Below are 137,592 nucleotides of genomic sequence, written 5' to 3'. Positions count from 1 at the left end.
GACGAATGGGGAATGGGATGGGCAACGGGTTTCCAGGACTGTTTGGAGGTCCTCGTTAGGGGCAGGTTTCGCACTTGTGGTTTGGACATTATTGTTCAAAATTGTTAAGCACATTTAAGCTTGATTTAGTTGCATATTTATTGTGGCCATTTCAGCCAGCCATTTTAATGCGTTATGTAAACGGAAGTTTATTTATGTTGCTTGCTTTTTTTTCAAGTGTGCGTGGTGCTTTAAAATGTTAAGGATGTGACTTGTACTTGAAGCTCTGAAAGATTATATATTTAATTTCATTTCCTACATCCCAAAGGTGATAAATTTTAGGTGAATATTTTATATAACTTCAAGATAATATAATCATTATAAGAATTGACCATATTAAATAAAGGTTTCTTGGATTTATAGTTTCTTATTATTTTCTTGAATTGTAATATTTGGGATGTATTCTCAGTGGATATATTTAAATGCGTTCCTTTTACACTTTCTGAGATTTCAGACCTCATCTTTTAGTCAATTTCTACGAGATTTATGGTCCTCCTTCCCGGTTGACCATGGCCCGATACCTAAGCAATTTATTTGCCATAAAAACGTCCGCAGAACTACCTCCATAAACCGAAACTGCGAGTCAACAAAGGACATGGGATGAAGGGGCCATGGGGTTCTTATCATAATCATTTCCAGGCAGCTGCGTTGACTTCCGCTTGCCGCACAGATCGACCATCAACGATTTTCCCGGCTGTCCCACTCCAGAAACAATTCAATCCCAGCGACCCTTTCGGTCGATGATGATGATGGAGTAGGAGTAGGAATTGGAGCTGGAGATGGAGAGGGAACTGGAGCTGAAGGTTGGCTTTTGGAGCAGTCTGTTCCATTTGCCTTCCGCATTGCTTTATGACCATAAATATTTCATTATGAATTTTTCGTAAGGACGACGCATTTCGACATGCTATCTATAAGTCGTTTGGCCTAGCTGTTTCCAAAACTTTGGACGAAATAAATAATAAAAAATGCAATCCGTTGCCGCTTCAATAAACCTTTTTCCAAAGAAAATAACTGAATTTTTTTTTGTTTTACGCTTGAAAATGCGTTGAGGCACGGAAGGGTTAAGCATGAGGTAAAATAGATGGAGTCGGGAATGGTATTGGATCCCTTGCAGGGGCTGGGAGGTTTTGTGTTCGTGACATCTGCAAGTCGCATTAATAATTAAATCAAGCAATAAAAATTCAGCACGAGTGGCGGCCATGACCAGAGCCCAGACCCAGACCTGAAATCAGTCCCTGACTGATAGCTATCCCCCTCTCCATCCTTGGAAAACATAAAGTGGGGAAAGCCAGCAAGTGGATGCTGGAAAAACATAAATTATTGAATTGGTAGCCTAAGTACCCTAACCTGAGTTAGGTTTAATGAAGGAAAGTCTAAATTAGACTAGGACTTCATTTTGTTTTAGGGGACAATTGATCAAATTAATGCGTCTAAGTTTTGTAAAGGTTTTTCTTGCTCTTACTGAAAGCTGTTTTTTCCTATTGCCGTGTATTTCAAATAAAATAATACTGGGATCGGTGGGATTTCGGTTAATTTGTCAGCAGTTATGTCAGTATTATTGTTGTTCTAAATACAACACGATAGAAGAAACGAAAATAAGTTTTCCCAACGATTAAGTTCTCGGTTTTTTTTATTCGAACATTTTTATTAGATTCCTAATGTTAAGTCATCGTCTGCTGTGTACCAGCACTTGGTCCTTCGAGCCGGACTTATTGACAAATTAATTACCCTAAAGCCCAAACGAAAAGAAACCTTTTAGCAGTCTTTTTCTTACAATTCGACTATATCCTTAAATACCCTACAAATATTGGTTAACTTAATATAGAAAATAAGCATAAATCATTAATTTTCATTCAACCCCAGCTTGGTAAAAACAAAAGTCTGCCATGCAAAAGTTCAATTGACATTTTCTTTGTTTCCCTTTATTGTTGAATGCTGTTGTGCTGTGCTGTGTTGCATGGAGTAAATTTTTGCACACGAATTGCTAAATTCATAATAAATGAACACTGGCTGAGGGGAAAATTGAAAATGCCGCCTGCAACATTCTTACGCACGAACAATTCCGTAATGAAAAGCATCGCAACTGAGTTTTCCTCCGCTGGTCTTCGCCAACATTGTTGTTAATATTTCCCTTCTCGACTCGCGCAAATGCGATTAAAATTGTTAGAGCAAATTATGGCCAACGGAAGGAAAACCAAGGAAGCAAGGGCAGGCGGCAGGCGGCAGGACACCGAATGCCGAACGCCAGAACTCTCTTCGACGCATTTTTGCTTTCCCTTTGGTTTGTGTGTTTTTAATCTAATAAAAATAGTTTACGCTGTTGCTCATAAATTCGCAGATAGAAATTCCAGCAGCGTCGGGGAAATTACAACAAAATTAAGAAAGTTCCAAAGGAGACCCTGGGAGCGAGCAACGCGACGGGCGGCCGAAACTTCAAGTTTAATCAATAAGAGCCGCGGGGAAACTACCCAAGAAGCCAGCGGGTGTGGGTGGAGATCCCTTTAAGGGGAATAGCATCTTTAACCATCTTTTTTCTCTTTATCTGTGTGCAGTCCATATATGTCTGAGTTATTGTTGTGTAAAATTGGGCTGCATCCCGCTGAGCCAGGCTCAATCTGCTCTTTGTATCCTTTCGCCTTCTCTATTTGAAGGCACTGAAAGAAACTACATATACACAAAAACAATGTATTTATTAAAATTCAGAAGTATATTCTAATAAACCAAACTATTTTCTAAACTAATATTAAAGTAATCAATGCAAGCTTACCAAGTATAATGTATTAGTTTCAGCATATCCAATAATCTGTGATTTAAGGCTTTCTAATTAAAGTTTTAAAATGTTATGCCATTTCTAAAATGTTACTAATAATTTTATCTTTACATAAATTTCTCCAAGTTTTCTTTTGTGACCTCTGACACCTCTCCTTACTCCAGTTTCCTTAGTGAGAATTTTAATTGAAGATGTATTTTGTCTGTCATGTCAGGGGTTCGTTCGGGTTAAGGCTAAGCCTTTCTTTTCTTTTCTTTCCAAGCAGATGATGACATGCAAGGAATCATTTTATGCATACCAACACACTCTTTTGTGTGGATTATCTTACCCTGTGATGGTTGTGTTAACTTTTAGGCAGGATCTTGACTTGGTTCCCCGAAAAGTTAAGGCCGCAAGCAAAAAGTGACTTTTGCATCGAATCTCCGGGACACGGACATGGACACGGACACGGAAACGGAAACTTTTTCAAAGCAATTAGATAAAGGCTTTGGCCGAGTTTAAAGTTTCAGCCCGAAAAATCTGTCTCTCGCACTTTTGGAGTGTATGTGTTATCGGCTTGAAGGGGACTTTGGCCAACATTTAATCAGCAGAAAGTTTGCCAAGTTGACCAGAACACGGCACTTCACCTGGATGGACTGGATGGTCTGGATGGGAATGTGATTAGAGGGAAGCACCAACCACTCAGATGGACAGTCAAAAGTTATATTTAGCTTAAATAATATTTAGGCAAGCGTAAAACGGAGCTGGCCACTAACTGGAGGGTTTTTTGGCCAGCCAAAGAACAAAGAAAAATATTTAAGCACTTAAGTGGCAAAGGCAAAAGTCCGAGATCCGAGTCCTTCTCCTGGTCCTGGTCTCCGAGTGCGTGAGTCCAGTCAGAAATTAGTTGTAAGATGAATGGCCAAAGTCTGAAAGTTTCTGCAGCTTTTCTTGGGATTTACTGCTGCTTTTCCGACCTCCCCAACCAGCTCCTCCAGCTCCATTGGCTTTTATAGTTTAGGTCTCAGCTTAATTTTATTTTTATTTTTTTGTATTTAAAGCAAAAACTTTTTTAATGAATGCTCTTAGTTGTGCACATATTTTTAATGCAACGAGTTCATTAAAAGCCAACTTTCGTTCGCTTTGGCCATAATCTTAAAACATTTATCGCTTTTAACTACGGATTTATTAGCAATGCCGGATGCAAAGTGGCTTAAGTGTGGAGCTTATGTTATTAGCTAAGAGCTGGCCCATAATGGACTCGAAAATTGGATTTCCCACAAAGTAGTTTTTATTTCGCTTTTGGCCTTTCAAAGGGAGGGAAAATCAAAAGCGTTTTTATGCCAGGAAAATATGTATTTTCAATTTTATCATACAAAGTATTTTTGCGTAACAGATTTACAGGAAGAGCTGGAATTTAAAATAAATAAATAAATAAAATAAATAATAAAGAAAAAGCTTGGTTTTGTTATAAAATAATAAACAAAGGATATTTATATTTGCCAACTCAGCTCCTATCTTACTTGAATTTCATTTCGTGGCATCTGTCTTAAACCAGTTCATTGCGATTGTTGAAATTTGAAATGTTCACGCCTCCTGACATCCCCCCCAAAAGCCAAGTTCTAAAAGTGAAACAAAAGCTGCAAAAAAATTCGGGGGTTGGCATCTTTTTTGTATTACAATTTTTGTTGAAAGTCATCTCACGTAGCGGGTGAGCAGCCAACGTAAAGCTGATACACCGTGTATAATGGGATTTGTTTATTGGTATCATTTGGGCCAAAAACTTTCGAGGGGGGGTGGCTACCCCCCCGAGTGCACTGGCTACGAAAAAGTTTCGTGTTGCGTTTTTCGAGAGTGCAGAAGGTGGGCATAAGTAGCCAAAGTGGTTGCCCCCCATCCTCGAAATGGAGGAGGAAGGAGGAACGTACGCATAGCTAATCCTAGACCGGCAGCAGCCATCATCATGGTCGTCATCATCGTCATCACAGCTGGGATTGCCAATAAGGGTACAGGTGGAAAATGCACTGGAAAAAACAATATACAGGGACCTTTTCACGGTGTGATAAAAAATAATGTCAAAGCGGAAAGTTTGTTTTTGAAATAATTAATTTATTCAAGGAAACAGGATCTAAAATTTTTGTATTTCTTGAGATTAATATACATGCTTCCATTTTTATTATATTTCAATGTTAAAAATGTTAAATTTTATAATTCTAAGCTTAATTCTAGTTTAAGTTAAGAAAAACAGGAAACCGAATTTCATATTATAAATATTTTAATTGCATAGAAATTTCGAAAATATCGAAATTTGTAAATTATACACTTTAAGAAAATCGATTAATAAAATTCGCTTTCAGAATTCAGAATTTTATTTTAAACTCGTGTTAAAATATGAGCGCAATGTTTTCTAAATATTTCAAATACTAATCTCTAGGTATTTTAATTTAAATATCTCGATTATCATATATGCAACATAATTTTTGTTCTTAAAATGTAATTAATTATTTTTTCAAGTGCCCGCGAGATGCCGGGTTTGCCACGTGATGCTATAACGCAATATTGACACTTTCAACGACTTTCAGTGCCGCCAAAAAGTCATAAAGGGAGTCAAGTCAAAGTTTCCACTTTGTCCTGTACTTTCCCCGTTCTTTTTTTTTTTTTTGTATTTTGGAAAGCTTACACCGTGCGGCATTCACCTCTCGGATTGCACTCACGGGCGAGTTGCGAGTTGTGAGTGCGAGTGTGAGAGTGCATAAAAGTAAATCCTGGGATTTGGCCGTTGTTGCCACTTAAACTTTTTCACACCCAGACACCAAAAATGGCATCGACCCGCCGAGTCTTTAAGTGCCTTGAATGGCTTCTATGGCTCCACAGCTCCGATGGACGTCGTCGTCGGTGGCTCAGCTCTCATTTGGGATCCGGATTGGATGTGAACGCAGACGGAGATGGAGATGGAGACGGAGATCCGGATGGAGCAGGAGATGCGTGTGCCGGGCATTATTTTCATTGTCGCATTTTTCATCATCACCTCCCGGGCTTCTCCTGAGCAACTCCCACCAAAGTTTTTATGGCTCGCCGTGCTTGGCTGGCTTCTCGGGATTCTCGGGCTTCTGGCATCGCATTTTGGTCTCCGTGTGCCGAGGGCTCTATGCTCCTTTTTTTCCCGTAGTCCTTTTCGTACAGCTTTTGGCCGTTAGCCTGCACCTGTGCGTCGCTTAGGACCGGAAGCTGCACATCAGCGCTTCATGTGCGTGGGCGGTGGAAGGAGGCGTGGTGAGAGCCTCTCTAGTTCCATTTTTCTGGAACAGTGGAGCAGGGTTAGTTTAGGGACAATGTCCTTGAATAGTAGAGAAAACTTTTGGTTTTGATTTGGTAATTTATTTTTGTATAGATCTGGTTTAAGATTAGTTATAACAATTGAACAATCTTTAAACATTTTTTTTGCAAACTAATAAGTATCAGAAGACCGGAAAAACAATTTGATTAGGCATAAGAATATTTAAATTATATATTATATATTAAAATATTAGAGATAAATAGTAATCAAAGAAGTTTTAATGTATACTTCATAGGTTTGGTTTATACTTTTTGTTATAGCAATGAAATAATAGCTAAATATTTTTGCAAACCAACAAGAAGAGTATCAGAAAAACGGACGAAGAAAGAGTATTTGATTTCCTAAATTCTAATAACATAATGAAATAGTTTTTAGACCCACTGTGCAGAGCTTTGTCCTGGTCGTGGCAATTGCCACTTTTATCCCTCAGCGTTGCATCGTCGTCTTCATTGTCTCTCAGTTTTCCTTTCCTCGGGTATTCCCCTTATTCTGTGTTTTTTTTTTTTTTTGTACTATTTTTTTGTGGATGAGCTGGTGGTGGGGGCAAATCTCTTTTGAATTATTACTGTAATTACCGTTGAGTTTCGCCAGGCAATTGCTTCTGCCGCTGCGCTGCTCCTTGCGCATCCTTGGGCATCCTTGGGCATCCTTCGGTGTCTCCGGTCGTGTTTTTGTTGTCATCGTCTCGTGGTAGCCTGTTGTGACACCGCTGATGACTGTGTTGATCCGACGATTATGATTTTATTACGTTTTCGTGTAGTTGTGCCCTGTGTGCTTAATTTCGGTCACAGTTCCCACTCCGCATCCTGCATTCCTGCCTCCTGTTGAGTGAAATATGGCGCTCCTTACGGCGCCCAACAGCAAAAAAAGAGGAACACGAAGCCCGAGATGAAAAGATTTTCAGGATGAAATTTTGTAGTGCTTCCATCGGTTGTTCTTTTCCCTGCTCTTCTCTGGTCGAAACAATCAAAATTAATCGCTTGTAATGAAGCAACCATAATGGTGGGCCAGAGCCTAGAGAATCGGAGAACCGGAGAGCCCAGTGTCTCTGGCGAAGTGATAAACGATGTCGCAATGAGCGGAGCATTTAATTGTGGATTGCCCTTTGGGGGCCGCCTGGCAAATTGGGTCTACTCCTGTTGGCCATCCCAGAGATTTCTCAGCCGGACTTGGGATTAATCAGAATTGATGAATGGAAATTAATTCAAGGTAGAATTTGCATTGCTAAGACTGGGTTTTAAATAAGTATCGAATGAAGTTTTAGTTCTTACTGATATGATATATGGTTTAATAAAATGTTTAAATACAGTTCCCTAAGAACATTTCAATGAGAAAGGTCTTCGGTTTGTCTTAAGTATTACCTTCTTATATTTTGATTAACCCTCCTGCGCTCATAAATTAAATAATTCTCACAATTTTCAAACATTACCCTACAATGGCACACATGCCATATATTATCCGTCCCTAGAATGTTCATATTCAAAACGTATATCATTTCAGCACACAGTCGAAAAATGCCTTTCACCTTTGCTAAGGTTACCTTTGCCATTCTGGCCCCCAAGATGCGTATATTGTTCATTATATCAGTCATAACTCATAGTCAGCCACTCAGCGCCGGCTCTAAAGTCAACTCACTCCAAGCAGAGTCCTCCGAAACATCTGCCTTTTCTAAAATATTAAATAAAGCAATCAAATAAATCTTCCAACATGCCTCATTTATTGCAGATTACCATGCCGTGAAGCTCCACCGAAAAATGCAGACTGTCTGAAGGATGAAGGCAGAGAAAGAGGGAGTGGAACATACCCCCGGAGTTACACGCACGTACAGGCTGCAGGCCCATCACTATCATTACGGCCAGTTTCCACCACCAACCTCAACCTTAACCTAGAGCTAAAGCGCCACATCCCCTCCAGAACACTCTAGTGTACTCCATTCCGGAGAAGCTCCCCGCGTTGTAATCAAGAATGGGGGCTTGTCTGTGAGTGAACCTTCAATTACGTAAAATAACGACGAGAAGCGCAGATTATCTCATTAAAGGCGAATCGCCCCCCACGCCCACGCTTATGCTTTTATTTTTTTCCTTCTTTAAATTCAGCTCACACTTACATGGGAGGAGTTGAAGGGGGGTTAGATCAGTTCATCTGACAAACTAAAAATATGTTGACTGTCCAAAATGAGGAAAAAAAACAGTAAAGAAAGTCCTAAGATCGAACATTTAAATACCCTAAAATAGTAAGCATCCTTTTTGAACAATATATATTCTATAATCTATTAAAACTTACTATAATTTAATGCTATAATACAAAATAATTCAATTATACATATCAAATCTTTCTACTTTAAATTTCAAAGACTAAGAACACATGAAAAGATGAAAAGGTATCATTTAAAGAACAAATTATTATATTATATTAAAGTCTTATATAATAATATAATAATGTAATAATGAGTTAATAAATTAATAAAATAATATAATAATAATACAAAATAAAGTAATTCAATAAAATCTATTAATTTTAAATTGCAAGGTATAAGAACTAAATGATGTATAATAAAGCAAAAACAAAATGATTGAATACGGCGATTTTTTCGATTCGAATGTTCCTGCTCTCTAGAGTTTTGATTTCATGTGCGTGTCACGGCGTTATGCATCTTCTTCATTTATATTGATTTTGATCTAAGCTTATTTCTTACACAATATTCACAATATGTCTTAGGCTTCAAATCGAACATAAAATGGTTTTTGTTTATTTCAACCGGCATTTTTTGTATCGGCATTTAGAAAGCTACCACGAACACTAGAAGACAAAAAAATTTCTCATTAATGGATAACGAAACATATAAATAAAATATATCTATAACTTTTAAATCGAAACTCTAAAAATATTGTTCATTGTGATAAGGATCTAAATAAAATGGACTTATAAACAAATCTTTACAAAAACATGTAAAAAGTATTATACTCCAAGTAAGAGTATAAAGATTGCTTCTCTTGGTTTCGGGGCTAGCCATTAATGTCTGGCGATGTCCCGTCTGCTCCATGTCCTTGAATGAAAGTTGGGGCGAAAGTGAAAGTAAAATTCGCGACTCGGTGCGCGACACATTTCGCACTACCCCGACCTCCCTTACACCCTACCACCCTCCCCCCCACACACACACACTCATTCTTTCCGCTTTCCCTTCTTTCACTCGCTCTCACACTTTCACCGACGTCTTTCGCTTCTGGTCTATAAATTTCTATGGCCAAAGAATGCGTGTTTAATGGCCGGCATTGTGTGTGCGAGTGTGTGTGTGTGTGCGAGAGTGTGTGTCTTTAAGCACGTGTGGATGGGGGATTTACCAAGCTCTCCGAGTCGAGTTTTCCCCCTTCGGCTTTCCCACGCCCCCTCGCCCAAAGCTGAACTCCATTTATTATGCTTCAAAAATATTCGCATTTTTTTTCGGTTGCTCTCTCGGAATTTGCTGCCTGCTGCAAATGCCATTTTAGAAGATGTTTTATGTGTGTGTTGACATTTTTATTGCGGCAACATGTGTCGAAATTCGTCCCCCCAAAAAACCCCCCGGTTACAACCTCTAACTACTGCCGCCCCCTTAGCCCACTTAGATGTTGTTTCGTGTGTGTGTGTGTGTGTGGAATGTGTGGAAATGGTTTACATTGTACTTAGCGCAAGGCAAGAGTTAAATGTATTTCCAGGGACTTTCAGCTGTTGGATTAACGGAGTTACTATTACATTGGGCTTTTGGTTCCATCGTTTTGCGGTTTAACTGTGCAACTTTGTCAGTTAAAGTTGATTTTAATTACGAGTTCCCTGAATATAGAAATTTAATTAAAATTTTAATGTTCTGATAATCCAGTTATAATGATTGTGGGAAAGGTGAAGTGAAAGTTTTAGAAACAAGCATAAAACTCTTACTAATATTAATTAAATTATTTTATTTGGTTGTAATCTTTGATCTTATTAAATATGTTAGGACTATACCAATATCATCACCAAGGAATATAAATTTATATAAATGAGGTTTAAATGCTAGATTTGGGTAAAGAAAATGAGAGTTGCTGAGTTTGTATTTATATTACAGATGCAGATAGTAATCGAAATAATGTTTATTTATTATTCTATTTTCTTTAATTAAAGCCATACGAATAAGATTAGTATCTTTTTTTCTTTTTATAATGTTGTTTTCATTCCATTTCCGGTGTGTATTTTCCTACTGCCTAAACTTGGGTCCACGTCACGTATGAGCAATGTGCCGCCCTCATATATCACAATCCTTTCAATCAGCTCTAAAAGAACATACTCAAACTGAAACCAATTTCCCCCTGCTGCCTCGCTTTGTGCTCCAGTAGACCCATTTCCCACAACAATTACCCTTTAACGTACACAAATTTCACATCACGTATACGCCTCCGTGTACCGCCCATCCGTTTGAAAATTGGTCGCTGGGGTTTTTCGGCTTTTCACCAGGGTGGGGAGGGGTAGGGGATTGGGGGTGCGTGAACTTCCATGCAAAGCTAAACGTGCAGCAACTAACAACTAAATTTCATTAAACCGCAGCGCACAAATTGAACTACAACAAACCCACCGCCATCACATACACCATCCTCATCAACATCAGCATCAACAACTATGGCAAAAAACAAATGCCGCCGGAGGGAAATTTAAGTGCCTTCGGCGACCAAACGAACCAATTTTGTAGCGGCCATTTCAGGGAGCAGCCAGAACTTCAAAAAAAAAAGGAAAAACCCCGAAAAACGCCCAACAAAATGAAGCGGCATGAAGTTAATGCCGCAGACTATGGCCATGTGCTCCATGGGGCAGCAGCAGCGGATGCCAAAAAGCGCTGGCAACAACAGCAACAGCAACAAGAACTACAACAGGGACAGTCGACAGGACAACAACTCGTGCATGAAGCTATGGCAGGAGATGGGGAGCAAGGACACCAGGACAAGGGGGTGGACAAAAATCACGCAACGGAGCATGACAAGCAAACGCAACGTAGCGCATCCTGGCTGCCTTTTTGCCACGTTTCAGCCACAGGAGCAGCATCCTTCTGGACTCCTGGACAGCTTCAAAAACGCTGCAGCTGTTCGATGGGGCAAGTGCTCCCAACATCCTGCCCCTTTATGGCATCCCGCACCATTTCGCAGCAAACGTTTTGCCACCCGCTCTCTCTTAGTTCGGCGCGATAATAAAATGGAAACTTTGAACGGCCAACTGAAGGAATGAAGCAAAGATCCACTACACTGAGGTAAATTCAATAAAGCAAACTAGAGTAAAATATATATATATTTTAAATTTGAAATATGCTTATGCCTTAATATAATTATATTAAATTTCCAGAGAATGTAATGGAAGAAGGGAGAATAATGAATTTTAAAATTTATGTTGTAATATTACAAAGGAAAGTCACAATTGTTTCTATTCTATAACATTCTTTATTTTTATTTTAATATAAGATCCAACTTTTTATAATTAAAATTATTTATACTTATTTCAAATATTAAAAAATTGAAAATTTTATAGTTAAGTCTCTTAAATGAAGAACCAATCTACCTTGAAGATAATATATTTTCTATTAACGTTGTAAGAAAAATATAATTTATAGAAATAACTTTAATACTCTTATTAAGAGAGAAATAATTAAAAGAGAAATATTTTGTTTAAGGCCACTAACAATCTGCTTATATTCTTATAATAATAATATATATTAATTATAATAATGTGACTTGGATTTAAAGATTATTGCATTTGTAATATGGAGAGCGCGACTCTTATCTTATGTTATGTTGCTAAAAAGCTGAAAAAAATTCCATATTTCATTATTAAGAACTCTGGATTTTTCTTCTTAATTAAATTATCCTTAATTTTATTAACCACAACCCGCGATTCCTTACAGTGCACTTGGCCAGGCTAACTCTGCCTGTTCCTGGCGACCAACGGCGCACCGCATGTCTGGCATATTTAATTTATTTATTTTATGCAAATTTTGGATAATGTATCTGCGGCCGCAGGATACAAAATACACAAACACAAACAACAACAACAAGAGCCCCAAAAACCCAACCGCAGCAGGAGTAGATGTAACATCATCAAGGGGTTTCCCAAGGTGGATCCAAACCACTTTGCCACCCATTTTCCACCCCCCATCTCTCTCTCCCTCTATTTGAACAAAAAATGTTCCCATAATGAAAGCAATTGTTGCCAAACCGCGCAGCGCACAAAATTATTCAGCAAAGTTGTTGGAAGAGACACCAGGATTGGAGGGACTAGGAGGCGGGAGCAGGACGACAGCTGGATGCGGTTGCCAGGACGATATTTAGCATTATACGCTTCATTGTCTAAAGTGGCGTCCGGGGAGCATGGAGCTGCTGCCGGGAGCCCCTGCCCCTGCCTCTTATTGTATTTATTCAAAAGTTAGAACACCGCCTGCTTGCACTAACTACTAATGTGCGGTTCTCCCTCCACACTCGAAATGAGGGGCGTGGCATCGTCCTGGTGGCAAGTTCTATCCAGCGCCATTTGCTTTTTATTGTTCAAAGCTGTTCAAAAGTTTTGCCATAATTTTACCAATTTTTTTTCCGTTCACCTTACTCTTTTTTATCTTTAGTATTTTCGTTGGGGTTTTGTAATAATGAAAATTCAAGGAATATAAGTGTAGAGGAGGTGAGTTTTTAAGTTAATCTTATCAATTGGAAAACTTTGAATATATACGTTCAATAAAAACATTATTTCAAACCTCTTTATTAGGTAATCTAAGCGTCTTATAAAATCCTTTCTATTACACTCATTTAAATAATAATATTTGTTACAAATATCCTTTCTATATCGCGTATTTTTCCACGCGATTCCACTTGATTATTAAATATTCGGTGTAAATAAATTTACGTATTTCCCAAAAGATATAATTATTTTACTCCTTTTCTTTGCATTGGTTGAATTTTCGTTTTTAATTTGTGCTTGCTTTCCCTCCCACCCTATTTTCGTCAAAATCAGACCTGAATAAATATTACGTATACGAAACGTTGGCGGGAGAGAGAGAGAGAGATTTTTACTAATTAAAATGGTTTTTCCGCTGACGTTTGGCGCATACCCCGGCCAAAAGTTCATAATTCCCCCGAAACGATTTGCAAATGCACCAAAAGGAAATATAAATTTATGTACACGCATTTAAATGAAACCATATTTCAGGCAGCTCATGAATAAGTTGCGCTCCTCATGCGAACTCAGTCCGTCCATAAATTAGCATTAACGTAGCTCGGGGCGTGGATTTTGATGGTTTTTCGTAGCTGATTTTTTCGGTTCGGTTCGGTTTGGCTTCGAGTGTAAAGAAGAAGGCCAACACTATCACGTGCAGCTAATAAATCTGCCCGAGAGGGGCATTTAAAAGGATTACGAATCATCGAAGGCCCGTCGGATAAAAGTGATTAAGTCTGACCACGACGTGGCAGCCTTTCTGGGCTCGTTCGCTCTTTTTTTATATTTTCGGTTATCCTTTTTTTCCTTAATTTTCTTTTTTTTCCTCTGGCTGCCTTTCATTGGAGTGCTTTTTCGGTTGCGATGTTTGTGCAATTGTATGTGAAACATTTCTGGACTCTTAACCCTTTTTTATGGGTCTGACTGGGGTCGGAGGTCTTGGACTGTCGCTTGCAGTCCATTTACCTGCACAATTGAATGATTTCCTAAGCCCCAAAGTGTGGTGCAGAGTTGGCATTGATGGGTTAAGGGTGGTTTTCGAAATGTATTTGTTCTTGCAGCGCAAAACGGAATTTTAAGTAATGTTTAAGAATGAGTTTCCTGTTTACATATCTTTCAGAACCCTTTCACAGGTTTGCTTGTTGTTTCATTATTCCTTCTTGGGAAAGGAATAATATTATACCCACTAAAAGTTATCTCAGTAAAATCTCTCAGAGCAAACATAGTTCCCGCGCAGTTGCCTCATTCATATCTTTTATAATTTAGTTGTGCCATAAACCTCTCTAAGAACTCTCCAAAAATAAAGCAGGAAGAAAATGAAACAAAGAAAGGAGACTGCTCTTGCATTCTTCCGCTTCTCCTACGGCCGGCAATCATAAATATTCACTAACTGGAGCAGGAAGCGCCAGTCGAGGACATTAGTTAGCTGGCGAGGACAGGACCAAAATTACAATTTTTTGCCCAGCTCCCACAGCAGAGTCTGGCTCTTCATAAAGGACCACTCCCACGTAGGATCCTTCCTCGGGTAGCATTTTATGTGTGGTCAGGCAATTTGCTGCTTTACAATAAGTGGCAGGGACATAAAAATAATAATTATGCTTGTACCTTTTATGATTATGGTGTGAAAACAACAATTGTTTGTTACTCCCTCCCAAGGCAAGGACAACGCACACACATTCACGGGAATATTTACGAGCCATGTGTAGGTGGAGCAACCTTAAGGAACAAATTATTAAAACAACAAGCAGCCAAAAAAAAAGCAAGGAAAGAAAAACCCCACAACGAGAACAACTCAATGTTAATGGCCAAGCTTAAGGGACCGGGCAATTTACTTAGGGGGGAAGTCCAGGTTTCTCCTGCAGGACTCTCCATTTCCTTGGCCTTAACTTCTAGCTGGCTTAGCGGTCTCCCGTCTGCGCTTTCAGCACAATAAACAAAAAGTAATTTTCACAAATTTGCCAAACTTGTAAGCCCCGAAAGCAAGCGAACCATTGGAATTTATGTGGCGTGGCAGCTTTGAGAGTGGACCCAGGTGCTATTCCCGCCACGCCTCCAAGTACTAGACACGAACCTTTCTTAGCCCCGGATACGGATACGGAAAGTTCCTCCATTTTGTTCTCCTTTTTTTCCTGTAGCTTGGGAAGGAAACTGTCGCGACGCCATTTATTATCCGCTGTCTGAAGGGTCGCCCATTGTCGCCTGTCGCCGGCTCACTCCCACTTTAATAGATATGGTTAATGTGTGTGGAGCTGGGTTATCTCTATGCATGTGCATCCGTAACCCTGGGATCCTTCCCCACTCTCCCAAAGTCAGAAACTCTGCAGTTCCGCTTGATTGTCCTGCTCGGGGGAGTGTTTCAGGTAATGGAACGCAGAAGGGATTTTTATTTAAAAAGGAATACAATTTCTAATATAGGTGCCATGAAAGATCTTATATTCTAAACTCATGCGAATTAAAGCGACTTGATAATGAATTTTAATTTTTAAGATAAAGATTCACATCTTATTAAATGACTCACAAAATGTTGAATAAAGAATCATTTCTTTCTTTCTTTCAGTCTTTAAAACTACAGAAATAGTTGCCAATTTTAGCCAGGACCCATCTGCTTTTCTTACCCTTGGATATGCCCTATCTCTGAGTTACCATCCTTGCCTAATTCAATCGGCTGTGGCAAATTAAAGATCCATTTCTCTTTGGCAAAGGCGTCAAACCCTTGCCAAATCAAAGGGAATAGCGACTCAAAGAAAAGAAAAAAATCGTCTTATCGGAGCCACCCTTGGCCCAGGGTCAAAGTTCACCCCAGCCAAGTTTAGCATATGCGCATAAATCACAGACCCAAGCCGAAAGGGGAGCATTGAGCAAAGGCAGAAGACCAACGAGAAGACCAGACAAAAACCCAACCCACCCACAGTCCCCTGATAGTGGAGGGCAAGGACAATAAAATTGCTAAACGCTACAATGACAATTCAAGCATGTAAATGAAAGCAGAACTAGAAATGGCACAAAAAAAGCAGGAAGGGAGGTCCTGGTACAGGACAAAGCCCTGAAAGGGGGAAGAATCCAAGAAGGCGACTTGAATCGACTTCGGGAGATGCCGCGCGCAAATGAAATTAAAGGCGAGCAAACAAGTTACGGTCAGACAATCAGGAACGCAAAAAAGGACGCCGGACGCAAGGACACTGGCCTGCATTGTGCGTCCCCTTTTTCGCTTTAATCAATTCCTGTTTGGGGCACGCCCTCAGTCCTTTTTTTTGGTTGTGCGTCCTGCTGGCCGAAGGAGAATCCGCCTTTTGGGGATTCCTTGCCTGCGTCGCTGAGATTGATTTGTGCTGGTTGAACCCCCTTTTGACGACCATCCTTGTTTGGCCTTTGATTAAATTAAATTTCACGGGACATATGTACACATCCCGAAATGCGAGTATTCTGGACAAGTTCCCGGGCATAGTCCTAAGGGTTTTTTTCGGGGATCCTTTGTTTGTCCGGATTTGAAAGAAAAGTGTAGAAAAATTGCACGTAATTTGCTGTAAATCCTTCGTGTAATTTGTTTGTCAACAAATTGGGAATGCGTAAATGCTGCACATTTAACATTTCACCCGAATTTGGGTTTTTCTTAAGCTATTTAGGGATTTTTTCTTTACATTCGGTTGACATTGTCTAATGAGTTAATTAGGCTGGTGATGCGGGTAGGTGAGCACATTCAGATCTCATCATCTGAATCATTTGTCTCGGTTGGGTCAGTGTCCTTAATGATAATGTCCTTTTGGAGATAGATAAGGGGCTCTCTTGACTGATTGTGATGTGAAGCGATTTAGTAAATGATGTGGCTCAAAACACATCTGAAAATAAATATAGTCGATAAAGAGAAGAGAAATACACAAGTTAAGCTCAAAATGTCCTTAAGCGAGTGAATAAATAATATGAAGTCTTCATCCTTATATTTGGTTAACTTTCCACTTTAAATCTGAGAGCCTGGAACCCGTTTTGATTTAGTGAAGTTTTAAGCCGCTTAATGGCGGGCACCGCAAGTCCTAATGCGATAATTCTCCTACGTCTGCTTGTTATTCCCCAACTAATATTTTTCTTCGGGGCAACATCAATGTTTAATGTCCTTTGGCGAGCACTTTTCCCGAACATCCTCTCCATGTTCGATGGCAACCGCAATAATTTCTGTGGCCATGCGTTCGAGCAACATTTATTTTTAGTTTTTGCTCCCGACCTAGCCACAAAGGGATATGTAAACGGGAGTGCCAAGGGAGAGGAGATGTGTGTGGTCCGAGGAGGCCTGTCAATGGCCAGAAGGACATGCAGCAAGGAGTCGCTGCCCAGCTGGTCAAAGATGGACAAAACAAAGGCAAATTGAAATGAATGCGTGCGGCAAAAGTTTTGCGGCCAGTTCAATGGAACCAGAGAGGTCCTGGACTCTAGTGCAGCAGCTCACAGGACACCAGCAATCCTTTGTGTCCCTGCCACCCGAAAACTTTTGCGGTTCAATTTGAAAAGGAAACTGCAAAAGGAAACTCTAAGGACACACACAGACGCTCTGACTAATTCACGCATAAGGACGAATAAAATTTTAATTAAACTAATGAAAATGTACATGGGCCCAAGGACATCGGGAAGTGCTTCCTGCCGCGTGGCCAAGTTTTTTCGGTTTCATTCGGAAAACATTAAAAATTAACTGGCGGAATAATCGAAACTGTTAAAACGTTAATTTAACACTTAAACAAGCCAAACCGCAGGACAACTCGTAACAGTTAACTGTGACTGCTAACGGCAACTGTCACTGTCTATCGAATGGGTGTAGTGTGTGTGGGGGTGTGTGTGTGTGAAAAGGGTGTGCGGCATTCCAATTGGCAGCTTCCCTCTGTGTGTCACATTTAATGCAAGAACGGAATTCCATTAAGCGACAACCGCAGCGCTGCTGACGCCGCTGCCACAGACCACACCAAACCAAACCAACCCGAAAACCCAACCAAACCAAGCCAAACGGAGTCGAGCCGAACTGAAAAACCACCACCACCCTCCACCCTCCACCCTCCACCCACCACCACCACCTCTTAACCCACTGCGATCCGCAGAAGAGGAAACGCATTTGTGGTGCCAAATAAACACGCGTCTACGTATGGACCAAGTTCGGCAGAGATGGCATCGTGATTGAACATTACCAATAATGGCATTTCTGTTTATAAATAAAAAATAAATAAAAATACTTTAGTATCTATGATCAGTTCTTATGAGGGTATTTAGGTTTTAGTTCTTACTTTGGTTTTAATTTTTACTTGTCTTTCTTTACTGTTTATGTTTGGTAAATAAACTTTCACTTTTATTAACTTAGGTCTCTTAGGTAAGGTAACAATAACATATATTTATTCAATTTTTGGAAATAACTTTTATAGAACAAAAGTGTTATATATAATTTAACTGACTAATAAATTAATTAGTATTTAAAACATATTGCACAAGAGCCTGACTCTCCACTCAGCCAATTTCTTTGTCCGGCCTCACAGAACGTATTTTCATATTGTATTCCTTAAATGAATTTAATAATTTAATTAGTAAATTAATATTGTTTTAGTCAGAGCTATTTCTTATACAATATTACAAGAAGTTTAATATTTTTTGTTAACATCTAGTGCCTTTGTTATTTTTCTTGCTCAGACATAGAAAAATTCTGAAGTTACAATATATTTAAAGTCAGAAACGCCACTATTTATTAAAGTTTCCATAAGTATTAAACTTTTTAAATTGTACCTCATAATTTTTTATTCTAAGGAAAGTTCAGAAGAAGAATAATAATAAAAACATGTAAACATTTCTGTAAACCAACTGTTAGCTTTGGGAAATGTCTTTCACTTAATTTTTATAAGATTTACATTATTTTCGTCTTATATTTTGTATGAGTAAATTTCCTTAATAAGTGATTATAATATTGTATTAATTATTTATATGTATTTGCCATATTTTTTTTAGTATAATATTGTTCCATTCACAACTTCCAGTCACGATCTCATCCCTGTCCCGCACATATACAAATGTAAGTGAATGCCACACACAAACACCCCACACACACACACTCTCTCACACAATCCTCAATCTCTTGGCCTGACTGCAATGTGTGATCCCAAAACATTTTCGCCCCATTCCGGAGTTTTCAGCTACCCGGAACACGCAGCATATTGCAGATGTTTAAACACAAAGCTCCCATCAAGGACGACCAGGGGGGGAGGGAGTGAAAAGAATCACAGAGATGCTCCCCTCATACACACACACACACCCACACACAATCGGCTTATGGGAGTGTGTGCGAGTGTGTGGTATGGGGAGCACATAAATTGCAATCGGAATATCAAATTGGCAGTCGGAGGAGTGGAGTGGAGTGGAGAGGAATAACAGGACAGGAGAACAAGGACGAGGCGGAGCAGCCCTCGGCTCTGGTTCGCTTCTCCTGTTCGTTGTGATTTTATCAATTCAATAAAAACCAAATAAAATCAGTACAAATGCAAATACCATTAATGTATTGGGTTTAACTTTGTTTTGTTTTCCGATTCTACTTTTTGTCCTGTGGTCCCCCCCATGAGTCGAATATTGCTCTCCTTACCAACCGGAGTGGGTTGGTCGTCCATTTGATGCAATATTTTCATATTTATTTATTATTATTTACGTATATATGTATTTTTTTGGTATTATTTACGCTCTTGTGCCTTTTTATAGTTGACTGGGGACGTGGATTTTTGTAAAAAAAATAATTTAAAGATTTTACGCAGCCCGAGAGGATGCGTTGCCAGAACAAGTAGTGAAAGTTGTAAGGGATTTAATGTGGACTTTAATGCGTATAACACATGTAAATCTGTCTGAAATGAGTTATTTTAATTACATATTCTACACGGTTCTGCAGCAGCTGTTTTAATAATTATAAAAGCAATTATGTATGTATTTCCTTCCTTAACGAGATACCCAGCTTAGCCACCTGATAAAATCCACTTATGAAACTCTGATTTATTCTATTAATAAGCAATCATGGAAAACTAATTTCTTTCCCTCCAACAAAACACCAACAGATGCCAAAGAAAAATTGCCTTAGCATAATGAACTTTTTGCGTGTGCGGGGGGATTTCCCACAGAAAAAGAGAGAGAGAGAGAGAGAAAGCGGGAAAATCGCTCACCTTTCGACGCTCACTCAGCTGCCAAGAGCACGAGCACAATTCAATTATTGTTTTATAATTAATATTTTGCACATCAAAATCGCATCAGCAGCAGCTGGGAAGCTGGCGCTAAGTTTCACGAACGCCTCCGCCACGCACTTATGGGCATGGCACACGCAATCCCCAGAATATGGAGGGAAAAGCCGGGAAAACTGGGAAAATCCTAGGGCGTTGCGTGTGGCACACAACATGCTACATGAAAAAGAAAAAATAAAGATAAATTGGGCTGGGAAAATGTGTTACTTGGACAAATATACAGCAAGATAATTAATCCAAGTTTCGAAAGCCGAAGAGTAATGATCAGATGAAATGTTTCTCTATAATAAATATGAAAACTAAAGGTATTAAATGGGAGAATAAAGCACTTTAATCTATGAAATCTATAAAAGTAATTAAATTTATTTGGGCAAAAGACTAAATATGTCTTAGCTGTCTTGCAAACAACTCTAGTCCATTAACACTCAAGTTTATTTTGTAATCACCTTCAAAAGTTAGATAAAGTTTTTAAATTACAAAATATACGTAAACTTATAGTCTGAGGTTTCGTCTCTCCCAAAATCAAATTAAAATTCAATCTTGCATGTCATAATTTCATATATAGTCACGTTATGATCCACCATCAGTATGACCTCCCCTTTTCTGCTTCGAAAAACCCAAAATAATTTTTTTTAACCTTTTCTCTTCTAGCCAGTTGTCAACTTTTATGCAAATCACTTAGATGGTTGCATTTAAACTCAATTAAAAGGAAAATATTTACTCGATAGCCCCGAAGATTAATAACTTTTTAAGGACTTCACTCTGGACAGGATGGCTTGCAGTGAAATCGGTCGAGATGGTCAGGCAAAAAAGATTAATCTCGTTAAACGCTGAGGCGTGCCAGTCGGAAAATGGATCTGACATTGGACTCTGGTCTGGCTCAGAGAGCCTTTGCATCTGGGCAAACTTTGCGTGCTGCAAAAGTGTTGCACGCCTCTGGAAGCAATCAGGCGAGGAGCCGAAGGCCAGGAGCTCTCACTCCTCATACATATATAATTATTCCTTGGCCAGGGCAAGGACTCCTGCTTTAGCTCCTCGTCTGCTTGGGCTGGCGTCAACTCCCAGTAGTATACTTAATTATATTGTCGTAACTTTAAATGTCATTTGGCCATTGTCTGTGACACATGCGAGAGCAGAGAGCGGTCGAACGTGCACTTTAAGAAATTCTTGGGGTTTTCTTAAAAAGGTTTTAATAAATTGAAATATAAACTATCATTTATATCATTATACTATTAATTTTTATTGTAGTCTATGAGATGAATAATCCGAGTAATAAAATTATATTAAATTACATACATACCTGTATATATTTTAAATGAAAATTTTGATTTTTAGGCAATGCATTGACGTGATAGAATTTTATTTCAGTGATTAATATGTATTTTGTAATATTGATCAAATAATATTTATGAATAAAAACTATTTTTGAACTATATAAAGAACTTGATCTGTCCACAAAATTACAAATTACAAATGGAGGTGCATTAATTATATTCTGGGAACACAGTTTTTGTGCCTAAAGAGTCCTGGCAGAGCCATTAACTAGCTCAGAAGTCAGTGCTTTGGGCACCTCTTTTTTAAATACCTATTTACTTAAAGCTTAAAAATGGTTTTGTGATATTTATACAATACATATATATATAATTGCTTCTTATCAACTAATATGTTCAGTGTAATAATGAGTTCAAAAGCGAGAGACCGAGATAGATGTCCCCCAAGGACAAGGAGGAAAGAGAGATGACTCGAGCCGAGACTGGGACAAATCAGCCGCCGTACGTGGTCGACTCCCTTGGACAACACAACATTGAGATTCATGTGGCAGAGTGTTGCAAGTTAGAGTTAGAGGAGCGCGTGCCGCTCTTTCGTTCTCCGGCCTAATCCCCCCGGCCGGAGACGAGTCCTGGGGGTTGGGAACTGTCTCTATTTTACACTAAGGAGGCCGGGGGGTATGGGTCAAGAAACTAGAAATCTCAACATGCGTTTGCCTCATAATATTCGCCAGCTTCCGTTTCCGGCTTGCCTCCTTTTCCATTCTGTTAGCTGTAAATATGCCGAAGAATATAATTCATGTGGGCAAAAGTTAATGCGGAACAGCTGTAAAATATGGCATTTGTGGACCCATATGCTTCCCCGGTTCCCATTTACAGACAATGACCGCTGTCGGCCTTAAAGTCTCATCATTATTGTGCTCATGCAATTGAATTTCAGCGAACAGCAACTACAGTGCGATGGGAAAAACCAAACTGACCAGTTTGCCAATGAGAAGCCTCACCACAGTGACTTTCGGGGAAGATGAGAGCTTACGTTGGGAATAAAGTAATAACAAAATGCAAGCAAATTGTCGCCGATTTAATTGTCAGTCTTCAAATCAAAAACTATTGAGAAGAGACATCAATCTTCAAATGTTACAAGTTAAGGAGAAATTAAATATTGATTACAAACAGGTTCGGATAACTTCAAGTTACTTGTTTTCTTGCTTAAAGATAAATTTAAATTTGTATATAAGCATTTACGATAAAATTACATTGGCCTAGGGAATTTGAATTATTTACTATCCTAATATGTAATAGGAATAATAATATTTCTGAGATTATGTAACGCTGGCGCTTTAATGTAGTGTTTGCTGAAAAGTTGTTCAAATATCCCCAAGCTAATTCCAGATTCTCAGTGACTCAGTGAACTATAACTGGCGTAAAGTACGTGATTGGAATGCCGGAGAAGCGCTGCCCCAAACATGGTCTTATCCAACTGGAGGCACGCAAACGCAAACAAGGCGGCCGCAAAAGTTTAGGTTTCGCTACTTGTTTTGTTTTTTATCATTTCAGTTTTTTATTTTTTCCCGCTGCTGTTTATCGCCGGCTGAGCAAGTTGTCAGCCTTGCTCAGCTTTTGAGCTGGGCTTGGGACTGGGACTATAGTGTGAGCTCAGTTCCCAGTTGACAATCGAGCGAGTCGAAATGCAAAACCAGCTGAGGCGGAACTTTTCGCTGCTGTTACTACTGATACTACAAGTGACCTTGGCGAGGTGCAGGTCTGGAGAAGATTCGCATATTCGGGTGAAACGGATTGTTGGTGGCAAGCAATCGAAGGCACCGCCGGTCGATGATCCCGTGGTTTTCGCCAGGCTCTTTAATCGCGATGCCCGTGTCGAGGGCTTCCGGAATCCCAATACGGGTATCTACAGTTTCCTGGGCATGCATTATGCAGAGCCACCCGTGGGCCCCCTGAGATACTCCCGACCGGTGTATAAGCGTCTCGGCGGAGACTTTAATGCCACCCGGCATGGTCCACCCTGCATTCAGCCACATCCGCAGAATCCCCAGAGAATTATCGGAGATGAGAACTGCCTGCTGCTCAACGTGTATACCCCGCAGATGCCGGATGAGAGTACGGGTTTGCCGGTGTTCGTGTGGATCCATCCGGGTGGCTATCGATATGGCTCCGCTGCCCAGTACGATGCCACGCCCATGGCTCAAAGGGGTGCCATTGTGGTGGCTCCCCAATATCGCCTGGGATCTCTTGGAATCATGGGTGATGGCACCAAGCAGTTCGATGGTAACCTAGCCATGTTCGATCTGGCTGCTGCCCTCCGTTGGGTCACCGATTATATCTCCTATTTCGGAGGTGATCCCAAGAAGATTCAGGCCATTGGTCACGGCTCAGGAGCAGCTAGTGCCATGTACCTTTCGATGTCGCCGACGGCAAAGAGTGCTAGCGATGTTCATGGAGTGGTGGCCATGTCGGGAACTGCCCTATCACAATACGCCATGGATAAGGATCCCGTTCAGAGTGTCCAGGAGGTGGCCACTATTAATGGTTGTCCCACCGGCAATGAACTGGAGATTGTGAACTGTATGAGAGGAGTAAGTCCGCAAAGGGGTTTGCTTAATATACATTTTTATGAAATGTAAGTGTTCTCTTTTAGAAAAGCGCCGAAGAGATCATCCGGAATGATGACAAGGTTCAAACTGAACGTTTAGCAGGACGTGCCCTGGTGAAAGGACTCACGGGAAATGTTGGCTTCCAGCCGCACATCGAAAGCGAGGACGATGGCCGAGCTTTGCCGAGCCTCATAGTTGGTGAACCGGAAGAGCAGCTGAAGAAGAACAATTTCTCGGGGATTCCCCTGCTCACAGGTGTGACAAAACACGAGACAAGCAACTCCGTGACGGTGGAGAATATTGAGAAAGTATTTGGCTCTGCGGAACAGTTCCTGGGCTCTCTCAGTGATTCCTTGAACAAGTTGACTAGTTTCTTAAGGATCGACAAGTTAACCGGGGAGATTGCCAAGCCGAAACTTCCGGGACTAACGAGTGTTCTAACGCCCACACTTAAGGACGTCTGGAAGGTGCCTCAGACCCTGAATGTGGATCAGGTTCTGTCTAAGGTGGTGGAGTCCACCACGGATGTTCTGTTTAATTTGCCAGCGGTTCTAACCACTCAGGTTTGGTCTAAGCTCGCTCCAGCTTTTATGTATAGCTTCGACTACAATGGCACCAAGTCAAAGGGAATTCATTTCCTGAGAGGCTTACCCATTGTCTCGGAAACAGCCAACGATAAACCGGAGACAGTGGGTCATGGCGATGAACTCGGTTATATGTTCGATGCTAATGATATTTTTGGCAATCCCATGGAGGAGACCCGCCTGACGAGCTCCGAGGATCTCAAGGTCCGGGATAACCTCATTGATATTCTGGTTCAGTTTGCCAATAGAGGCAGTAACAAGGATGACAAGGGTTCGTCACTATTTCAGAGTGTGACTGGAAAGGCCACGCCATTCATAAAGATCCACTCCAAAGTGGAGACCTCCAACGATTTCCGCTTCTGTGAACTGTCCGTTCTGGGTGCCTCACTTTCCCCCTTGACCTCCACAAGTTGTGCGGGATTGGGTAATCTCTTGGGACAGCTGGGCGGAGGATTGGGTCAAACATTGGGCGGAGTGGGCAACACCCTGGGATTGGGTGGTCTTGCTGGAGCTGGCGGTGGCGGCGGCAACAGAGGCAAGAAGCCAGGCGGTCTCGGACTGGGAATTTTGTAGGGGAAATGTTTATGCGGAGAAAAGTATAAAATATCTGTTAATGAGATATTGAAAAAAAGCAATAAAGTGTTAAAAATACAGAGATAAAGTGTTTAGTTGATTTTTGGATTTAATATAGGAAAGATAATTGCAACATTAAAAAGAATATTTTGGAAAATGAAGTGTAAGTATATTGCTTAAACATCTTAGTGTGGTTTAATTAATAAATAATATTTAAAGCATTGCTAAATTCTTTAAGAACTATTTCAGGGTTATTTAAAATTTTTGTTTATATGTTAATAGTTTTACTTATTGAAATAAGAACCCATTTCGTATTTTTTGCACAAGTAATGAGAGTACGCAGAACCTTTTTTAATATTTCTCTCCGGGTGATAATAGTTGGTATAATATTTCTCAGACATCTACTTTATATTCAACCTTAAATGTCACACATTTTTATAATAGTCTTTAATCGCTCTATTCTTTATTTATGTGCCGCATAAGCCCTTGAAAAGTTTCTCTTTCATTTTGCCGGAATATGGAATGAAGCCTGGGCGCTGGTTCTATTGATTTAAGCTGTTGCCATGACCCGTCGCTCAATTAGCACAGCTCTGTGCCGGCTCAATGCCCGCCGCACTAATCTCCCTATTGACTTTGGTCCCCCTCTAAAAACATGGGCCCCAGCCCCCCTTTTTTACGCCTCCACTGGCATTCACAGCCACAACTGAAAAGCGGCGATAAGCAAATTTCCGGCGCGCAAAATTTAAACAAAGAGAGAGAAATTTGTTAGATGAATTGAGGGCAAGGGGATGGGGAATGGAGAATGGGGGATGTGTGTGGGGCCACCAGGCTTCCTGTTTTATAACTTGTGGCCAGATCTTAGCCCGGGAGCCTTCTGCATAATGTTGATGCCGATGGTTGGCACTGGCAACACAGTGCAAACAATGGGCATAAGCCTCCGGGAGGGGAGCATTTTGTAAGTCGGCCGTTCTCAAGGATGGGCAGTGATGACGACGAGCCTCTTCTCCGGGTTGCCTTGACGCCTTTGTGCAAATTCCTTGCACGCGTTGAACTATGACCAAAAATGCTAAAGCCAAGCCAAGCCAAAGCCAAAGTCGAAAGCCAAAACCAAAGCCGGCTTATGGCGGCGGAGTTCCAGCTTTGTTCTCAGCCTTCTCCCTCCATTTGGAGATGCTGCCAAGTGATGATATTATTAATATTATTAAAACTAATTTTATAAATTGAAATCGTTACCAACTTCAGTGGGAGAAGAAGAAGGTGGAGTCCGTTTGAAGGCTCTTTAATGTTAAAAACTGAGCTCAATGAAATTGAAAGTAAAATAAGAAGAATTTCAATTCTCGAAAAAGGTTAAATAAATTACTAATCTAAAAATGTAAAATTTTTTTAGTAATTTCTAAAACTCTCTTTACACTCCCCATCTTGTTATATGTTAAATAACATTATTTAATAAAATGAATATTAATATTATCTTAATTGTTCCTTGACCAATCCTACTCCATGCCGACTTTCTTTAGCATTTCCTACTGCAAAACTTTGATGTATTAATCATTCGCCCCGTTGTCCCGGCAATTACGACATCTGTGACAATATTAATGGGCGCAAAAGATTTCAAAAAGTAAGTAGAGAAAAACTTTACAATTAATTAGGCAACAGATGATAAACGATGATTATAGTTGGAAAAACAGCCGGCTCCAAGGCTATAAATGGAAGATGTCTCCATCTGTCCGATCAAGGATTTAATGACGGCCATAAAAGCATTACGAAAGTCTGGGGGAGGAGGCTGGACTTCAGGTCTGCTAATAATAAATGATTAGATGACGATGATGATCAAAGCGGCCTGCTAATCCCACATTCCACCCATCCATTTAACTACTGGCCGCAGTGGAAGATGCGATAATCACCCTGTGGCATCGGATTCATTTCAGAGTTTCAGTTCATTATGAGGCAGTTTACCTGGGACGAGCTTCAATTGGCATAAATCAGAGGCCTTTTATGGCTAAAGTGTCGTCCAATTTCCGAAAGTTTTCCCCGTTAGTTGCTGCCTGTTTTCAACTGGGGATCTGGAAATGAGTGGAGGAGTTAGTTTTCCAACCCCTCTCGTTCCACGTACTGCAATTTTTCTTCATTAATGCGTAGTTACGCAATTTCCGTATACAAGAAGTTTTCTACTCGTTGCGTTAATTTTGGCCAATTCAGACGTAGCACCAGCTGAAATTGCACACCCCAATGAGGTCTCACACAAGAAGAAAATATGTTGTATGTCAGTAATATATAAATTCAAGTGCTATAAAGAATTTGAGCCATTGTGATTCTCAACTTCTCTCTGACGTTGAGCTTAAGATAAACGACATTTTTCTGCTTTCGTGTAGTTAAATTAAGTACATCGATCTGAAGTTATGCTCTGCACACTATCAAAGTTAGTACAAGTCACCAAATATATATTGTACTATCACCGAATCTAGAATACTTTTATTCTTCCATGTGGTAAATATATCAGGGAATTCCCTCCATTCTAGGTGGATTTTTGTGTTAATATTGGTCCTTCGAGCCGGACTTAAAAATTTTAAATATTTTGTCCAAGTAGTTACTTGTATTTTCTAGGAGTTTCCATAGTTGCAGATCGGGAAATTACTGTAGAAACGTATTGAAAGTCAGTTCAAGATTTGATATATTATATTTGTTTTATACTAAATTCTTCTTGTGCATTCCTCCTCTTTTACTTTGTCGTATGCCATCGCCCTCCCCTTCAAGTATCATCATTTTGGTTTTTGTGGTCGTGCCCGGCCTATTTCGAGTCTTTTGCCAAAATTAGTTCCGCCCCTCGATTTATATTGTCATTTCGTGCGTTTCGATTGTGTAAAGCAATTTCCCCCGCCCTTCTGGATGGATGACGAATGGAATGGGGGTCCTGGTCCTGCCACTGCGGGCAGTAGTTTCGGTTGAGTTCGAGTCCTGTCTGTGCGGCTGGCTTTCGGCTTAGCTATTCCATCAAGTTACGGCATTGCGGCGTTGTTCCCCCTTTTCTCCTCTGCAATGGAAATGGCAATGGAAATGTTGACTGCGATACAATTGTAATTCCCCTCACTACTACCGCATGTGTGTGTGTCTATGTGGGTGGGTGTGGGTGTGGGTGTGGACCAAGGTGCATAAATTGGGCCAGTCATTTACCGTTAATAGCAGTTGGCAGCAGCAGCTGCTCCAGTTGCCCAATGTTGTATACTTTTCAAATTACTTTGCAGTGCCAACTTTGACCTCTGCAGATTGGCAACATTGGCAGATTCAACATTTCGCCCAAAATGGTGATGGAAATGTTTGACGAAAATGGCTTAAAAATGGAGATTGTAAGATAAAGTGAAAATTAAAAATTGAAATTAAAGAAAATTCCTCTAGATATTTGAAGATTAGAAGCTTAAGTAATAGATTTAGAGGCAGCCCTAAAAATGTTTACAATAAATAATTAACATATTTGAGGGACTCCTTGTGTTGTGTAGTTCATTATGAGTTAAATATGTATTTAAAAATATTACCTTGCTTTTTTTCTTTTTCCAGACAGGTTAGCAAACATAAAGCTATGTCTTCTACAAATATGTTAGCAAAGTCATTTCTAAAAATCGGATTACACCCATTGATCGTAGTTTCCATATCCCTTAATGAAATTGTCAGAACCTGCCTAAGCTGTTCGGAGTATAAACTGAACATGTAACGCCCTGCATTCGAGGCATCCGAATTCAAAGCAACAATTGGTCTAATCTTAATAATGGAATTTTGAAGCCTCTATCCCCTGGCAGTTTCAGCTTCAATTTCCATGCAATGGCCAGCTTCATTCCTTTCCCCAAATCTCCACCCACTGGATCCCTCTGCTGTGTAGCCCGCCTGTCTATCCATTTCAATTTGGATGAGGGTGAGGCGACCATGAGGGCTGTCAGCCTCAATTTTGGGCCAGCCACTTGGCCATTGTTCGAATTTTGACATAAGCAAAAATCCCAGCTCAATTCCCCTCTCCGAAATTCATCACAACGCTTTTATGCACTGCAAGAATTCATGTGAATAATTGGGAATGACCTTGTAATATATTAAGTAAATACAATAAAAACACTACAACCACATTACAAGGTAACAATTCCAATTTCCAATTACATGCTCGAAATATTAGTTAAAGCTAACTTGGACTTTCAAATGTAAAATAAGACACCAACCGATTAAATCTTATTTCTAAGGTTGTTTAAAGGTTGTTTTCTTAAAGTTTATCTGTTTTAAATTCTTCACAGATTCTTAATTTAATTTAATTTAATGGTTAAAGGATTTTTTTAGCAGTGCTTGTCGAACATTATGTTAGGATTATGAGCTGCGCTTTGACCACGTCAATGGCAGTCCAGTCACATTCAGATTCCGAGTATTCAGGAGCGTTCAATTCACTCCACTCGTACTCGACTCGGCTTGGACAGAATTGAGTGAGCTGCTTGAAGGGTTGTGGGCTTGCGTCTCTCTAATTAAAATTGATTACCACAATTTGGGTATTGATTGGACCCGAACACGCACAGTGACCAAGCCAAGTTTTCCATAATTCTCGCCCATTCAACTGTTAACAGTTTTGACCCGCGATGTCTTTGTTTTGTATCTGACACCTTTTCCCCCCTGTGCTTCCATCATTCCCAAACCGTTAATTAGCCGCACGCAATCGGTGGCACCAAGCTTATTGATTACCTTGCCACACGGGGGTTTTCTCTACAGAGGGGGGTGGGAGGGGGGTCTGAACTTTGCCGTGTGTGTGCGTCTTATGACTTATTTACGCCGCTGATTGTTTCTGACATCTGTTGTAATTGACACTTTTCGCAAGCTCCTCTAATGGACGAAGACGCGCAACAAGACCGCAAAAGCCACTGTCAGACCGCAATCTCTTTCTCTTACCATCAATCCATCAGAATATATAGACCACCCTATCAAGGACATCCCTAATGGATGTGGAGTAAGTTTCAGGCAGTTTCAAGTCGGAGACGTATGAGTGCACAATGTTTGCAAAATATCCGATTACATTTACATTTGATTATGGTTAGCAGGAAGAGAGAAAGGGATACAATATGATATTTATCAATTTGACATGTTTAACTAATAAATATAATGTGGCTATTTATGCTAATCAAATAGTATCAATGCAATCAAATAAAATATACAGTATCCAGTAGATATTAAACACATGTAATATGTAGCATTGAGCTTGTTATTAATTCTAAATTGTAACTATTTGATATTTATATATCCTTCTTTAGGATGTGCTATAAATTTCCCAAGATATTCGTTAGCTTAGGCAGTTTATTCCCACTCATTTTCACACTTTCTGACGATGTTTATCTTTCCCAATCTCTCCGAAAAGAGTTCATTAGGAAATGCGAATTCTGTGCATCCCTGCATGCTGCCAGCAGTGCCTTAATCTAGTCGGGAATATAAATTTAAAATTACATTACGTCTATGTAACTGGGATGGGTATGTGCTCTGGAGTTGGGAAGTTGGCGATGGCGATGAGGATGGCGATGCCATGACAGCACGACAAGCCGGCATCCTCCGTTGGAAATCAACGCCAAATGTGAGTTGCTTTTACAAGCGCCGCGGGTGCCCTGACAAGGAGGAGTGAGACCCCGTCCTTTGTAGATGGGAATCCGAAGCCTGCAACCCATACTCGGTGTGGCTGCTGGGGCGCCAAGTGCATTGGAATGTGTGGCAGCTGCAATTGTGCGGCAATAAATTATTGTGCAACACGCAGACATCGCAGACGGGGGTGAACTGAACTCGACTCAACCGAACCAAACCCAACCAAACCAAACCATACCAAACTGAACTGAAGCGAGTTGAGTGAGTGCAGGAGTGAGTGGAAGGGCGTTGCTGGCATGGTAATGAATGCTACGAAAATTTTTTAACAATTTTTTAACTTAAAAATTACGACAGCGCTGACAATTTGCCATAAAAAGCGACGGCAAACTGAGGACTGGCAGAATGGCGGAGGCTGTCTGAATTTTGTGCTGACTCGACTATGACTCTTTGGGAGCGAGGGTAGCAGTTGTCTTCTCCTCATCTCATTTCAGCTCAGAATAAAAGCGACTTTTGAAGTGGAAATTCTCATTGGAGATGTGACCGTGAAATGGTTGAAAAGGGATTTCCTTGGAATCTGTATGAAAAGTCGCACGAATAGTGCACTAGTAATTCCCAAGTCCTGTACCGTGAATGATTTTTAAATGTTGAAATCCTGTTGGTAGAAAAGTTTGCTGATGAGGAAAGAAAAAACAATTGTATAAACAACCTGCAGCACTTCTCTTTTAATATAAAACCCAATCTGTTTGGGATCTGGCTCACAGTCTAATCTCGATTTATATATGTGAAATAAAGCAGTATAGAGTTTAGGATGGAAAAACGATCTTGCCACAAAAAAAGGTAAAAATTTGGAATACTAGTGGAAATGTGCTATATGATAGTTTAATCTCTCTTTATTTCTTCAATCCTTACTATTTAAATGCTAACTTCTTCAGATATTAAAGTATCTATTTCTCTTTTTAAAATATTTATTTGATCACTATTAAATGTTTCCCATCTCTAGATAGCGACTGCTGATGGCTGACTGCTCTGTTGGCATTTTTGCTTTTGTTACACCCATTTGATGTACCTTGAACACACACACCCAGAGGAGTGTGTGTGTGAGTGCTGCTGCAATATTTTACTCTGCCAAATGGGGGGAAGGTTAAGGCTCATTTGTCAAACGTCACGACTTGATGATGCAATTGTTGTTTGTGCCACGCATGTTGTCATTTAGTTTGCATGCAGATTTATGCCCCAGCCGGGTTATTTAAATATTCCTTTATTTTATATGCAATGCTCTACCGTGTAGGAGCGGCGATGTTAATGTTGTTGATCATCCCATTTATGGCTTATTTATGTACGCTTTAAAAACAAAAACTCTGTCAAATGTCAGTTGGCATTTTGATTGACAAAAGCTTTTTACCTGTTTCGGGCCACAGTATTTTCTTCTTAAGTAAACATATCGTATTACCTCCCCAGTCGCAGTTGCTTTCATAGGGGTTAGTTGCCAAAGAATAACACTTAAAGATGTGGGTGGAAAGGAAGGTCTTGAAATCCACCCTCGATATCCAATGACAATTTATGCGTTTTTAAAGAGTCCTTTTGCTATATCACTCCCTTCCCTTCCCTTCCCACGTGAAACTCATGCGATTCGTGTTTATCTTCTGCTTTTTTCTGTTAACGCTCGCCTGCATTTCGTCGGTGGACCTAAGAAAATATTATTCTTTAATTTCTGCGCTACTGCATTTATCCTACCTTTGCTATTTTTTGTGTCTCTTTTCATGCAGCCGAATAGCTGGCAGCCAAAAGGCATAAATTCACAATGGTAGACGAAGGACGAGATGGAGACAGATTTACCTTTGGAAAGTTCTCCCTCATCTTTTCTGCAGGAAACTTTGCAATTGGTTTCTACTCCTTTGCATCTCGTTTGCTTTGCATCCAATTTTTGTGGATCGCATCGCTTACAGAAATCGCTGCACAAGTTTGGGGCGCCACACAACTAACTTTGATGCATAAACTTTTCCTTTGCCAGCCGTGGAATGAATGAAATATTTCCCTCTGTTACTACTTTGGCTTTTCTGGCATCTCAAGCTGTTTAATTGTCAGGCAAATTTCGCTTGGTTCATTGAATTCAAAGTAAACTTTGTACGTCTCTGTGGTGGCTTTTCCAAGGGAAGTCAAATAAGTTGTCTGTATGAAAAGGATATTTGAGGGGGGAAAATGCACTATTGGTTTTTATGATGGGTATTGATAGGATAGGGAGGAAAACTGAATATAACAGGCAGATGAATGCACCTTGGATTCCATAAACTGTATAATTTTGATCTGCTTGAAAACAAAATTAAATTGTGGGAAGGTTTTTCAGAAAAGTGAATATTATATTTATAATATTGTTTTATAAATATAATTTATACCTTATATTTTGCTCGGCACGGTATTACATTTATAAAATATATACTTCATTTTTTTTTATTTTATTTAGAAATATATCTACAATCCATAAGCTACAAGCCTTAAGCTATACACTACAAATTACAATATAATTTATTGTCAAAAGTGAAAAATGTATGGTTGATCCTTTCCTTTTTACTATTTAATATATAATATACATTTTATTTAAAACGTTTAATTTAATTTCGCATAGAATTTATACGAAATAGTACTGAAATCATACTACGAAAATTTAACTACAAATTTTAATTTGTACAATCTATAGTATGAAATAAATAATATCTAACAAAGTTTTTTACTCATCGAAATATCTTAAATGAATATTCTCAAAAATATAGCATTTCTTCAACAGTGGCATAGTTTCTATACAGACTTTTTTCTACATATGTGGGTATTTAAAATCATACGAATTTGTAGTATTTTAGTCTATCCTTTATTTCCTTATCTTATTTACCCCTCATTCCAGTCCCTACACTTCCCTAGAAATGGCGTTGAAAATGCATTTCAGAACTACTTTCGACATTGTGAGGTCTAAGACCCACTAAGCTCAATGCTGAAAGGATGGGAGGAAAACTTCGGCTTTCCCTCGATTTTCCCCAGCCTTCCTGCTTCGCGAGTACGTGTAAATATTTTGCCAAGTCTGTTCGTTCGGTTGGAGCATTAATCAAATTAAACAGGAGCAGGCGTCAGACGACGGCTGGATTTTCAGCTGCCTTCCTTTGTTCCTTTTTTTATGGCTGGATGTGTACTCGTCATACAGTGCGTATGATTATTACCACTATTATTAATATTATCATGTGCTCGGTCGTTGTGGGCTTGACTCGGCGCCGGGAGCTTGTTTTTCCGGGACACGAGCAAAATCGCGTGGCAAAGGAGACATCGTCATTGCAATTATTTATAAAATCAGAGCACGTCCTGGCTCTGCTTTTATGCGATTACGTGTATGTGTGATTTGTTGTGTGTGTGTATCTGTGCACTAAAATGCCTTGAGCCAAATCGCTTATTACGCTATCGAAAGAGATAGCAAACCCAAAGAGAAAGAGATAGACAGAACACGCAGATGTTGACAGCCTCCAGTTAAACCTTTTATATTTAATATCAGGAAATATTTTTATATATTTTTTTACCTTGATTTTCGCATAAAAACATATATTTATATACCTATAGAAAGGCCATTTTTATAGGTTAACGTAGTCATTTCTTAGCCAAGTTAATTGGAATTGCACATGGCTTTCCCTGAATAGGATTTCTTCAAAATATTTTCTATAGAAGACCTCATTTCTGACTCCAATTTTACAAACAATAATAAAAGAAAGTACTTTATTGCCAACGATTTGAATAAAACGTATTGCCACCCAAGAAAGCAAAACTTTCAATTATAAAATGTGTGAGTCGAGTGCCGAAACTTTTCGGAAACAATTACATCAAGTGTTAGGAATTTTCACCCAACTCCTTCCTGGCGAGTGTTCGTAATAAGCCACTTTCCCTAATGACAAGACATTTTCAGATCCTTTAGCCGGCAACTTTTTAATTTCCCAGTTTGCCCATCCGGCCTCCATTAGCATATAGACGTCCGGAGAGAGTGAGTGCAGTCGTAAAGAAAAGTTTCGGTGCTCCTTCCAATCTTTCAGTCTTTTAGCCTTCCAGCGACCTTTATTGTTAATCCACGCATGCTCCTCCTTGTGCAATATCCATTTGGCCCCAAACTCTTTTCCCCCCCCCACCCTGCCGGGGATCCTGTCTATAAGTCTGTCCTCCATCTGGTTGCGTAACTTTTGCGGCAGTGGTTTTAATTTAAATTGACAACATCAAGCAGTTAAGTACTTGCAGCGACATTTTAATAGCTTGTAAGCCCCACGAGTACCGAAAACTTCCCCTTAGCCGGGCGAAAGCTGAGCAAAACCAAACAAACACCTTCTCCCCAAAAGCAGGAGCAGCAGCAGCATCACCAGGACACCCCCTTTGTCCGGATGCCACGTCAAGCCAAGGAAAATAAATACAACGGACGCTTATTTACATATTCCCAAACGTAAATACGCGCCATTTTTATTTGCTTCACGTTCTTTTTTTATTTTTTGTGTTCTTTTTTTTGTGTATTTTTTTTAATACATACATTTTCGGGCACTCAGCGAGTCTTTGCTGGGCTTTTATCATACCCTGGAAGTGCATGGGGTTAAAGGGTATAGCTATAAGACTATCAAGTAAGTTCCTTACTTTATGTGCAATCTTTATAACGTTTATATTTATATATTTATAAGAAGATTTCATAAATTTTAAACTAATAGTTATTGTTAATATTATTTGTGACCTTTAGTCATATTATTAAAATTAAAGAAGCGTATTAAAATGAACCTAAACTTAAGTAGAAATACAATTTAAATTATTGAAATATTTGTGTTTTTACTTATAGTACTAAAATTTGTTTTCTCCTTTTTAATGTTCAAATTTTCAGTTTAATCTGCCCTTTACCCTTTATATAACATGCATCATATTTAATTAATATTAAGGTCTGCTCACTGTCGAAGTTTTCTTATTAGTTTTGGTAAAGAAATGTGGCAAAGATTGAAATAGCAACTTATTTCACTAGTCTGCTGATAAATTAGTATACAATAGTATAGCACAGATTAAAAATAAAAATTATATATTAGATATAAAAACTACAATATTGATTTAATTACTCTTAATTAAAAAAGAATATACATATTTTTTAGAATCAAGTAGCTAAAACTAATAGAAAAGTAAAACCTTTCATAACAAGCTTACCTAAAATGAAAATCTGTTATTACAGGATACTCCCACGTCGACTTCAATACTACCTATTCCTCTTGCTTTTCATTTGATTTCATTCCTCTTTTTTTTCTGGTCGTTTTTAAGAAAGAATTTGCATAAAGTGAAAACAAGCATTTTAATTTCACTCGACGTAGCAAAAATGAAATGTGCGACAGCATATACGGAGAGGTAGTAAACGCTACCATTTACCGCTGGCAACCGCGCCACTCCGGCCTGCCCCATCGGCTCCCTTGAAATCCCCAGAGCGTTAAAAAGTTTTCCAGGAGAAGCGACCGAAAAAACGCACTGGAAGGTAAGCAAAGGGGGGCGACAGTCGTAATTGTTGGGGACCAGAAGCAACATGGCCAATAGAGTGGGTAAAAAAGCGCAATGCCAGCAGACAAAAACAAACCAATTTAAATTAGACGACCCCCGTTGGGTAAATCTTCCACCGATTCTTTCAGTTTTTTTTAAAGGGGGAGGGGATATAAAGTGTTGAAAACTTTTGGCATCAACTTTTGACATTTGCAGTGCACTGAATGGAAATTCTGGCCAGGATTAGGAAAAGTGTCCCGAAGCCCAGTGGAAGAAATGATAAATGTTCGTTTTGGTCAGTCCGCCTTTTGTATCTCCTGTCTACACTCGAAAAAAATGTTAATTGTTTAATGCTTTTATTAAAAATATAGTGTTTTATAAAATGTGATCTATTTATATCTGGCAATCCTGTATCCCTTCTCCGTTTGTATTAGAGAAACAAAGACTAATCAGAAATATTAAGTGAAGCCTATAATACATTTAACTATCATTAAATGTAGTTGATATAGTAACAAAAATATAATTAAAACCTTAATAAAAAAGATATTACATATTTCCTTTAATGTATTTCCATTTTTTATATTCCTGATAGCATTGTTTTTTTTTGAGTGCCCGAGGTAACATAATGAAAACAATTTCTGAACTGTCCTTAGCCTGGCCTATCCTGGCATTTCTCTCGCTCTCTAGATTTGAGGTACTTGGGGACCAGGACCCCATTTGAAATGGGACACATGCCACGCTGGCAGTTTAATATAATTTAAACCTAAACACATACCAAGAGACAGAGGCAGAGACACACATTTATACTATATCAAGAGGTATTTGTCTCGTTTCCCCACTGCAAGTGAGTTGGGGTTTTGTCAAGTAGCCGCCGCGTCTGCCATTTGACGCTCGGTCCCATAAATTACCAGACACTTGGCAGGGAGCGTATATAGCGAAGGCATCTTCACATTTCTGGTTAGTCATTTGCCTGCCCCGAACACACTCACCCGTACCATTATCTAGACACAAAAACAAAACTATTAAGTGGGCATAAAACTGGCTACGGTCCATGGGTAAATTTCCCTCAAACACTGAAGGACCTCTTCTGTTCGGCCAGGAGGCGGGGTCAGCTGATGTTTGCTGCTATTGGGGGAACCACCCTCGGACTAATGGAATATGCAAAAAACATTCCGGTAGATATAAACCAGGCAAAGAGGCTTAATAAATCCCAAAGATCCTACATTTAAGGGAATGTTTGTGTTCGTTTCATGGCCTTCATGGGTGGATCGTAAAAACTAAGAATTTAAGAGAGCTTAACCTTGAGGTATAGTGTTGGACATGCACTCTATTGCCATATTTATTTAAAGTCCAATAAAATAATAATAAAATAAATGATCAGAATTTCTTTTAGAAAATTTAAGAATTTAAAAAATAAGAATTTATAAGGACTAAGAATATTTACATATGACTAGCTTTCAGTTCTATATTTTATTTTAAACAAAATAAAAAGATAAATACAAATAAAAAGATAATCTATTTAATGAGTAAGATAAACTGCTCAATTAAAAAATAGAATAAGGAAGCTTTCATCCTTTGTTTCACTTTAAACTAAAGACAGCATTTATTTTTAAAACTAACTTGATAATAGAATATCAAACCTAGTAATGATTGCCTTATTTTATAGGTATTATTATTATAGTTAACCAGTCGTATCCCAATCCCTCTCACATATCCTTAAAAATACTCCTTCAAATTATTCATACAATAAATTTTGTGCCGATTTAAAATTCAGCTGCAGCCGCATCTACATATGTAAATTAACATTTATGGGGCATTTATTTGCAACTAATTTGGTATTGATTTCAATAAATTAGTATTTAATTGGTTGCACTCGCGTTTTTTGTGGCACAATTGATTGCGCTAATTGACAAAAACAGAAACGAGAACAAATGAGAGAACGTGGCCAACAGGTACGAACGGATATTGCATGTGCAATGAGCCAAGATTTTAATTGGATGGAATGGGGGGACTTTCCTCTGTCGGATTCTGCTCCTGCAATCCTCCCCATCAAATGGGGAAAAAGAAGAAAAACTTTGCCACCTTTTTGGCGAACTGTGACCCGCCCTCTCCAGACATTCTCAAGTGCAAAGTTTATTCCTTAGGCTGGGCCGGTGGAAAATCTCCCCAGGGACCGTCGGCATCGCCCGAGTGGCGTCTTCCTGTCTCTGCCGTTTTTCCTTGGGATTCGGGGGTTGTGCATTTAGCTGCTGAAAACGCAGGAGGGGTAGCTCAAATGTCAAGGATACAGAATGCACAGGGGTTGTCCTTGCGGGGGCAGGTCTAAAAAGTCAATCACAATTCCCAGTGCAATCACAGCACGCGTATTAATATTTAAAGAGGTCATCGGAATTGGTTTCTCTGTCTTTGAGCCACTTATTGCCGTGTGCGGAGTTTGAGATAAGACATGGCAATCTTGTGGCCTGCAATATTTTCCACTTATTTGCCGATTTGTTGCAGTTAAGTGGCGGCCTCACCAGAAGCTCCAAGAACCAACCCCAGATGTTCGTATCTTGGTATATTTTATGTCTGGCAATTTGCCCTCGTCCTCGCCTCTCTTTTTTTATGATTTGTCTCAATGCGGATTTCGCTTTCATTGTGTGCCCACGTTGTTGCATTTTTAATGCCAAGTCTCGGGATTGATTTCGCATTTGCATTCCCTGGGATTCGCCACCTTTTATTTATGATTTTCCGCCCAGCCAGAGACTGGGAAATATGCATCTTGTGAATGCACAGCGACAGCCACTGTCTGCTCGCAGTCTGGCCTCATAGTAGAACTTCCCTTTTGGCACTCGGGAAAAGCCAAGTGAAAACTTTCCCTTTTTGTCACTGTCTATTCAGATCCCTCCGCCTTCCGTTCGCCGAGTCTCGGCATTTCAATTACGTTTCCCTCGCAATCAATCACACTCAAAGTTGGGAAAAGCTCTCCTCTATGCTATATCCTGGAAGCGGGAGAGTGGAAAAACATTTTGCATTTCCCTCTCTAAGTTATGCTAAGTGATTTACTCATTGATCATTTGTCTGAAGTATAGGGCATTTAGATGAACTTTTGATTTGATTTTGACCCTCCGAAATGTGACAATCTACTAATTTAAGGTTATAACTAAAAGTATTTCATCTTCGGATTAAATAAGCTGTTCCACTCACTTCTAGTGCCTTCCATATTTACGAGACTACTTTTTGGGCTAACATAAATAATGCCCCATGGATTTAAGCACTTACCTTGCACAATTTTCTTATAATTTGTTATGCCAGTTGCTGGCCAAACTTTTAATTCAACAGCAAAACCCGAATGAATAAAATTATGCCAAGGCAAATGAATTAACACTTTTGGGTATACATTCTTTGGGACTGATCCCCCCTGGCCCAGCATCCGTTTTCCGTGTTCCCCTCCCCCGTTCTCTACAACTTTTTGATATAATTCCTCTGGCTGAAAAGTTTTCCGAGAGAGAAAAGGGGAAAAGAGCCGGGCTCTACCGGAACTTCCGTGCACTGCTCAAGTTCTGGGCCGTCGCATCGCCTTGGCTGAAAAGAATCTCTTCCGCTCCCGTTGCCGTTGCCACAGCCCCCTTTCTAGGGGGTGTGGGGGCGTGGCAGCAAAATAAATTTGTATTGTTTTGTCTGCGGGGTGAGAGGCGAGGCCAAAGAGCAAACAATGCGAGAGCTGTGAGAGCTCAAAAACCGCAGCCACTAAATGCATTACGTGAGGAGAGGAAGGAGAGCAACGGAGAAAATGCTGGGAAAAGCGGTGAAAAGCTGGGTGTTTCCCTCCTCTGCGGCTACACTGTAACGGCTTTTGTGTGCGGGTGTGGGCGAGTGTTGGGTTTGGCATTGTTTTCCTGCACGGATATCCTTAATGAGTGAAACTGGGCTGCCTCCGCCTTCAGAGCAACAGCAGCTGCCGCCCACAGCACAGCAGCCAGCCATCATAATTACCCCTCCCACGGGGCAACACCCTCCGCCACTGGACGCAAAACCCAGCTGACAAACACACTCGAGGTCCTGGCACTCAAGAAACCCCAGACCGGGAGCAATACGAATTCCTGGCGGGGGACTTCCCAGCTTCTTCGTATCTCTGACCACATGAGCACATAAATCTTTGCCCGGAACCACAGTAGTTGGAGAGGTGTCAAGGAATGCGGAAACTTTTTATGAAATATGTGTTGACATCGAGAAATCTATTTATGAATTAAATGTTTTATTAATTAGTTGCAGATTATATATAGTGTTAGCTTATGAATACATATTATAAGCGTAATAGATTTAAAAATTCACAAAATCATTTAAAAATATTCTCTATTCAAACTTTAACTTCATCTTGCAACCTGTAAATATTCCAACTTATAGTTCTTTCTTTCGTTTTCCAAATTGTTACCATTTTCTTACAATATTCCCCATAGCTTTCGTCCCACTGTAAAAGCACCCCATCGTTATAGCTGTGTAATTATCATGATGATCACTTTTCAACATTACCAAAGCGAGGAAACTTTTATATTAAAAGTAAACTTATGACAAACGAGCAAAGGAAAGGAAGCAACCGAGGCGGGGGCTGGAAAACAACAGAGGAGAAAAAATGGAATCCTGGACAGGACTCAGACAAACACCCACGCACGTGGGGTGCCCATTGTCAAGTGTAATTTATCATTCAGTCAACGTCCTTCGATTGCAGTTTATCTTCCGAACTTACTTTACTGGGTCGTCACTGTAATTTCTCTTGCCTCTCCATAGAGAGATATATACATACATATATCCTGCTTCCTTATCTGGAGTTCCCTCTTGCTCGATTCCGACTCTCTCTCTCTCTCTCTCTCTCTCTCTCTCTCTCTCTGTAGCTTCCTTTTGCACTGGCCACGGTGGCCGGTTTCCCTTTTCCCACGAGTAAAAGCAAAAGGAAAGTATATTAGGGGAACAACAAGGATATTCCCTCAGAGTTGTTATTGTCCTGGCAGAGAATGAATGGGAAATCAGGAAAATCTGACCCCCAGGTTGTTAGTTTCCTTGCAAGGATTTTTAAAGCCAATGGGAGCAAAATAGCAATTAACATGGATTTTGAAGCATCCACCTCAGCTTCCCCATTCCTCCCTCCGTCTGGCAATAATCGGAAATAATTGAAGAAAAGAGGGTAGAACAGGAGCAGCACAAAAAAAAGAAAATACTTATCGCAAGGAAAAGATGGGAAATGGGGCGAGGGACACGTCCCTTTGAAGGATGTTTGTATGTGCAATTTGTAACGTTTTAATTGTTGTTTATGCGATCTAGAATGGATTGGTCCCATCGGGGGGAGGAGGAGCTGCACCGCCGCAAGCCACTGAGCTAATTTTGATTGCGGTACAGGTGAGTGGCATCTGTAGGTGAAAGACGACGATGACGACGAGGTTCCTAATTAACTATGCCACTGATGTTTGGTTCAATTCAGCAGATTGGCTGCAAATGCGGGCTAGCAGGATGCTTAAATGGTTAATGCCTTTGGGGAATACAAAGCACGAGTCCTCGGCAGTCATGCAAATAAAATGGGGGACATTTTCGGGAATAGAAAATGTGAATAAGGATCTGATAAAGAAAGTGGGGATATGTATTCAAATTCTTCTCATCTCAAATGGCTGTTCAAAATGTAAAATTTAAAATGTAAAATAATAGAGAGAAAAAATAAAAATCAAAGGGTGCATAAAATATACTAATAAGAATTCTAACTTAAATCAAAATATGTGACTATCGCTAAAATTCTCATATTTCTTTGTAGGAAATCATGCCGATAAGGTTTCGAGTTAACTAAATTATTAAAAAAACACAAAACAAATAGTTGGTTACATCAATTGCAAATAAGGAAATATTAAAACTAAAAAATAAACAGTCAAAGTAAAAATAAGCCACTTATCAATAATTCTCATATCAAAAACTTTGCAAAAGTCATCAGTGCTTGTTCATTTTTATTTTAAGTATTATGTATTAATTTCTTAAATAAAAAAATGTTAATTTATCAGAATATAATATCAAAAGCTTATAATAAAAGCAAACAAGAGCTAACTGAAGGCTAATAGTCATAGGCTTTTATCAAAAATTGACAGCAATGCATTTTAGTTAATTCCAACTTTTGTTTATTATTCCTAAATAAAGAGAATTCTTGTTTACCAATTACCTTGAATTCGTTTACTTTCATATGCAGTTGCACTTAACGGTCTTCATTAAAATTCAAATTACTCGCTACTTTTTCCAAACTCCCATTTTGTCAGCAAATATTTCTCTCCCTTTTTTCTCCATTTTCTCTCTGCTTTTGTAAGCAACCGGGGAGCGAAGGAATTCCGGTTGTAACTCCGAAAATATTGTTTATTTGACGAGTGCGCAGACTCAACACTTTTGCCGGCAGGATTCAGCAACAAATGTTTATGCTCAGACTTGCGATAATAAACAAACTGAACCGGAACCATAGCTATATAGTAACTTAAGATAAATGATTTAATATAATAATATTAAGAACTAAACTTAAACTTTTTGAGTAATAATTGATATAATGATAGGTTTAATTTTATATTAATTAGCAAATCAAACATGTTTATGTAGAAATTACACCAGAATTTAAACATTTTTATTAATTTCTGAACTAATTTAACTTAAGTCTTATTTTTCATATATTTTATTGTCTTATTATCATTTCAATAAAACAAATATTTACCCAATTACTCTATGTTAACTTAATATTAAACTAGGAATGATTTCAATTGAAACGTGTGTGCATAAATTAATAAAATGTAACATTTTTTAATTATGTAAGCTTTTTGTTAGGTGTTTTTTTTTTAACTTCAGTGACTTTAATGGTACTTTTGTATACTTTAGATTTTTTTGTTTTTAATCCTTTATCAGTTGTCCTGGTCAAACTTATTTACAACTTCTTACTGTCACTCTTTCGCTATTTCTCTCTCAATTTTATCCTGAACTTTGCCCCGCTAGGAACAGCTGATTTCCCTGCAGGAATTTACTCCGAAAAGTATCCTTCGATTTCCCCAGACAAGTTGAAAAGCCGAAATAAAACGAAGCACTCAGAACTCACCACACTGGCGAACATTGCTGTGGACTGTTCTCGGTGGCTATTTTCCAAAGGACCCCCAAACGCAAAGCGTTCAGTTGAGTTTTGGTTACTGCCGCCAACGGTTAACGAACTGAAAGTGAGCGCGTGTCGGGCTTTTCGACATGAAAGCCAACTTCGTGGGCGATTGGCAGGAAACATAAACAAACCAAGTACTTTCGAGTGTGAAAATTAACGAATTTTAAAACATTACGAACATGCGCCAGCTAGACTCTGGCCAAATTTGGCCAGAAGCGTTTAGGCCGAACAATAAAATGTGAACTTTTGCCACAACTCTGTGGCTTGCGTGCTTGGGGTGTAGGAGGAAATGTAACGAATTGTGTGCGAATAGAATACTACGAAGAAGTCGAGCAAAAAATCAAGCAACACGAGAATATATATCCCTATATATATATATATATATATATATATATATTCTGTGGAAGTCGCTCCCCATCGCGTGTGCTGTGTGTTTGTGTGCGGGAGCTGGGCAAATAAATGCTCTTGCAACGCTTTTTTAGCCAGTTTATCTTAAGGCGAAATACTGTAAAAAATCGTAAAATGGATTTACGTTTCGTATTCATCGTTTTCCTGCTCAAGTGGACCCATGCACAAGGTAAGCAAGCGGGCGTCGAGGAAATAAAAACATACAACTCAAACTGAATAAAAAAATAAAAAATAAAACCCATCCTGGCCATGGATTTACTTGCTTCCTTCCCTTGCATTTCTGGGCGTTTGCCCGGCATTCTCTGTTTGTGCACCTGCCACAGCGTCCTCGTTGTGTGGACCCTCATCCTCCTCCGCTCCTCCTGCCTTTCCCCCTTCAAGTGCAATTCAACCTGCCTGCAATTGCAAATATTCCATAGAAAATTGCTCAACAGAGAGAGAGAGAAGTGCCAGCTCGTGAATGTATGACATTTGTATGGCTGTGCGATCTCGTAATGAGTTGCATTTAACTCCAGCCAACTCACTTGGCCGAGATGTTTTGGGAGCCCGGCATATTTATGATGATTGCCGGCAAGGTGTTGAATGGGCATAAAGCTTCAAAGCCCGTCCAGAGGCATCCCAGGGATGTCAGGGATGAATGCATCTGAATGCAGGTTTATTGATAGCTTGCGATGTCTGGGACTCAGACATCAAAAACATAGATATCACAAGAAGCAAAATTGGGTTTGTTATTGATTGCTAAAAATCTTAATTCTACCATTAATAACAAAATAAGTTTAAATTTAGTACTTTATTACTAGCGTTGAGATTAAATTAGTAAGTTAATATGTCGTATAATGTCAAATGATCTTTGAATTCAACTATTCCTATGCAATTTTTTATTTTCCTATTTTCTATTTGCCATTTTGAAATTTTAAATAACTTTATTCGAGCTTTTATAAAGTAAAGGAGTTCCAAAAAAAATTACTTTTTGTATAAAGTTTAATCATATTAGCTCTAGTACGTTTTCTAAAGGGAAATCTTTTACTAAAAACAAACATTTTTTGTCTTTGTCTATTTTCTTTGGCACTATTTTTGTTGTATAGATTTTTTATCTTATTCAATACTTTTAATCATAATAATAGATTAAGATGCATCCAATTAAAACAACCATTCAGAAATTAAAAGACTAATAAATTCCCAACAAATTTGTGGTTACAAAAATATATAAGAATTTTCCTTTTAATTGTCACTGCTGTAGAATTTCATCTCCGCTTAGAAATTTAGAAGTAATTTCAATTCGCAACTTAACTCAACGTAAATTTTCAGATTAGCATATTTCCTGCATTTGCATTTATTGGCCCAAAACTCTTGGATAACTTGAGGCATTTCCAGAATCATTTCATCCGTCCAAACATACTTATGTACCCAATGCATTGATTACTTCCTGCACAGAGCCCAAAAACTTTTGCCAACTATAATTCATAACTCTTGCTTATCTCACCATTAAGTTGTAGCCATCAAATGGGAATTCGTGTGTGCAAAACTTTTATGCCAGACGCAAAACAATTTCCGCAGTTCCGTCGTGTCCTCCTCCAAGTTTCGCTTCCCTCAAAATCATCCTTTCTGCCAGGCAAACAAATTAGTGGAAAATGTTTTGGGAAGAAACGAGAACGAGAACAAGCTGGAAATCCCCCTTGGGCTGGCTAACTAACCGAAATGAGTATGAATACGAGTCGTGGCTTCCCAATGCGAGTGGCACTCACTCAGGGCCAGGACTCAAGCGAACGGACTGCTTTTGTTGCATAAAATATGCGCATTTAATAAGGGGGCTCCCACACTCCCCGTGTAACCAGAATGAATATGTAAATGTAAATGCTGGCCCACAAAATACAAAAAAAGAGGAGAAATCGTTTCGGGCCCCGGCCACAAATGATACAAAAGATATTTCATATTTTCCGTATATATATATACTCGTACATATATCCCCATGCTCTCGTACTTGTGTACATTTCCATTTTGCCGCTGTTCAATTTGCGTTCTTTACGCTCCACTCTCCTTTTTTGGTTAAAGGCCATTTTTATTATGTAGTTCAGGCATGTAAACGAATTCAATTGAATAATATCCTGTCATTTTGTTGTTACATCCTCTTCGGGCCACCCATTATCTTCGTCGCCCCGCGACTCTGCCATGTCAGAGTATATATCAGCGCACAAAATCCGCCAATGCAGGATGAAGGATATGGAGGATATGGAGGAAAGAGTAAATAAATAAATCCCGACAACACGCGTGTCGCGCTGCTCCTGCGTTTACCTCTCTCCCGTCAGCCGGCGCTCAAAAGTATGCAATAAATTTGAAGCAAAAAATATATTGGCATTTTAGTGGGTTGCCTGCATTCATACGTGGATTCCGGCGATGTGCGTGTGTGTGTGTGTGTCCAATAAAAGAAAATTAAATACTTTTTGGCAAGTATTTTTCTTTGAGTAAATTAAATCATGCCTTGTTTGCTTGCTGTGGTTTCTTTATAATATGAATTGTTTCTTTTTACCGGAACTTCTTATTATTAAATATTAAAGTTATTCCATGTTTAAAATTTAAAAAGAAAAATATTTTGAAAGGCAACTTCAGAAATTGTATTTTCATATATATTTACTTACTTTTTCTATAAATAGAAAGAATATAAATGTATTAAAATGCTTCACACCTATTGTTAATGAAACTGTATTCATTGCTTGTAATTTATAATGTATATTAATATTTTTTTAAGTGGTTCTTTCTTGATTAAATATAATTTGTATGTACCTTTGGTAGTCCTTTATTCTTTAAACCACAAACGGAATTTATGCGGTAATTGTTGGTTCTAAAAGCCATTCGTTTTTATGCTTCCTCTGCCCATATCTCTTACATCCTTTTTGGCCCAATTTGTATGCCATATTCCCGCTGCTTGCCATACTTTCCATTTTAACTTTCTTAAACTTTGCTTAATTTATAAATTATGCATTTCATGGACTCCGTTACCAGGCAATTATCATTTTCATGGGAAATTGTTGTTGGGCCGCTTGTTTCGGTCTCGGTCTCGGTCTCTCGCTCATTTTTGGACGGCCCCTAGAAAGTAGGCTACGCAAAATTAATTTCTACACAGAGTCCTGTATCTGTATGGGTTGGCCTGTGTGTGCCTCGGCATGTGCGTGTGCTTTATTTATTTGGCTGGAACTCAAGCAAAGGCAGCCCAAGAAAGGACCCGACTGGAGTCGGTTGTCTTATATTTTGGTCTCGTGCCTGGCGGCGGCCAAAAGCAAAGGGCATAAATTTATTTGGCAAAAACACAGGAGCAACCGGGAGTAGTAGGAGTAGAAGTAGGAAAAAGTTTCGCAGACCGGAATATTAATGAGTATTTAACCCAAATTGTTGCTGCCTTTGATAAGTGCCATGAAATATTCCCCATGTATCTGCCACGCTTGTGATTCCACAGCTCCCGAATCTATTTCTGCCGCTTTTGCCCTGCGGCATCAATGGCAGACCGGAAAACTTGCCATATCTTAACCGGAATGTGTGTGCGGACCTGGGCAGGGTCTTCCTTTCCAAGTCAGGCATTAAATTACTTTAAAAGAATGGGGGAAAAAAGGGTTAAATTATTTTAGATGTCGGAGCGGACCCCAGCGCTTGCCTTTAAGACTTTCTCCGAAATAGCTTCAAAAAGGACCTGCAACGAGTTTTGCTCTTTTGCGTCTGGGTCTGTGGGGATGTCTCACAGGAGAATAGGTATTATTTGGCCAGCCTCTAGTTAATTGAAAAGCCGAAGGTATTTATTCCTTGAGGGAAGACGACCCAGGCAGCCAGCCAGTAATAAAGTAATATGGAATTAATTTGAAGTCTATTAAATATATGAAATATTTTGAAAATTGACAGCCAGCTGGTAACGTAAAAATATTTACTTGGGAGTATATTAGTCACAGTGGAAACTGGGAAGGAAACATCTTTATGGAATGTTTAAATATTAAAATATTAACAATTCAATTCAAAGCTTATAATTATCACTACTTTACTCATTATATTTTCAGTTCAATGTAACTATTTTGTATTTCACAACCATAAATAAAACAAAAATGCTATCTGGTTATGTAATTTTTGTATAATTCAACAAATTAAAATAATTGTTAGTTAGTTTAAAACCTATAACTAGTCACCTGTTTATTTAAGCCAGCTTTTACTGCATTTGCAGGCACAATTCCCATGCAAAGCAATTACCAGTTTCCACTTGTGTTCACAGCGTCGGTCCTGGCAAATTGTAATTTATCTTAGCCTTGGGCCAAAGGACAATACAGCCAGATATTCCTATTACAAAAACAGGCTAACACACACACTCACAAAAGAGACACATGCGAGGGAAAATTTTAATTAATTTCTGCATCAATTGAACGGCTGTCATAATACAAATAGACGAGAGAGGCGCACAGACAAATGCGCTTGTTTATTTGTTTGTGGGGCAAACGCACTGAGCAAACAATGGCCACAAAAGGACATGCAGGACGCCATTGAAACCGAACAACTATGGGTCCCTGTTCTCATAATCGCCATATTTTGATTAAGTTAATTAAGCGATTTCTCTGTCTCTCTCTCTGGGAGCCTTTGTGCCACGGCCAAAACAAGGCTTATCAAGGCTAATCCTCTTCAGAGTTCTCCCCTCGCCGGTGATTACCCGCTGAGCTTCGAGTGTTTGCCATGTGAAAACATAATTCATTTCATTATGATCCAAACTAGGCCAACAACAATAGAACAGCGGGTAACAGAAAGTGCAACAACAGCAATGAAAATAACAACATCAGCGCCAAGGAGCGGGGCAATTGAGCCTAATGAATTGCCATAGTAAAAACAAGGCTGAAGCAGCTGCCAAGGCGCTCTGAGGCCATCAAAACTTTAAAGTGCTCGAGTTTGCCATTAAAAATGAAAGAGGCGAAAAAATTACCACTCGCAAAAATGCAGGAAACAAAAACATCAACAAAAGCCAGGAGAGAACATTTCCATAATGAACCAAGGCGAAACTTTCCCACTCTCGACGATGGAGAAAAAGTTTTGGCCAGCGTATTTCGAAATTGGTTATTATAATATAGCTACGTAGATAACATTAAAAAACAATGGTTTTTTTTTTAAATTAAAAAATCATGAAAGGTGCTTGAAAAAATTCCCAGCTTACAAAATTTTAAACGTTAAATTAATATGAAATATGCAAATTCAAATCCAAAAAATCTTTTTATTTAACTTTTGGAAACTTACCAAATTATTAAAACAAAATTTAAAGCAATCTTAGAATTTTACCAACTTCTGATAAACATTAGAATAGTGTAATTTCTTCCAGAAATTATTTAAAATCACATTCTTGAACCCTTTTCCTAAGCCTTGACAGGCCACTGTGTCCTCTCTGCTGTAGAGTGTCCTAATATGGCGACGTAAACAAGTGTCGAGCATATTTTTTACGACAAGTTTGATATACTCCAGTCTCGGTCCTGGTCCTGGTTCCAGTTCCTCATCCTCATCCTCATTCCTTATTTTTTTCCTCAACGCCGCCGAGCAATCATAAAGCACTTTGAAGGAGGCGGAAAAAAGTGTTGAAATAAAAAAACAAGAAGAGAATGCCATGCGGTCAGTGATGATGTCTGGTACTTCCCCTCTTTCCTTGCTCGCATTTCTCGCGCATTTTTCAAATACTTACCCTTTGGCCGGAGGCGGGGAGCAGCCGGAAAAGGGATCCCTGGACCTGCGGACCAAGTGTCATTGACATTTTAATGCGCTAATGAAGATGACGACCCCAAAAAGCGGAAGAAAAATGCTTAAATTCATAATATAATCAAATTGTTATAAAAATAGTCGGCGGTGGCCAGTGGCCGGTGGCCAGCTTGACAGGCTCTGTCGCCTTGCGGTCCCTGCTCCAGATTGTAATTTTTCCCTCTTCATTATCGTCATCGCGTTGCGGGGCTTTTAATTTTTTCTCCATTTTTCTCGCCCGACCCCACTCCGGTTGCCACTCAAGGACTTGCGGTGTTTATGGGTTGATGCAATTTTATTTATTTATTTTTTGCAGCCCTTTTCCTTGGGTCCTTTAGGTCGCTCGCTGGCAGTCAATTATGTCAAAGTTGTCAATTCATAAACAAAAATTGCAGGGCGTTGGCGTAAGCAGCTTGTGTATAGGGCTTGGCCCTCTTTTTTTGCCTAAGTGCAGTAAATGTTAAATGTAGGTTATAAATTTGAGTGCAGCAGATGGAAGGGCAGAAATGAACGAAATTGAGTGGATGAGGCAAGGGCTGCATCTGACAAACTGAAATTGAAGAGGGGCGTAAAAGTTTCCCCTCCCCCAAAGTACATTTATAAAAACTGAATGAAAGCATTTGCAGAAATGGAGAATGAAGTTTATAATTGCAGAACTTCATTTCCGCATAACTACTGCTGTGAATAATGACCCTAAAATAACTTAAGAGAGGTATTATACTAAAGGAAACTATTAAAGAAGTACAAATTGTTTTTCATGAGTTTATTCAATGATTTTCAAACTATATTTTCAGTTACTCCTGGCTTAGCTTTCCATGAAAACAAATTTCTAATAAAATATAAACAAAAATACCAAAAATACACATAAAATACATCCAATATTAAACCATATATTAAAATTATAAAAGACACCAAAAATATATGGAAAATAACCCAACTTACACTCCAAATCAATCTTAAATACACCAATAATTCTTTTAAAATCCTAAAAAATAATTTCAATATTCTTAACTTTGCACTTAAATAACCCAAAAAATACTCAACATGTACTTAAACTACAGCACAAATTCACCCAATTACTTAATATAAAATATGATAGTTAAGTCGCAGCAGTACTAAGCACTTTAATTTTACAGAATTTCACTACCATTTTCTATATTTAAGTGCTCCTTCTATCTACTTAAATATTCAGTTCGCTTTCACATCTAGTCTCTGCGAGTCGCTTCATAAAACTTTAACTCGAAAACTCTTATCAAGGCAATCCCACGATACCCAATCCTTAAGCGGCTTCATCTCTGGGGCACTTAAATTTTAAATGGCATTTGTTAACCCTTTTTGCTGCTGGCTTTTTATGACTTATAATTTTTGCCAACTCATTGCCTTTGACTTTGGCGAGGAAAATCACGGGCGGCCCGAGAGCGAGAGCAGCACTTTTCCGACTTGGCCATTTGTTGCGCTGGAAATAGCCTAGAAGTCTGCATAATTTATCAATGTCAAAGCTGGCCCGATGATGAACGCCAGGAAAATTGCCAGGACAGCAGATTGTAGCCTAGCCAAGCCCATTTTATTGTCCTTTGCCGTCGAATCGATAAACTTACTTGTTGCCCAGCAAAAGAAAAGAAGAAGCCAAACAAGAAGATACGGAAAGGCCATAAAATTTGAGCTTTTTAACAAGCAAATCGAATGAAAGGCCGACGACAGGGATATTGTTGATATGAGCTCACGAAAAAAAGAAAATTATATATATATATATATAAGAAAAGAAAAGAAATGAAATGAAAAGAAAGAAAAGGACATGCCTGCTGACCCGAGTCCAAGCTGCTTATCAATGGCCTTAGCTAAGCATTCCATTCCATTCCCCTCGCTTTTGTTGACTTACCTTTTGTATGGCCAGTTCAGGACATTTTATATTTATTAAAAAAGACGAAACAACAACAACAACTCGCATCTCGTTTCGTTTCGTTTCGGGTTTTTTGGGTAATAGGCATCCGGTCATAAAAACATGAATTGTGGCTCTTAGCAGCAAATCCAATTGGGCATAAATCGGCTTTGTCGCCAGCACATGAGATGGATCCTTCCTCTCGGTAACATCCTTGTCCAGGTCCTTTTCGTCCCACTCCCGAAAATCCCCTACCATTTTCCGCCCCTCCCCCTCTTATGTAGGTTCTCTCAGGTTATGCTCGTTTTATGGCTTTGCTCGGCTCTCCATTGTAGGCTTTATTTTATGTGCATTTAAGCACAATGCGCTTATTGACTTAATGACAAATGTAGTTAGGCAACACAATGGCTGACAATGCACTGTGAAAAATAAATACAAATTTATTGGAATCATATGAAGGAAAATTAAAGGAGGTTAAGGAAGCTAAACTCTCATTTAGGAGTAATATTAGGGAAGAGGTAAAAGGTTATGTTTAAAACATATTTAAATAAATCTATTAAGATCATACGAATAGCTGTCTTTAACTTTCTTCCACACTACCTTTTTAAATTTGATCAAGAATAAATACATTTTTATTTCCGACAGTGTCTTATCCCGCTCGGAGTTCCTATTCCCGTTTCCGTCACCGTTTTGCCGGCTGTTTGTGAGCCAAAGTGCTTGAGTTTCCTATTATAAGGGACTTAACTGAAATTGCATTGTGGCCTGCATCCTGCACTTGTCACTGCCAGCCCCAAGCTATTTTCTACTGCTTGCGCTGCTGCTTTTCTCAAGGATGTTGACAAATTTACAAACGCGAAAGTGAATTTTCTTTCAATTTTGTTGCAACGACATCGTCGCTCTCCTTCAGGCATCCTTGTTGCCATGGACAGGCAGGCAGGCAGGAAGCGCGCCTAAGTAGTTTTTGTATAATTGCACTCGTCATTGTCGCCTTGTCGACATCCTTGCTTCCCTTGGTCCCTATCACCCCTCCCTCTTCTCGCACCTGTCTCCTCTGAGTCTTAGCTCCTCTCTGTCGCTCCTGTGACAACAACAGCAATTAAGGAATGTTAACAAGCGCACTTTTCAACTTTGCCCCGCGGCTCGACGCTGCACTTCAAAGGTGTGCCGCTGCCTGTCTATGTATGAGTTTTCTATCTGTGTGTTTTGTATCCGAATCTTAACTTGTGTGTGTGAGTGCCACACCTCTTTTTCGCCTCTTTTCTGCGGCTTTGCCAGAACCAAAAACCTATTTGCTTACCGCGGTGACTAAGCTTCACTTTTGCGGCTGATTGGAAAGGTATTCAAATGTGATATCCTGGAAAATGTGGATATGATAGACTTGGATTCTGATCAGAATTTCAAACTAGGTAAAAATTACTTCATTTAAGTTTCGATTATTTATAATATGAGACCTTCAGCTGGTAATAATATAATGATACTTCTTCTAAATCATACTTAAATCGCATTAATTGAAGTTAAAGTTCAAGATTATTAATAACAAGAACTTTAAACGTCAAACAATATAAATATCAAAGTTTAATAGGATGATTTTCTCATGAATAATACCCTAAAATGTTTCTATTCGACAAACATTTACAGAGAACCAAGCTAAAATCCAAATTCTTCGTTAACCCAATTCTAGGAATTCCGTCGAATCGCCTGAATTATTCATAAAGCTATTTTGTAACCCAGTTGCATTCATAATCAGACGATGACTGACACATCACTCAGGCAATTTTGAATATCCCCTCCACTTTGAAATCAATTTATTTAGAACATTCCACTGCCACCAGCCACCGAAGTGAAGCATAATTAAACAAATCTGAAAATAATTGAGAGTTTGCATCATAAATCCAAAAGACAAGCCAAACTATGGCATAGTTTTAAAAATTCCCTTGTTGACAATTAAGTTAAGCAGAAAACACAACAAGAACCCGAGACCCGAAAACAAAACCAGACGCAGACATAACAAAAGCAACTGAAATGCGTCAAAGGCACGCAACCCTAACAAAACAGGATAAAGGATAAAATGGAGTGGGCGCAGGATATAGCCACCCATCCCAGGAGCAGGAGCATAGAACTGGTTTCGGTTTCGGTTTCTGCTGGTTAGCAACCCTAATTTACTTTTAATAACTTCATAGGCCGAGCAGAAAGCTGTCAGGGGTGCGCATTAAAAGTGTCCTTTTTCACATGGCCAGGACGAATGTGGCGGCGTTAATTTCGATTTTGCCTAACGAGGGTTAAATGCGGAGGTCTCCCCCGCTCCAGCAATTTAACGCAACTTGTCAGAGTTTGTCAGCGCCAAGAGCAGCCAACTGGGCGTATGAGCGATATCGATAACGATAATTACACATGCAGACAGGACGAGCGTCCCCGCAGTCTATCTCCCCCACTCCCCTGCAACGCATTCAGGTGAAAAATTCAATTTGCAACGTGTGTATAGGCCCTCCAGGCCGAACATGCCTAAGTGTGCGATTGGGTTTCTCTTTCATTTTTTTTCGGAGAAGGAGCTGCTACACGGGAGTCGAATTTGGATGCCTCACCCCCCGAACGGGGGGCATATCAAGTGTGTGGCTGCCTGACTGAGTGACTTTCCTGTCAGGACATAGATTTGTGATGCAAGAGTCGCCGAAAAAGCGAGTAAGAAAAACTCAGCCAAGAAGTAGACATATGACGAGAGCTCAAGTGTGTCACCCGCACGGATGGCATCGTGTCACGAAAGGAACTTTGAATTTGATTTAAAATTTCTTTACCAATGTTTACTTGATAAATCAAGTATTTAAATCTAATTTATTTGTATTAAGAAATTATTCAGTATTCGATTTGTAATATTTGTAATTCGATTTATTATCCGTTTTGAATTAATTACAAATTAATTCTAGCTTTCCAAACTCCTTGCTATAATTCGATCTTTACTTACAATCGAAAGACTGCAGTTACCGGAAGTGTGTAATCGATTACTTGCCTTTAATCGTGTGCCTTTTTCCCATCTCTAATCGGTTTCGCAGCTGCCGACAGGGAAAAGCAAAGACGAAGCGAGAAATCGAAAAGACACAGGCCAGAGAATCAGAGGGGGGAAGCCCAGGACTTTGAGTGACTGAAGCGGAACTGTGAATGCCAGATTCTGTGATTTGATGCCATGTTCCTGGGGGCTGGTACAGCAGCTTCAGCTTCAAATTCAGGCAAAGCTGAAGCTCCAGCTGCAGCTCCTTTCCATCTTTTCCATCTTCGTCTACCCGTGACCATGTCGATGTGTGTGCGCCCAATGCCATTGCCATTTCCCTAGCCTGCTTTTGACAGTCGTTTTGCAAACATGTCGAAGCCATTAAGACAATCATGCGTTCTCTCTCTCTTCGGGCCTGCGTCCTTCTCTTTCTGCACCATCAAGTGCTTTTTTCGGAATACTTTTGCTCACACTTCCCCTCCCACTCGCAGTTGAATTTTCCCTCCATTTCCATTTTTTGTATGTTGGAGCGCTTTGTGATGCATGTTTTGTTTTTGAAAAATGGCTGTCGCGTCACTCCTATTGTGTTTTTGAGTGTTTGTCCTTCGTCCTCTTCATCTGGCTCTCCATCCCACTCTCTCCCTCTCTCTTTCTGTCTGTTTGTCACAGAGATTTATGCGTTGCAATTTACACGGGAACAAAAAATTGTGAAGAAGCAAGACAAAAAAAAAAAAAAAACTAAAAGAGTGCGACAAAATTGTTTGCCAAACGCTTAGATTGAGTGGAAGTCCTTTTTGCGGGCACTGTAGGTGTTGAAGCGGATTCCGATACTGGAGAGGGATTCCTGCTCATACCTCTCACGCTTCTAGGCTTCTCTATCTCTTTCAAGGACTATAGGGCTCTAGTAAGGGGTGGTTGGTCCATGGACAGAATCATTTTTTCTAAGGTAAAATGTATTCATCAGAGTGTTATTTCAGTGGTTGATCCATGTAGATGGTTTTTATACTGATAAATTGGTTTTGGAGAGCCATATTTCTTTGACAGGCGCACAGAACGAAAGTCAAAAATAATTAATTTGCTAGTAAAAATGTATTTTTATAGGAATATAATGGGATATAAGGATTTAAAATTGAAATTTCCTCACATATACGCCAAGTGTCAATATTTCGTTTTCATTCCCATTTCCGCGTCATTCCATTTCGTTTATAAATATTTTTTAATTCCACTATTAAGCCCAAAACTTATGATGCCATGAATTTTAATCAAATAATTTGCTACCGACCGAAACCAATTCAAAATAATGTCCCAGCGGCGGGAAAAACTTAATGACTTATGAGTGGGCATAAAACCGGGGGCCCAAAACTAAATTATCCCATATTTCACAGGGGTCCATGTCGCACTCCCACGCACGAAACAACCCGAAAACTCGCACCTCCCCATGAAAAAAAGGGTACCCTCTCGGTACACTCTGCATCCCCAAAATGAAAACCATTCCCTCCCCCAAGGATTCGAAAAATAAAACGCATTGCAGCGTAAAAAGTTTCAGAGACCGTAAAAAGCTACAACAAAAGCCGGGGACAAACTAATGAAAAGGAGCTAAGGATGTAAAGGATGTTAAGGGGCTGGATCGTATCCAATCGTTATCACAACAAAAAACAAGGATAACCGAGAACAGGACGGGACAACGACTATAACGACAGATTGAACCCTTCGCTTTTAATGCAATTAAGTTTAATTGAAAATTTTCACTCCGAAATTATGAGGCGAACGTGTTGGGAAAGAGGCCAACGGCAGAGCCCCAGCAATCAGGCAGATAGAAATTAACATGAACACACTGTTATGGGGGCGTTATCCTGGGTGCTTGGCACGTACTCGTCCTCATCCTCGTCCTCATCCTCATCCTCGTCCACGTTCTCGTCCTGGTCCTGACTTAAAGCAATCAAGCGTTCAAATCACTAGCCCCAAAAAGCCCAAGTTTTCTTTGATGCTGCGCGGTGGCGGCGGAATGATGAAATCGGGGAGGCTGAAGGGGTCGTGGTTACCCTGCAGGACTTTATTACAAAACAAACAAGCAACAAAGTGAGGCAGGACCCCAGACTCCCCGGATTCCACTCCACTACTCTCCTCCTGGCATTTAACTTATCTTTTATCTTGATTGCTGTTGACGATGACAGGGATAATGATGATGATGGCGCCTGGTCACGGTGTCCTGTCTGTCTGTGTGTCCCGGCTCCCGATTTCAGTTTACCTGTTCCCCGGATAGGATTTGTGTTTGAACAAGCGAATGGCGCTTGATTTTAATTAGCATTTGACACAGCAGCTTGACAGCTGGCAGATCCTTGACTCCTGCTCCCGGATCCATTTTCAGCTGGTGCTGCTTAATGAGCCATCGCCCGACTGGAATTGCAAATGTCCCCGTGTGCAAATAAAAACATCCTTGTGGCTGCTCAGTAGCAAAAGAAAAGCAGAAAGCAAGAAAAACAGATTCGAGTCGTAACATTTTACGGTTGACAAAGTTTCGTGGCACAAAAAATAAGAAGTTACTGAAACTAGAAATAGTTCGCTTAAACTTAAGTCCAGACCCAGGGTTGTGAATAATTGAAAAAAAAATGGAAATGTCTATTATGAGAACAGTTTTTTACTAAACACGCATTCAATAAGGATTGCCTTATAAGTGAATGCCAGAAATAGAAATCACACATCTGTTTTCCAAGCTTGGCAGTAAAGGCTGCACTCTTTCTCTGGATATATCCAACTGGGAATTGTAACTGGGATAACTGACACTTTCATCCAACCACCCAAAAATACACACACCCACAGACACAAGCAAAGAGACATGGAAGCCTGGCCAAGGATTTGTCACCGGATGCGCTGCGCCGGAAAATTCAATGTGAAAACTTTGCATTTGCCATGTGCAATGCCAGAGGAAAGTGCTTCTGCGGGGGCGAGAGTGCTGTGCAGTGTGTTTTTCCAGGTGTGTTTGGCAGGGTGTCAGGTATGGCTGGCTGGAGACTAAGCTGCCGTTAAGGCTCCAACTAGAGCCAAAGCCCGAGCCAAGTGCAATCGCATCTACATGGACTCGTACATATGTATGCCAGCCATTGGACACATGCTCCATCCATTGCAGGGAAGAAGGGGCCAAGGGCCTACCAAAATGTGGAGCAATAGTTGGCAATGATTCTCTCCAGACAGACTAACCCACATGTAGGAGCGGCAATAGATATGCACATGGCCATACAGAAGACCAGGAGAAGTATGTACACAAAACACCTAATTTTGTCAAGTTTAAAATGGGAATAATAAAGTTTAAGTATTTTCTAAACTATCTCAATTCTACATTGACTTTATTATTGCTATTAATGTATTATTAATTATATATCTATCTTATATGTTGCAACTATTTCTTTCTGTGTACACATATGCCACAAGTATTTGCACAAATTCTCTTGCAGCATTGTAATGCATTTACCAGGGGGATCCCAAAACTTTCTGCTCAGCTCTCAATGCAAATGTGTGCGCTCTCCCGTGCGCCCTGAATTATTTATATTATTTGCACTCTATATGCACAAGTCGAAGTTGTCTAAGCATAAATAAAGTCCAAAAAAAAAAAGAAACCCAAGTTTCCTGGGAAGTCGAATGCATCATGACTCTTGAACATTTCACTGCTCGAATTCGGCTTGGGGGTGTTACGAGCAATTAGTAAGAGTGTCACTTCACCACACCCCCTAAAATACATAAAAAACTGAAAATAAAACAAGAAAAAATACAAAAAAAGAAGTGAGTCATTGGCAAACACCCTTGTCTGGACTAGAGAAGAGTAAAAATGGTACAATTTATGGTTTGTTTCGGGCTGTTTCTCCCGTTGTTATAGCGCTGGGTGTGCGTCGTTATGATTCATAACTAAACAAGAACACCAAAAGAACTTCTCAACAACATCCCCGGAAACAATTTGCGGCACACGAACATGAGGCGTTTACAAAAGTTTAATTTTACTTGCATTTCGTGAGCGGCAGTTAGTTAGGAAACTTGGACATTTTATTATTCCATAATTTCACATGTAAATGCATAGTGGTAGAGGTAGAATTTTGGTAGATTTTAATTGCATAAATAGAAGCAATTTAAAGCTTTGGTTTGTTATTTTTTGAAATTTAAAGGTCTCATATTGAATACTTCTTTGCAGATCCAAGTAAAACCAAATTAATTACATTATTCATTATTTAATTACCTTTTGCATTTCACCTACACACAAGCTGGAGGGACAAAATTTAATCATGACACACAAAATTGTTGATGATGAACCTCTCTGGCACATTAAATATACATATTTGATACATATTTCGTCCAATTTGGATAGCTCCTCCATCACAGAATGGCCCACATCCATTCATCCATTATTTGTTGCTGTTGCTGTTGCTGTTGTTCCCTACCAGACATCCTTGGTGTAGCAGCTGTTGCTGCCTCTGCTGCTTTCCACGTAAATTATAGCAAAAATTTAATTATTGCATTGGCCGTTCTACTTTACTTTTGCTGCAAATGGCGGAAGGGGACGGAGGCCCAACTAACATACTTCCCTGGCCCAAGGCAGCAGGCAGCAGCAAAAGTTGTATGTCGAAAAGTATGCTACTAAAACAATTAGCAAGTCTTAGAGCAGGGCTATAATTAAACCAACAATGGGCTGAGTGGGAGCTTACTTCCCCTCCTCGTGAGGGGCTGCCTTTGATTGATGATGCAAAAGCAGCTAAAGCTAAAAACTGAAGCCAAGCCGGCCCTTGGAAGTATGCAACACATAAGCAACTTGCAAAGGCGTTGAAGGAACACACACTCTTCTGGGGTTTAAGGGGGATGTGTGTGTGTATGTGAAGAGCCTTTGTTTTAGTTCTGACCCGCCGACGTCGACAACAAACTATGCAGTGCCACAAACAACAACATATGAAGTCCGTGGAAGAACTTGAAGGCAACACAATGATGTCTAAATACTCTTGATTTATTTATGTGAATGTATTATAAATTTGTAATTAGTGCAATCTCTTAATTTTATATAATTTTGTAATAACCAAGTCTCGACTATACATCAAGTTTTCTGGTTTAAGATGTCTTCGTAATTTCTAGAAAACTCTTCTCATCAAATCGTCCCTGTGGGATGTTTCCTATATATCTTCATATCATATATTTTTACTTCTTTTTCTTTATTAAAAAACTAATAAATTGGAAATAGAATCATTATATTCATTATATTAATCAGGAACTCTTCTATAAGATCAAGAAAAAGGATAAATTCTTAAGCCTGAATAGGAGTCATAACATAAAGCCTGAATTTCATAGTTCTTCAGTATGAAATACTTACCTACACATCTACTTAGAAAATCTTGATTAAATTACTTTTCAAATATACTAATATAAGTTATAGGAGAAAGTAAGAAGTATCCAAATATCCTATCATCAAATCCTACCAAGATCAGTCTTTATTGTCACATCACCTCGTATATACCCATTTTAGTTAGTGATGCCCGAGAGGTAGCTGGGTAAATGTGTGTTATTACAATACATACACATGCCTCAAGTCAGCATACCCCTCCTTGCCCCCTTTCGTTTTTCGTCCGTGTGCTAAAAGGAAAAGAAAATGTTTAAGGAAATTGCAGCAAATATTTTGCTTGTTAAGTGAAACCCAGTTTGGCGAAACGCTTTCGCAGCAATTTCTTCAGGCATTTCGACAACGTCTTGGTCCTTGGTCCCGGCTGGATCCTGGTCCTGGCACTCCGGTTGCATTTTAGTTGCTTACTTCAGTAAAAAACCCCTTCCAGGACACCGCCCCTGCACTATTTGATGCATTTTGCATAAGCGCTGGGCAAATGCCTTTGCTGCTTTTATGCAAATTTCTAGCATTTTCCATGTCGTTACATTCTTCGTCGTGTTTTAGTTTCGCCCATAAATGCATATATGCAGGCGAATGTGTTTGGCCGTGCAACTTTCCTTGGCATGCAATTAAAACTAAATTAGTAGGCCTCTGGGCCACATCTGGATCTGGTTGCAATTGCCGCTGTTGGCAAATTTGCTCTGTTTGCTAATTGAATTATTCAGCTGCAAGTCGCCAAAGTTTTTCCCCCGGCTTTTTCCCATTTTGTTGGAGGATGTTCCCAAACAAACTGGAAAATGAAGCGTAATCAAAACAAAGGTCCCCAAACTCCCACCTTCCATTTGTTCGTTCGAACCCTTTTTTTAGGTGTTGAACATCACCGCAGGGCCCAAACCGCACAAGCCAACTTTGGTCCTGTTCCCGGTCTCGTGGTCCTTGTGCCTGGTCAGCAAAGATATGCACAAGCAGGAGTAGCGGCAAACAAAACAACAAACACAAAAAAAATTGTGTCCATGGTTGAGCAACTTTTGGTTGTGAACACGCCCCCTTACAAGCCGCCCCCTTCTGTGTTTTTTGTTTTCTTTTTTTTTTGGCAACCCCACATGCGACATTTAACCCTCGAATTGTGCTCGACGGACACATTGAATGCTTACACTTTGGTTACTAGTAGCGACTCCTTTGCTTTGGGATTTGTTGTACAAAACTAGGAAAACACAAGTTACTTACAGTATTTTTTATGGTTTTCGAAACTATGTTTCATACATTATAAAAATAACACGCTAATTGATATAAATCGAATACCAAAATTGTTTTTAAATAAAGTTAAGTGGTATTCTTTTTACCTTTGTTTTTTTCAGAAGATTTCTGGATATTTATTAAGCAGTATTTGTATGGTTTTCAAAACTCTGTATGTTTCAAACATTGAGAAACAAAAGATTAATTGATATAAATCCAATGCTAAAATTGTTTTTAAGTAAATTAAAAGATTAATCTCTTTAACAATATGTTTTCAGAAGATTTCCAGAAATTAATTTGAGCAGTATTTATTATGGCTTTCGAAACTATGTTTTAAACATTCAAAAAGCAAAGATTAATTGATATAAATCGAAATGTAAAAATTAAGTTCAATTAAACCTAAAGTTTAATCTCCTTCAGTTTTCTCTCTTTTCTGTCTTCTGCTTTTTCTCTGTTTCAGAAGATTTTTAGGAATTTATTTAACGCTAGGCAAAATAACATGATTGCATAAAATTTGTTTGCATTGAATTAATAAATACTTAACAATATTATCCTGTGTCATATTATGTGACATGTCCTTATTAAAGGGTATACAAATTTCGCTCCTTGAAACTTTTCCCTAAAAATGTCTTCACCCCAATCTTTATATGCCTTCTTATTTCCCTTTTATTTTCCCCTCGTTTTTTTTTGTTGCTCTCTACTATTTGATATTTGGTTTTTCGTTACATGTTGATTTTTCGACTGCCATAACTCCCCCATTTCACTTCTCAGTCCACTTCAGTGTTTTATTTTCATTTTCGTTGTTGAAATAACATTGACATGCCGTCTTGCTGGTTGCTGGTTGACCCCTGCCACAGACCCCTTCTCCTGTCGCCACCCATGCGGGGGTGGATGGGCATGCAACACGTCTGCTGCGCCCCATCTGCGCGATATATTTTCTCTGTGAACTCCGATCCGAAATTCGATTTCCAGCTTGTGACTTGGTGCAACGTCTGCTGGCTGGTTGTTGTTTTCCTTTCTGGATGACATGCAACTCTTGCCCCGGGCTGTTTGTTGCTGTCGTTTTCGTTGTCGTTGTCGTTGTCGTGGTGCAATCGACAACAAAAACTGGAAGAGCAACAAATGTTGCCACGACTGCCTTTTATTAAATAACGTTTCAATATTCCAACGTTTTCTGACATATCAATTTTCACGCGGCGTGGCTTGCATAGATGTATAAAAGAATGCACTGAGCGAAAAGAGGAATTAGGATTTCAAAACATATAACTTGTATAATATAAAACTACATAGAATATTTATCAATAAGTTATGACAAGAAAACGGAGCTTGTGAAATGTCCTTGAAACTTCACTTCACTTCCCAAAAACCTGAGCAATTCTTAATTTTATATCCTTATTTCCGGAAATCTATAGTTTCGTGATTTCAGTGCATTCGAAATATATTTATAGATTCTAGGAGCGATATGAATAAAGTTTTGCATCTTGCTCCGTTTGCTTTCCCCCTCACTTCCTGCTGGCGTTCGTGTGTGGGTGACAGCAAATTGTTTAGATATGGCATGAAAATTGAAATTTATGTCTTTGCCATTGACAGATTGCTCGCAGCAAACACTCGAGTTGGTCTGCGGTTAGCAAATAAAGATTGTGCGATAGTGTAAGAATTCCTCAATCGGCGTCCATGGGGTGTTAAGGATTTGAAAGCAAGTTGCCAGCTGAAAATGGATTTTCCTTTGATTGTGCCGAGGGTGGAACATAAAGTACACGAAACTCGGATCAATTTGAGCAATTGAGATTGGGGAATGGCGTGGAAATATCAGGCCATTTGTAGATTAACTTAAGATTTAAAGGCATTGTCGAGTTTCCTTAATTTGCTTGCTAAAACTTTATTTTGCCAGCTTTTCACAACGATTTCGAATTTAGGAATAAAGTTTTCGGTCTCGAGGGAGGTGAAAACAAAAGAATATGCTAATCCCTGGCTTATTTAACCTTACTGCCGAAACCCGTTCCAACCTTTTCTGCCCTTTTCCACCCAGTTAATTTTCCAACGTTTTCATTATGCAAAAAAAAAAAACAAAACAAAAGTAGGAAAATTATACAGAGAAAAAAACTACTTAGCAGCTAAGCTGCCGGTGTCCTTTGCCGCATATGCAAATCTAAACAAATTAATTCCGAACTGAATCCTTTGAGCGGCCAGGACCTTCCTCCTCCTCCTCATTCTCCTCCTCCTTTTTAGCTCTCATTTGGTGCTGTTGCAACTGCAACTTCATTTGCAACGTCAACGGCAATGCGCATTAACATTGTTTTCATTTGCCACCGTGCGCATTTTTCTCGTTTTACTTTTTTATAATTTTCTGCTCCTTTTTTTTTGCATTTGAACAAACCGCTGGCGATGATGATGATACCGAATGGCGCAGCGGAAAGCGGAAGGAGCCCTGCCACAATCCCCACCCCTTCCCAGCCCCCCTGCAATTTTTATATTTAACTTTTCATTCAACGGCATTTCCCGCATCTGCATTTCTTTGGCAGGTTCGCATCCGCCGCGGATAGTGGAGCATCCCATAGATACGACGGTGCCGCGACACGAGCCAGCGACGCTTAATTGCAAAGCCGAGGGCAGCCCCACGCCCACCATTCAGTGGTACAAGGACGGGGTTCCCCTGAAGATCCTGCCGGGTTCGCATCGCATCACACTGCCAGCTGGCGGCTTGTTTTTCCTCAAGGTAAGCGAAGAAAAAAATAAAAGGGGAAAATTGAAAAGAGTTAATAGAAATTTTGGTAAACTATTTGGGGAATTATTGGTAATCAAGATTTGGATAATATTTTATATGAGATAATATATATAAGAGATAGCTATAAGTACTAGAGAGTGTATAATTATAGGGAGTATTTATTATGATTGAGTTAAACAATTAAAAGGAAATACTGAACATGAAAAAGAATACTAAGACCTTTTTAATACAAGTGAAGTTTAGGGTGTACTGAAATATATATAAATAATAGAGAAGAAATCAATAAACAAGAAATACTTCTTAAACAAAACTAATGGTATAAACATGATTTCATGATTGGCATATCCTTGTGAACCTATTTAAGTGGCCTGCGCTGTATTTATTCTCCCTGGCTTGCATTATTCTTTAGCAGTCCCTTTCGTCCTTTTATTTGCATGCATAATTATTATTTCTGCTCCCAGCTTTCGTTCATATTAAAAGAGATAGCGACAGCGAGGAAAAATACAAAGGGAAAGAGAGGGAACGAGACCCCGTCAGTTGCTTAAAAAAATATTCATTTTGCCGGGCCATCTGCTGAGTGATGAACAAACTAATTGCTTTTATTTTTAACTCTCAGTCTCCACCGCTCTCCCCCGCCCTGCCATCGCATCACCCGTCTCTCTGTCTCTCTGCCAGTATCATTTGGGGAGCTGCAAAAATATTTTTGCAGAAAAATTTGTTCAGTCGACGTTGGCGGTGGGCAACAACTTCATTAACGCAAGGTAAACAAACATTAAGCGGGGGAGGTGCGGGGAGGGAGAAAGTGAGAGAAAGGCTGGAGCGTAAAGGAAAACGACAGACAGACAAATAAAGACGTAACGGAAGCAGAAGCGGAGCCAGCCAAAGTCAGCTGCAGCCTGATGAGCTCTGATAGGGAGGAAGCGAGATAGCACAACACTGAGAGAAATGGGGGACGTATAATAATTAACTTTCCTAAGATTAAGTAATGTTTAATATTTAGATATATATTGATATTTTCATTACTCATCGATTAAAGTTGTAAACATATTTATGCAAGGTCAAGATCAAATTGCTTGCCGAGAACTGTTGTTTATGTCCTTTTACTTATTAATGTATAACCATTATCCAAAGATGCGCATTTATTAAAAATTACACATAACTTTGAATTTCTTTTAACTATATTCTGAAAGGGTTAAAAACATACATAGTTATTTATAAAGTAACCAAGTAAATAAATATTTTTTTTTGCCTACATTAAGGCAATTACAAATTATTTACCTGAACAAGGATAATTTTAATTGCGTATATAGGTTTTGAATGTTTAAACATTTGTAACGTTATATTCATTGTTATAAATCATTAAAATGTATTTAAAATAAATTAGTATATTGAATATTTGAAGCAAATATATTGTACTTCTTAAGCCCAGCTTATTTAAACTTAATTGTATTACCAACCAATAAGTTCATAACTTTACAATAACGGTAACAGCTATCACTACACATGACTCCATGCAAAAATGGGAAACTGATTTCATTTCCAAATTATTAATTGTTTAATAAAAATGGATATATCTATTATATTTGCGTCTGATTTAAAAATATATAGATTTTTAAAATCTCTAATAAAATACTTTACTATTACGATATATCGTTTTGTAGGTTAGTTTTAGATACCTTTTAAGAAGATTTCAGTCCCCTGGAAATATCTATAACGCACTCGGCTATTAAATTTCCTTTCTTTCATATACTTTTTTCTTCCCGTGTAACAAGTATGAGTGACTGCTATGAGTGACTCCCTGGCCTGGACTGGCATGGACTCTCCTCTCCTTTCCGCTTCCCTTCCTCCCCTGGTGAACTGAGCAGAGCACTCAGCAAATTTACGACGCAAAAAGCCAACGGGAGCCGCGTTGATTATGCTGATGATGCAGTTGGAATCGCAGTCTCAATTGCTGGGGATGGAATCTCTTGGTTGCGGGGATTGAGGATTGAGGATTCAGGATTCAGGGCCAGATCCAGGGGCAGTGGGGAATCGACTCTGAGCTTGCCACTTTTCACACTCGATCTGCCGGGATGCCTTGTGCTCCGGCGTCTGGCGCTTATGCATTTGTATTTGCTCCGCCGCATGCCGCTGTATTTGTTTATCACTTAAGTGCAAAAAGGGATTTGAGCATTTTCCTCTATGTTGCCACTGGCATTTCCAGACTCTGGCTTCCGCTGCTGCCTGTGAAATGTCTCCATCCCTTGGTTCCTCTTTTTTTTGTGGCGCTCTTCTAACGACTTTTAAATGAATTAATTCCTCGGGTGTCGTGGCCTTATATCCTGGATTCTAATGTGTTTTTATCCATCCTATACAGGGGTGACAGTGTTCGTTGAATTGAGAGAAAAACTAATAAAATTTACTGGGTTGGAACTAGAAAAGATAAAATTTAGGAGCAAAATCTTAAATAATGTAATGATGTAATCTAAACTTGCAATTTGCTCTTTAAAATATTTATTTAATGTTAAAATTTTCAATGGAATCGTTTAGAAAAATATTGTTCTAGGCATAGCCGGAAACTTTTTAATATTCTGCTGAATTTTATGGCAGCTTGCTTAGCGCTTAAGTCCCTGACCTATCTTTTTTATTATTTACAACTGTTCCTGGGATGTAACGTTCTGTGGAAATGCTTCACGAACCCCAACTCCAACTCAAACACAAACAGAAATATATGTATATTTCACATCATTTCATTGCTCCCCAGAGGCATAATTTAAATTCTAATTCCGGCAGCTTTTCCCACTCTGCCAAAGAGGACAATTCATCTTACTTATAAGTGCCAGACCACTTCGAAGGCAACTTCAACCAGACATTATTACTACTCGTCTAACAAGGAGGCCAGTATACAACACTATCAAATGTTGCTTCCGAGAGGAGCGGGCGGGAGATGAAAACAAAATCCCTCTTTAATTTAAGGGGAGAAAAGAAAGTTTTCTCGTCCTGCTTTTTTTTTGGGGGAACTTTAAGTGCTGAGAGGAGGCGAAGCAGAGAAGAGGGAGAGAAAAATGTACAAGCGAGTAGGGAATATGCAATAAAATACAAAAGCATGTACATTGTGTATGTGTGTGTGTAGGAGAGTTTTGGGGCCAGCAAAAAAAAAAGGAGCGCCAAGCTGGAAGCGTAGTGAAAAGTGACATGGCGGAGCGAGCGTTGGGAAGACAGACAATAATTTACGTAACTGCACGACAGGAGAATGAGAAGAAAACGGAAAAAAAGAGAAACGAAGCCAAGGCAAGACACTCACACATTTGTAACAAATGTCTGCGTGTGTGCCCAAGTGTATTTGTGTTTGTGAGCAGCACTTTGCTTGCCTTCCACACTTCATCTGCTGGAAAAGTCCTTAAAGTACTGCCAGAGGTGTTGAATTTTGTGATGGAATCATCTTAACCACAAGTCTCTTGAGTTGAACAAATCAATATTTTAAACAGTGAAAAGTAATTATTCTACATTCCCTGACTGTGTAGGTCCGGCTCGAAGGATCAAAATGTAAAGGATTCATATAGAAAACAAGTTTTTGTAAGAAGAGGATTTTATATTGAATTATAAAGAGAGCCAAAAAAGGGAATATCTCTAAATAACAGTATTTTTTTTTGTTTATTAATTATTATTTAATAATTTCATTACTTATTGTAGTATTAAAATCTATACAAATGTATAAAATTTAATCCTTAAAGGTCTATCTCACGTCTAGTTCCCCAGCTACAATGTCAGTGGATATGATGTCTCAGCATCCTTTTCCACGTCCTTGACTAAAGTTACCCAAGCTCCATGTTTGCTCTGTCTGACTCTCAAGTGCTTGCATGCACTTGCGTTCTCTTTCTATCCCTTATTCTACAGATACATATATCTTCCTTTTATTTGCCACCCCATTTCCACACCTCTGGTCCGCCCTTAACGTTTATTTAAATGGCTGCCACATTTGGCAATAGTTTCTCCCCTGCAGAACTCCGTTCCCTCCATGAAAGTTCTTATCCTGCTTTAAGAAGGCAATCAAGTGGGTCCTGGGGGTTGGGGTTGGGTGTTGAACAAATAAATCAAAGCGTGACTTTGGAACCGAGCTGATTGCATTTTAGAGGTGCGGCCGGAGGACATCTTAATTAAAAAGCCGTCGAGGCTTAAAAGTTAATGCCCGGTTTCCCCTTCATCTCCTCGGTTTTCGCGGCGGCGAAAATAACTTTATGCGCTGCACTGTACAGTGAGCACATTTTAATGAGTTTACAAACGCTCGACACATTCACAGCTCCCTGGAAAAAACCTCTATATGTATATGCAACATAAATAAATAAATACAGGGACTTGAGCCGAGTTGAGTGGCGAGGCTTGGGAGTGAGTTGAGTGGTGTGCTCCCGGGGCCAACACTGCGTATGAGTTATGTTTTTATGAACGAGGCGACGATTTTGGCGTCATGGTTCTTTTTTTCCCCCACTTGCCTCCAGGGCTGTTTATTAACTCGAGGTGTGAGTGAGTAATGCTTTTGAGCCGCGTTTAATGAATGGGCGGAAGGAACTGGTGCTGGCGGTGGGCTGAAGAGCGGGGCTTAAGAATTTCCCTCCTCTCTGGATGATTGAATTAGTACAGGGCGAAGGGCAGAGGCTTAAAACTGAGATGGAGGAAAGCGGTTTTTTTTTAATGAGGAGATTAACAGGAAAGTGGGAGCTTGCAAAGAAAAGCTGCAACACTTGTTAGAAAGAATAAACAGGAGGAAAGAAAAATTAATTTGTTCAAATATATATTAATGTGTTTTCGAGAGGGAAAATTAAAATTAAATTTTAAAAGACTTTATTTTGTACTTATTAAATTTTTTATAAATATTTGTATTATAACTAAACTTTATTGTTAAGATTAATATGATACGTTTAGTTTAGAATTTAAATTATTTTAAATCAAAATTCTATTTTAAAATAAAATTCTATTTATTATGTTTCTTAGCTAAAATAACTAGTAAATCGCAATAAATTTTATAGTTTGCATTTTAACTTTATTTAAAAGCCTTTTAAATAATTTTCCCAGTTAAATGTAAGTAAAAAATACTCTAACAAAGCCTGTTGCTTCTTTCTCCCTCCTTGGGTACCCATTTTCGAAATGAAAGCAAAAGCGCTTTTGGCCAAAATCAACCCGCCAACGAACCTGCAGATTTGCCTAATTCCATTTCGTTTCAGACTCGTTTTCAGGCTCAATTAAAACCATTTACACGTCGCATTTTACACGAGCTTTAAAATTTAAACCAAATTATAAAACACTCAAGTGGTGGGGGGGGGGGGCTAAAAGTACGCACCGAACGTGAAAAGGAGCGAGGGAGCGAGGGAGTGACATACCGTCTCCCTCTGGCACACGCACCAGACAATTACGAAATGTTACAACATGAAAACGGGAATGGCTCCCAAATGAAATGTTTGAAAATTTATGGGTATTTTAAATTAAAACGGAAGCGTGTTTTCAACGCGCTTCTCTGCGCACACACACTCGCACAGTGGAAGTCACACAGATACAGCCAATATATTTTATAGCTTCCCCCCTTGTCACCTCTGGATGAAAAAAAAAGATTCCCCACCATAAAGTTGCACGTAGCACACGGCAAATATTTTCCCCTTGCTGCTCCTGTTCTTTATATTTTTTGTTTCCCCCTGGATGCTGCTGCGGCTGCTGCTCTTTGGTGTCAAATCAGTTTCAATGTTTGCTCGGCCAACAACAACAGCAACCACGGGACAGCAACAACAACAGAGCACAATAAAAACAATAAATATATAAACAAGAAGAAATCCGCTGAGCGCAACCAATTCGCAGGAAATCGCCTGGCTCAAGTCATTAAAGATATAAATAAATTTATGTGACTTTGGCATTGTTTTCTTTCGACTTATTTTTGTGTTTCTTCCACTCTCCTGTGCTGCTCCTTTATTTTATATCCTTGTTTTTTATATTCTTTGGAGTCTGACACTCGCAAAATCCAAATTAAATTTGCAGCAGAATAAATGTTTCGACTAAATATAAATGTGAGCCACAGTGCGGTTCGAAAATGTAAAGTCATTTTTAAATAAATTTATCTTGAAAATATGTTTATATATATATATATTTTTTTTAATAATTTTGCACGGACATATTTTCTTCTACAAAATTTAATCTTTTTAAGTTATATTTGAACTATTAAGTTTTACTTTCTAAAATATAAATTTCTTATTAAATGAATTTCTTTAAGAATATGTTTTTATTTTTAAATTTTTTATAAATATTTTTGTACAGTTATATTTTCTTTTAAGAAACAATTTTAAATACCTTACCTTACCAGGTTATATTTGAACTTTAAGTCTATACTTTCGAAAGTATTAAGTCTATTGTAAACAAACTTCCCTGAAAAATTGGTTTATATTTTTAAAATTTTGAAATATTTTTGTACAGTTGCTTTTATAAAACCTTTGTACATACTTTTGTACTATAATATCACGCTTTACCTTTTGTGACTTTAACAAAATTCATAGACAATTCTTATTTAAATTCTAAGAAATTAAATCTAACATCATGAAACATCCTGAATTTTTTTGTATTCCTCAGATTTACTTTATACTTTACCGTTGCTATTGCAACGTATTTTGTTTTAATTTTATTCGAGGCTTATCCCCTACTCTCTGAGGTCCTGGCAAGGAGACTCGGCTGCTTCTGCCCCTTTGTAATTCATTTCAATTTTTAATAGGAATCCTCCCAGTGCCTAGGTAATGAGCTTAGCTCTGGCTTACCTTTGCCGGGCCCACGTTGCGTATGCTGAATATTCAGCTCGCCATTTGATGATGCTGCAAATTGGATGGAAATGGGTCAGCGGAAAATAGTTGGCTTGAGTTGGTTAAGTTGGTTTCGTTGTCTTATCAAAGTTGACAAAGCTGAATAAAAGCAAAAGTTGAGACAGAAAGTGGGATTTAACTTAAATCTGACCTGATTTGAAAGTGAAAAGTTAAAAAAAAAAGAATAATGTTGCCTGGTTTGCAGATGAAAGGGTCGGCTTTTGGTTAGTGGATTTTAAAAAGAGAAAATGGAAAAGAAGCTTTAAGGTTCCAGAATTCCTTATTTCTTAATGGTACATAAATTTAACAATAAATAGAAAGCGTATAGATGACCAATATAGATTAGTTATGTGTCTCTTCTCTTTTGCGTTTAAAGGTTTAATATATCTGTTGTGATAAGACTTAAACATGGTTTTTCTGTTGATAAATCAGCTAGACAAAGGAGGGCATCTTAAATGTATCTTGGTATCTGTGTGTCTGTGCAACAATACATTACTATTACTTTGTGCCACGTAATCTCGTTGCCTTTGAGCTGTTGTTTTTCCCCTCTTAGCCGTTCTTCTCCTTGCATTTTCCTCAGTAACCCGCACATATGAAGTATGACAATCGAGAAGCCTGAGGCGCTCCAACTTATTTGTTTTATAAAGCGCACCCGCGGCTCAAGGAGCACACATCCTTGCTGGATGTGTGTGTGTATACAGCTGGGGAAGGAAGATTAAATGAAAGAATAATACAGCTGAAGAACCCTTTTGTCATCTTCACTTAGCGCAACACTTAATTTCACTTGGATGAGGCACAAGTTGTGTAAATTGTGCGAACTTTGTTGCTTCCACTGCTGCTTCCTTCTCATTTTATCCTGCTGCAAGGAGCAGATAAATATGGCACAGAAACACACACACAAGCACACTTAGTTTGACATTTAATTTTAAGCGCATGTTGGGGAATTCTTTTGTGCTCCGAAAAACAAATAAACAAACAGTGTAGACAACAAACACAAAAGGGGAGGAGCATCCCCCCATGGAATGAAGGGCGCAAGGACATGTAGTAACTATAAAGTTGCTCGAGAGACATTTTATGATTTGAGCACTTGAAGGCAGCAGACGCGCAACAGACAACAGATTGCTGACTGTTTTATGGCCTGCAAAAGCCAAGGAGAGTTCGCCCAAAAGAAGGATGTTTCACGAAAGACGAAAAACAGGTCCTGCCGAGCCGGCAAATCAACGTCTTGGGATGCTGGGAGTCTGTATTTTCCAGCTCCAGCTCCAAGATGCCATTTGTGAAATTAGAAATCCAGAATGAGTTTTCGAACACAAGAGAAAAATGAATGGAGGAATTTCTTTCAAGTCAAGAAAATTACATTGTGATGTACATCTGAATTTACGCGTACAATTTCTTAAGCTATGTAAATTCATTAAGAGAATTACTGAAGGCAGAACTTAACTAATAAAGTAACATAAAATACCATATTGAAACCTCTTGAGGAAGTCCAAAATATAACTTAATTATAAGTAAGAAATTCAGAGTTAGAAAAGCATTTTCCAATTTATAATCTTAATAAAACTTTATCCCATAGTGAAACCCTTATACCCAGAAAATTATCTGCATTAAATTCCTATCCATTTACTGATAAAACTTGCTCATTTCAATTAAAATTACTCTCGAATGGCCCCTCCTGCCCTTGCTCATTTCTCAAGCAACACCTCAAACCCTTAGAATTTTACACCATCTTGCCTCCAGTGCTTAACTCATTCTTATGCCACCGTCTTTTTTTCTCTCACATCTTTTTGCAGGTTGTCAATTCACGTCGCGAAACAGATGCCGGCATCTATTGGTGTGAGGCGAAGAACGAACTGGGCGTGGCAAGGAGTCGAAATGCCACGCTGCAAGTGGCGGGTAAGTCAACGCAAAGCCACAGTCCCCAATGTCCTTTACACAGAAAAAAAATAGGAAACATTGTCTGAAACTTACTAAACTGGTAAAGAAGAAATAATATATTTCCTTGAACATTAAATACAGGTAAAGTTGTTGTAAAGATTTACTTAGTAATTACAATTCTGAATTCTGTGGCACGACAGTGAAAAACTTGCTGAAATTGTTCTTTAAAGAAATAAAGAAAGTTTTATATTAAATGAGGTCTTTTAAACTCAATAACTTAATATTGAATTTTCAAGCTCTGGCTGCGGTGGCCTTCGACTTAAACTCATTAAAAATTATCGAAAATATATAATACAAAATGTTTTATCCCGGAATCCTTAAACATTTCTTTCCTGTGTATGTACACTCCTCCTTTTGGATCGTGTGGTGTGCGTTTTTAATATTCTAAATTGATGTTGATTTTTGCTGCTGCTGCTGCTGCTTCTGATGGTGTTGTTGTTGTTGTGTCAAGAGGGTATGGGGGGTGTTTGTGTGTGGGGCGTACTAGCTTTGCCCTTTTTTTTGCAGCCAGCACCCCAAGCACCACCCATCCCCCTCTCCATCCCCACCCACACCCTCATCCCGCCCACTTAACTAACTAGCTGTGGAGCTGCTGCGTTTACAAGTTTTACGCTCGAACGCACCCACTTGTCTTCACAGAGGTCTCCTGCCGACCCACGCCCTCGTCCTGTTCCTGCCCCTTTCGGCACGCTCTATTGCTGCCTCCATTAACCCGTTTTCGTTTCAGTTTTCGTCCTTTTTTTGCCAGCTATTTTTTTGTTTTTTTTTTTGTTTTCAAGCTCGGTCTGATGGTCTGAGTTTTTTCTTATTTTCGGGGAAAAAATTGTGTGTGAGCTGGATTTATTAGGCCATATGCCCAAAACAAAAAGACACAGACTTGTTTGCCATTTGTGAGTTGGGAAAGGTCTCAAATGAGTTTTGATGGGAAATGCCCTGGGTTAATGTGCAAGACATTACTAAAATGTAAGAGATTATTAACTTTACAATATAACAAAACTGATGTTTTCATATTAAAACCTAGATATATGGACCCTGAGTTTCAGGCAAAATTTCAAACTGATTTTAATGTAGTTTCAAGATACATTTGGTATTATAACAACATACATACATGCTTAGAGAGATCCCGATTAAGACCATTCAGCTCTTTCCTTTTACATACTCAAGTTTAAGAAATACATCATTATATATTGAAGCCTTGCCAATGTTTAGAATCCAATTTCGCAATAGTAACATTTTCCGATCAAGTAGAGAGGAAAAAGTTATATCCCAATAGCACCCATTTTCCACCCACACTCTTGTGGTTCCCCGTATCGTCGACAGAGACCGCCACTTTGTCTTTTGTTGGCTAATATTTCTTTTATTTGCCTCAGCCTTTTCATTCCCGTCTGTCTGTCTGTTTGTCTGTTTGTCCTGCCGGCTCCTGTCATGTCCTGGTTCTCCTCCCACATGAAAATCGATATTGCTCAGTGCGGAGTTTATTTTGCCTTCATGTTAAATTCCCTTCTCCTTTTATATATATTTTTTTCAGTACGTTCGCCTCCATTTCGAGTCTTGTTTAGCCTTAGCCCGGGCTGGGTTTGCTTTTTGCGGTATATATCCTTGGGGAATATTTTTCAATATTTGCATGTAAATCACGAAAAGCACGTCAAATTTGTTTGCTTGGTTAAAACGTCGTTATTGCGGCTTGTGGTGGCTAAAAAGCAGGGGGTTCGAACTTGGCAAAGGCAGCGGCAAAAGGCGTTCACATTGATTGGGTTAGGCAATAAAAGAGGGAAAATGGGAGTGGAGCAGGACCTCGAATCGTAGGCGGGCGCACTTGTTCACGTGTTTTCCCTCCGCTTTTTTTACTTTTTTTATACCCTTGCAGGGTATTATAATTTCAGTCAGAAGTTTGCAACGCAGTGAAGGAGGCACCTCCGACTATATAAAGTATATATATTCTTGATCAGGATCAACAGCCGAGTCGATCTAGCCATGTCCGTCTGTCCGTCTGTCCGTCTGTCCGTCTGTCCGTCTGTCCGTCTGTCCGTCTGTCCTTCTGTCCGTCTGTCCGTCTGTCCGTTTCTACGCAAACTACTCTCTCAGTTTTAAAGCTATCTGAATGAAACTTTGTAGTTAGCCTTCTATATAATCTCACTCGTATATATGTCGGAACGAGCCGGATCGGACGACTATATCATATAGCTGCCATAGGAATGATCGGAAAATTTTTACAAAAATTTTTTTTAACTTTTTCAGTTTTCAATAGATTTCGATCAAATTTGAGATATAGCCATTATACTATACTCTAAAATTTTGCATAAAATTTTATGAAAATCGGACTACTATATCATATAGCTCCCATAGGAACGATCGAGAAATTAATACAATTAAATTTATAACCTTTTCAGTTTTCAACTGATTTTCATCAAATTTTAGGTATAGGCATTTTATATTAGTCTTAAATTTTGTGTCAAATTTCATGAAAATCGGACTATTATATAATATAAGTGCCATACAAACGATCGTTTGATGTAGAGGAAAAACGCAAATCTTTGAATGTAAAACTGCAAATATAATATGTATAGGTGAATACAATAAAAGCAGGTATTACTTCATTGTTTTTTAACACAAATATATATCATTTATATTGTATGGTTTTTTATTCATAGAAGTTCTATCTGCAAGGGTATATAAACTTTGGCGTGCCGAAGTTAGCTTCCTTTCTTGTTTAACATTGGTTTTTGTGGTTGGGAGTTTGTCAATAGTAAACATAAGTTGCACATTGTGTGTACATATAAGTATATACATTTGATGTTGTCAGCGCAATTTCGCTTTGAGCGCTGTCAACACACGCAGCCTTTGACCTGATATTAAAGGACTCCCTCTGAAGGAGGAGAGTGAGTTCTAGGAGCCACATGCTAAAGAGTAGGAATTAGAAAATTGTAGGGAAATTATTTCCGGCATTTTCGCGACCATATGTATAATTTGTTTAGAGGTCTTACTAGGTTGGATTATGGTTATTAACTTGTGACAAGCGAGAATTGATTGAAGGTCTTTGGCTTGGGAATATTATGACAGGATTTGCTGTGACTTTTATTAAAACATCTCTTACCTATAGGTTGTAAAATATTTTAATGTAAATAAAATCTTTTACAGCTATATCTGGTTCTTAACAATTGTTTAATAATTATCCAATTAAATTTGCCAACTGTAGATGATGTAATAAATAGTAATCACGGCATAACTTTCCTTTAGTGCTTCTCAATTATCCCAAAAACAGTCTGTTCATTAGCTTAAATTGATCACGTCGCTGACTTCAAGTAGTTGCCTTTTCTGGCAGGCTATCATAAATCTCCTCATAAACAAACACACACATTCAGGCACACATATTATAGCCATGATAAATATAGATAAACGGTCATTTATTAACTCATTATCAGCAGCTGTCCGAATCCTGCGGCTGGAAGCGTTTTGCACCTTTGGAGCGGCTCGGCTCGGCGCGGCGCGTCGACTTTTCCGCTCCGACAAGCCCCCAAACGTGACCCCACCACAGGAAAAATAACGAAACGGACAAGGACGAGGCCTACACAACTTTTGCCCAATGGCACGGAACCTGACACTGATTATGACTTTGATTAATTTATTGATGGTTGGCGTGTTTCCTGCTGTGTGTGTTCGGTTCGAGGTCCCGAGTTTGGCACAGGTTTCTATTAAAACTTTTGCCAGCACTTTAATGGGGTCGGGAAGGGATGGAAGTTGGCCAAATTTCCCTTCACTTTTCCTTCACGGCTGCTCATGCCGGCACTCTTTGATTCATGCTGATTTATTACGCTTCAACTTTAAATTTAATAAAAGTCATGGTTTTAGCACATTTTTGCATAACCAAGAAAGCAAAAAACTAAACCAAAACCAAAAGAAAATCTCAACCGAAAAAAAGAGCCACAAAAAATGTAAGAGAATTCGCTTATTCACTTTATAGATTGCAAAAAAATAAAAGGAAAGCGAAATTTAATTTACGTAAAAGCTGCTTTCGCTATGGATTTATTCGTTGAATATACCCGCATATATATACTATATATTTTTTTCGCTGCACAAAAGGTTGCTTTTGGGGGGCAAACGAGAAGAGCCGAAAAAAGTAGAGAAATTTACTTGGCTACGCTTTTGGAGTGCTTGAAAGTTGCTTGATTTATTACTCCAGAGTTGAGATGCCTTTCCCCTCCAAAAACATCCTTCTGCTATATGCACACAGGACAAATAGAGCTCTGAGGTGTGTGCAAATTACAGCATTCCCCTCTGACCACACACAAAGGACGAAGGACGGGGGCAGGAGCAGCTGAATTATCCTGCGGCTCTCCGCTTTTGTCGCTTGAAATCTGCAACTGCTAAAGCAAAATGTTGATAATACTCTGATTTACTATGCAAAAGGCGGACAGCGAAAGAGAGCTTTGGCAATGCGTTTTCGAGGGAAATGCAGTCGAAGTGATTTTGACATAAAATGGAGCAAAGGAATAAGAGAAGAAATCCCTTAAAATTGGGGGGAAAAATATAAAAGATAGAATACCCATTTTGAAGCTTACACTCTGACAGCTTTTGAGATTATTAGAATATCTACAAAGACAAAGTTATTCACTTCACATATATACATTATTCAATCTTACATATTTTTATTTATATTATTTTAAGCTCTTAAATTAATATTGAAACACCTGGCCATCCATTTATTTTGATGGCCAAATTGAATCAAATCAAATTCCATCAATCCCATCCATCGAACAGCATGAAATTGAATTAAAGGCTGTGTAGATATTTTCGGGTATGGCATGGAATTTTTTCTTTTTACAAATTAGAAGGCCATCTTTCTTCTCTTGCTCTCGGTCTCCTCGAGGCGTATAAAAATCACATTTATGCCATTTACCAACAATTTATCTTTGCTGTCAGGCCGCAAACACGCTCCCTCCACAGAGAGGGATAGCCGCAGGTCAGGGTAAGGGGACACTGGGAGCGACTGGGACACCGACGTGGGGCATTTATCATGCAAAAACCCCCTGATAATTTATAACCACCCGTAAATGGACGGGCCAAGCCACACACACACACTCGGCTCGGCTCGGTCTCTTCGTAATAATCATTTGCTCATCTTTCGTCCACTCACATGACCACATTCTCCACCTTCTTCCACTCCTCCAGTTCTCCGTGATGAGTTCCGCCTGGAGCCGCAGAACACCCGGATCGCCCAGGGCGATACCGCCCTGCTGGAGTGCGCCGCGCCTCGCGGCATTCCCGAGCCAACAGTCACCTGGAAGAAGGGCGGACAGAAATTGGATTTGGAGGGCTCGAAGCGAATACGCATCGTTGACGGCGGCAATTTGGCCATCCAGGATGCCCGGCAGACTGACGAGGGTCAATACCAGTGCATAGCCAAGAATCCTGTCGGAGTGCGCGAGTCCTCGCTGGCCACACTCAAAGTGCACGGTAAGCTGTTTAACCCATGGAATGTCTGGGTGTTATTTATGGCAACATTCATAAGAGATTTATCAGAATTTTAACGGGAGTTTTGAGTACTTTCAGAGTGTACAAGATAGTTTTTGTAGACTATTATCTGTACATATTTGTTAATTTATCAAATATATTAGCTATGCTAGTTCCCTAACAATTAATGAATATTTATTTATTAAGCTATCAATTAACAATTTAAAAACATTCAACATTTTCCGATAGTTTTTTAGAAAAAACACAAAACTTGATGTAACTATTAAAAATATATAACATTTAAGAGATCAGATTTTTTAATATTTACAACTAAGCATTGATTTTCCCATTCTTCCTTACCCTATTTTCTTTAAATTCAAAATATTGAAACATGAAAAACTTACTTTAGAGGATAAACTGCCAGTTCTTTCTAGGGTTAATGGTTAGAAAAGGGTCTCGGTCTCTGCGCCACCCAATCCCAGCACCTCCAATCAATGTGTCATGTCCAATTTTCTGGAATGTGTCTTGGGTTGGGCTCTGCTTACGTGGCCATATTGGGTTGAGGTTTTTTGATTAAATTGCCGCTTATCATTTCCCCCGTTGGCTTATTTCCATTGCAGTCAAGCCGTACATCATCCGTGGGCCGCACGATCAAACGGTTCTGGAGGGGGCCTCGGTGACCTTTCCCTGTCGAGTGGGTGGTGACCCCATGCCCGATGTCCTGTGGCTGAGAACTGCCTCGGGTGGAAACATGCCATTGGGTAAGTCTAAAGGATTCTACTCCGAACTGATTTTTACTAGAGATCTAAAAATCAAGAACTTTTTATTAAAATGCTTTCAATTTCCAATAATTAAAGATCGCGTTAGTGTCTTGGAGGATCGAAGTTTGAGGCTGGAAAGGGTCACAATTGCCGATGAAGGTGAATACAGCTGTGAGGCGGACAATGTCGTGGGTGCCATCACTGCCATGGGAACTCTGACTGTCTACGGTAAGTTATTTTTGGGAAGAGATCCCATCATTTGATAACCTCATGTTAGACAAACGCTAGTCGAGCACTTTAGCTAATTAGTCTACCCATGCTCCTCCTCCCCGCACTGATACTGTAGCCCCCCCGAAATTCATTCAACGTCCTGCGAGCAAATCCGTGGAACTCGGTGCGGACACGTCGTTCGAGTGTCGCGCCAGTGGAAATCCGAAGCCAACTATCTTCTGGACCATCAAGAACAACAGTACACTAATATTCCCAGGAGCACCCCCCTTGGATCGATTTCACAGCTTAAACACCGAAGAAGGTCACTCGATATTGACTCTAACTCGATTCCAAAGAACGGATAAGGATCTGGTGATACTTTGTAATGCCATGAATGAAGTGGCCAGTATTACATCGAGGGTTCAGCTGAGCTTGGACTCCCAAGAGGACCGACCACCGCCGATTATAATATCGGGCCCTGTGAATCAAACACTGCCTATCAAGTCCTTGGCCACACTCCAATGCAAAGCTATAGGTCTGCCAAGTCCCACGATATCCTGGTATCGGGATGGAATCCCCGTGCAACCCAGTTCGAAGTTGAATATCACAACTTCCGGCGATCTGATAATATCGGACCTCGATCGTCAACAGGATCAAGGACTCTACACTTGTGTGGCCAGTTCGCGGGCTGGTAAATCAACGTGGAGTGGCTTCCTCAGAATTGAATTGCCCACCAATCCGAATATTAAATTCTACAGAGCTCCGGAACAGAGCAAATGTCCCACTGCGCCGGGACAGCCCAAGGTTCTGAATGCCACTGCATCGGCTTTGACTATTGTCTGGCCCACAAGTGATAAGGCTGGCGCTTCGTCATTCCTGGGATATAGTGTAGAAATGTATTGCACAAATCAGAGCAAAACCTGGATACCCATAGCCTCGCGACTCAGTGAACCGATCTTCACCGTGGAGAGCTTGACCCAGGGAGCTGCTTACATGTTCATAGTGCGAGCGGAGAACTCCTTGGGCTTCTCACCACCCTCACCCATCTCGGACCCCATTACGGCTGGAAAACTGGTCGGAGTTCGGGATGGAAGCGAAAATTCTGGTACCTCACAGCTCCTTCTTAGCGATGTGGAAACCCTACTCCAAGCCAACGATATTGTGGAGCTCCTGGAAGCGAATGCCAGTGACTCCACCACAGTGCGACTTTCTTGGGATATCGACAGTGGCCAGTACATCGAGGGCTTCTACCTGTACGCCCGGGAACTTCACTCCAGCGAATACAAGATGATAACACTGCTCAACAAGGGTCAGGGACTCAGTTCCTGTACGGTGCCTGGACTGGCAAAGGCCTCTACGTACGAGTTTTTTCTTGTGCCATTTTACAAGAGCGTCGTAGGAAAACCCTCAAACTCCAAGCGAGTGCGAACCCAGGAAGATGGTAAGGCCTTGGTTGATCCAGTTAGACCTTCAGTTTATAATACTTTTAAAGTTTTAGATTATTTGCTTTAAATTCAATGGATAATTGAAATTGATTTTTTATTCACAGTTCCAGAGGCGCCACCATATGGCATGGAAGCTATACAATTCAATCGCACCTCTGTCTTCTTAAAGTGGTTGCCTCCGCAACCAAATCGGACTCGAAATGGTTAGTAATCAATATTTAAATAAGCTGGAGTTTCCTAAGCATGTTAAATACAAATTTTGCTTTATAAACGTTTTCAAAATTACCATTTTGGTACCCAGGTAGTAGATATACTCTGAATAATAGAGTATAATTATGCTTGCTGAGTCTCCCCCCAGAGATTCATAAGTAATCCTGTCACTGCCTTTGTCAAAATACCTTCACTGGAGCGTTTCAATGCGGATTAACTCGCTCTGTCTTTTGTTTACATTTAATTTCATTTGTGTGAGTTTTTCTCTCTCTCCTTTCTCGACCAACTCCCTCGGAAAATCGGCATTGAACAGGCATCCTCACCAGCTACAATGTGGTCGTCAAAGGCCTGGACGTGCACAATACGACGCGGATATTCAAAAATATGACCATAGACGCAGCCACCCCCACGCTGCTCCTGGCGAACCTCACCACGGGAGTCACCTACTACATCGCCGTGGCGGCAGCCACCCGGGTGGGAGTTGGTCCCTTCAGCAAACCGGCTGTCCTCCGCATCGATGCACGCACCCAGTCCCTGGACACGGGCTACACGAGGTGAGTGGGTTGCACTGGGAGAAAAGCAAATGCTACTTTACACAATACAATCCAATCCAGTCGTACATTCTAATATGTTTTTGGGAGAAGATTCCCTTGAAATAAGAATTTAATGTAATGTAAAATTTCGTCGAGTGTAGCTTGGCTTTTGTGTGGGGGACTGGCTGCTCATTTGACTGCCAAGTGTCGCTGCCGAGGTCCACATCAATCCATTAACAGCCAACGACAATGGCCAACGACTTTTGCGACCATTAAACTAAGCCTCCGCCCGGGCACGTACACAACAGCTCCATCCGCATCCTTCGATAGCCGTTCTCATTCCGGGCTCTTTATTGTGTTGTCTATTGCAGATATCCCATCAGTCGTGATATTGCCGATGACTTTTTAACACAGACCTGGTTTATCGTCCTGCTGGGCTCCATCATTGCCATAATTGTGTTTCTATTGGGCGCATTGGTTCTATTCAAGCGCTATCAATTTATCAAGCAGACCTCGCTGGGCAGTTTACATGGTGAGTGAACTTTAATTTAAATTTATATTTATTTTCCTCTTCCTTTTTTTTGCATCGTAATTGCTTGTTCTTTTTTGTGTGAAGATTTAGAGGGAGGAGGAGGGTATTGAAGTTTAATTTAGGGTGTAAATCGTTTAATATTTAAGGCTTCACGAGTTTGTAAACTGGAAACACAATAAGTGTAAATATATATTTGTTCATGAAAGATTAAAAGATTAGAGATTAAATGCATACCAATGGCTTTAAATATAAAAATTCTATTGTGTTTAAAGGAAACTAATGCAAGTACAAGCAAGTAACATAAATAAATGTAACAAAATGGTGGTCCAAATTTAGTCTCCAGAGTTTTTCCCCTCTCTGCTCCATCTTAACTTTGATGGGACAATCTCCATTCCGGTCTGGGACATGCAAGCATTTTGCTTCCAGCTCTCTCCTCCACTCTGTAATCTATGATTTATGAGTCGAGCATTTATGGCCGGTCTCAATTAGGTTGCCATTTTGTAAGCCACAATAACTGCAGACACAGGACACGCACTCATAACATTGTAAAGACTCAAGGAACCGAAAAACCGAGGGTAATAATCTTTGGCAGTAAGCCACAGCGCCAAGGTTAAACCGACTATAAAAAGATAAACAAGCCACGATAACTAGAGCAAAGTTGGGGTTTTATTTCGGCTTTTATTTGAAGAGAAGGAGCAGCAATAAAGGGGGTCCTGTATCATACATAAAAACGACAAACGCTCACGTGAAAATCACATCAATTGTCTGGCTGCAAAACTCTAAATATAGCAAAGAAAAGAGTTTGTTAGGTTTTTAGATGAGTCTAATAAAGTTACCCTGTAAATTTCCGAAGAAATTATAATTCAAACAGTCTGCTAAGCCCTTTTATTAAATATTTTATTGAGCTGTAACCACAGTTCTTTCTTAGTTCCACTTACTATCCGAATTATGAGCTCAAATAAAATGCTTACTTACTCTTCCGATATACCCTTTTAGGTTAACAACTATAGGGTATTTACAATCTCGTTGGAAAAGGGCGTGCAAAAGCTTTTGCCAATTGAATATAAAAAGTAATTTCCGTCTTTTATTATTTGCACGTTACAAGCTGAGCAAACCCCGGGCAGTCAGTTCTCCGTTTTAGTTTTAACGAGCCGTAATCATTGCCAGCACACACATAGACTCCATTCCGATATATTCAGTCTCCTGTATTTCGTATATATATATTTTTTTGTTTTTATTTCAGGCAATCACGCAATCGGAACCGTGCGAAAGTTTCCAACATTGCCGCTAAATGGAGGCGGAGCCGTCGGTGCCGTTGGCTCAAATTCGACAGCGGCAACTGGCCCCAATGGTCTTTGGATCGATCCCACCGGCGGCGTTTGGCGACAGGGATCCGGAGCCGGCGGTGGCGGGGTTACAGGACCTAATGGCACATGTACGACAAAGGAGCAACTTCCGGGATACGCACAGGCCACCGCCCAACAGGGACAACAGCCAACGCTCCTGCCTGATTACGAGAGGTGAGAGTTGGGTCCTGGGTTGTTTATCAGTCCAGGAAGTTGCCTTAATATCCTGTCTGCGCTTCGCTGACTGTTTAATTACAAATAAAAAATTGGCCAGCAAGCAGAAGGCTTAAACTGGGTAGAGGCAAGAAATTATTTATATTGCCATATTAACAGAATGTTAATGAAAATCATAAGCTTCCTGAGACAGTGAAAATACTGACAGGAAATTAATATATTTTAAGCTGCAATTTAAATCCTTACCCAAAGGGCTGACTTTTTGAATACAATTTGCAACATTTCTCTGACGAAAGGATTCTGTTCTTTTCCCAAACATTTTTTTGTTTTCTGTGTAATCACAAGCGAGTGGGGGCTCGTTTGGTTTAAGTAAAAGATCCATCGCACTATTTACGAGCTGGATCGTAAAAAAGTACATATATATTTTGTGGGGCTGCAACCGCTGCCTCCTTGAAATTCCCCAAGCCAAAGGCTGAGCCACCCTCGAATGGAAAGCCACCGCAGCAACAACAAACGCCATTAAATTGTTACACTTGAACGGGTTTTACTTTGGGCCATGATAACTTACCCCGGCCTCGAACTGTTTACGTTTCTCGAGGGGCAGGAGGAAATGTTGGGGGGAGGGTGCCCTGCAGCCGTTATTTAATTTCCATATACGCATTTCATTCATATTTCCCGGGGCTGTTTTATCTCCTTGTTTCTGTTCACTGTTGTTTTATTTTTCCTCTCTTGCGGTCCGCCCTTAAAGGCTAATTAGTTTTCTTTTTGGTGGAAATGAAAAGCAGAATCATGGATCTTAAATGTTGTTAAATTTAAGGTGAAAAAGAGAGTTAAAATCACTTAAATCAGATTTAGATTCATCCTTTTAATTCCCAAAATGTCGACAACATTGAAGTATCTTAAGCTGTCACTGAATTCGGCGAAACTTTTAAACTTTTCAATCCCAATATTAAATCCCAACTTTCCACGAACTCACAGTGCCAATAAAAGAAATTTCCATCAGTTCGTCAAACGATTCTCGGAAAACCTCGCGAAAGTTCACCCAAGGAAAGGAAGCTTCTTAATCATCTTAATTCCATTGAGCCTAATCCCAAATCCATATTCAAGCGACCCATTTCCACATCCACTTTCCTTGTACTTTTTGCTTTGGAATTTCCAAAAAGGAAAAGCACATTTCCTTTGTGTTTTTCTTTTCTTGCCTTAAAGCTTAATGTACCGTTGCGGCAACAATAATAAAACAAAACAAAAGAAAAAAAATAATAAGAAACAAGACAAAATAAAACAAAAATCCAAACAAGAGGCAATAAAAAAAGTGGCAACTGCTGGCGACATATTGCTATCCTACTCTGTGTACACCTGTCTGTCTCTTTCTCGCTCTCTTACTGTGAACTCGGAAAACTTTAGCGTATTTATTTGCGGCATTTTACGCATTTATTTGTTTAGACTTCCCTTGCTCTGTATTCCTTTATGAAGGAATATCCGCCACCTTCCACTTCACTTGCAATTTGGAGCATTTCCTACCACCCTCGCTCGCATACCAAGGACTTCCCCCTCGAATACCGTTGCCACTTCCGTTACGCGATTTTCATTATTTCCGTTTCAATTTTTCCGTTGTATTCCTTCGAACTGAAGTTTTCCTGCTGCTGCTCACTTTTAACAACGTTGTAAAGTCGTAAAAAGTATAACATAAGCAGGACTACACCAGAACAGGATCTTCTTTTATTTCCCTTGTTTACATAAACACTGTTCCGCGTCTCCTTCCCCTCGAAACACGTGCGAAGAGCGGCGACGTCATTACCTAAAATTTCCAATTAAAATATTTAATTTCTTTCGCGGGTTGCGTTGTCTGATTCGAGGGGAGAGAGTCGTTCCCAACCCCCCTGGAAAAACGCAATTTTCACCGCTAAATTAACAATTAAAAATTGATAGTCCTCGGGGAAGGAACTCGGGACTCTTCAGATCTCCATATTTTCATATTCCCCCAGTGTCCTTAAGGCCACAGCTTAATAGCCTGAGAAATTTGAAATTCCTTAGCACTGGCGTTCTCCGAAATGTGTTTTATAATTGGGTCAACCGTATCAGATATAAAATGATATGTCTTTGACACAATTCTGGGATAAGGATAAGACCATTTTTATAAAATCCGTAATCTTTAAAATTAAGTCCTGTAAATTGGTCTATCCTTGGCAGTTGCTAAACTGCTAAACCAAACCACCATTAAATTACCAAAAACTATTCGCCTTTTTCCACCCACTCAGTAACATTTCAGTAAATTTTTACGAGAACTCATTGGGAAAAGCAAGGCGATAGATAAGCATTATCTCATTAGCTAATTAGTGTGCAAAAATTTGAGCAATAAAAAGTTTTTCTCGCTGCTTTTCCCTCTGTCTCGGTGAATGCTAATTTTTTTCGTGTTTGCCAGAAACTCGCATGGATAAAAGTTTGATTTGAATGCGAGTACGGTTTTGCCATTTCCATTTCCTGTTTCTGCTGCCACATTAATTCCTATACCTCCTCCTCGTACTCCCTCTAATTACAAAGTTGGGGAAATGCTAATGGTGAAATTTGTGTATTGTATTTGCCATATTTAAGCAAATTGCAATTGCTACGGTACGGCAAGGGCGAGGAGTGGCACAAAGGGAAATTGCAGCAACAAATTTTTAATGAGCAGGTGTGAGTGGGGAATAATTTCCGGAGCTGCATTCACTGCCTAACAAAAGCAATTTCCTCCCATCAACAACAACATCGAATGATTTATGAAATTGGTGATGTGAACCCCAGACAAGCATAAATAAAGCACTGAAAATTATTAACACTGAAAGATATTGAAGGTGGATGAATGTGAGAAGATCCTTAATATTGCGGAGGATTAAATTAAAGGGGTATCAGTTTTAGCTAATTCATTATTATTTATGAAAAATGAGAGAATAGAATGGCTTCTAAAATGATATCCTTTGACATATGGCTCGCTTTGAATTAATAAATAAAAAACCATATAGCAAATCTTAAGAATAATTTGAAAATATTTTTCAGGGTGTACACAAACCATTCTTCATAGTCTCCCTGATTTGAATCAATTTTAAACTGTGGCCATTCTGTCTCCCATTGCAGACTCTCGCCCCTGAATATGCCCGATTATGCGGAAGTCGCCTGCTCCACATTCAAGAGTCCCACCCATGGAGCACCCTCATCAGCGGGTGGGCCATCGTCGGCCTCCCTGTACGATAGCTGTGGGGCCTATGCCACCACCAATGTGGTGGCCAATGTCAAGCTCTACCAGAACCGCTATGCGACAAAACCCAACCCGGGTGGCAGCAATAACAACAATCACCAGAGCAATGACTACCAATCGGCTGGGATGTACTCTGCTCCGCCGAGTGCTCATTACGGATGCCTCGAATCGAAGCAGCAGCAGCAGCAGCAGCAACCCAATCTGATGACCACATCCACGGCCAGCACAGCCATTGTGACGTCCTCCCCGGCAAAGCTGAAAAAGATCAACATAACCGAGAACAAAATGGATCAATTGGATGCCACGAAATCGGAGCGAACGAATCCGTTTAACCAGCAGCAGCAGTTGCTCCTCGCCAGCAATGCCCTGAAACAGGGACTGGGAGCCTATGCCAATACCACTTTGGCGGCCCAAATGGCCAGTGGCGGTGGAGCTGGAACTCTGAGGCGTCAGCGGCAGCCCAAGACGCTCTACAAAAGCGAGAATAATATATTGGGAAAGTCCGGATTTAGGCAGAACAATGCAAGTTCGGGCACAAATCAGAGTTCCACCAATGCAGGAACCCTCGATTTTCTTACCGGTGGTCCTCCATCCGATGCCGGTGACTACTCCGGCCTGGGACTGTGCAACTCCACCAATCAGCTGCTCAACGATTGGGCCTCCAGTGCCTCAATCGCTGCTCCCGGAGACTATCATCACTTTGGCAGCAAGCAGCCGAGCAAACAGCACTTGTATGTGAAGGCCAAGGATGGCACCTGGTCGGCGGTCAGCTCGGATGCCTACCAGTCCTTCAAGCATCAGCAGCAGCAGCAACAGCAGCAGCATCATCCATTCCTGGCCGGTTCAGGTGACAACAACAGTCCTTAGCTAGTGCGAACAGCTTAGCTGGCGATAGCAAATTCCTGAGTAGTTTCGGTTCTAGCGCCAATGTCTAAGCCATAGCTTAAAACCCTCTTAACCGCTTGGGTCAATAGAAAGTTGCTCAATAATTTAGAGAAGATACAACAACCAGATACAGTCGGGACATTTCCCTCGAGGATTGTGGATAAAGTGTAAGCCTTAATACTATATATCAGCTTGCAGTGGAAGTTGGGTTGTGGTTAGTTGCAAAGGTTGCTTAGGGTTCCTGAATGTGTTTTAACTGATATACCCTTTCCATACATTGATTTCATCTTACATCACCGAAGCTGATAGATCACTATTTCATGGCTTTTATATATTCATCTTTGTTGTGATTTAGATAACACAGAACATTTACTTACAACTTAGAACCCTTTTGCTTCTTCCATACAAAAACCAACCCTTAGATTTCTTAGACTTCCACCGAATTCCACAAGTTCCAACCGATAGAATGTCCAAAAATAAGAACAACAACGAAAATGTATGTAAAGATATACACACAAAACCCATAAATATTGGCTTGTAAATATAATTCCCCAACTATATCTATATATTACATCCTTAATCCCTCAAAGCATTTAGAGTATTGCATTTGGAGCAAGCGAAACAAATAATTTACACACAAAGCCGGAAACCATCTCAAAATAGCACAGAAGTAGTTAAAGTAAGTACATCAAAGAAACCCAAGGAAGCAAAAATCTAAGAACTTTTTGCTAAAAAATTGCTCCCACAGAAAAGTAAAACGATGTTAAAGCCAAAACAATAATACCCAACCCTAACGAGCAAATCTTAATTAGAGTTATATAAACAATGCACGAGGCAAAATTAGTTGTGTGATGGAAAAATAATAATATTGAAGAGTCACCTCCCGCAGAAAAGCTAAGAAAATGCTAATAATAAGGCTGTTAAATGTAAAATATCATAAACGATTCAAAAATGAATGACTAAATCTACATTTAAACCATGTAATTAAAGCATTAAAATGTAATTAACGGAGACTAGAATTAGTTTGAATAGCTAAAAGAGGAACGACAAAAACCAAAAAAAATACAAAAAAGGATTACAGCAAATAATGCGATATAGCTGAAAAAAAGAACATAAATTAAACTAATCAATTAATTGATAAATTATGCAATGAGAAAAACTAAAAATAAAGACAACAAAATACTAAAATGGAACCGCAAAAAGTGTAATTCATAATTGTATTAAATTTTTTATTGGTATCATTATTTGGGGGTCAATTGCTATTCAAATTCTATTCTTATTTAGTTTATATATTATTTTCTGCTCAATTTAGATTGTTTGTGTATTAATAAGGCTTTCAAATATTTGTATAGCTTAGAGTTTTCCCAATCTAAACTATAGCTATGAATCGTACTTTATTTAGCAAAATGGATAGATGTTTGGCGGGAAAAATCCAACCTCTAATTTTTGCGCAAATTTTCCATTTCAGCAGCCAGGACCATTTGGCGGCGGCACAGTTGTGCCTACATGGTTCTGGACAACTCGATGGATTTTGTGATTTGAATTAATTCGAAATGCGGCCGCGGAAAGAAATTGCAGGTAAACCCAGGTATTTTGCGGACTGGCCACAAAACTTTCAACTGATTCCCGGCCAGCGGCACAATTTCCAGCGTCGACCAAGCTAATTAATAATGCACTTTGCCCGGCTGCCGCATAGCCTAATTTGTCCTACAAAATCATTAATGTCCGAATCCCAAACAGACATAGTTCCTTCATCCCCACAGCCCCTGCACTATCCAGTCCCAAACTATAAACATTTGTAATTGGAAATTCGCGATAAACACAGAGATTTCAGTTAAAGGTCTCCCTTTGTGTATTATTGATTTTTAGTTGCTTGTTTTTGGATTGTAAAACAATTCGACATAATTGTTGCCGACAGTTTATGTATGCCTGCATTTGTTGTCCATATTTGTATCTCTTTCGTGCTCTTTGAAATTACTGCCAAATGATGCATTAAAATAAAATAATATATTAATGCTTTGCATGGCAACAACATGGCAAATGAAATGAAAATCAATTTGATCAAATGAAGCGTAATAATATTGAACGTTTTTTCTTCAATTTCATTTTGTTAATACAAGCGAGATAACATAGTTGTTTTTAAATGAAAAAAACCGTATGCAAAGCGGAGGCCATTAAATAAAGCCATCAATAGGCCTTATTTTGTATTAAAATATCAGTTTGAACTGTGGAGATTTATCTGGCAGAGTTTATATTATTGAAATCTAAGGACACGTTATATCTCTCCTTTGCTCCCCATTTTCCCCGAGTATTGGAAACTTTAACTGCACTGACAGCTTATTACTCTTGACTGAACTTTAAGCTTTTGCCGCTCGAACGGCAGCAGCTGCAGCCAATGCCTGGCTAATGTATCAGTGACCAGGCCCATGCCATTAGCCTCGACACCCCGGAATTCGGACGGATGCCCATGATTGCCCCAACCCAACATGGTCTATATCCCCCATCGATGGAGGAGCTACATAGCTAGCCAAGCCGAAACTACAAATAGCCTTAGTGTCCGAAACACTCGCTGGCAGTGCGTACCAATTGCCACTGGCCAGGCCGATAAATAAGCCCAAATTTATCATGGACATGGACACACACACACACATTCTCTCCTTGGATCCTGTGGACTACTGTCCCATATATCGTGGAACCATAATAGCTATGGCAGCCTCATAATTTTCGGCACCAAATTGCCCGATAGGCGTTGAAGCGTTCAATTGAATGTCGTCTAGCCGAAAAGACCTTTCCTTGGTCCTTGGTCCACCCACTCGGTCCCACCAACTATTGTATAATCAAAACTAATGGTCTATAAAGAATCAATTCTCAATTTGTTTAGCCAGCTGCTGCCCCCGGTATCGAGCCGAGGATGTGGACAAAACAGGACAATGACACAGCCGGATAATGCTGCAAAGCGCTCCCTCCCATTACGACAACTAAAAAGTTTCCTTTTTTCCCGTCGTCCCAGTGCTCCATGTTCGTGTAACACATGTGACAAATAAAATTTAAATGCATTTTGTAAATAATTTTATATTGAATTTGTTATTGTACGGGCGGGATGTGGGATGCTAGCAACATGTGCGTGTAGAGTAAGTATCATAAACTTTGGAAAGGAAAGCCGTATACGGTTAAACAAGTATCAATGTCCTTTCTTATATGGAAATGTATAAATTAAGCATGTTACAGTGCTGTTATTATTATTTAGCCTATTTATTTATAAATTGTTTTAAATAGTTTACTTGAAATATAGCTAAACTATCCCTTTATCAAACTTTAAAACGCCACTGTAAGTGAATATAAATAGCCGCCTTATTAGCAATATTTGCACAAAATTAGTTTCCACAAATTGTGGTGCATCGTAAAAACATTGCCGCTGTGCTGTGAGGACTGGAATTTTTGATTTGATTGTATTTAGTCAGTGGAGTGTGTGAGCAGGAGCAGGAAGCACTGATTCAGCAAATTTGCCATAAAGTTTAATCAGCAGCTTTTGGCAGAACAGAGCAACGCCAGAAAAAAGTCGTAAAAGACCAGAAAGAGACACTCTCACATGCGGGGACAAAGTTTTATGCGCATTTGAGTGACCATAAAAATGCTCCATGGACTCCAATGGAGTGGCCTGCTCCTCCACCAGCCAGAGGAAAATGAGGACAAATTCAGCGGAAGCTATGTATTTGGAACTGTGACCAGTCTCGTTTCCGATGTCCGTCGATAAGAAAATTATGCTGAAGCCATTCGATGAGATTAGCCAGGACCATTTCGTGGCCACAAAAATCCAAAACAGAATATCATCATAAGGGGAATAAGGGGAACTTTTAGTTTGGAAATTATGAGGTTCCGGACAGGTTTGTGATACATTTCATAGGATCGGTTGTAGGTTGCTTTAAGTTTTTAAAAATGTTACCTTCAAACCAAACGTAAACAATTACCAGAAGTACTGTTGTTTAATATTCTTCTCCATTTAAAATTTTACCTATTTTCAAAATTGTCAGTGAAAAATCAAAGTAATGAAATTGACAGCACTTTTAAAACACTAGAAGTAGCATTTTTCCTGAGTATTCTCTAAAACAAGTGAGCTCTGCCTCCACACCTTCGATCTTTTTTAGGGCACAGAATGCAAAGCAAAGAAATTTTGTAAATTGCCTTTTGTTGGCTGTGCAAAACCAATTTCATTTAGACTCCCCAATGGATAGCGAAGGCAAAAATGTAAGTGCTGCAGACAGAGAATCGCAATAGGAACAATGTCCAGGAATTTTGGGGAGGAGAAAACAAAAAATTCGGGAAAATCTAGTGGGGAATTTTCGTATATTGTAAGGCAGAGCCAACATTTTAATTTGTCCATTATGTTATTTTTGATTTCTCGACTCTTTTGACTTTTTTTGCTTGGCATTTTCCCCCCGTACACATTCACAACTTAATTGAAAATGGCCAGCACAGCTTAACTGGGATTGGGGACCCTCAAGGGTTGATTACACATTTCCCGTCTACTTTCTCCCCAGAAGTCGAGTTCTCGGTACATACACACTAATTAAATGCCCCCAACAGAAACTTTTGGCTAGTAAATGAAATGCTGGCCGTGGTTTCGGCTTTAAATGGCTAAACTTACATGTAGAGTTAGTCAAAAAGTTTAATTTACCCTTCTCCGGGTGCTCCTGCCACTTCAACTTCTTGTTTCTTGGCCAGTTGTTCTTGTTCGTCTTCTGCCTTTGGTGAGTAATTAGTAAAATGCATTAAAATAAATGAGCTTGAGGAGTGGCAGAGGGGTGGCCCGGACAAATGGAAGTCACTCGGAGTAAAGTTACCTGTTTGGAGAGTGACTGCCAAGTTACCAGGACCAAGGACCTTGCAAATATTAAATTTAATTTTCATATAAGTAGAGCAAAGTTTGCAAGACATGGTCTTAAATGGATACTGAGAGGTTTTTAAAAATGTATTTGTAACTGAATATAATTTTACACAGGCGATATTTAAATACAAATACCATTTGTGATATTTTTTATAATTGTATTAAAGCAAAGAAGGAAGAAATTCCGTTTAATTACAACATTTTATTAGTAAGTCACAATAATAAATATTGCCAAGCATATAATTCTTCTTTGCCTTTTCTTATATCTATCTATTCATAAAATCGGTTTATTGCTCAACTTTTTACAACTCGTTTATTCAATCAACACATTACCCGCCCCCCCGGCCCTAAGGATGAGGAATGTATATATCCTCCAGGACCAAGGAGACATGACAACCTGGACACTTGGCGGGGAGTGCGGGGAAAGGACAATGCGGAGACAAAGCGCGAGACATTTCAACAGGCCATAAAATACATTTTGGACGCCTTTTGTGAGTCCTTTGCCGCGGGCCTTTGCCGTTGTAATTTCTTGAATGTGTCAGACGTCGCCTTTGCCGTCGCTGTCATCCTCCTTAGATCCTGCCTGCTGCCTTCTCCTCCCAATTTCTCCCCTATTCCACGTCTATTCTAATTGCAAAATATGGCGACAATTTCAAAGAAGTTAAGGACATTGACGCCCCTTAGACTCGCGCTGCCAGAGGATAATACAATTTCGAATGACATTTTCGGAGCAGCGTTGTAATAAATATCCCAAAGCTGGGGTGGAGGCGTAAAGAGGGGGTCTCCGCCCCACTTGAACTGAACAGAAACCCGCCTCGTTATGTAATGGATACTTAGTGGCCGTAAAGAAGAAGAGCTTCCAGCACAAAAATGCAAACAAAACTATTAAACGAGCATAAAAAAGAACGCACAATAGTCCAAGGCTTCGACTAAGAAGTACCCGTTGTCGTATTTAATATAATTAAATTTCTTAGCATAGAAAAAACTAAAAATATATATCTCTAGGATAGGATATATACTTGAGATTTTGTTACCTATTTTCAGATACTATGGTATATAAAACCTCTCTAAAAACAATATACCTCTAGCTTTCATTTCTTTTAAAACGAATCAAGAAGACAGCGATGTAAGAAGGACCTAACCTAAAACTGAAACCCAAGCCAAATGTGAAAAGTCCACCCCTCTGCCATTGTTTCCCCAAGTGTATAGCTCCACTTTATGAAACGTTTTATTATACTAATTTGTAGGATGGCAATGGTCGAAATGGTAGCCAGTTTCGGTTACATCGAATGGCCAACTAAAAATGGCAATTTGCCATTGCATGAAATGAGCATGGGTCACAGGGACTGCACCACTGCCAACTGGGGTGGATGTGGATCCATTTGAATCCCTTCCAGCACACAGCCAGGAACACACTTCAGTCAAGTCTCTATTAGCAGACAATGCTCTCGAGGGTCGCAATGCAATGAGTACGGACGGCAGTAACTAAACTGGTTTCGGTTTGATTCTCAAACGTGGCCAACGGATCTGTCTTCTAATGCATATGGAAAAGGAAGGTAGTTATGTGCATTAGTTACAGGGTATACATAAGTGAACTGAATTGAAATGGGGTATTCTACTATCTATTTGTAAATATATCTTTTTAGTAGAAAGTAATATTAGGTCAGAACTATGTCTATCTTATGTTAAGTTAATTTGTATAAATAACATTTTAAGAGATATGTTAAACAATAACGAAGTTATTAAATGAATCCTTTAAGGTTTTAAAAGTATATATCCTTGTCAAGCTCTTCGAAGTGAACTTCCTCCTTTCCTAATTCTATTAAATGTTGGATAATATACCTCTGTCTGTCAAAAATATAATATAATAATATATAATAAGATAAATAACTAGAGAGAAAAAGAAGTCAGATGTAACACCACCTTAAATATAATATAATATAATTCGATTAAATAATATATAATAGGTAAGTCAAGCGATTTGATCCACGATAACTTTACCTTTTTTTATCCGTTATGGTTTCGTAAATTAATAATAACTATATCCCCAAAGAGGTATCACTAGTTTGTCATACAATCCAGAAATGTTACCTTCTCGCCGCTTTAAATGTGCTCACGAAAGTTGTTAAAGTGTGTTTGCGGGTACAGGAGTGTGGTGGTCCTGTTATGGGATTTTCGCCAGAGTTTTATTAAAATGCCATTGTATGGGTCGGTTGGTTAGTGTCCAAGGCCCAAGAGCGCCAAGTGGACAATGTGCTACGCATTGAGGAGTCCTGTGGAGCCCCCTTTTAAGCCCTCGACACCCATGCACACACTCACACTGCGACAAATGCTCGTTTGGTGGATCGTTAGCATTGCATTTTAAGAGGGGGATATATGTATGTATGTGGGTACCTTCCTTTGGGGATTGCCAAGTTTTAACGACTTTGTTTCCGTTACGTCTAATTTAATGAAATTCGTTTTGCTTTTTGGTCTCGCTCCCTTTGCACTGCTCCTTTTTGCCAAGTTTTGTGCATAAAATTTTCCAAAAAGGAATTCTAATGACTTGGGCGTTGTTGCAATAGTCTCGTCTTCCTTCCACGAGCTCTTGTTATTTTTGTTTTTGGGTCCCAAGTCCAGTCTGGTTTTTGGTTTTCCTCTACCAAAGTGTGTGTGTGTGTCTGCGGTTCGTTTTTCAGTTCGGTCTATAATATTTTGTTTGGTTTCTGATTTAATGATGGTGGTACGTGTCCCCACTTGTTGGTGTTCCTTTCTCTTTTTTGTTTTTCAGCCGAACATTGAATGAAGACATGGATTATAATGATATGGCAGGGGTTCACTATGTGTATGTGTACTCAAAGGGTATTGACTGAATGAAATGTTAATGTACGGGGCGTAACCTCGATTACTTTTACCGATAAGCAAACGATTATGGCGCTCTTAGCAATTAGCTTACTTTTCCTCTACGGGTAGAGAATAATGGGTGAATGACTCTACACCCTGTGATTTGAAATTATAATGTTCTCTCACCCTTTCTATTGAAACTATTATAGTTCTTCCGTGATATAACAGATATCCTTGGCTTAATCCTAATTGATCTTGAGACATATTGGCTGCATTCTTTCTAGTAAGCCTTCAGTAATTTGATTACACGCCCAGTGTAACCTATCGCAAAATCTGTTAATAAAAATTCAATTCCAAAAGCTACACCATCGAGCAAAGCCAATCCGTTGCATCTTCAATTACGTGCAACCCATAACTAACCAGCGAATATCAATTTCGTTGCATGTTGCACTTTGGCCACGCCCCTCCCTTGCAGGATGGGAAGACCATCAACTTGGCCAACAAACATAAAAAGTGAATAAGAAGTGGAATAAATTTATTCGGCGGGTAGCAACGCCTCAAAAGTTATAACTATTTGTGGAAGATATATATGTATGCATGGGGTGAGGTAAACAAACTGATTTGCATTTATGGAAATGGCATTTTAGCACACATTTCACCCCGCCGCAGCCCTCAGACAGCACTTCATAATGGCGTAAAAATGCAAAAGGCAATGGAAATGTCTGCAGGAAAGCGGGAAATCCCTTTCGACCAACTCAAATAGAAATGTCCAGAGAATGTGGGTGTGTGTCTGTATGTGAATGTGGCATAAGTAAATATTTATGTTTTATGTTAATGAGAATATGTCTGACTTTTTGCCATTTGAATATTGGCAAACGGTTGCGAATGCCTCTCCTAGGACTTTCTCTCTTTTTCAATCCCCCCCCTCGTCTGCATATATTTGTTTGTGTTGGAGCGGTGTGTGTGTCCTGTGTGTCCTATGTGTGCTCGGTGTCCTGGCCCCAAGAATGACAAATGCGTCGGGTGCTGGTTAAAGCTGCGGTTGCAGCTTGCATATTTTTCATTCAACCAACAAGCAAACAAATGCACGACTCTGTGGTTTTCGGGGGCGTGCCACATCGGAGGTTGTCCTCATTACTTTATGGGCCTGGGTATGACTTTCGCTAGTAGCCGCCCAGTGGCTTGTTTGCCAATAATTGACAATTTAATTTGGCCAAAGTGTTTGGGCGGTGGCGATAAATAAAGAGGAATGCAGTGTGCAGGAAAATGGGGGGAAATTGTATGCTAATTAGGCTGCGGAATATTAAATACGCTAACGAACAAAATATTTGTTTTGCACATGCCTTCCAGGGGTTGTTCCTTCAATTTTGAAAGCCATAACTTAAATTAAGTTCCTTTTTAGTGGAATGTCCATTTATTTCAAAGTTGTCTTAAAGTTGTTTTAATATATTTAAAATAATTAAATAATGTTTACTGTAAGAGAATCATTCTTTGAATAATATATTGTGCAAGCAAACCAAACTATATATATTCACTGATGCCGAGTGCTTGCTCTTTAGTTTAAATGAAAACCGTTCATTAACCTTGTTTTTCGTGAAAAGTCGAAACAAAAGAATGAAAGTTGTGTTTCAATCTACCCTCATCAATTAACAATGAAAGGTTAACTATTGAAAATATGTTGATATTGGCTTAAATTGCAGCTTTAAAATGTTTTAATTTATTTAGCTATCAGTTTTTGTGGCGAAAGATGAGCCTTGGCATGCGTATTGAAACGCATTCAAAAAACGTAGCCTATCTTTTCGGGCTGTTTGATCAATCAAGTGCTTTATACGGTTTTTGTTTCCGTTCTTCCGGATATCATAAAAACTGTCAACGTTTTTTTTTTAGGGTAGTCATTATTCGCTATTTTTATGCTTATATTAATAAATAAATTTTTTTGCATGCATATTTAATTAGTTTGTTGTTTATGGCCTCCATGAAAGTTGTTTGTTTTGTCTTTTTTGTTTTCTGCTATACTCTTTTTTTAGTTGTTTTTTTTTTGTGGTCTTTTGTTGTTTTTATTTATTTAACCCTTTTTCGCTGGTTATTTATTAATGCTGCACTGATATGTCGCTTAAGCTGACGTTTAATTAATTTTATTCATTGTTTTTTTCAGTACGCTAGGGTATCAAAATAAAAACTGCATTATTTTTGCGGCTGTTCGTGTTAATGAAAATTGTATTTGTACAAAAAAACACTGAGTTAAAGAAAAATTGCGAATAAGTAGACTAATTCAATCAAAACGAATATATGTATTAAAGACTAATAAATGGATTTTACGCTGCGTTTATTTAATATATTTGATGCATTAAGCAGTAAATTTAAAGTGTGATTAAATTAATTTCTACACACTTATGAACTCAACAGTGAAAGAGGCCGTATTAAAGTATGTTTGAACTAAAATAGATTTTCTGGTCACTGCCTTGTTTCAAAATTATAATTATTTAGAAGAAGGTCTTACAAAAAGTTCTATAACGAATAATGAATGAAAACATGAATTTTCTCTTTCTTATAAGTTATTTATTTTTTTATTTTTATAACGTTACTCATACGTATACTGGGAGATCCCATAACCTACAGATATTCCTTAAGGAACCATTATATTTCTAAAAAGGGGCTTCCCTGGTTGTGGCTAAGGCGATGCCATCTATTTAGCGTTAGTTCAATAAACTTTTATGCTAAAACCTTGCCATTCGTTCACGGGTCTGAGGCAAAGACAACAAGGAAAGCGGACATAAATATGCCCAGGCATGTTCCCAGACACTAAATGTGAAAGGGAATAAGGTTGGCGGATTGGCTTGCTGGGGTGGATGTGGGTGGACCTGGCGTGTGGACACACATTGAAACCGAGATTGTCAACAGGGGCGCAAGCGAAAGTGATACAGGGATTTTCCACAACGGCAACACGATGTGGCAGGAGGCCCCAAGTAGACAGCGGGAATCGTTCCCGTCACTCTCCTCCTGATGCTGATGCTGAAGCTGATGCTGATGATGATGATGACACGATGAGATGGGGCGGATGAGGAGGCTCTGCGGAGCAGGTCTTATGTTTGACTTCGATGCTGAAATATGCATTATAGTTATGGTAATGGCCTGGCTGAAAACTACCCATACCCCACCACTCTGTGCCGGCATCAGGAAGCTGATGTCAAAATGATGACAGGCATATTTACGCTCCTTTCGTGCTCGATTCGAATACCCTCACTGAAAATGGGGTATTTTGATAAATTTAAGAAGGCCCGGAAATTCTTTTTAAACTGTTTTTAAAAGTTATGAAGTGATTTAACTATTTTCTAATTACTATAAGCATTTAAATTGATATAAGACTAAGATGTGTATTTCTGCTGTTTGATATTTATATATATAAATAACCTGATCTTAACCCTCGATTATCTTTTACCAGCATCAGAAAGCATTACAAGGGTTACTCACAATTTTAAGTTTAATAAATGGTTATTTGAGTGAATTAGAGTTAGTATGTTTTTGTTCCATATTACTGATTTTTCTGAAAGTTGATTTAAATATCTCTAGGTGTAGTCATACATATTCTTGTCATATTTTTGTAGTTAGGGAAACTGTACTTCGTTCAGTTATCTTTTTGCAACATTTTGTCTTTCGCAGCTCACCGTCATTCTGTTTTTTTTTTTTTTATTCTTTCGGCGTTGTTTGCTTTCTCGCCGCGTCGTCTTTGGTTTTATGGCTTTTCTTTTCATTTTCCATGCCGCTTTGCGCAAATTTTCAGACCCCAGAGACAGAGATGGAGCGAGGGTGCCACTGACAGGCCGTGCAAGGTTAAAGTGACAAGTGCGATGATGTGGCGCCCAGTCCTGCGCGCAGTAAGGTTAAGGTAAGACCGAGGGGGCTCCTTGTTATGGCCAACATATTTGCGTCGCGACAAAAACAAAATTACGTGCAGCCATCAGCCGGAGAAGTAGGGAGAGAGGGAGGGGAGAGTTGCAGCGGGAGGGGAATAAAAACTTTTCCAGACTGCGAAACGAGAATTGTTCTGGTTATACCTGGTACTCTACGGGTTGCATATTTTATCGGGATACTTGCACATGATGAAAATAAATATTTATACCTTTTTTTACCTTAAACCAAAATGAGAACAATATAAAATAACTTTAAAGTAATTCTTTGAAATCATGGATCAAGGATTTAATAAAAGAATGCTGCATTGCAATGGTTTAGATCTTAAACCTCTTAAGCACTATTTTTAGCTGATGATACCTGTTAAATGAACTTTGATAGGAATGAGATATAATTTTTACATGACTTAAAATATAATTTTTATATTTATCATAACGTCAAATATTAGTTGTTGAAATAGCATATAGTTAAGTCAATTATTTACTAGGTATTTTATTTACTAGGTATTTCAAGAGTCGATTCAAGTTATCAACCTGCTGCATTTGTTTCATGTTGCTACTGTTGTAGTTGCACTTGTGATGCCTTTGTTGCTTCTCGGTGTTAGTTCGCTGTTTGACTGCGGCTTTTGCCTTTTGTTTTTATGCCACAGTAAAAACACTGAAATGCGATACTATTGTTGCAACAATTGTTGCTACTGCCTTCTTGTTGTTGCAGGCACATTACCCAACACCTCGTTGTTTGTCGCTGTCGTTGTTGGTCGTTGGTGTTTGGTGTTGGTGTTTGGGTTGGTGTTTGGGTTGGCGTTGCCGGTTGTCTCGCACAATGTGTGGCCATGTTTGCCACGAATGCCAGCATGAAATCTATGGATTTAGCAAGCACTTAAACTTTGTCATATGCCGTACGAGGGTTTCAGCCAGCTGTTGATGAGGATGATGGCGTTGTTGTCGCTGGCTTTAGCATTGCTTTACACCTTCTCCCACTAACTCCTGTACCTCATTCCCTGTAGCTATTAGTAACTGCATCCCCCTGGACATTTGCACTTGAAAACACTCACCGGAAACGGCCAAAGAGGAGACAGTCAAATGGTGCATTAACCTTTGCCATTGCAGTGGCTAGTGCCAAGTGCTGGAATGAAATTATGATGCAAAATGAAATTACAAGTGGCTAACGCGATGGGGTTAAATGGTAACTGAAAAGGGGGAAAAAAAAGGGTGAAGGGAATACATTGAAACTATTATGGTCGCTCTGTTAAATCGATTAGGAACAACAAAAAGAAAGGACTAAAAGGATATGTACATTTGAAAGTAACAATTTAAAGTGAAAACCTTAAAAATCACAAAAAACAAGCATTACAGCTTAAACTTCAGTCATTTGATATTCCCATATCTTTAAATAGTAAGATATTATCTCAATACATATATGTTTAATACAATTTAGAAGCTATATCCCAGCATTAAATCAAATATGGGCCCTGCAATAAGAGATCCCTGTTGGGACATGGATCAAAGTGCGAAGCCGGAAATAGTTCAATCAACTTAGGACGACACTCATCGTGAAGAGAGTGCCAAAAAAACAGCAAATCGAATGACGAAAGCCAACTTCGCTTTTGGCCCTAAAATCTATATGCATGCAGGCACGAGTATTGGCTCGTAATCCACGTGGATTATGTCAAAATTGGTATATCATAAAAACGTCGCGTACGTGATGGGAATCCCAAGGACCGCTGAGATCCAAAAACTGGCGAGAATATTGCCGGGCAGAGCCCAGGACGACGCACTCCTTCTACTTTTCGTGCTCGCGAAATCGCTCGCACTCAAACCTTTTTGACCGAATGATTAATTTGTATGCGCCAGGCGGTGACTTTTGTGGTCCCGGGACAAAGGCCAAAAGTGTTTGGCATGTAACGGAAATGCGCGACCAGAGACCACGAAAATGGAGTGGAAAGCAGGGAAAACGAGGAAACCCGGACGCAACTGGACAGGGATATGGCGAGGAAAACAGAGAGAGAGAGAGAGAGCGCTTTGAATATGCAACGGGAGCGGGCAAATAAAGTTTTTCCCCGACTATTTTTTTCATTCGGCTAACGGATTTTCCTCAAGGGGAAGTTTTCCCTTTATGGGCATGCCATATAAAGTTCCTGGCTTTTTGCCAACAACTTGTTAAAAAAAAGAAAACAGAAAACAAGGAAATCCAAGTTTGTGCCTCCTTTCTTTGCTTAATTTTTTACAACTTGTAAAGAGCAAAATAAAATTCATTGCGCGACAATTGCCTGGAAAGGGGGCCTTTTTCGGGGAGTGGCGATCCCTGGAGTACTTAGGTCCTACCTAGAGTCCGTGTCAAGATTTCATTAAAGTTCCTGGCGAACAGCAAAGCTCGGCCAATGCATGTTGGAATGGTAAACGCGGGAAAGCGGAGACCGGAAAAACTTTGCCTCATTAATTGAGTCGCTCTATTAGGTAAGCGACCAGCGGAGAAGCAAACAAAATTAAAAAAAAGAAAAGAAAAAAATCTGACAAGCAAAAAGAATTCCCATAAATATAAACGATGCTTCTGCGGAAAATGGGGTTTTCCTTGAAGAGATCAAGCAAAAGGATAAGCGAAAGGCGGATAGTTGGATACCCTATTACCTCTCTTTATAAATATTCAAACCATATTCGAGTTGTATAATTAAATCAAAATATCATTGAAATCCATTACAAATTATCAGGTTTTCTTAAGGACATCCATAAGTATAGCAGCACAAATCTCTATTCAATTCCAATATACCCTTAGACTCCTTCCTTTTCGTAATTTCCCCGTCATCCTTCGCAATGGGTTTCCTTTGGAAGGAAAAAGCAGGCTTCCTATTTCAATTTCGTATATCAGCAATTTGAAAATGAACTTTACACTTGGCCTGGCGCCGTGTTCGTTTCGTTTCGTTTGCCAGCCAGGATATCTCAGGCATCTGTATCCTTTTCTTTTTATTGTATTACCGCGAGTGTTATGCTAATTTCCGGAACCGGAATGCCAGCTTCCTCCGCCGCCCGCACAAGCCCAGCTCCATAGAGTCTCGCCGTACGGGAAATGAAATTTAACTGAATTTGCATTGGAATTCGATTAAATCGTTTATGCAAACATTTCGTTTCATTTCATTTGCGGGTTTTTCGCTTTCCCGCTCGAAAGACTTTCGGGCCGTCTTTGCCGCCGCCGTTTTTCCCATCCTGAATCGGGAGCTTCCCTTCTCGTTGCTGCCCCTTGCAAGTGGCATGTGAATGTGGGAATCCTTTTCGAGCTCCGACTCCGTGCCTTGTGCCCCGTGGAAATTTCATTGAAAAGGCCCAAGTTGATTTTAGCGTTTATATCATTTGCATAATTCTCATATATTTGTTTGTTTGTTTGCCTCTCTGGCTGTGTTGCTCGACTAAACTCGTGTTAGGTCTTGTTATTTATGAATTAATTTCATTCGGCATGTAAATGTGCATCAAGGTAATCGAGTATGCTGCCTTTGAAATGGTTTACCAAATTTGCATAAAAAATATGAACACATTCTCGAAGGAGGCTAAGCAAAGGCAGAGATTGATGGGAGATGACAGGTTGAAGGAGGATGTGTTTTAGTGGATGAGAAAAGATAAAAATAAAGTGGCAACGATCTCGTAAGGTGTCACTTTACAATTGATTTGTACAGAAATATATATTTATTTATATAATAAAACAGTTAAAACTAAGTGCTTACTGTAGGGTTGCATTTCCTAAAAACTAATACATTTTCAACCAGTTCATAGACTTAGCTACCTGATTCTTAAAGCAAACCATGTAAATATATTGATTTTGTCCCCCGGTTTTCCTTTTAAATGTTAAAGCCCACCAATAAATCCCTCTATCAGAGTTCACACTCTACCTGGTTTAACAATAGACTCTCCACCCGTTAGAAGTGACCCAACAACTAGCATTAAGTTAAATCCTTTTCAAGCACCTCAAGTGTTTGCCGGGGGTGTTGACGTGGGGCGGGTTTGACAAACACCCCCGTAGACGCATTTGCAGCCGCGTCGAAAATTATAAATAGCGGTTATTATGAAGCCATAATTTATGCAAATGAAAGGGCGGGGCTTCGCCCCAAGGAAGACCACGACGAGGAAAGGGCTGAAGCTTGTTCGAACTCCTCGCAGCTCTAATTGTTTGATTAATGGTTTTGGTTTAGGCCAAACTGCGAAACTGCGAAAGCCGCGGCACGTGCTGGCCAACATGAGTGGCTAGCAACCACCCCACAATGCCCCACCACCACCACCACCACGGCCTCTGTATCCACCCACTTCAACCACAGCCCATGCCATCTCATAGCATCCCCGAAAGTACAGAATCCCCGGGAGCAGAATGTAAAGCGCAAATATTGTTTCAATGCGGAAACTTACCTTTTAAGACGGCAAAATTTGCCCACGGCCACAGACAAACTTCAGACTACGGCCAAGAACGAGTATCTGTTAGATACGCGCACGTACATATCTCGGCCGATGCAGCACCCGGCCAAATGCAAATGCCTCACAAACATACGTAAACTTACACTGAAGAGATTTTCAATAAATCAAACTATAAAGTAAACTATTTACACAAGTGGTTAGTTGTATTTCAACAAATAACTAGTGAGCCGAATGGCAAGACATTTCATTGATTTAACTGCAAATCTTATATTTATTTCTTGATTTATAAAGAATGTATGGAATGTCTTTCAGTGTCTCTCTTGCTATACATTTAGTGGATATATCATGTCTTTCGTTTTCATGCATTACCCGGCCAAGGTATCTTGGTGCTTCTTGCCGTGTTTTTTCAACAAGTTTACTCGCTGTTTTTCATGTTTATAATGGAGGAAGGCGAGGAAAAAGTTATCCCATGCCGCATATTTTTGCGGAAAGTCGGAGAGAGAGCGGTGTGTTTGGCAGAACATTGAAATTGCATTGTTTGCCTTTTGGCCCAGTCGAGTACTTGGCTGTTTGCATTCCGGCTTATGGCCTGAGCCAGATATCTTATGCAATTTTTATGCATCGCCATACTAAAAGAATTGTTTGCCTAGTTAAGCCCCTCAAAGTTGCAGCCCAATGGCGCCATATTTTGTGATTATTATTCAGGTATAACCCCGAGTCCCAGACACGGTCATAATTTGGCCAACTCGACCCTCTTGACCGCCTCTCGAATAACTGCTCTCCATAAAACGGAAATCGTCAATTTCTTCGCACAATGGCGGAGATGACGATGAAGAAGAGAAGTTGTTAAAGTTCTTTTCTGGAGGAGGTCCTACCGCAAAATAGATAAAATAAAGTTTTCAATACCCAAAAAAAATGGCATAAAAAGAGTGCAGCAAATTGAAAACCCAATTGGAAAGTTATTGAAATTGCACAATAATTTCTTGAATTGCATGCCCTATTGAATTTCTGTTATAAGTTTTCGAACACCGCCCCCTCTTCAGCCACGATTTTCCCAACTATCTCTCTATCTCCGGCTGCTCCTTACCCGTTTTCAAGCATCATTTGAATGGGCCAAGGAAAACTTGGTGCCCCAAGGATATTCCATTTCCATTGTATTATTGAATTGTTTAATTATGACTGGGAAACTTTTTTCGGGTTTCTTTTCAATTTGCTCAACCGACAATGAAGGGGCAATGAATAAATCATTGAACAATTACTGAGAGGTTGCAAAAAAGGGGAATGCAGTTCTCAAGGATATGTCCCAATTAATTAGGGTTTTAAATAAAAAACCTATGATAGAATGTTTTAAATATTTAGAAAATGCAACGAAGTCGTAAAATAAACTTTCACATCACTCTGGCCCGACTATATCTTCTACTAAAATGAAAATGAATGAAAAATCCTTGCCCCAAGCTCTTGGCTTATTGAATCCTGCTGCTGGTTATGGGCCTGATCCTGAATCTGATGCTAAGTAATTGCCGGACAAAGGGACACTCAAATGCTGCCCATTCAAATTAAAAGCCATCTGAAGGACAATTATCCTGTGGATCGTACTGAGGGCATCCCTGGACCCAGGGATGCATAACAATAACAATTAAAATGTACGACAACTGCAAATTGAAGATGTTTGCAGGCATAATCGAAGGGGGGTGAGGTCCGACTTCACCTGCCAGGTAGATAACGGAGGCCTCCCCCACCCTCTGTTGATATCACGTACCTAAAAAGCATAAATAATGGGGCTGCATTTGAGCAGGACTTCATCCCTTGGCCCGGCGTCTAGTCTTAGGTTGAATGCCAAACGCCGGCGTGCAAACAACGCCAATGCCAATGACGTCAATGCCAACGCCATCATTGTCGTACACACACCTCACACACTCGCACACACTCGGGCAGACTGGGACATCATACGGACTAGGGACAATGTCGAGTCCTAGCCAGGACATCTATGTACCTGCTGACAACGTCAACGGATGCAGGAGTTGAAACTGAGAAGGAGCCAGTCGACTGCAGGCGATGGGAAACTGCAGCAAACACTTGAATATATTTTGTACTTTTATTTATTTATTTTCATTTTTAAAGGTTTTCTTCCTGTAATATATATTTAAGGATTTTTTAAAAAACACGTTATCCCCATTTCTTACTTGAAAATTTCCAATTTAAAGAATATAACCATTTAAAGTGATTGTTATTATTTTACCCATATACGAGAGAGTTTTCTTTATACCTTCAAAACATCGATAAAGATAATTTGCAATCAATAAAAAACTATCTAAAAACATTTTAGATTTCCAGATTCGATTTTCTCAAACAATACAATATATTTTTCATATTTCCTTAAATCTAGCATGTGAAAATAAATTTCGATTTATAATGCCTATTAAGCAATCAAAATAGGCATCCCTTGTTTTGTCCTGTGTGCATTATCAGAATTATTGGTACCTGTCCACGTGACCAGGGGCCCAAAACACACAAAGAGAATAAGTGACTGGGAGCGGAAGGGAGCTGGAAAGCGACAGCTAGACGGACACAGACACACATATATCGAAGGCGGGGAGGGAGTTTTTAGAAGACAGGCAAATGGGTTTCGCCCCCTGACACGCTGAACTCTCAAAGCGAAATGAGAAAAATCCCCACACGGAGGACACCGGAAACTGGGACAATCAGCCCTGTTCCCATTCCCTTTCCAGGACCTCCTTAAAACCCATCCCCCTTGGCCACACCCACACCCACACCCACATCCACACCCACATCCACATCCACAACCGAACGAAGCAGGGCTGGAAGCATCAAAAAGCAATGGCTTAAGTGCCCTGGCATTGTGAGGCTGACAGGAGCAGAATGCTTCCAGGGGCGGGTACTGCGGGTGGGGCTGTGTGGACCTCGGGAAGAGCTCCAGGGCCGGCAGCGGTGACGGCAGGAGGTGCAATGCTGCAGGAGTGTCGTGTCATCCATTGTTCTTTTCACAACTTTTTTACCTTATATACGGTGCCCGAGAACGAAAAGGGAGCCCTGCACAAGGAGAAATTAATTGAAAATTTAATGTCAAAGAATATCTGAAAATTCCAAAAATAATGTTTCTAAAATGTAATGATATATTTTTAAATTGTATTTAGTTTCATATTATAGTTATTTCTGCACTTAAGAAATTAATATTTGATTTCCCCTTGATTTCCTTTCAGTGGAATCAGAGGTGTTCGACAAACCGCTACAGAGAGCAGAATGAAAGGGTAAGGTAACTGCAGCGCAATGGCAAAGAGTTGATTACGGGCGGCGGCCCGCGGGTGGTCTTAAGTGGGCCTCACCGTACCGGTACACCAGTCCTTGTATTGGTACCTTTCCCTGATGAAGCACCTTTTGTTGTAATGAGTTTCGAGTGCGATTTTTGAATGACTCTCTCTCTCTGCGACCCCTTTCTGTCCGGTGAAAATACCACCCCAAGGGTCCTTCTCTTCCTTATATTTTCGCAGGATTTTTTCCTTTTCAGATTTTTAAGCGGCTTATGGTGGATTGGGTGGGAAGTCGGGTTCGCAAAAGGGGGCTGGAATCTGCGTCTGGCCGAGCAATTCCGTCATTTCTGGTTGCCATGGTCAACAGGCGGGAATTTCGGTGAAATTATTTTCGTTTTCGTTGCGGACTCCCAAATCCCTTAACCCCTGATTCCCCAAGCTGCAGTGGCGAGAGCTCTCCCAGTGGCAGGTGTCTCATTTGGGGGCTATATGTAGTCTCCCGAATGGCCCAGGTAAATTGCTTTAAAATGTTAACGTGATAATTGGTCTCTTAAAGTTTTTATTGGTCAATTTGTCCACTTACCAACAGTCGATTAAAGAACTGGTATTGGGAATGCATGAACCATTTGTATAGTATACATAAAAGTAGAATCAGTACTATAAAGTATATGTAATATAGAAAGCATAGAGAACATTTGTATTGATTATTGTATTGTGTTAATGCTTAGATAGTTACTTATTTAGTATTACTTTTATTATAATCTCTCTCTATATTAAGGCAACTTGATTTTAAGAACTTTTATAAACTGTTTAAAAAATAAAATAGTTAAATCTGACCTAGCCTATTTTAATTGAATTTCTCACCTATGGCTCAAGCCCCAGGGTCCTTCGCCCATCGAAACCCCATTGCTGGCTAACAGCAGCATCTGCTCCGGACTCAAACTCATCCGATAAGTAGTACGAATGGGTTATTGCGTTTCAGTTGTCTAACCCATCAATAAGAAAGGCCACAGCAGCTGGCAGGACCCCAGTCCAGGACACTCTGTTCCCTGACTACCGAAAAACAAACCCTGCCACTGGACAGACCGAATTGATGATGCATACGGCAAACAAGAGGAGCAACTACAAACAGGGCGATGTTCGGCGGGGAAGGCAATGACAATTGCATTGACATTTCGACAGAGAGAACTACTCGTGCTCGTACTCGTCCTCGAACCCCCGTGGACTGCCCGGAACCCCCTCCAGGACTGGTCCTGGCTGCCAGACCGAAACATGACCATTTACTGTGGAAGCTATCGATTGCCATTGCTTGATTTTGTCATTGGGATTTGTTGTCAGTTTGATTTTTGGTGGGTCCATTTCGAATCGATGGATTGGGTGGGAGGTGCACTGTAAAGTGGAAACGATAGTATTTTCTTATTTTTATTTATTTATTAATGAAGCTCAAAGCCTTACCTTTCCTTATCGTAAACAATGACAATATCGCAGTTGACAATATTGGATCATAAATAAAACACTGAATGACTGCATTTTTATCTCACAGTGCATCGCTGAGAGTATTTGTATTGGTTTGCTCACTACCTCTGTCTCCATCTAGGATTGCTTAGTTTATTTAGTTGTCATTGCAAAAATGTTTGCTTATTGTTAGTGCGTTTCTCTGGTAAGCTAGCTGCTGGGCATTTAGTTTCATCACTGTCGAATTTCACAATTTTCCCGAAAAATACTCTCTTCATTTCATATTCAATTTGGTACAGCATCACAAAAAAGCGCCGGCAGGCAGACAGAATTTTCCGTGCACTTTCCTCAGTAATTGGCAACTGGCAATTGGAAATTTTACAAAGGCCTTGGACCCCCCACTCCGACCCTTCCCCGCCGTTTTTCATTCGAACCATTTCACATGGAGCTCAAACTACTGATCAGTTCATTTAATTTCTGACTCGGCCATTTGCTGGCCATTTTAAAGCTGAAATTCCTTTTAATTGTTGGTATTTGGTATACTCGGTTTTATTTTCTATTCCATGCTAATTGCATTGCGTTTGCGTTGTGGAACTGTGATAATTAAAACGAAAATCCAAATGTTTTGGTATTTGGAAATTGGCATGAAATTGATTCGAATGTAATCTAGTTAAATTTGGCAAATACATCAAAATTTAAGCTGGCGGCGGTGGGGATTTTAAAATATATATTATCGAGTGGATTTATTGATGCCGAAATTAAAATATGACCTTTTGAGGATTATTGTTGTAATAAAAATGTACATAAGCACAGGCTTCCATTACATTTTAACTTGGCTTTAGAATAATTTCTCCCATTTCTTCGTTCACTCTCGGGTTTTCCCTCTCAACTGGCAAGACTCCAAAACGACTTGAGCACGTTTCTCCATCCTGGACTTGCTGGGGACTCGGATTCGTGGGCAAAAGATGTGAAAGGTCCCCTTTCAAAGATTCGCATTTGGCCTTTGGCTTATCATTAGACCAAGAGCACAGATGGTTTTGCATCTTTAATTGGAATTAAATTGGATTCTTTCCCATTTATGAATAATTGAAGTGGGCCAAGCAACTTAACCGATGAGTCCCGCCCTCTATCAATTTCAATTATATAATAATCATTTCCGTCTGGCGGCGCCGGTTGCGAACACTTTTCCGTCGAATTTCCCGGGGAGCGCGTGTCAGTCAATCATAACTGCCAAGGCTCGGCGTGACGCAAGGCCTAGAGATGGAAGAAGAGTGATTACTAGGAAAAAGGTGTTCCTTTCTAATATTGAACTTTCGATGGATTCTTTTACTCTACTTTAAAAATAAAAAAGCTAGGCTTTAAAACTCCGATGCCTCTGCCTAAAGTATGTTTTAAGGTTACAATTGGTAAAAACTATATATGTATGTTCCTCACAGCGCAGGGTTCTGAAATAATTATAATTTGTATTATTTTGTTTAGCAACACACCATTTTAAAAGCTTAATAGATGCCTGATTCTTATCTAAATCAAGAACTGTACGATTATTTTATTCTTTTTATTCTCTCACCTCTAGAATATCGAGCTTCGGAAATCCTATCGAGAGAAGCTGCTGGCATTTGCTGCAAGTTCATGCCAATTAGGGCTAATAAAATTATTTATAATGCTTAACCTAATTTTTCCTAGACGAACGTTAGTCCTTGCAGCTCTTTCCCACCCAATCCCACTCGTTCGACGACCCATCACCCGTGTCCTTTATGTAACTCAATAAAAAGTGCGCTCAATACGTAAGCGAGAGGGAAAGGAGAAAGGCCAACACTTTCGCTACTTGATGCCGCCTTTTTCCCAACTTTTGCAATAACCACTTAAAATTCACTCAGCTGTGAATTATGCTCACGACGCGAAGTGTTGTTCTTGTTCCATGGCGAGTCCTGCCGGGCGGTGAATAAAACGCAGAGGCGTAGGGTGCAGGGTATCCTATAATTTTATAAATAAACTCAAGTGCTTAAGTTGGTAGTTGTAATAAGAAGCATTGAAATATAAATTAAAGTTATCCATAAAATATATATTTTAAACTCTTTGTTGGAAGTACAAATTGCTATAATAGAGATTTCTCACTTTAAGACTAATTTATACTTTTGTACAAAAGTAAAGTTTATGTTTGTTATGGTATAACAAACATGACTTTTCCACCTACGCCTCTGTCCGACAGGGTCCTTGTGATAGAAGTCAGTGGCAGTGGCTCCCATGAATGGACGCATGTGACGCTGATGGTGGGCGTGGCATGGCCTCGTTATTGGGCGTCGATTTTAATTTGCCCCTCGATGCGGCTCCAGTCGAGTGTGTGACTTTTGGCCGCCCAACGGATGTCGGGGAATTAAAGCGTTTGATTCTTTAAATGTGGGAACCTCTCAAAAGGAAGAAAAGATATATTAAAATATTACAAATTGAAAAATAAACATAATCAAGGGCGACAAAATAAAATAAATACATCAAATTCAACGCTATACAAAACATACCAAATGTACTAAAAAATTATGTGATAATGATTTGTTCTGACAAAGAAATATTGACTTCAAGAAAAGGTATATAAATAGAAATAAATATAATAAAAACATAAGTATTATAAATTTCTGGTATATTACTTAGTCAAACTATTTCTTTTTCTATCCTTTTTTGCTTTAGATTTTTAAACCCTCTTTTAAATGTTAAACTTCTGCAAAAACCTATCTCAATTAACTCTCCAAGCTGGCTTAAAACTTGCCAAAAATGGAAAATCTTATTAGCTAGCCATTTATAAGCGCCTCAGCTGCTGGCAACTTAATTTGTCAACTCAACTGTAATTTATCTGTCTCACTCCTCGACTCAGACAATGCCTTATTCATCCGCTTGCGACTCATTCATTATTGTAATTTATTTGCAGCTGAAAAATGCCAAATATTTATTTAATTTTCGAGTATTCTTCAATTTATTTGTTTGCACAGCAACGAATCTCAGACAGCCGCCAGTGGCAGCAGCAAGGACCACTCGCTCACGCGTCCTTCCTGCTCGGAGTCCTGCTTCCCATTCTTGCTCTTGGTTGAGTGACATTTGGCAAGGCATATCGATTGCGATTAGTAGAAAATTTTCAATTTTCCTTGGCAGAAATGTCAGACTAGCGGCGCAGCCTCAAGCTGTACACACAAATATAGAAAAGAACAAAGAAATGGAGCAACAAAGAAAAAAAAATACAGAAAATCCCGGAAAAACAAACTTTTGGTTTTGCGCTTCTGGCGATGTTGACACCCGATGGCGGCTTTTCCCTTATCCCCCCTCTGTTTTTTGGACTCCACCCCGCACTTCATGGCAATTTGCCTTCTTGGTGTAACCGCTGTGAAAATATTGTGTGGCATTATCGACACTGCACAGTGTCCTCAAACATGCATATTTTTTTAAGATTTAAGTTTTATAAAAATATATAAAATCTACTTTAAACAAAATCTAAACAGTATTTTTAAAGTCTTGCCAAAACAAAGTTCCATAATTGGTATTTCTATGAATGTATATTTCATCTTAAATTTGTATAAAAATTGTTTTAAGAAATTTATATACTTGACCCACTGTTTTGGGTAACAATGGCAACCGCCAAGGAATGGATCCCTTGGTCCCTGTTCCGTCTCAGTCGGTTGCCGCGCACTACAGTGAAGCCTGTGGACAGGGGAATAGTCAGGGAGCTATGGCGGGCATTCTCAGCCTCATCCTGGTCGCGCTTCTCTATTTGAAATCCATTTTGTTTGCCTTATGGATTTGCGGGGCTTAAAGTGGCTTCGTTGCTTCGTTTGCTTCATTTTGCTATTGTTGGAAATTTGAAGTAGCTTCCCCCGGAAGTCTCACCACCAAAGCCTAGCCCCAACGTCAAGTGTGTCGTCTGGCCGCTGTTTTTGTTTTATTTTCCCATGTTGACTATTGGCTTAGAGTTATGGGCCAGCGGCAAAACTGTTTACAATCGCGGAACGGCGAAGGCGTTGGATTTGGGCTGGCGCCCAAAGACTTTAATTGGGGGCGCCCCGAAATAAAAGGCGCTAATTGAGAGTGGGCAAAGTTTACACGGAGGATTAGCCAAAGGCTGAAGGAAACTGTAGAGAAATCGGGAAGGATTAGCTGGGGCAACAGGTTCGGATCCTTTTTTATTTATTGAACTGGGAAGTTTGACTTTTGCATTTGGAAAAATGGAAGAAAGTTGGATTAATATAGGTTTTGATGATTCAATTAAATTGTAACATATTTAAGCTGTAATGCTATATATTCTAGAAATGTGTGATATATTGTACCTAATATGTTCTTACAAATTTGTACCTTTACCCAATATTTATTTAATGTCCTGCTATTTAGACTATAATAAAAATTCCTAATAATAATTTATAACAAATAATTAAGAAACCTTCAAAAGACATACTAATCCCCACACTATATTTAGATATTACAGAAGAAATTCCCATTTAGTTGTGGTATTATTTCTCCCTTTTCCGAAATTCTTTGCAAATATCGTTCATTTTGGTTTTTCTTTTTGCAATTAAACTTTTCTGGCATTTCATTTATTGCGCTTTGTTTTATTTGCTGAATCCTCGTTTTCGCATTTGATTTATCTGCTCTACTCATTTCCTTTTTCGACCATTGATTATCTCCCTGCAGCTTCGCAGGACTCGGGCGTGCGTGTGTGTCCCTGTATCCTTGCTTCCCCAACCCAAATTCGAATTCGAATCCGAATCCTTGTATCTCGCAGCTCGTTGTAAATTCGTTCTGGCAGCTTTAATGTTTGCCAAAGCGGAAATGGAAAACTTTTGCACGTAGTCCTTCGCTCTCTAAGTGGCCAAGTCGAAGAATGCACGTTTGCTGCTGCTTATTTTGTTGCCTCAGCGATCGAGCATGAAAAGTTTTGGTTTCATTTTGGCTGTTCACGTATTTGCACCCACACACGGCTGTTGCTAGCCAAGATTCCTTTAAGTACATAAGCGGCACCCGGGACTCCAGCTGGTCTAAGCCAAAATTTGCACGCACGTCTGCTCATTAAATACGCATAGAAGCAAAACTGAAATGAATAGATGCCATCCATGGGCTCAAAGATATCTGAAGAAGGGGTTCCTTATCCCAGAGGATTTTAACAGCGATATCATTACAGAAATTGCCAATATTTAATGTATAAATACTTTTTTTATGTTCCAAGTTGAGTATCTTCTCTAAAAAGGTTCAACATTAATAATAAATTATTCAATTATAATTAAACTACAATATTTCACTATCAAGGAACAACATTAATATGTAAAAACATCCTTTACTAATTTACAAATCAAATAGATATTTAGAAAGAAACATTTAAAGATAATTAGAATTCTTGATTGTAATCCCCATTCCCCATTTTAGTGCAAAAGTGTACATTTCATTTGGGTATTTAAGAAACCCCTTTCTTTTAAATCTATGCCTCTGTATCCTCGTGTTCCTGGCGAACACGCACACACTTGGATATATGTTGTGCTAGATAATGAATCTTCTGACTCTTCCCATCTCCTTGGCCCCTTGGAGTGCCCACACTCCATTCATCAGACCGTCTATCTCTGTTGCCGGCTCTGTTGAGTTGTCTGTCTGCTTTATTTGCTTTCATTGTCTTCAACTTTATTCATATCCTGTTAAAATGTATAACTTTGGGTTTTCGGGTTATAAATTAAATACGAGACCGGGCCAGAGGGTGGAGCGGGGGGGCTAGGGGCTTAGGCTCCTCAAAGTAGACGATTGTGTTGATAAACTGCGATATGCAGCATAATTAATGAGCTTGTCATACAATGCCAATATTTTACATTAAACGCACGCGCTCACACACAACTCAGGCGAGGGAGACATGTTTGACATGTGCATTGTGTACTCGAGGCAAATGTGTAATGGTTTTAATGAGTAAATTACATAATGCACTCGAAATCCTGCTCCAAGCCATGCAATTAAATTGAGATAATTGCTTTCAATTCCCAAGGAATACCAAGTCGGTCTTGGCCGAAACACTCAAATCTTATAGAGACATTTGGGTGGGACAGTTCAGTGTTAATTAACTCTCACCCCTGTTATGTACTTGCGGTTCTTGCCCCGCCGAAACTTGACAAGTCATCAATAATTGAGCTGCCAACCGACCTGCGGAATTCATTGAAAACTGTCCAAATAAAGGGAGAAATCCCAGACCCAAAAGAAAATTGTTGAAGCAGCAGAAAAAAGCTTTGACTTTGGTTACTTTTCATTAGCTCTCGGTTTCAAATTGTGGTGAAAAAAAGAAACAATTGAAAAGATTTTTCATGCAATTAAAAGGAGTCTGTGATGCTCTTACTTGAATGAAACTGACAAATATTTAAGTAAAAGTTTATTGAAGTCTCGCCTGTAATACATATATTCCAATTAAAATAATTCTTATGGAGTAAAACTATTCTTTGTCTCACAAAAAATTAAACAAGGAAATAGTTCTTATTAACGGATTGAATGCAATTATATTAAATGTTATTAAAACACACATATAATTTATTGAAGACAGTTTTACATATTACAGGAAATTAAAAATTGGGAATTGATCCCTTAACAGTATTTTTAACCTGAAACCAATGTAATTTGTAGTAATTACCCCTAGTTAAGGGTATAAATAATGGCCACGCCAATGGAAACCACTTGAACAAGTCAAGTCAAGTCAAGTGGAAGACTTCGGAAATCAATACACACACACACACAAAAAACTAGAGAGGAAAAAAGAAAAGTGGAAATGCAAGACGAAAACGATAAAAATCAAGTTCATTTGGCAAACCCAAGGACTCGTTACAGGAGTCCTCAAACAGGTGGAGGCAGGGACAAAAACACGGAGACACAGACAGACAGATAGATACCCTGCACAGGCACACACCTGGCTAGTCTTTTTTAGGGGCTGCTGGCTGCTTGGCATTAAAGTTAATAGAAAAAGTTGCTGTTGGCCAAGATTCAATCATGCGATATAAATAAGCAAGCACACACACACTGAGACAGGAAAGTTGGTGGCCAGGTAAATAAAACAATGGTCAAAGTCAGCACCCCTTCAACCCTGAATGGCACCGAAAAACCTTCACCGCAGAAGAAGAAACGATAAGAAGTCACAAAAACTTTTCCTTAGCTCCCTCACTTTTCTGTCCTCCTGATTTTCTTGAGTTTTCTACATTTCTTTTTGTCAGTCTCAAGTTGAAAAATTACACAATGCGGGACAGTTTGAAAAGCTAAGTTTCTTGGTCATTCCCTATTTGGTCAGTTTATATTTGCTGGTGTTGATTGAAGTTTGCATGTTGACTATCAAGAAAATCGAGAGACTAAGTAAAAAGTTTCCAAATGTAACCTTAAAGTTGGCTGATGAGTTAACAAATTGAAATGGAACAATAGGAATTGGAAATTATCTTGCAAAACAATAATTAAAGAACTGAAAAGATAACTAGAAAAAGGTTATCTTTAAATTAATGTATCTATCTTTAATTTTATTTATTTATTTAATTCAGTCATACACACATCAAAGATACCGAAGCCAACTATATAATTAAGCTTTTACATATAATTGGTTCTCAATTTTCGTTTCGATTAATTAACCCAAGCAGTCACCTGAATTTTAAGTACATATTCCATGAACCATAAACAAACTTCAATTGCTCATTGAGGTGGTGCACGGGATTAAGTGAAAAGCCTTAATATTATATTCAAATACATTTACAGGAACAGATTTCCATTTAAATAGCCCGTGGCAGCAAAGGCAAAACTTTAAGATACAATCGAACTCCAACCATCGATATTCCCCTTCCGTTCAGATTAAATCAATCCATTGAAGCATGTGCCCGCATATTGAAATCTCATTTAATTCAATTACAAAGCGCCACAACTTAAAGCAGGCGAAGGTCTTAAGGGCTTCCCGGATGAGGGGTCAGCCACTGAGCTCTCCCCAGATTTTCCTCCGCTCTTGGAGTTTCACTTACGATTATTGCCTACTTTTCAGGGTGGTGGAGCGGGAAATGAAGGCGGTCCAAGCTGATTGCGAGTGTACAACAAGGTTTAAGCGCCACATGCAACATGTATGCTTTCCATTTCCGTATTTTCTTGCCCAGTATTTTCCTGTATATACATACACTGACAAAAAAGATAGATAAATGGTAGAATACTATTTACAATATGTGCTTTTGATTAAACAAAATAATGTAGGAAAACAGAATCGAAAGAAAAGAAAGAAAGCAGAAAGAAAGAATCTTCATATAGTGTAACTTATAGATAAAGTAAACTAAATGTTTATGTAATTGTGAATTTTTCTCTGTGCATACATTTTACATGCTCGAATTGTCATTGAAGCGTTTAGACATTTTATTAGATTGTTCTAAAGACCAATGCCGGAATATCGCCCCTCGGCTCGCCTGCCCTGAGATTTATGCACATATGCTAAGCACAGACATTCGAGGGGTTGTATCTGGAACAAGGGGTTGTCTGCTGTCCCCTCTGTGGACTCCTGGTTGGTCGTCTGGCTCTTCTATCCCCGTCCAACTTCTGTTTTCTTTGCCGCCCTTCCCTTTGCTTTTCGCTTGCCTTGGCATTTTCCCGCTTTTCTGGCTGCTTGTTTCCCCCAAAATTAAAATTGATTTGATTTTTGTGTGTGCGCTCCTTGGTTTTTGGGCTTTTCTTAATACGCTTAAATTGCACATATGCCGGACGGTTTGTCCCTTTGGCATCTTTGGTATTTTTGTTAATAATAAAACAAAAAGTATGGGAATTGGGATCGTTTTAAAGGAAAAATAAAAACAACACCGTTTTAATGCATATCAAAATATGTTGGACAAATTCGAGAACTATATTGAATAAATAAATCAATTTTACTAGCTTTTACATGCTCACACCCACTCATTTCATCAATATCTGTCATAAACCAGCGTCTAGTTTAACCACTTCTAAATTCCGATGATCCCCCATAGCTCAAAAAGCAATCAATTAAATGTAACCCTCTCTCAGAGATCTATTAGCAATCAAAGCACATCCCCTGTTCTAACCAAATATCTGAGGAATTTGTGTAAATTCCGTCAGAGTCTCCTCCCCGAAGCGCTTAAAATAGGGAAAATCTATACATGCAAAAATGCTAAAGATTCTTTTAATGAAGCCCGGCACACGCCTCGTGCACAAATCTCCCTGGGATTTGACGAGCGAAAATTAATATGAAATCGAAAAATCATTTACCGCCGCTTATCGCAACGACGACAGGCAGGTTGGCGGGCCAACGCTGCGTATGCGCAATGTGGAGGCGGATGGAGAGATGGAAAGTAGCTTATTTAAATTATCAACACGTTCGACACTCAGCTCCATGGGGTCGCCATTGCCATATGTTTGGTCCATTAAGATAAGCGTCAATCGAACGAAACAAAAGGGAGATTGGGCTGAGAGGTGTACACAGGGTATATATTTTGGGGGTGATGTCCATGGGTTTTTAGCCCCACAGCCCGAATTCCTTTTTTTTTTTTAGATGGAACGCAAACTGTAAATCCGGCAAATGTGTAAAATATTGTAGGGCACGTTTTAAAATTACCATCAATAATGCAGGCTAACATCAGCTAAAATGGAGCAGACCTCCAGGGGGGTGGTTCCACCTTCCGCCTTCCATCCGCTTTTCCGATTTTCCCAGTCGATGTCACTGACACTTGCCCTGGTCCTTTGACTTTTGTCTAAGCCCCAGCGACAGGACTCGTTTGCCAATTTGATGGCTTGATAGGAATCAGACCTTGTACAGAGAGCACTCGAGGGGTGTGGCTGGTCCGGAATCTTTGATTCCTGATTTGGTTGACATTTTATTGTCTCGAGCTCGTTTCGTATTTATTGAAAATGTGTTTGTTTTGGGCTTGAAACGAAGGCATTCCTGCTATTCGAGTAAACTTGTTACTGGGAAAGGCAGGTAATTGATTTCAAATTTAATTTATATTTCGGAAGCTTAAACTTTTTGCTTCAATATGAAATAATTAAGCTTATAAATTTGTGGAAATAAACATTGTATATGAAATATACGTAACGCATTCTTAAACTGAAAGCTTTAAGATGAATTACACAAGATTCTTAGAAAATATTGTCCGGAGTAATAATAAGATCATCCATTTAAAATAGTAACTTATTTTCAACTATATTTTATCTTGTAATTCTTTCTAAATTTCAATAAACAAATATCTCTGAGAATATCGCAAACTTTAGACTTAGCTTGACCATTTACTATTACTTCTGAACTAAATAAATATATTTTGCAAGTATTCCCATATCAAAGGGTATTTTATTTTCGATTTCGTCATCATTTTCCCCTTTTATTTTTCATCTGAATCTCAGCTTTAAGGTTCAATTGTGGAAGCTGCCACCTGTCCCGAGTACTCTTTGCTGCCAAAAGCCGCTTTTCGGAGTATTTCATGCTTTAATCCGCGCAGCTGTAGTCAAAACTCCAGCTCCACGCCCAGTGGCAGTGCCCTTTCAGGTAAAGGGACTGGCCATACAGCCAGACGACGCATTCCAGAGCTCCAAATTCAATAAAAATGCCAGAGTTGTGCGGCGTTTTCTATTCGCGCTGGCAAATTTGTTTGGTCCCTTTGCAGGGAACCATCGACAGGGAGTTAGTCGGTTGTGCCCAGTCCTGTTGTCCGACTTTTGCATTAATCACTTTTGCAAGCTTTCCGCTACGAGGGAAGTGAACACAAAAAATAAAGAAATAGCGAAACGAAAACCAAGAAAATCCCTACGCAAAGGCATAATAAATGGTGGGTGAGACACCGAGAGTTGGGGAGTTGCGGAGTGCAAAACCCCGACGAGACCCTTTAATCCGCTGTGCAAATGAGCGTAGGCAGAGTGGAAAATTTATGGTCTCTCTATGGTCTGGCCTCACCTTTTTACCTCCATTTTTTTGTTCCAATTTCCCCTTTTCGGCGGGGATTTTTCACTTTGGGAATTGTGCATGCGAATTTTGGTAAAATATAGATGTGAAATTTGATATAGGACTCTGTGAATGGGCGCCTAATAGAGGGCCAGTCGGGTCCAACAGCGTTCAATCAATGAAAGTGCACACATATTTCCCATTTTTCGTTGTTGCTTTTGGAAGTCAGTGATAAATACTTTGAGTGCTTGAATGACCGAATAAAGGGTTATTGATGGATAGTGGTTGAGTTTTGGTGAATAAAATTTAAGAGCTCTTTGGGGGAAAATTTGAACTTTTAGAAATATATTTTACTGTCCCATCACAGTATATCTAAAGGGTACTTTAAAGTTTCTTAAGTAATATCATTAACACCATCTCTCAAACATTTCACAGAAACATTGTTGCGCTTTCATTAAAATTCCACAACCCAAATGCTTATCCAATCAAACCGAAATTTTCCAATCAAAAAGCGCCGCTGGAAAATTGCAAAAAAAAAAATCAATATTTACTTTGGATAATTTGGCAAACTTTAAGCTTGAAATTGAATATTCATTTGGTCTCTCACTTAGCCATTCATTTGGTTTGTGTCGCTGTCCCCGGGCCATTTGGCTGTTGCGATGTAAATTGTCAAATTAATGTTAAATTTGTTGTAAAATTTGAACAGCAAACTTTCGGGTAATGTTTGATAATGGCCAAGTTTCGTCTCGGCAAAGTATTATTAAATTTTTCTTCATTATTTATTGGACAAAACTTTTGTTGTGCTGGAAGGCAGTGAAAGGAGTTCTCTTCGATAACAAAGTATTTCAAATTGGTATTTAATTTTTAATGCAATGGCACATTTTGAGTTTCCTAAATTTAATGTGAAGTTTCCAAATGATACCCGAGTGAGGTTCTGGTTTCCAGGAAATAAGCAAAACCAAAAACTCAGTCAGTAGTAAAATTTTACTTGTTCTCCCTCTCCAACCCCCCCAACATGTCCTTCTGCCTTTTCTTCTGTGTTCTCCCTCGGTTTTCCACATCCGCAAAAATTCAGTTATGCTGACGTAAATTGGGGTTACATACGTAACCATGTAATGTGCGTTACAAAGCTGTAGGGCAGAAAAAAAGAATAACTTGGAACCAAAATACCTGAGTTCTAAAACATTGAGAAATGTATATTAAACATGAATTTAAAGAATACTAAAAATGTTCCTGTTTATCCAAAGAAACGCCTTCCAAGTTTGGTAAAATAACTTAAGAAAAGGTTATTATTACATTAACTTTCTATGTATCTACAAAATATTTAAAACTTCAAATGTATAAATTCACCACCTTATTACTATGATACGTGCTGTACACGTACACCATCATGGTAAATGCATTTCTCTCACACATATGCTTATTTATGAACCATTTCATAAACCGCAATAAAACAGAAATTTAGCTTCGCTCCATGCAATCTTCCCTCTTTCGCTCTCTCTCTTTCCCACCTCCCCTGCTGTCTCTTTCTAAACTGATTCTGCTCCAATTTTGGCCAAAAATCAAGGGTGAGAGGCGGTGTTGCAGCAGGAGTATGTAGAGGACTTTGCGGAGAGGTTTTGGAAGACAAAGTATGGCCGCATCGGGTTACGACTCCGTGCATCCTAATGTGACTCCTGCGGTTTGCATTTGAATGCAATTTGTGGCAAAAGCCGAGATAAAAACTAAGGCAATAGGCAAGGCTTATGGATAAATGAAATGTCTAGATAAATGTATGGCAATTTAGCCTTAAACTTTTAGAGTGGATTTCGGGGAACTGTTTGTAGAGCATTGCAATCGACTTTAAGCATAGGTTTTACATTTTTAATAGTACGTAAACAAAATATATTTATTTGAACATAGAAAATACTGATAAATATATCTTATTAGCATAGAACATAATCAAACAGAACGAAGCATAATACAATAGGAATTTACCAGAATAAATGAAGACAATTGTATTCCAATGTGGGGCTTAAGCCAATCCTGACTTTGCGATTACCTTTAATCAAGTTCACTCTGCTTTTAAAATTTTAATCCCAGCCATTTCTGTTGAAATTAACGGCTCATAAATTAAAAAATATGCTTTTCCCATACCAACCGAACCGCATAACTCGCGTTTATGTCTTTATTAACGAACCGCAACCGAAAGTTGCCAGGCAAATCCAATAAAATTATTAATGACGACTAATAAAAAGAGTGAGTAAAGAAAATATTCGCCAGCCAGCAGGCAACAAAACGATTAACCCAAAAGGATCCTAACCACTTCTCCCGAAAAGGGCCTAAAGCCAAAGGAATATGCAACGAAAATAACAAGAAAATACTTGCTGTTAACGATAACAAATCGCCGACGGTTAACAGCGGCATTAATTCTCATTCGTGGCGGCATTTATTGGCCAATTAAAGTTGGTGGGAGAAAAATAGGAGGTCAGTCCTTACAAGGCCAGCCTTGGGCTATCAAGCCAGCAAATAACGAAGGCAATTAATAATTTTTGACAATTTACACAACATTGCGCATCAGTAGAGATAAGAAAATTTCCCTCAACCCGCTGGTGGAAAACACCCTTAAGTAATTTGTCCATTTCGCTAATAATTTCATCATCATCATCTGTACATTTTCCACTTTCTTTGTCCTTAAATTTATATTTGTTTTTAACTGCGCAAAAAAAGAGGAGAGCAGGTTTTTTGTTTTTCTTCTGCCACTGACAACTTCAAGTGCGGTTGCCCTTTTCATGGCTTTCCCTTTTATTTTCTTTTTTTTTAATGAAAAACAAACCATTCTCCTGCCACTCTCTCGGTTTGTTTATTCGCTTAACTTGCGTTAAAATAAATCAATTATTTTAATTCACGTTGACAACTCGCGTCATTTTCAGGCACACTTTTTGCCCGCTGCTCTCTTGACATGGGATAAGGATGCTGAAACGCTGAAAAGCCAAAAGGGATGGAAAATGGGAACAGGAGCAGGGATACGGGCCGCAAGTAAAAGAATGCCATGCATAAAATGTCAATAACAGATATGAATACGAATGATGGAAGGCGAGCGAAAGGCATTAACAATCCCCCGAATTTGGAGCAGGCATAATTTAAAATTGATTTTTATTTTTTATAATGAAATCGGAAAGATGCTCTCATTAATATATTAAAAAGAACAATTTCATTATAATTTGTATATGACTTAAGCTATATTTATAGGTCCAAAAGGTAGAAGGTACATTACGATTATGAAGTGAGTTCATTAAAGCTTAAACTTGCAATAGTTTTCTTTGCAGTTTACTGTTAATAATACTAAATAAATCTTCGATAACAGATTTCCAGCAATATTAAGTTCATTCTTGCATAAATTAAATCAAAAATTTGTTTTGTGTTAAAACGAGTAAGCAAAAAGTTTTTATGGCACTCGAAAATTTCCCGGGGCCACGCCTCTTGAACAAGGCACACTCAAATGTATGGATATAGATGTATGAAATGCCATTTGGCAATTTCAATGTTGTATCCTTTGGCAAACACACAGGGAGCGCGGGGGCGGTGGGGCAGGAAGGAGCGCTAAAAGCGCCTGGATATATATCCATTTCGTTTTTGGAGGATTCTTCGCGTGCCATGTTAAGAGCTGCAACAACAATGAAAACTACAGTAACAACAATTGTGTATTACATGCGTGTGAACCAAAACTCAGACAAGGGGATTCCCCTAGCTCTCTCTCTCTCTCTCAACATTTTCCATTCACAATCAAACAAACACATTCACAATCGCAAAATGGAATTGTTCATTTTCCAACTTTGGCATTGGGTAAGCACTTTTTGTGTTTATTTATTTAAGTGTTATTTCGCATGTGCGTGTGTGTGTGTGTGTGGGTTTGGCAAAAATTGAGTTATAAACAAGTTTTTTGAAAATTGTTTAAATGGAAAGAACAGATTGAATTTCCTCCTGTCGACGGGGCGTGGGCCACTTGAGCTTTTGTCAAGTGGAAAATCGTTTTGTTGTATGCATGTGAGAGATGGTTTCCACTATGAATATGTTTTCGATCAGCTTGATTTATTTATGTATGCAAATAGCCTAATGTGGTACCAAAAGGGTTAGCTCCCCAATGGGATAGCTCCTCGCTTTAAAGTTACCTAATTTTGTTATAAAAAGTGTGTGTGAATTTGTTTTTTGTTGACTTGACTTATCCCAGTTTCCACTTGACTTGCACTCGATTTGATTTCTTTTATTGGCTTCTTCATTTTGATATAAGGATAGCTTAGATACAAAGCCGAGTTCAGTGAATAAAATGGAGCAGATATTATTATTGTAAAATATAATATTTGTGCTCTGTGAATGGAAAAAAAGAAACATTTTGAATGAAAACTATTTTCTAGTTTGTAAATATTTCCTCCATTTATAATACTAAAATTATTTCGGATATATTATTAAGTGTCACATATTTGTATCTCTGAGTTTCCATCTCATTATCATATATACTTCTTCATTGCTGTAATAGAAACAGAGATTTCCCTGTGAAAGAAGCCCTGCAGCAAAATCCTGTATTCAAAATGTTTATACTCTCCCTTTTCGAACGAAGCTCTTTGTAAGCATTTTGCAGTCTGCATTCAAGTGAAGTCCTTGCACTGATAAGCTGGAAAATTAAACGAGCTGATATCTCGGCTGAAGCGTTGTTCTGGCCGCAAGTTCAGCACTTGGATGCCACAATTTATGCATTTTCCATGGCATTAGCGTTGAAAGGCGTCGCAAATGAAATGCCATTCAAAAGGCTTTGGCTGGGTGGATGCTCCGCCCGGTTTGGTCTCCTGTTCTTCGGTTAGTTGGTTACCTGGTTATCCAACTAACCACCCACCCAGCCTCCCGAAAGGTCACGCAAATTAGTGCGACAACAACGGCGCGCAGCTACGGAGAACCCCAACAACAACGGGAAAGTTTCCTGAATAGGATAACTGCCAACTCTGGACGCAGACTCTATCTCGATGCTGGTTGTAATCCTGGCTGGGGAAAACTTGCAAAAGTAACCAGATAACGCAGCTACCAACCAACTAAGTAGTTGTCAAAGGGGTATTGCAGAGGGGGACCACAGGACGAAGCTCCAAGGCCCCAATATTGAGCCAAGAAGGAGGTTACTGACCCCACGTGAGGTTCAATTCTGATACCTGGCTAACTCATTGAACTTGCTCGATTCGCAGGATTTTAATATCAACTAACAACTTGGAAACATTCCTTATATCAGAAATAACAGGAGCTTTTTTGAAGATTAATTGGGAAATTTTATTTTATTTATTTGCGAAACCTTTTCTTAATGAACTGAAACAAAAGTAATCCCAAAAATTAGCTTAAATCAGCTTAAATATGAGTACAATAAATTAAACTGACTTTCAACTAATTTCTGAAACATTAATAACTTTTTCCGAAGCTCGGCAACATGTCACAAACATAAGTGAAGGCCCCACTCCGTATGCTGAAATAATTAATAAGCTAATTAATCCATAATAATGTCAAATAATAAGCCAATATTTGAGCAAATATTGGGCCAGGAAAAGCTGGGACGATGGAAATTGCGATGTCGGTGACAGAAAAGCCAGACAGCCTGTGAGAGAGGCAGAGAGTGTGTGGGTCTTCATTGAAATGCCATCATTATCGTGCTCATCATCGTTTACATGGCAAGTGCCTCATGGTTGCATGCCGCAAACGTTGCCGCTTCATTATCCTTATTACTCCTTTCGCTACAGTTACCAATCTACCCATCTCGCTCCGCACATGTGGATACACAGAGAGAAAAAAAAGCATGACAAGACTGCGCTGACAACCCTATTATGAAGGGTAAACTGTATACATCTGATATTATAAACCTGATATGTTGTTAATAAAAAAAAACTACAAGAACTACTTTTTTTATGTGACAAAATAATTATTTTTTGTTGAGCGAACACTAAACGAACATAATTTAATGAAACACATAGCTTCATCCGTGTCGTTTTTCATTTCAACTTTATTTCATTTAAAACATTGATAGGTTCTAATTATCACTTTTCCATTTCGCAATGTCAGCGACAGTTTCAAATTTAAAGTATATATTTTTGTGATTTATAAGCCCATTAGTATTTCCTTAATGTGATTTTTTCTACGTGGAGCTATCTCGCTCATCCTGCGCTGGCGGGTTATTGTTTCCATTTTGATTTATGTCTGGCATCCTTGGGCTCCTCTCCTGGCCTCGTCTACTATTTTAACGTTGTTAACCAAATTGCATAAATTAAGTGCGTTCGTTTGCTTGAGTGGCTCCGGTCCTAGTCCTCCGCTCCGGTGGCTCCTCCATGTCCCGATCCATCTCCCGTTCCTGTTCCAGCTTGGAGCTCAGTTTTGGCTTCTCGTCTTATACGGTCTTCGTCCTGCATTTGTGTTACTAATGTGCGCACATTAGACGCACATGCTGCCTGCTCTCCTGCCAGTCCTGTCCTGAATTGTGTTTGCTTTTTTCCCTCCAGTCGCACTTATTATTTCCACTCCTGGGGAGGGGAAATCGTGTAAAGCAGCTGGAATATTTTATAATTGGCATGCAAATGCATTTTATGGCTAGCTTAGCTTGTGTAATCCGTTACCAGTTATAATGAAATAATATATATACACATTTTTTGCCTTGGATTTAACCGAGAGAAGTCATGTGCGCAAGGCCAAGAGTCATTCTGATTAAGTTTAAATTAATTGTTTTAACTTGAATGAACTCGTTTAGCAACGGAATTTGCTTATCCTTAAGTGTTTTAATTGGAGGAAAAAAATGCAATTTAAACGAATGGAAAGCAATTATATTAAAGAATTTTAATGTTGTAAAAACAAAAAGAATACCAATATGTAGGTTACTGCAATAGATTTACCAAAATATGATATAATATGATATATTTCACTGTTCTCAATGCAAAAACTGCATGAAAATTACCAATTATCTGCAATTTTCCGCTAGTTGCCGGAATGAATGAATATCAATTGCACTGCTCCAATTGAAGTTAAGCCAATCAGCCAAAATATATTGTAAATATTTGCCTAGTCGTGCCGCAACCCTTTAGAGTATTGTGGAAAATTGCCACAATTTCTACTCAATTATCTTAATATTATTTACTATTGACAAAGCGACTATATAAAGAGCCGATGAACTGGAGTTAATAGAAGTGCTTTGCTATGAAATCACTGGGGTTGCTTTTGCTGCTCTTGGGCATTTTTTGCCTGAGTCGATGTCAAGAGGATAGCGAGAATGTTCGAAGGATAATGAAGGAAATGGATGTAGTGCCGGATATTTTAGAAGAGCCACCAAAGGAACTACTCAGGGTATATATATATATATATATATAACTATTGTTTAATCTAAAAAAATATATATAGGTTAGATATGACAACACTTTTGACATTGAAGAGGGCAAGTCATACACTCCAACAGAGCTGAAATTCCAACCCAGATTGGATTGGAATGCCGATCCTGAGTCCTTTTACACCGTGATTATGATCTGTCCCGATGCTCCGAACCGTGAAAATCCCATGTACCGTTCATGGCTCCATTGGTTGGTGGTTAATGTCCCCGGATTGGATATAATGAAGGGACAACCGATTTCGGATTATTTTGGACCTCTTCCGCCCAAGGATAGTGGCAATCAACGCTACCTTATCCTGGTATATCAGCAATCGGAAAAGTTGGCCTTTGACGAAGAGAAAATCGAGATGAGCAACGCCGATGGTCACAGCAATTTCGAGGTGAAGAAATTCGCTCAGAAATACGAAATGGGAAATCCAGTGGCAGGGAATATATTCCAATCCAGATGGGATGAGTATGTACCAGAGTTGATGAAGACCCTTTATGGAGTCAATGAGTAGAGATCGATAAAAGCAATCGGATGGTTAGCAGTTCCTTGGTTGAGTTGTGCACAAATCTGTTCTTTAATATTTCTTTAATGTATAATATTTGCTAAATAAATTAGTTAGATGAGCATTCCAAGAAGCATAGTATATTTATTACTCCTCTTTGCTATCCACTATTCCCAGTTTTGTGTCGATTGTCTGACAGATTGCAGAACTGCTCCACTACAAAGTGCAATAATACACCCTATTTCATCCTCCCACAAACTTTTTGATTGACTTGCTACACTTTCCAAATCCCCCACGCTCTGAAATGGCAGGAACCTCAAGCGGCTTTGCACTTGGCACAAAACTCACTTAAACTTTGCAATCGCGATAGGACGTAATGTTAGATTTCCATTTATATAAACTCGAACAAGTGTGAAAGGTGCACCTTCCCGGAGGGGTGGCGATGCCCTCCCTTTTTTCTTAACTTCCTGTGGCAGGAGAGTGGAGCCCTCCACTCAAATAGTAACTAAACGCAGTCGAGCACAAAGCGCTTTTTGTGGGCAATGGCAAATAACCTTAAGGTTAAGATTACAAGGTAATTTGATTCAATTCGAGTGATAGGCATGCCAAGGCAACAACAAACGGCAATGGCCCGAGATGGCAAACGGAGATGAAGATGGGATGCTGGCTGCTGGGACCGAGGCGGAAAAGTTCCGGTGTCGGGCCAATTTCCCCAGTTTCAGCCGGATAGATGACAGTGTCAAGATACGAACTGTTGCAGCTTTGCTTTTGCACCCCTCAAGCCAAAAAAGAAGTCGTACCCTCTTTTATTTTTTTCCTTCACTTCTTTTCCGGGTCTCTTTGGCCCGGTATTTCTGTGTTTATCAGTTTGTGTATAAATTTGCCTTTATTTTGACATATTTAGTGGCGGTTCCAAGACAATTGTCTCGGTGATAAAAGGCTCAAAGATCTCGGTCCGATTTTCTTGTTACTCCATTAAAAAGCCATACAGTGGCCACGATTCGAGACGAAAATTGGATTTAGTAGGAAATTAAGACGATAAAGTAGTGAGGTATAAGAATTTAATATGCTTTGAATGAATCCAGTTATATTCTTAAATAGAAAATGAACAAAATGAATACAGAGATATATGTATATTAAAGTTTATATAGTAAGTATAAGTGTTTGAAAAAAGGCAAGACATTTATAAATCATAAAAACTATCAAGAATTTATATTAACCTATATTAACAAATATAGGACAAAGGGAAAGTATAATATATTATGTAAAAAAGTTCGATATGTTAATTATTTAGTAACATTTCTAAAGATCGTATTAACTCAGAGATTACCCAGCACAACATTATGCAAAAAATAAAAGATCTTGGTGTAAGGAGTTTCTGTAATAATGTATTTTCCAAAATAATGTCAAATTTAAGAGGGACAACAGCAACTCCTGTAGGTTCCAGTTAAAAAAAAAACCTCCATCATAGCCGTTGATAAGGCCACGATAATTTGCTCATTTCCACGCATCATCTTCATGAGCTTTACTCTAATTTCACGCTCGCCTGGTCTCACTATTATAAGAAACAGTTTTTTTCCAGCCGCTGCTCGTGGAAGTTGCCAAAGGGGCGTATGAGTAATCTGGCCCAAATCCCAGAGCTGCTTCTCTTCCTCTTCGTGCACAGCCTTTTTTGCGGATAAAGTTTTCTTCTTATTATTTATCCCATGTGACAAATTTGGTGCAGCAGATTTTTGCCTCGCATAATAAATTACTAAAAGGAAAGGAAAAAATGAGAGACGAGGACGAACGAAGGAGTTGAAAGTTTCCCATCTTTTGGTGGGACATGAAAGTTTTCCGTACACGTTTTAATTTAATAATCACTGTCTGGAGTCGTTAAGTTGCGGCAAAGTTTTCCCGGATAGTTTACGGGATTTGACATTACACTTAATCGCTCAAAAACGCTTTTAATTGGAGCGTTGTTTGCCTGAATAAATCATATAATAAATAAACAAGCCGGCACACTTGTTGGCCATGCATTATTTATGCGTTGAATCAATAACTGTGACACTTTGGCTAGCATTTCCCATGCATGGCAATGACTGATGCAGATGAGCAGAAGCTGGACACCCGGAGCCAGCCAGGGAGCGGGTTTCAAGGGGATTCCTGGAGGAGCAGCAGGAGCCACTGTCAGTGTCTGAACAACCGGCAACCAGCAGCCTGGCTCCTGTCACACAGTTAAAATGTGATAAATTCCATTAAGTGACAGAGAAACGCACGCAAAATGCAAACGTAAACTGTATTTGAGATTAGAGATGAGTAAGTATATCAAAACATCTAACTAAGAGTTCAATATATGGTTTATATAATAATAAATAGTATTTTATTTGATGCAATATTATTAGTATTAAACAAATTATACAACAAACACAAATTACTTGTATTATTTATTAATTGCAGTTTTCATAAAAGAATGTAAAGAAACGGTAAAGTTTAGTTATAAAATTCATTGTGAATATATTTCTTTAAATTATATTTTTATCCATAATCTATTTGCATCTAGCTACCATCTCTAGACTCCACATAGAAATGTTTTGAATGGACAGGCAAGAAATCCATTTTGTGTGCGCCAAATCAAAATGTACCAGCCAGAAACAGACACACACTCTTATACACTCACCCATCCAGGAGTACAGAGGGACACATCTACCAACAGTAAACATCAAGCTGAATGTTGCATGTTGCACATTGAAAGCCAAAACTGACACCAGCAGACATTTAGTACGCATCGCATATTGAAATTGTAATTTGATTTCTGCCTTTTGCCACCAACTGTCCAGCTGTCTATCTCCATGTCTCCCTCGATGGCACACTCTCTCTCTGCATTCTATATATTCCTCCGATTTGGTAGTATTTCTATACTGGGTTGCATGCCAGGCGAGGTTCTTGCCCTGAGTACCGACAGGTGCGTATGTTGCAACTGAACAAACTCGTTTAGAGCTTAACAAATATAAACTGGGTCAAGCCAAAAAATAAAAGGGTGTTCGGAATTTTAAAAACCATTTAAAATTGTGGGAATATTTAGGAGAATAAAAATACCCTACAATCGTTGGTTGACATTTTAATTTGAATGCAAATAATTCATGGATCCGTCTTGTAACGAATAATCTTGGGGTAGGTCAGCGAGGTAATCCTTACATTAGATATGTTCATAAATACGATGTATATTTCACTTTGAGATACAATTGTCTGCAAAATATATTTTTAAGTTAGAGTTTTAGGTGTTGAAAAGCAATATACTGATTAAATACATTTCGAAATCATGAATATTTTATTATAGGTAGGATTTTGGTTAGAGTAAAGTCCTGTAAATCAAGAGTAATTTAAATTAATCGCACATGAATAAAGCAAAGTTGCCACTATCTGACGGTGACACACCTGAGGCACCTGACCACCGCCTCCCACCACAGGATTATTCACATCCAAAAGGTCCTGAACGCCTCCCCAACTGTCACCCGGCTGCGTTTGTGTGCTGGCAAAGCCTCTTGGGGCACTTAAATCATTATTTAATTTGAATTTAAAATGCAGCAAGGAATTTTCCACGGCTGTCGCTGTTTGTCGTCTGAAACAAAGCGCGGACAAATAAATAAAATAAAATGGCAAACTCATTACAGGCCAAGTGCTGGACTGCAATGACGACGATGGTAATGACGATGATGATGTGGCAACAAGTCGCAGTCGGGCCTCAGTTTTGCACAATGCCCCATGCAACACTGAGTCTCACATACAATAATACAGTCGTGTTAACAATAATAGTACTATAATAATAGAGATTAAAGTCGAATCTTTAAAACGATAGAAATATTTTTATAACTATGAAACTTTGCTGAAATGCTTAGTTAATTCTTTTTCTTATCTTTATATCATACAAACTTATACAAATATTTTTGTAATAGTCTTGAAAACATTTCTTTTAACGGTAGGCATATATTATACTAAAATTTCGGCCATAGCTGTTCCCCCCCCCCCCACACACAGTGGAGGCGAAAAAAAAGTGGCCAACAAAGGCACAATGACGCCACCTCACCTCTATTCCCCTCGTTGCCACTGTTGAGCTCTCCCACTTGGCTGCCTGCATTGTTTGGCTCGCTGTTTAAGGGGGGAGGGAAAGCGGAAAAGTGGGGCCAAGGAAAAGCGGGGGACGGAAACACCGCCAGCGCCATCTGGGGCATTGATGCCAGGTGACAGACGGCACTATGCAGGTGCGTATGCGGCCGTGTGTGTCCTTGTGTGCTCCAGTGCCACAGTGTGTGTGTGTGTTCGTACGATTTTCAGCCTGCATATGTCGCCGTTTTCCAGCTAATTGCCGGCTATTTACATTTTAAATCGAAAGTAACTTTAAAACAATTTCTTAGTAAATGCAACTAAGTTTTTATAAACCTTTACAAAAAATGTAGTATTTAAGTATAAAGTTGGGGATTAATAAGAAGGTTTAAAAATTAAACTGCTTGGATTCGATTGGGAAAGGCTAAAGTTAGTATTATAAGTGAGGGAATAAAAAGGACAACGCAATCGATTTGCACTTTTCCTAATTTAATAAAAGGAAAACACATTTTTAAAACTGATTAATATATATATTTTCTTATAATTATCCCACTATTCGTTATTATTCACTATCATATCAGATATATAAATTATCCACACATTCCAAAAGTTAAAATTTTTGTCATTGAAAACTGATTCATATAACAATGTTTTTCTGCTGATAAAATCTTTTCCTTCTCCCATATGAATACCTAGTGAATGTTTTGATTGATTGTAATAAAAGGAAAAGTATTTCTAGTCAGCGGGAAAAAGTAGTCCACAAACGTGTCTTGAAGCTGGCAAGCTCATGAATACGAAATGCGGTTTCATCGTATTTCAGTTTCTGAGTTTCTGGCACTTGAAGTATGTCAATCCTTTGTCGCTTCTGTGGCTCACCTCACTGCAGGTGACACGTTGGGTGGAGAGGACAACAAATAATTTCCACAAGGCCCTTTGGGAGTTTTGCCCCTAGTCAACCTGTTCAGATATTCAAGCAGTATGAAACCGCGTTCTTTTTTTTTGGGTTTTTTATTGACAACTTTGGAAATTGTTTGTGCCGCCATATTGGGGGAGTGCGGCCACGCCCATTGTGGTAATACTTTTGAGTGGCCGACCAATTGCGTTGCCAACGAATTTCCGCCAGTGTCAGAGCAAAAATTCGATAAAGTATGAAAATGCCTTTTTGACAAGAACTTCGTGATATTCATGCAAAAATATATAGCTATATGTATGTACGTGTTTTGTGCGAAAACAAAGGAAAGCAGGGCAAGGCAGCAGAGAAGGTTCTATACTCTGTTGCTTATCGATTTGAAAATTACACAGGGCCAAGTTGAGCCAAAGGAAACACAAAATTAGCACAGGCCACGTCGCTGCCAGAGACTGTCAAGTGTTGCATACTTTTTCGGGCAATTTGAGAGCGTCCCTCCTCGTCGGTGGGTCGGGTGAAAAACGAGGAAATTCGGGGAAAACAACAGCGAAGTGGAGCACATTTGCATGAAACTGAAGTTAGAGATGGGCAAACATTAGCCCAAGTCAGATAGCGAAAGCAGGAAAATGGAAGCCACCGGAAAAGCCAAACAAAATTCTACTGTCGGTTGTTTTTTTTTTGTGCTTTTGATGGTAACCCTTGGTGTAACCAACCCCCGAGGAAGGGTTGGAAAACCTGGGGGTAACAAGTCAAATATGCTGCCAAAGTTATTGATGGCACACGCACCAAAACAAATTTGCTTAAATCTGTTTAATGTTTTCCCATTTTTTGTACGTCCTTTAACTGGTTTTCCAGTGTTTCCGATTCCACTTTTCTTTTTACTTTTCAATACATACAAATATGTTTTTTCGCAAAGCGATTTGTTAAAATTGTTGCATTTTTTCCATGTTATGTACATGATTAGCCGCATAGATCATTTTGATGAAGGATTGTGAGCCTGCCAGAGTCTAGATAAGTAAAATGCTTCGGTGAACCATAAAAAATGATATAATTGGGTTAATTCTAGAACATATTGTGCCACACATGTACAAACTTCCATCTTACGGTCCTTTTAGCTCCTTCGCAACCCTTCATTATCTGTATTAATATTTCATCAACATTTTTCGCTCATCATTTCAAAATTCTCTTTAATTAAGCATGCTCAAACAGCTAACGACAAAGTTTTTTTGTCTTAGCAACATTATAACGGATGCAAAATCAACAGTAATAAGTACGAACAAGAAATACCCTTTAAGATAAATAAATTAAATGTATAAGGTAATAGAGATGGAAAGCAAACAAATAAAGGGTATGAAGACTTCAAATAGCGGTAATAGAAAAAAAGGACTCGTTTTTCATTGCTTTTTGAAGCCCTATAATCAGTTTTCAAAGAACGCCAATAAACACATGCTACCCAAAATGAAAGAGCTACAAAAATAAGCGAAAATCCCCAACACACATTTGCAGCATAATCAACAAAAGCACTAATTGCATAGAAGACACGCTCTGACATTGATGTCTGATGCCCGGGAGGTGGAGAAAGCAGGAGAGGAAGAGAGTGCATAGCTATGGTTATCTCTGTCTGTCTGCCTGCGATTTCATTCCATTTGCGCTTCATGTGCAGCGGTATTAACGTTACAGTTGCCATTTACCTTTGCCAACCAGGGCGCTGATGACGCTAAGCTGTCTGCATGCGTAGACAACGTCACCCACTGCTCCCCGCCCACATTTTCCTTCCACTTTCCCAGATCAAAATTTTCAACATCCCCGGTGCACTTGAAAAAAATAAAGTTGAAAATTAAATGAAATTAATGTCTATCAATTAATCATAAATTAAATTTATATATGTATATACTTGTAAAAGTTGGTACCCTACCATAAAATAAGACAATATTACTAAAGTGAATAAAATATAGAGAGGGGGTCAAAAGGATTTACTCAAATTCAAAATTATGTATGTAAATATGTCTTCCGTGTTCCAGAAATCATAATGTCTTATAAATCGCTTATAAATGTGTCCAAACATACAATGCAAACTAATTTTTCTTTACATAGTTCAATTTTGTCCCCTAATTTTTGTCACCCTTCTACAAGTTTTAAGAACCTGGCCCCTTTCTAACATATATTTTGTTTTTACTAGGAAAACTGTTAATTAACAAATATATACATATTTCTTTACTATAAAACGTAATTTTACAGATTTTCTTCGAGTGCAGCCATCGCACAACTTCATTAACGCAGAGTAAACACACGCATGCAGTTTTCGAGCTGACGCTGGAAGCAAAGTGTTTGATGTTGTTGCCTTAGCTTCAGGCAGTTTAAAGTTACATTTTAGGACCTCGTCTCAGGGATGTATGGAAATGGGATTGGCATGGGACGGGAAGTCGGGGGGTGTGGCACCCAGACATTCCCAAATGTTTCACGTATTTGCTTAGGTGAGTTTGTTTGTGCTGAAAACCAGGGAACAAGAGAGAGAGAGAGGACATCGCTTTAAGACAAATAAAATCAAAAATTAAATTGTGCGAGACTTGCTATTGGGTTTTTGCACTCGTTAACAAAATCATCTTAAACTTTCCTTTTAGTTTGAACTTTAGTGTTATCTTTATTTTCGGAATCACAAATATTATAATATTAATTAAGCTTATAAAATTCTTCTAGACACAGATTTAATATTTTAATATAGGTTATTAGAATACAAAATCTCAATTGCACCTATTTTTTTTTGCAATTTTATTTCGCGGTCTAATGTAATTGCTGATTGTTGCCATGAACCTCTTAAATGCATGTAAATTAACATGATCTAAATAATTAAATATAATTTGATGTGCTTTTCCAGCTAAGACACATTTTCCCCGCTTCCGTTTCCGTTTCACTTTATTTAGGCTCCGGGTCCATTAACAAAGCGTAACGATGTGTCATGTGGCACATTCGCACACACAAATAACCACAAATATGGCACTTGGTTTTCCTTTTCGCCATTCCACTCTCGCTCTCTCTCTCTCTATCTGTTGGCCTTTGTTGGTATTCATATTTATGCGGCTACGTGCGTGAGTGCCTTCTTAACAAGCCTAACGAACTGCCAAATTACGCTGAAATAGCATTAAAAATTTAAATTTTTTCCCAGCCGACTGTTCTTTTTGTGGACCGTCAAAAGCGAAAATGCCAACAAGTCCTAAATGACATTAAAAAGGAAAATGTTTTTCCCTGTCGGCCTGTGTGTTGGCGTAAGAATCTTTTCAAATTTAGCTTTCTTAAATCTATTGAAAAATAATTCTAAGAACGCTGACAATTGAATGAACTCTTGACTTGTTTTTATAGAGGAAATAAATATGTTTTCGTAATAATAAAATGTCTATTTGATACTGGTGTGAAAAATACGATTCAATGAAAAGCTTAAAACCATTCAAAAATTATATAAACATATAGCGGCTCACAGCTCACTTATAGTATCGTTCAATCTTTATCATACATTGAAACATTTTATAAATTAAACTATTAAACTTAATTCTTTTTAAGACTTTTGGGACTATACTTTTCTGTTCACAAATTCCTCTAGTAACCCATTGGGGCAACATATTTACTTAATGTGGCTTGTTGCTGTGCCACTTGGCAATTGGATGTGATGCCTGCAAATGTTGCCAAGAAATGTTAAAAATGCCACATAAAATATATGTATGAAAAAATAACCGAGAGAGGAACAGAAGTTGCTTCAACTTTGCATGGGAAAGTTTTTAATCTGCCGCATGCAAAACTTTAATCGAAAAGCTGCCAACGCTAAGGAAACTAAGTCAAACTTTTCAAATTGAAATATCAACAAAGCGAAAAAATAAAGTTGGGCAGACAGATAAGAAAAATTCGATTCGTATGTTTTGTCGTCACATGCCAATTGCGTGTTTGAAGTGCATGCAGAAATTTAAGCCGAAAACTTTGATCTGTGCCTGTGCGACAAAGACAAATGTGAAAGTTTTCCCAATGCACTCGAAAACAGTGGGAAAAACAGTTGGGAAAACTATGCAAAGGGCATGCAAACACTGGCCTGTGATGGTATTTTTTACTATATTTGAGGGGAGGTACATTTTTTAGAACTTGAACTTGTTAACTCTGCCGAGGCGAAGTAATGAAAACAATAAATATTCCTAATGGAACGCAAATATTTTATATGTAAACCAAAATAAATATAGTTTTTGAGAATTGAGAAATAAAATATTGCGCGGGTTGCGTATACAAATATTTTTACACATTATTGACATTGTACTTGTTTGCATACGAATTTATTCAACCATCCTTTGGCCAGCTTTAGACACATTTCCCGATGAATAAATATATTTTCGTTGGGCTCAGGTATCATGAAATCATATTTAAAACGTATGAATTACTAGAACTAGCAAGGATAAACTAATCTGTGGCACGAGGATAGATGACTTTAATTTAATCAACACGAAACTTTAAGCAACAGGCGTTCTGCAATAAAAGTCAAATAATTCTGCAGCCATTTTTAATTAACCAAATATGTTTGTATGGGTGCGCACGCACACAATTACACTCGAATTCAAAATGGAGGCGGAAGGGAAGTGTAAATATGGCAGGCAAAATTAATTTGCCCAATGCAAATATGCAGGATGTGAAAACGTTCCCCCCGACCGCTTTCCTGTCATTCCTCCCATTTCCTGTGTGTGCGGTACCATATACATATATATTTTTCGAGTCAAGAGTAAAATCCCCAAAAACCATGAAACGCAAATAACTAAAAAATATTCGCTGACGTTCCCGAGTCGGGAGCAGGAAATTTAAGCTCAGTGCCCACCCACACCCACAATCGGAATGCAAGTCATATGCTAACCGAAACTCTGTTCTCAGTTTGCAGTTTCCAAGAAATTTCACCTGCCTTTGGGCCTCGCAGAACGAACCCCACCCGCTCTCAGGTACAGCTTCCATATGCCCTGCTAATATGCCCAAGCTAGCTTAGTTCAAGTCAGCTTGTTGCCAGCTATGTATATGGCTATGACTCTGCCAACTACTGCTGACTACGGACTACAGTCAGTTACCCAGCGGGCGACATTGCCAACAAGAAGCTCATTTTCGGAGGAGAGCTCCTGTGTAACCCAGCGAACAATTTATGAGTTTAAATGGGTAAATTAAGCTTAGAGAAGAAATATTTGCTTACAGGAAATTGGGTTTTTAATTTTGGGATAACATGAAACTAACTTATCCTTCACTATTAAATTCTATCTATAAGATATCGATTCTGATCTCCCAACTTTGCTCATTGGGTTCCCAGTTGCCAGTTGCATGTGCATGGAGAACGGAACAGGAACAGGACAAGACCGTGCTCATTATGCATAAATTGTCGCTGGGAAACTACGCAGCAGCACTGAATTATAGCAAAGTTAATGGCATTATAATGCCAAAACGCTGACATCTGCCCAAGCCAAGAGTGTAGAGTGCAGATATTCGCAGAGTTGGCGAGTCGTTTGCTTGGGCCAAATTCAAGTTGGCCAAGGGCAAGTAGGAACCCATTTTTAAAGCATCGAGATGACAGACAGGAGTTTATTCTTCCTGTTGCTGTTGTCAATGACTTGTTGCCCAAAGGCGGAAACATAGGGTGTGGGCAGAGCAAGTGACCCTCGTTTGTTGTCCTCCGTCGCGAACAAGGGTCACCGATGTCAGCACAACTCACACACGGTCTCTGGCACAGACAAACACACATCAGACCCCAGACCCTGAGTCCTTTCCCATAATCTTTCCCTTTTTATCGCGAGTCTGAAGTCGCCAGAACCTGGATTTAAGTCCACACTCTGAAAATATTCAATAATGTTTGTTAATGTTAATGTTTGTTTGTTGTTATGAAATTTTAAAAATATTAGAAAATATTTGTAGCTTTT

General features: G+C 39.2%; 3 protein-coding genes and 1 long non-coding RNA gene across 5 annotated transcripts; all 4 read left to right on the top strand.

Annotated features, from left to right (window-relative positions):
- Positions 1-22,396: 22,396 nt before the first annotated feature.
- LOC110185644 (carboxylesterase 1E) lies at positions 22,397-25,184 on the top strand. Of its 2 annotated transcripts, XM_086832179.1 has the most exons (3): positions 22,418-22,503; positions 22,885-23,921; positions 23,984-25,184. In XM_086832179.1, the coding sequence occupies exons 2-3, from the start codon at positions 23,016-23,018 to the stop codon at positions 25,094-25,096; spliced, it is 2,019 nt and encodes a 672-aa protein (XP_086688305.1). In that variant the 5' UTR covers positions 22,418-22,503; positions 22,885-23,015; the 3' UTR covers positions 25,097-25,184. The 2 variants fall into 2 exon arrangements, with proteins under 2 accessions (XP_020810261.2, XP_086688305.1); XM_020954602.2 differs by having other exon boundaries at positions 22,397-23,921.
- An 18,164-nt stretch (positions 25,185-43,348) lies between these two features.
- On the top strand, positions 43,349-87,379 carry robo3 (roundabout 3). The gene is given in 13 exon segments (XM_020955081.2): positions 43,349-43,911; positions 63,458-63,651; positions 72,260-72,362; positions 77,574-77,858; positions 78,476-78,616; positions 78,713-78,844; positions 78,963-80,267; positions 80,376-80,474; positions 80,795-81,035; positions 81,386-81,546; positions 82,790-83,066; positions 86,178-87,154; positions 87,157-87,379. Coding segments are annotated over 13 exon segments (4,110 nt in total). The 5' UTR covers positions 43,349-43,793; the 3' UTR covers positions 87,234-87,379.
- A 166-nt stretch (positions 87,380-87,545) lies between these two features.
- On the top strand, positions 87,546-88,043 carry LOC147643712 (uncharacterized). The gene is made up of 3 exons (XR_015271515.1): positions 87,546-87,679; positions 87,774-87,862; positions 87,932-88,043. It is a non-coding gene; the product is annotated as an uncharacterized LOC147643712 (long non-coding RNA).
- A 37,951-nt stretch (positions 88,044-125,994) lies between these two features.
- a5 (antennal protein 5) lies at positions 125,995-126,811 on the top strand. Its single transcript, XM_020955025.2, has 2 exons — positions 125,995-126,150; positions 126,205-126,811. Exons 1-2 carry the CDS (start codon positions 126,004-126,006, stop codon positions 126,688-126,690), a joined length of 633 nt encoding a protein of 210 aa, XP_020810684.1. The 5' UTR covers positions 125,995-126,003; the 3' UTR covers positions 126,691-126,811.
- Positions 126,812-137,592: the final 10,781 nt, after the last annotated feature.

The sequence above is a fragment of the Drosophila serrata genome, unplaced genomic scaffold (assembly GCF_035046125.1).
Source record: "Drosophila serrata isolate PLE 108 unplaced genomic scaffold, ASM3504612v1 contig_245, whole genome shotgun sequence".
Lineage (NCBI taxonomy): Eukaryota > Metazoa > Arthropoda > Insecta > Diptera > Drosophilidae > Drosophila > Drosophila serrata.
Note: the sequence above shows the minus strand (reverse complement) of the source record. Positions and strands in the feature narration are given on the sequence as shown.

Bases quoted from the DNA above. Each gene is read 5' to 3' on its own strand.
- LOC110185644 (XM_020954602.2), top strand. From the start codon at position 23,016: ATGCAAAACCAGCTGAGGCGGAACTTTTCGCTGCTGTTACTACTGATA. The intron at 23,922-23,983 runs GTAAGTCCGCAA...GTTCTCTTTTAG, and splicing joins TTGTGAACTGTATGAGAGGA to AAAAGCGCCGAAGAGATCAT.
- a5 (XM_020955025.2), top strand. From the start codon at position 126,004: ATGAAATCACTGGGGTTGCTTTTGCTGCTCTTGGGCATTTTTTGCCTG. The intron at 126,151-126,204 runs GTATATATATAT...AAATATATATAG, and splicing joins CACCAAAGGAACTACTCAGG to GTTAGATATGACAACACTTT.